The sequence below is a fragment of the Tenrec ecaudatus genome, chromosome 10 (genome assembly GCF_050624435.1).
Source record: "Tenrec ecaudatus isolate mTenEca1 chromosome 10, mTenEca1.hap1, whole genome shotgun sequence".
Classification (NCBI taxonomy): Eukaryota; Metazoa; Chordata; class Mammalia; order Afrosoricida; family Tenrecidae; genus Tenrec; species Tenrec ecaudatus.
This window is the reverse complement of record NC_134539.1, coordinates 132,361,818-132,492,524: the sequence shown is the minus strand read 5'-3', so window position 1 is coordinate 132,492,524 and position 130,707 is coordinate 132,361,818. Positions and strand designations below refer to the sequence as shown.

The window sequence follows — 130,707 nt, the reverse complement described above, 5'->3', positions numbered from 1 at the left end:
ACTCCTAGTGCCTCCCGTTCTGATTGCGTGTACACCCCTAGCTCGTCCCCTTCCCGTCGCGCATATGCCTATCCTAAAGCCCCTTCCTCTTACGTATGTGGTTACCTGTAATCAGGGGGGCTTGCCTGTCCCCTAAATGTATGTAAGCCGTGATTGGAAATATGTTCTAGCTCTCTGCGTGAACCTGGCTGCTGAGATCATGGCTGACCCAGAGACCAGCAATTGCATGCTTTATCTTGTCTGATGTCTCTTTAATTTGGCCTCCTCAATTACACAACTGCCCCCCTGGACCCATTCTATTGTGGAGGCTGGTACCCCACAGTTCTAAGTTAAAAAACAAAGAAAACAGAAACTACCAAATACTGGTGAGAGTGTGGAGACTGGAACTCACCGCCTGCTAGGAGGATTATAAAATGACTCAACCAGTGTGGCCCTTCCTTAAATAACCCCCCCCCCACACACACACACACCAAAGCAAACCAACAAACAACTCATGCCATGGAGCCCTTGCTGACTCACAGGACAGGGCAGAACAAGGATGACTCAGGGAACACGCCCTGGCCCCACCTCCCCACACCCGCCATGAGCCTGGAGGACATTATGCTGAGTGAAATGAGCCAATGGGAAAGGGACGAGCATTCTACGAGAACCCTGTTGTAAGAAGTCAAGAAAACACTTCCGACATCTTTGCTGATGACCAGAGTGGGAGAGGCGGTCACTGACCAGGGTTAATGCATGTTCACGTGGGGGAAGCAGGAGGCAGTTGTGTCGTAGGAAGGTTGGCAAAATTAATTATGGAGACAGAAGACCCTGAGCGGAGTTTAAGGGTTGAAGGCAACAGATAAAAATACAATTCTAAAAAAAAAAAATACAATTCTAGACGCACTCCTGCCAGAGTGATGCTCTACAAGTAGATGCTTGGATAGACACCAGAGTGTGGGCGGGGGAGGAGGGCTACACCCAGGAATGTAGATATAGGTCTGGTAGACAATCTCTGTACATGGGTATCCATTCACCTTGCTGGAAATACATCCAGGAATGTCATACAGCACACAGGGGGCAAAGTTATGAACAACTTTGCAGACATAACCAAATGCCTTTTGGGCATGAGTCATGACAATGAGAGGACATGTCTGGGGGCTTGGACACCAGGGTCGATTGGCCTAGCCCAGTCCACAAGTACAATGTGCTACATCCTCCTCGGAAGAGCAGCAGCTGGGGTCGTCAAAGCTCGAGTGGCCACCTGAGGAACAACTCTGGGTCCACCCCCGGCCTACAAGAAAGAAAAGTGAGGAAAATTCCAGCGAGGCGAGACCATGAGTCCACTCCGACATCAGTCTTCATGGCATGGAGACCAGAAGTATTAGATGGTGCCGCCCACTACTACCAACGGCTCTGAAAGGGGCTACAGGGGACAGTCTTGGATGTCAGAACGGGAGAAAAATGTGGAACAAAACGTATCATCGTAAAGAGACCAGACTTGCTGGTCAGGCCTGTGGAGCTCACCCCGTCCCCCAGGCCCCGAGAGATGAAAGCCCTTTATCGCTGGTCATGTCTGGATCTGGCCTCAGTCCCAGGGCTCAATGTGCACTATGCGGCCAAACAACACACAGGGGAACAATACTCCCCGTGAGGTCACACACCTGACAGAGTTCACATAGTTAGAAAGGAGGCAGGAACCAGGAAGTGTAAGAAAGGGGATGACAATGAATGAAATGGAACAAAACGTGTATGAATTATGACCTGTAAACCTTCACCCCACTCACAGTAAAGAGGTGTTTGGGGGTTTTGTTTTTCTTACCAAAAAAACCCTTTTCAGGTCCCTGCTCTGCCTCCAAGCAGTTCGGAGTGAGGCTGCAAGCCGCCCACTGGGGTACATGCCAACCTTAATCCGATCAAGGCTTCCTTTGGTCAAGACGACGACGGACGATCAGACTGCAGTGATGGGAGCGTCAGCTGACTTCCTCTAACGCCACAAAGGGGAAAGAGAGTCATGATCCTGTCGACTACCCCAAGACAGACACAGCTCCCCTCTCCACCCTGCGCTTTCTCATTCCACCTGCCCCCACTTCTCTGCCCGCTTCCAAGCCACACAGAAACACAGAGCATTCGGTAAGGAAGTCACAGGGTACGGTTTTCACAGGACAGCTACTGCTGGCCTTGCAAGCAGGTCTCTCTCTGGCCCTCTGCCTGGCCTCTGCCCTACTCAGGCAAGGGTAACAAAACCCTCTAGCCATGCCCACAAGGGCCCGCAGGTGCCCCGTTCCCCAGCAAGCCTCCTGCATGAGAGTGCTCAGCTTCCTGGCTTCGTGGATTGACTCTTTATGACCTCCTGGTTCTGCCGCCTCTGCTGGCTCTGTTTCTGTGCCACTGCTTCCCATGGGCTCCAGGATCACAGCTCTGTTCCCCGTACAGGGACCCCAATGGATCCACTCTCAGCTCTTTCTCCACCTCTGACCCGTCCCATTGTAAGTTTTGCAGGACGACAAAACAGATCCATCTCCTCCCCTCCTGAGGGTTCCACACACCTAATTTGTACAGGGTGCCATGCACCGTTACTTTTTTTTTTTTTTCTCTATGTTTTTAACAAGCTATTTGGGCAATCGCCTAATTTGCATGGCCCCACCCATTTGGTGGGTGTTACATACCGGCTCTGGCAGCCTGGCTATAGGGAAGCAATCATGCACCGCCCTCTCCTTCCCTGTCCCACTGCAACTCCGCTCCAGGCTCACCCCCACCAACGGCGATGGAATGAACCACCTCGTGGGAACACGCTGATGACGGTCCCCAACATGTTCCCACATGACGACACGAGCGGAAGAGCAGCATATCTACCACCCCAAACCTTGTCACTCACGTACCCGTGTGCATAGTGTACCCACACAATCCCTTGGTGTCCCAGAGACCATCTAGGTTGGACACTTGGCTCAGACACTTTGGGTGTGAGGGTTTAGGAAACCTGCGTCTTTTACCTTCCTGTGCCTCTCAGTGGGGGGAGGGCCCGATCCTGGCAGTGGGATGGGGGCCATTTTAAGGAAGACACCTTTCAGGTCACCAAGCCTGCCACTCTCTCCCTGGAGAGACTTCTTACTTATTTATCTGCGCGCATGTGGGGTTTCTCCCGTGGGTAACAGCTCGGTGCTTGCTTTCGCGCGAGAAAGGATTCACGCTGAAGCCTGTTTGTAAGCCAAGTGGCTTTTGATGAAGGACAGGAGAGGTTTCAGATTTTAGTTTCTAAACGAGTACGTGCTATTTCAGGGAAGCATGCCAAGCCACGCGGAAGCCTCGCTGGGGCTTGCAACTGGACACGAGCAACCTCATGGAGTGAGAACTGAGGCCAGAGAGTGAGGCACAGCAGGAGCAGGGTAAAAAGTGAGTAAGTGGGGTGGTGGTGGTGGTGTGTGTGTGTGTGTGTTTGTGTAGAGAGGGGGGGGGCACTCAGGGGGCCGTAATCCACCTGCCTCTCCCCAGGAGCAGAGTAAAAAGAGAACAACCTCCCCGCAGCCAGGAGAGTGAGAGCCTCTGTCGGGGGAGGCATGGTTGATGATATTGGTTGACCCCATTAAGCCCACCTGGGCCTAGTGTGGGCTGCCCAGGTGTACCGCTCACCTGGCTGGGGCCTGAATTGGAGCATGCCCAGTTTGGGGGCCTTCAAGGGTGGTTAGTGCTTGCCTGATGCCTTCCCAACCCCCTCCAAGGGGCCTGAACAGGCATGGGAGGGACAACCCCCTTTCCCTATCCTGGCTACCTAACACGGTGAGTACATGCTACATAATATAGGTAGAAAGAGAAGATGGTAAATAAGGGCAGCTCTCTCCTCTCACAGGAGGGAGCTCACAGCAGACTGCGAGGCAGTTATGCAGAGAGCGAAGTTCTAAAGCGGGCGCTGGAAGAGCAAGAGGGACTATTTCTGCTTGGGTAGCTATCAGAAACCCAGAAGAGGCTGGATCTGGAAGGATGGATGGCTGGCCCACTGAGGTGGGTTTGGATAGAGGCTGACTCGAACGACAGTCTCCTGTGTTCTTGGTTTGAGTTCTTTGCGTACACCGCTACTATTTCTTTCACCTTGGGATGACTTGTTGGGGTCAGAAACCTTAATTCTTGGCGACATAATGGGGTCTTGGTGCCTAAGCAGTAACCTGGGAAAGGCCACTGTTCTGTCCAGCCTTGACCCAGCATCCAGAGCATCAGCAGTGACCTGGGCTGGAGAGAGAGGAGGCAACGTGAGAGAGCTCCCTCTCAGAGAGGCCAAGGAGGGCAGATCGCAGACATTTTCGTCCTTTGACTCATAGGCTCCCAAATGTCTTTGGCCTAATGCCCTCTTTCCAAGAAAAAGAAAATTTACTCGGTACCCTCTTGGCAATTAAAAACGTTTGTACTTTAGGCTACAATCTGGGATAAAGCATAGGCATCTGTGGGAAACAGAACCAGGAGGAGAGTGTATGAGACAAACTTTCAACATTCCTGTTAAGGAATCTGGGAGGCCCAGGCTTCCGTAGAGGAAACCTTCAGGTTCGTGGGTTGGAGATGCGTCCCACTCACATTCTCCTAAGTAAAAGTTATTCCGGATTCCCCCTCTCCTAATAATGCCAATTGTAAGGTGCTACTTGCAAAAACATGGTCACTGACTATAACTTGGCGGCCAGCTGCTTGAAGGTCACCTACCTGGAGGTTGGTGACGATCTAAGGCAATGGGTCGTGACCCCTTTGGGGGTTGAACGACCTTTCACAGGGGTCGCCCGATTCAGAACAGTAGCAAAATGACAGTGATGAAGTAGCAACGAAAATCATTTTATGGTTGGAGGGCACCACAACAGGAGGAACTGTATGAAAGGGTCGCGGTGTGAGGAAGGTTGAGAACAACTGCCCCAAGGCAATCAGACCCTGTAGTCTGTCCCACCCTAAGCAGGGCCCACTCCCTTCTGATAAGGATAATGGATTGTTCCCCTGATGGAGAGCCCAAAGACTAAGGTCAAGCCAACTCAGAGAGGAGCAAGGCTAGGCTGCCATCTTGTCTCTAGAGCCCGTCTATCTTGTTACCTGTGTGCCTTCCTGTCACATGTGCACCCCTAGCCCACGCCCTCCTGTTATGCTTACGCCTAGTCGGCAGCCCCTTCCTGTTACACATGTGCGTACTGTGGCCTGCATGCGCCAGGTTATATAAATTCGTGAAGTTACATTATGCCTTCTCTCTGCGGGGACCCGGCTCCTGAAGCCATAGAGGTACTTGCATGCTTTATCTTGTGTAATGTTTCTACTTTTACACAACTGCCCCTTGGACCCATTCAATTGTGGGGGGTTCCCCACAGGCAACTGCTTTTGCAGCGCCCCTCCTCCCAATTTTCCAGGGCCCGTTAGTGGGCCAGTATTACCCACTTTGGGAGCATTGCTTTAAATCTTGGCATAGAAAGCAGGGTTGGATTTTTCCACTCCTCTCTGTTAAAGAGAGGAGTGTTCATTTCTCTCTCTTGTTGTCATTGCAAAAGTCAGCCTTGACTGTGGGTGAACTTACACATGTCAAAGAGAACCAGACATGCCATGTAGATCTGTGCCATCTTCCTGAGTGTTGACATCTGTGAGTTCATTGTAGGGACCGCGACTGCAATCCCTCCTATTGAGGGCTCTCCGCTTTCTAGGTGGCCCTCCGCTTTACGAAACACCAAGTCTCCGACGAATGGCTGCTGTTTCCTATGAAATACCCACGTCAGCAGGCTGCCGTCTCGCCATCCTCACTCGTAAGGAACTCCGGTGAGAGCTTGCTGAGTGGGCACATGTGGTGCTTGAGTAGCTGGGATGTGTCTGGCTTAGCCACTCCCCAAGAAGCTGCTTTCTTCCTGATATGACCGAACAATTGAACTGTATGATGTGTGGATTACAGACCACAAACTGGTTTAAAAGAAAGAAAAAAGGGACGGCTTCGAGTTCCCGGTCCCCGACCGCTGGCACTGGATGCTCAGAGGATGTGAATGTCTCAGCACGAAACACGCCCGAGGAGGAACTGGCTTCTATAACCCTTGCTGCATCTAACAAGCAGTTAATTATAAATCAAAAATAAGCAGGTACAGGTATCAGTAACTACGGAATAAAAATGAACTTAGAGCTAATTGCTCTCTTTGGGATCCATCTCTGTATTGAGTCCCCCCCCCTGATAACTTTTATATCGTATTATAATAGATTTATATTTATTATTATAATATCTATTTAAAACAGAGAAGACGTGAGAGGCATAAGGCAATAATGGCGTCAAGCACAGCAACCACTGTGAGAATGGAGCAGGGCAGGTAGTGCTTCCTCCTGTCGTACCTGGCGTTAGGTGCAGAGCCAGCATGGCGACACCTAACAACAGCATATTGAGCGATGTATACTCTTTCACGCGTCATTTTTTTAAAAATCATTTTATTGGGGGCTTACAACACAACTCATCATAACCCATATATCCATCCACCACTGTCTTAAGCATGTTTGTACATTTGTTGCCCTCATCATTCTCAAAACACTTGCTTTCTACTTGAGTCCTTGGTATCAGCTCATTTTGCCCCTCCCTCCTCACTGCCCCCTCCCTCATGAATCCTTGATAATTTATAAATTATTATTTTGTCATATCTTACACTCTTGGGTGTCTCCCTTCACCCCCTTCCCTGTTCTCTGTCCCCCAGGGAGGTTATATGTAGATCCTTATAATCAGTTCCCCTTTCTACCTCACCTTTCCTCCACCCTCTGGTTACCACCACTCTCTGAAGGGATCATCCACCCTGGATTCCCTGTTTCCAGTTCCTATCTGTACATCCTCTGATCTAGCCAGATTTGTAAGGTAGAATTGGGATCATGAAAGTGGGGGGTAGGGAGGGGGAAGAAGCATTTAAGAACTAGAGGAAAGTTGTATGTTTCATCGTTGCTACACTGCACCCTGACTGGCTCATCTCCTCCCCACCACCCTTCTGTAAGGGGATACCCAGTTGCCTACAGATGGGCTTTGAAAGGTCCCCAATCTCCACACCCCTTCATTCACAATATTTTTTGTTCTTTGATACCTGATTCCTTCAACACCTCATGCTCACACAGGCTGGTGTACTTCTTCCACGTGGACTTTGTTGTTTCTCAGCTAGATGGCAGCTTGTTTACCTTCAAGCATTTAAGACCCCAGACACCGGGTCTTTTTTGATAGCCGGGTACCATCAGCTTTCTTCACATTTGCTTATGCACCTGCTTTGTCTTCCTTCAGTGATCATGTCGGGAAGGTGTGCATCATGGAATGTCAATTTAATAGAACGAAATGTTCTTGCATTGAGGAAGTACTTGAGAGGAGACCCAATATCCATCTGCTGCCTTAATACTAAACCTATAAATATATGCATGTAGATCTATTTCTCCATGATCATATAAAATATATTTACATATGTACATGCCTATATTTTTAGACCTCTATAAATGCCCTTTGCCTCCTAGTTCTTTCCTCTAGTTCCTTATACTTTCCTCTCGTCCCACTATCATGCTCAGCCTTCATTTGGGTTTCAGTAATTCTTCTCGGTTGCATTACCCTTGATCAATCCCTACCAGGCCTCTCACACCCTGCCTTGCCACTGATTTTGATCACTTGCTGCTCCCTTGTCCCTGGGTAGGTCAGCGCCACCTCCTTTGCTCCCCCCTTCCCCTCTCCCATGTCCCCCCCCTCCCCCGAATCATTGGTCCCATTGTTTCCACCTCCAGGCTGTTCTTCCGGCCTATCTTATCTAGATAGCCCTGCAGAGATAATAATATGTACAAAAAAACAAGACATAGAAAACAAAGTGACAAAAGAAAACAAAACAAAAATGACAAAAAATAGATTTTTTTAAAAAGAAAAACCTGTAAATAGTTGGTCTGTTTGTTGACCTCTAGGAGTGTCCTCCAGTTGAGTCCCATGGGGTGCCACGCCCTGGCCCCAAAGTCTATCCTTGGCACTCCCTTGGGAGCTCCCTGCTCTGCTCACCTCCCCCACCCCCGCTCTGCCGCATACCCTTAGTGTTTTACCTCAGTATGGTGGGGTTAGACCAGGCCAATCCCAACACTGTCTCCAGTGTTGCCCCCCGTAGGGCTATGGGGCAGTGAGGGACTTCATGTCTCATGGTGGAGCCGGCCATATATGGTCCACACTGTACAATGACTGTTCTGAGCTGGGATATCGTCCTCCAGGCTTGGTGGGCCAGGAAGCACTCTACTCTCTCTTCCTCCCCTTCATCTGCTCCCATGTGCTCTGATCAGACATGTCCCTCTCCCGGAGCTGCAGATTCAGTGCTGTCCTCTAAAATAAATGTTATCTTCAAGCCTTTAAGACCCCAGACACTGTATCTTTTGATAGCTGGGCACCATCAGTTTTCTTCACATTTGCTTGTGCTCCCGCCTTGTCTTCGGCGGTTGTGTCGGGAAGGTGAGCATCATAGAACTGCATCAGTTCCTGGATTGCAATGCCACAACAATTCCTCCTCAGGCTCCCCGTTTCCTTTCCTCCTCCTGCACTAACCTTTCTAGGCGTTTTCCTTGGATCAGTGCTGCCGTTTTGATCTCAAATGGCCAATTACTCTGTGTACCTTCCTTGTGTTACCATTCCTAGGTTATAGACCTATGCATGGTTTGGTTGAAAAGGGAGCTCAGGGCAAAGCTCTTGGTGGTTTCCACCAACATCTATCCAACCAATAGGTCTGGTCTCTTTCATGACTTTGCATGTTGTTCCTCATTTTTCTCTTGCTTCTAATGTGACCCCTTTCAGAGCCTTTGATAATGGGAGCCGGGCACCATCTATTGCTTTTGGTCTGAAGGCTGTCGAGTCTGCTGTTCACATGGTTTCCGTCCATTGAACTGTTTCCAGGTATCTCAATTCTCATCACTCTTCTTTACTCCAGACAAGGAGAGATCAACGGTTAGACGTGACATGGCTGTTTGGAAGCTTTGAGAGTCCAGTCCTCCTCACCAAAGTAGTCTGCGGTGCACTCTTGATGGGCCTTTTGACTCTGGTGTCCTTGGAGACCATGGTCCATGGACTCCAGGCCCAGAGGCTCATTCCTGTCCTGCATGGCATTTGGTTAAGCCTAGGAAATTTCCCTAACGTTGTCCCCTGTAGGCTCCACCCCATCCACTAATCTATTTGGAGCACTGGTAAACATACACACACAGAACTCTCCTGTTAACTCTATACGTTTGTGGACATAATCCCACTCCCCATGGCACATCCTTTCAGCCGTGTGCTATTTAAGCATTCCTTCAGTCGATCGCCACTCGTGGGGACACGTGGAAAGCGTTCACTCTGCTGCCTGAACCCTTGCACTCCTCCCAGGGTGTGCCCCTGCCTCCATCATGTGTTGGCCTTTTATATTACCTTCCCCTTAGCTTCAGTTAATGTTTGTATTATATTTCATTTTGGTGTTTATAGCTTATATTTTTTAAGATCCAAATAAAAGAAACACCAAAAATGCAATGTCTGAGAAAGTGGAGCTACTGGCAGGATCCCCGGACTGACTGGGAATATGGCCTCAGCTCGGCCTTGAACAACTTGCAGTGTGGTCTTGGGCAGGGAGCCAGGTTGCTTCTCTCCAGAAATCAGTTTCCTTGCTTATAAAACAAGGGGCCAGACACTAAAGAACGTGAAACTCGGAATTCCAACTCCTAAACTTCAAGCCCACTTCCCATGTCTCCTAGTGACGGTCCCTCACATCAGTCTAGAATGCATGGAAAAGGGCCAGCCGGGTCTGGCCTTGTCAAGAGTGAGCCTGGAGGCCTGGACAGAGGGGTCCTGTGGTGGGGAGCTGGCTTGCAGGAAGCACGGAGAGGCTGCCACCTGATAGTTCCCGTCTGTGGACCTGAAGGAGCTTGCTCCCCTGCCACCCCAACAACCCATGGTGCCAGTCCCGGGGCAGACCTCAGGACTCGCTCAAGGGGCCCAGCAGCTGGTGACGCTTCAAACCCCACATTGCTTTTCTGAGCTGAAGTCCCTGAGTCTCTCCTTGGGTCTGAAACTTGGATCACAAGGAGGTGGAAAAAACCAACTCCCTTCAAAAGGGCCCTGTTCTTTCACTCAAGACAGTGGGTGTGGGTCTTAATAGCCTCAATCCAAACACGTCACATCGTCCCCCAAAGACTTAATTCTACTCAGTTTTCCCCGCGGTGGCGACCGACCTGGGCTGAGATGTGGGTCCCTGAGAGGGAGGAAGGTAAATAAAGGAGTCTTAATTTGTAACCAGCTGATGTTTGATGTTCTAATTTTGTCGCTTTCCAGGGTGCGCGCTATTTTGTGGTCTACGATGGTCTGGGACGTGATTTGCTTATCCAAGCCACCATTATTCCCACCAGCCTGTCTAATTCAGGATCTTTCAAATGCGTGGATAGACACATGGCCTTCTCCCAGTGAGTTTGCTGGATTTTAACTCACCACGATGCCGGCTGGCCTCTCGCCTGGGCACAGTGCAAACCCAGGAATAAAACCCAGCTGTGGAGTCAGCAGTGCACCAGTCCAAGCAGCTCAGTGGCTTCCTATAGATTTTCAACAACTCACAACAGAAGGCAAGAAAAGTCACTTCCAACCTCGGATTACCGATTGCTCCCATTTGTCAGTTTCAATATTCCTGACACCAGGACAGCGTCCCTCATCCCTCTGACAAGTCTGTCGCTCCTCTCCTGCTGGCTCCCTTCAGCACTGGATCCGGGATTCCACCAACGACGGTCTCTGGGGGGCTCCCTTTATGTCTTCATCTTACAGGGACCAGCATCAGTGTGTCCATTTTCTCAAGGGAGAGGCTTTTCAGCTGGAGTCTATTTTGGATTACCGGGAGCCAGCCACCTCCTCCTCAGATCACATTTTGGGGTCACCATTCCTGTCACCCAGGGGCAACATTACAGAATGTGACTCCCCACGATCTGTGGCTATTAACACAAACTGGGCTGCAATGAGCCAAAAGGGACTGGAGAGCCGTGTGTCTGACTCTCTTGATTTGGGCATCAGTGAACAGCATGAATCAGCGCTCCACGGTCTGGCTCCAACCTTGGGTTTTCTCTGCCCTAGCTTTGTCTCCCAGCATCGAGTCCACACACGTCACAGAGGCACTCCGTGCAGGTCAGCTATGCTCGCAGGTCCCTTGGAAGGAGGTAATGGCTAGAAGTTTAAAAGCTGCGCCTTTTTGATAAACCCCCAGTAGTGATGCTGGCAAACGATCTACCAGAGGGACAGAACCAACCCCCCAAAATAATATATTGCAAGCTGTATTGCAAGGAACTGGCTTATATGGTCGTGGGGGCCGGTGATGTAAAGGCTGAAATCTGTAGGGCAGGCCAATGGGCTCGTAAGCCATGTCTTCTTTGGGGGTGTCAGTCTTGCTCTTGGGGCCTCGCGGCCCACTCAAGATGCTGTCCCGGGCATAAAAGGGATCAGCTGGGCTGGAGGGTCTGAGTGCTCCGCCTCAGGCCTGGAGCAAGGGCAGGGACACGGGCACCCCTCATCTAGGCGGCCAGCCAGAGCTGCTTTACCTGGCAGCCAGGCTCCATCCATGAGAAGGGAGCAAGAGGCTGCATGTCATTTCTGCCAGTCTACTGGCCCAAGCAAGTCACAAGACTGGCCCAGGTTCAAGGGTGAGAAGCATGGCCACACCTCTTGCTGTGGGCTTGATAGGAGGAGATGCAGCTTTGAAAGACAGAACTCATGTGGCTCTTTTAAACAGCTCACCAAGGAGGCCCTGAGCAGGGAGTTGTAACGGAATTGCAACACACTGGCAAACAGATTATGCAGTGTACCTGGGAGCTGGATGGGCCATCTCCACCGCAGGGCAAGGGGAATCACAGTGGCTAACCTGTGACATGGTTGGGGGGGGGGGGGGTGTCTCTGAGTTTGGATTCAGAAACAGAAACACATAGGTTAACAAGGTTAGATGATGGAGCTAATAGACCTGGAAAATTCTGTATGACATTGAATTCAGGCTGCAGTTGGAAAGAGTTTAAAGCAGTGGTTCTCTACCTTCCTCATGCGCGCCGACCCTTTCATACGGCTCCTCATGGGGTGGTAACCCCCCCAACCATGAAATTATTTTCATTGTTACTTTAAAAACTGTCATTTTGCTACTGTTATGAATCAGGCGACCCCTGTGAAAGGGTCGTCTGGCCCCCAAAGGGGTCAAACCACTGGTGTAAAGGCAGTCATGCACATACGTGGCTTTATCTCATAAATGAAATGTTCTATGTACAAATAGTCGTCCTGGTTTCTCTAGCTATGCAGATGGTTTGGATAATCCAGTCAAAGGTGTTCACGGAGCCCAGCTTGATGAGCTGACATCCTGCAAGCACTGCCGGAAGCACTGGGGACACCAGGTGAGGCCGGATTGCCGGGCCAGGCCTGGCCGGGTTGAGCCCACAATGCCAGAGTGGAGAGCCTGGTTAATTTCCCCAGGGGGCTCCAGGAAAGCTGCTGCCGCCCCGCCTTGGTTGGAGGCACCCGTCACAGGAGAGGGGCGCAATGTTGCTTTCAGACAGGATTCTCCAACTGTGGGCAGGGCTTAAACGAACTGAGTGGGTCTTAAACGAACTGAGTGGCTTCTGTTCAGCATTTAAGACTAAAATAGAGATTGTCTACATACAATAGACAGAGGCATTTGTCCTTGATTTTGATTCATTAAAGAGAAATTCACATACTTGTGTACTAGGTAGAGGATAACTGGTAAAAGACATTTATTGTGGGTCATGGTCAGGAGTTGGAAACATTGATCTGGCATGGGCGGGTGGGGAAGGGAGCATCTAACCTGTGCCCCAAACAAACTGAACTGGCACCAGCATCTTGGTGCAGGTTGGTCACTCTGTGCTGTGGGTGGTCTGGCGGCATTGAACTTTCAGACACAGGGAAACGTGAGAGAGAATTTTCTTTCTGTATGCTAAACTCTCACTGGAATCCTTAGAAGGAACAAAACTGGGTGAACACTGAAAGGCTTGTGATATGAAACTCGCTAACTCCCAATTGACTAGAAATCATCCTGGGGGCCCCCGATTCTCCACAGGGACCACCCCCTATGAGCCTTTGCTGTTGCTGTCGGATACTCCAAAGTCCACTGACTCACAGCAGCCCTACTGGATAGAGTAGAACTGCCCTTTTGGATTTGAGACTGCAAATCTTTACGGGAACACAGAGCCTCATCTCTCTCCCATGGAGTGGCTGGTGGATTTGAACCACCGACCGTGTGGTTAGTCATCCAGTAATTACCTGGCCATGCACCTCAACCCACCATCGTAGGGGAAATGCATGGGTGGACCTTCGGATACATGAAAGCCATTGGGGTAGGGAAAGGCCACTGCTTCCCATGGAATAAGCTTTAGAAACCGTTTCCGTCTCTGCCGACTTTCCTGCCCATCTGGTTCAGAACTCAATGCTGACCTTGTCTCCGACACTGGCTCAGCTGGACAAAGTTCTGTGAGGGAGGCCGCACGGCAGAACAGAAAGCAGCCACTCCAGCTTTAGCCAGCCCCCGGGAGTGCCTTTTGTGAGGAGTCTGGGCAGGGCTCCTGGGCCGGCAGCCCACCCCTGTCAGAGAACAACCTCAACAGCACACCAGTGTGCTCCCCTGGACACACATGGGGACAAGGAAGAGCTGCGGGGAAGGAAGAAAGACGCACCACAGATACGGCTGCTGTTTTCTTGTTTTATACTTTGAACATTAGCATTAAGTCGGTTACCGTACACATCCAAAGGCCCAGCATCTCAGCGACATCGTGAAGTGGTACAGCTTGTACCAGAGTCTCACAAGAATAAAAATATATGCTACATTGAGTGGTTAAAAATACACAAAAAAGTAGTTTTTTTAACAATCTATAAATTTTTATACTTAAAATCATGATTGAGTTGAAATAAAAAAAGTGCATTTCAATTGCTAATAAAACAAAACAAAACAAAAAAACCCAAACTGCTATCGTGAACTCAGGGAGAGAATCAGCACAATGGAGGGTGTGGCAGGGTGCTGGACACAGGTGGCCCAGGGAAGCTAAGCATGGTGGGCTAGTTTGGAGGTCCCCTTGGGCGGGGAGCTCAGTTCCAGGGCCTGGCAATTCCCTGGGGCCAACCATCTCCCTTCCCGGGCATCTTGCCCATCTAGAGAGAGCCTGGCCTACCCAGCTGTCTCTTCCACAACTGAAAGCCTCCTCTAAGCTTCTTTGCAGCATGAGAGGTACCTGCCCTACACATGGGTCCAACCTGCCCTTCAATTGTGTCTCCGCAGAGAGGTAGGAGAGGGACACTGCCCCATTCTGAACTTGACATAAGTACCCCAGCCATGTGGCCTTCATCCTTATGACTTAGCAGGCAGAACAGGGGTCAAGCAGCTTCTGTTTTGTCAAACTCCTTTGGACAAAGACAACATTCAACAACAAGCTTTGTAAACCTAATGCTAGACAATTCCTGGCAAGCAAATGGGATTTCCTTTTGAAGAAGTGAGGAGGAGAAAGTGCGAGTGATTTCAGTACTGTTGGGGAAAAACCCAAACCAAACACATCTCACCTGACCACCTGCTACCTGCTAGCTAGCCCAATCACAGCTTCGGTTTGGCTCTCTGCCTCCTGTCCGGAGTCGGAAGTAGCGAGCAGTGAGCACCCAGCTACCGAGTGCCTGGTATTGCCCAGGGGAAGGAGGGCCGGGAATGACACAGTGGACAAGGCCAGTCCAGGTATAAATGACTCCTAAATTTACAGGAAGGAGCCCTGGTGGTGCAGTGGTTAAAGCACGAGGCTGGCGATTTGGCCCCACCTGTCGCTGCAAGGGAGGAAGCGGTGGCCGTCTGCGTCTGTAAAGATGGACAGCCTCAGAAACCCTTGGGGCCGTCTACTTGGTCCTGTAAGGCCTGCCGCAAGAGCAGTCGGTTCGAGGGCTTCTGCAGCTTTAATGCTTACTTCTGGGGTTTTCTCTTAGTTGATTACGGAGGAGGCTGAGAGGATACGAGTACAACTCACGGCCAGAGAGCTGACTGTGCCCCAGAAGGGGCCTAAAGACACTTGAGTGAGAGAAAGGAAGCAGCTGTGGGCCTGGCCCCTGGAGGTGGGTCCGGGCACGGAGCAGGTGCCAGGGCTGGCTCCTGGGTGTAACAGGCCATCTACTGGCGCAGGGAAGGCAAGAAGCATTTCCTCACTCGCACTCCACACGCACTCCTGTCTCTCCCCTCCTTCTCAGGAGTAGGATGGTTCTGGGTGGAGGAGAGAGAGGACTGGGGAGAAAATAGAGTCACTACCCTGTTCTGGCACGTAGTACATGGTGGGTCCCCCTGGAAAGGCTCCATTAGTAAACAAAGTAAGGGTCTTGGGGACCCCAGGCAGCTTGCATCAACTGTGGCTGGGGTGCTGAGCAAAGCCTGGATTTAGCTACATGGCAGGAAAGCGTATTAAAGGTCAAGATTTACAAGCAAGCAGTGAGCTGAGAGAAAAGAGATTTTAAAGTGAGCGCTTTCTTCAAAACCCAAACCCCCAAGTCACTGCCATCAAGTGGATTCTGATAGTGGTCCTTTCATACTTTCAGCCTTTTCAAGAAAGTGTACTAAAGCACTTTACCGCTCCCTTGTGGACGGAGCCAGTACTGCTGTCACGAGAACTCACAGACAAATGCACAAACTATCACCTGTGGCATTATTCCAGACCTAAGGGTTTATTTTGATAGCCCTGAACTTGTCCTATAAGATGATGGATCCAGAGTTTGTCCGGTCCAAGAGATGCCGGACGACGGGCCTCACGGACTAGGACTTTATCAAACAGCAAACCACGTATTGGTGGGACTGTTCAGGGGTCCCGAAGCTGGCGCTCCCATCTGCTCTGAAGGACAGTCCCATGCCTACAGGGCTGCTGCAGGTCTCATGCTTCCTTACATCAGCCAGCGGATGGGGTCTCTTCTGGGGAACCCTAAAACACAGGCCTCTTGTTCATATTCACATGGCTGTGAAAGAAGTGCAAAGGACACCATTGGCAGCAACACGCACTTTTCTCAGGGGTGTTGATGCTACTCTTACCCTGGTTGTGGGAGGACCTGATGAGAGACCGAAGTTTACAACGCCTGGAAGAGATGAACGGCCCCCTATGCCAAGGCAGTCCGACAGGAGAAAACAGCACCTGCAGCCTGTCCAGAGTTGGTCTCCGGCCAGCACAGTTACACGCACTGTGCCAAACTGTTGGGGGGGGGGGGCGCCTGGCAGCGAGCCCCGAGGTTTTCAGGAAAAGCACGTCAACGTTCAGGGACCATCAGTGGGGAATTCTGAAATCAACCATGCCGAGTGACACGTGAGGCAGTGGGTGCCACGCTGAAGAAGAAAACAAAGAGGGCCAGTCTCCTACATCGTCATGGCTAATGCATGATGAAAGGAAGAAGAAAAGACACGGTCCAAGACGAGAAACAAAATGCGATGATACCCATTCAAAGTCATCAGGGAAGACTGAGAAGGATCAGATAGATTTTCAGACGCTGGGATACAAGTCTAGCCGTAAACACCGACCTCGTGCCTTACAGCGTCTTTCTAACTCTAATAATGAGCAGGGTGGTAAGCTTAGAAAAACATCCCTCAACACTTCCCACCGGTTCCTCGATGCAACTACGGGAGGCACCGTCTCGAGTCCTGTGCAGCAAGTGATCTGGAGGCTGTCTTCTGCTCCCTCCGTCCGTCCCCATTCACCTGTCGAACTGGTCAGTGGGAGGCTGTGCTGGCCAGAGAGACTAGTACTGGGAAGTCACTGCCGCCCTTGGCCACGCAGTACAGACAGGCTCTTCGCTCAGGACAATCAACAGTATCCCGCTTCCTCCCACGGCTAGGTGAACTTCACCCTCCACTGGTCCTTCCTGTCCCATCACCATTTCCCACAGCCTTCAAAGTCCCCTTCAAATCATCTGTGACACCCTCGAGCTCACCAGCCAGGCCAACCAGCCAGGCTAACGCTGTTTACGTGGAAGCAATCTGAAAGTAGAAGGCTGTGGGAGGCTTCTCGAAGGCAAGGGCCCTCCGGATCCTGGTATCAAATAGCTGTGACTCTGGGTAGGAACCAAGTATGACTCCCCACTGTTTTACTGCCTGGGGCTCTGAAGGACAAAGCCATGCCTTTTACAGTGGACACTGTAGGTGGCCAGTTCCCACCGAAGAGTGACCAACTTCTAGGTCACTGAGGGAGGAAGACCATGGGGGATTAGATTTAAAAGGCTTTAAAAACAACACAAAACAAACAAACAAGAAGTCCTGTACTACGTATTTCTGTAACGCAGAGAACCAGTCTCCTCAGATAGCCAGTAAAACCTTCCAATGAGTTGGACTTATTCATTACTAAACAGAAGCAAGTCTCACAATGTTGCCCTGTCTGACCCCAAACTATCACAAAGATTGAGAGAACTGCAGGCTCCTGAGCAGCTGCCTTCTGAAGCTCACACCCCCATGTGGCTAGTCAGTCCTGAAAACCTGAGTATGATTAGCTTTAAAAAAAGAGGCATGAGATTTTTAAGTGAGAAAGAAAAGGGTTTTGACTAAAGGCAAAATACTCAAAAGCTTTCATACACTTAAAAAAAAAAAGCTTAACAAGATCACGGAATTTCCTCATTTTAAAGAATTCCCTTTGCTTTCAGCTTGGCAGAACAGAAAGGGAGCGAGACTGGTTGACCCAGCTCAGGAGGTTGGTTACCTGTCAGGGAGCAGCCACACGGCCCGGAGCACACACTCACTGCAAGGCCCCCCGTGAGGGCCTCCTGCATACATCCTATCAATCACCCCTTGGAAATGAGTGAGAACTAGAAAGCCAGGTTTTTTAGGGCAATGAGGATAAGGGGACAGATCAACAATCAGGGGTGGGCTTTTGATAAAGAGAGACGATTCTGAATGAATCCAACTCAAATAAAAAGTATGGGCATAGCCTGACCAAGTCTTTTGAGAGCCAGCGCGCCGGGCAGGGGCAAGGCATAGCAGCAGCGGCAGTCAGGGTCCTGGAACCTGAGCGGGGAGGCATTTAGGAAGACTTCAAACACAGAAAGAGGTCCAGAAAAGATCTCGCGTGAATTTTCTTTTGAAAGAAACACCTAGTCCCTGGAAAAGTGAAATGTAAGACACGGATAAAACCTTTCATCATCAGAGAGGTCCTATGTGAAAAAATAAGATGTACATAAGGTTAAAAATGCAATCTAAGTGACACGGGGGAAGAAAAGAGAAATACGTTCAAGAGGATCATCCGGGTTTCACAGCTCATCTGAAGAGCTCAAGACACCCAAAGGGCCAAGTGCGAGTGCCCACACTGGTGGCGAAGGAGGCCATCCGAGGCAGGGTGAGACCGGGGAATGGATGCTGCAGGATGCTGGCTTTCTGAAGGCACTCGCGAATAGTGAGGACTGAAGCTGCAAACAGAACCAGTGGATTCCAGAGAGCGTGCACTCCCTGCCACGTCAAAAGAGAAAGAAAGCAACCACAGGAATGCTGTGACAACACATATATTCTTGAGTGACACACAGAGGAACGAGGTAGACGCTCACTTCGGAAGTAGTGTAGCTTACATCCGTGTAGCTTCTACTTGGGAAACAAGAAGGTGAAGCTTGTTTCCCCAATATGAAACTCAGCAAAAAGGTTTCCACTTCAAAGTTGGGACAACCGAGGGGCTTGACTTCCCTTTGAGAATTCCTCTAGGATGAAAAGGTCCGGTCATACGGACTAGAAAAAGCAGAGCGGTATAAAAGTCTAGAACTGTAAAGCGGAGATGTTGATGGCAACTTTTATGGCTTCCATAGAAAATGTCGCGAGGATCTGTGGCTTGCTTTATCGAGGTAGTGCTCAGGGTTGAAAGGTCATCATCATTTATCATAAATGCTACAAGATAACCCACGCTGGTTACTTGGGGCGCTGCGATTGCATAAGAATGCCATTATCTCTTAATGGCTTCTGACCTTTAGTTCCTGGGAGGGAAAAACAAAACATTTCCTATCATGGCTTAAGCAAAGGAAAATGAAAACCTCCTCTTAAGACCTGCTCCATTTTAGAGTCTGAAGAACTAGAGTGAGTTGATTTGTGCGTGTGTGGTGTGTGTGTGTGTGTGTGTGTGGTAGCTAGCTGATAAAAAGTTTAAATGTATCCTATCCCCCCTTCCACGAGACGCTTCCCGTGTAGTCTCAAACAGTATCGCCACGCTTACAGTGTGGCTCAGCACTGCTCGCAGAGCTGTTTCGTCTTTTCTATACAGTAGGTCAGACAGAAAGGCTTCTCTAAACTTAGCATTTTAAAAAAATATTAAAACCCATCTACCATTCTGTGGGTGGGTCACTAATCGAAATCTGCGAGATGGGCAAATATATATATATATACATCTGTAATGGATACCTAGTTCTGCTTTGTCTTCTCAAAAGTCAAAATCCAGTGAAATCAATAAAATAAGCACACATACCCTTTTTTAACAAACATAGAAACTGAAAAGAAATTTCAAAAACTTGGAAACTCTTAAGTTCCCAAGCAACTCTCTCTGTTCCGAGCATTTTGGGTTCATCCCGCACACCACCACGGGGCAATCCGGCCACCAGGAGGGCGTGCTCCACACAGCTCAGGTGCTTTAGTCAGCGGGGCTTTCACAGGCCGGGCAGCTCCCGGCAACGGTGGCCTACAAGAGTACAAGTAACTGACTTGCAGAAATCCCTTTGAACAACGGTTAGGTTTTATGTAAGAGAACCAAATATTGGCGGAAATAAAGCGTCATGCCCTTAAACTGTTCCTCTTCCCTTCCTTATTCTAATTTTACAATCTAATCCAGTATAAGCCTACCCGCTCCGATCAGATAAAGCCCTTGGTTAAGGCTCTGAGAGTTTGTTTGCAAGACAAGTCTTTGAGAAAACGAAAAAAGAACTAAAAAAAAAAAAAATGCAATGTCAACTCAATAATGAAGTAAGTCCTTGTGACTTTTCCTCAAATAGGTCTTACTCTGAGGAAGGAGCGAAGCCTCTAAAGACTGTCCAGTTAAGTGATGAGAGACAGACTCCCTTCCCATGAAATTCGGTGGACCTGCAGGCGGTCCCTGTGTCCCTCCCCTAAGTGTGGGCAGACGCGGGAACGCAAAGCCCTTCCGAGTCCCTCACTGACCGGGGCGCTGCAAAGTCAGTACGAGTGTGAAAGCGTTCACACCGTGAGACTGTGACCTTTGCCCAGGACCCCAACCAGATTTCCAACCTGAGTTTGAGTTTTGAGTATGTTCAACCAGACAGGGTCTATGTTTAAGGCTTCATCCTACATTTAGTTCTTCCAATCAGAAGCATCAATGCCATGGGTACTCCACATGCCTTCCATTGTCCACATCAAATATGACACTGATAAGGGGTCAGGAGGCTCGGAGCAGTTTTCATGAAGACCACCAATCCTAAGTCAGGGGGAACCTACCCGTTCACAGACTGTCCCACCGCACACCTCATTCTGAACTATCCTGCGTGACAATGCTGGCGATTACTGTTATTTTTGCTTCTGTTAAGGATGATGGTGCTTATTTGCTTAATACTTTTTGTTTTCCTATATAGCAGATATTTTGTTATGGCTATATTCACATGAATGCAAAAACCAAAGATGACCAGAATTTTCCAGTGTATAATTATAGTACACCTCATTTAACTGATTGGTTCATTGGTCTGAAGTCAGAATTGCTGCCTAAATACTATAAATATATTAAAAACAAAGTAAGGTACAACCAGTTACCTAAGGTATGACCCCCCCCAAAAATCAATTTAATATAATAGATATGACCATGAAATAGTGCTGACTATATTTTAAAAAAAGAAAAAGTAAATTCACAACAGTATCCTGGAATGCAAAGCAGATGAGGGTGTGGGGGCGTAGAGGGGGCACAAGAATTAAAGATCTAACAGTCATAATCAAGGAAGTCACTTGGCTTGCTGGCTCGGGTACCAGAATATACCCAAGTACACCAAATATTAAAATGAACACTCTTCACAACTGACACCCAAAAACAGGAAGAAAAGTATGTCTGAGGTACTTTTCTCCCTCATTTCAAAAATGTTCCTACGCTCATTACAGAAGACAAGGCAATAATCAATAGGAATAAATTTAGAAATACCAAACCCAAGTGCTAATAGAGAATGTGATACCTTAAAAATAGTGACTTAACCTCAATTGCAGGAGTTTCATTGTCTTTCTTGTTCACAGAGCCAATCAGTGAGAAAAGTGCTTGAGGCATACCTGCACATTTAGTACTACCAGTTACAACAAAACAAATAGAGCCCAGGACGCCGGAGTCAGGCAATGATGTATGAGGCCCAGGGGAGGGGAAGTAAAGAGCAGTGAGGGAGTTTGGAGATCAAATACGGAAAAGGAGAGAGAAAGCAGCCCTAGCCGTAGCACTCAGTCCTGAGAAGAAGGCATGCAAAACTGCTACTGCACGAAGCCCTGCGTGCCGCATCGACCAGCCCAGTAGAACCAGCAAGTCAGCCCTCGAGTTCAGCCTTCCCTCCCTCCGCTACAGTCTGAGCAGTCTCTGCCCCAAGCCCTCAACGGGCCGCGCTGGCCTGCCCGAGTGTGGCAGAGGGGCTGCTCTGGTTAACAGTCACAGTAACAGGATCGCATAATCATTTGCAGAGGGCAGAGCGGCAGGCTTAGGAATTTTCCTTCACTAAGGTTTAAACTGGGTAGTGTAGCTCAAAGTTATGGGTTATCAGTTACATCCAGGGATGTAACTGATATCTGACAACTTGTGTCCAATTTGTGTTCTTCTCACCCAATTTCTCTCCAGCCACAAACATCATGTTTGTGACTTTAGTTTATTATTTTATCCTCCTGTAACAACACTTAAAAAAAAGAAAGAAAAATAGAGTCGCCTCGCAGGGAGACTCACCCTCCCATAGTAAGTAAGCTAACCGTGAGCGAATCGAGCCACAGACGTGTGAGTGGCACGAGGCTCTCTCCACGACGTCCTCCTCTGGCGCTGAACTGCAACCGTGTAGGTGACTTCTCTGGAAGAGGGCCCAGCCCCCTGCAAGTAACGACATTTACCACACGGACTGAACTGAATGGAGCGTGGAGGGCAGGGGCGTGCCGGGGGCCAAGCAGCCATGTCAGTGGTAAGCAGAGAAGCACACCTACCGAGAACTCCTGCTAAGTCCAAAAGCCAAACCTCATTTTCCTACAAACCTGGTCCGGAGACCCTCTGAGATACAGCTAGTCTCTGAAGCACCTTTGAGTTGTACGGATGTAAGAATAACTTTGAACTATAGGAGTTTATATGCATCTTTAAGAATCACCTTTTGATGATTATAAAAATTTTTCTATTTTACAACATAGGTTCAGCTACACTGAAAAAATTACACTGCTTATTGAAATACATTTCATTTTAGAAACAGACTACTAAAGAAGTCTATACAAAAACTCTAAAATAATTTCTGTAGTAAAATAAAGAGTGCATTAGGAGAGCTACACAAGGAAGAAAATTTCTGTCTTTCTCTAGAATGCTTGATATACTGTGATACGTGGCCAGCTCGACACTGTAGCCAGCACCAAAAGCTGAAAGTAATTCCTTACCATACACAGTGATACAATTAATGCTCTGGATTAATCTCACAGCCTTCCCGATTAGTACAAAGGAAACCAGGCCTATCCCCTCTTTGAGGAGAAGTCCAGGATATAAAAGCAAGCATACCTCATCAGTTGATATGAAATTATAAAATTCCATAAGTCTGAGTATTTGAAATCTATAAAAGTCACCAGAAAAGGCAAGCGCATTGGGCTTGAGTCCGGTGGTTCCCCTGGTTGAGATGACCGCTCCCTCTGTGAGCTCGAGGTCCTCTTCACGTCCATTCCCGTGGAGCTGCTGACCCACCAAGGCAAGGCCAAGGCTCGCTCTTGGTGGGGGCTGAGGGAAGTCTGCCAGCGAGTGGAAGGCTCACCAACTCCCTCCTGCCATACTGGTGGGGCCCCGGCCCCCAGAGACACGGGGGGAGACGGATGCTAATGGTGCGGTGTTGAACTGTTCTTCTCTGCCAAGTGCCGCAGAAAGTTGTCCTCACTCTGGCCTCTATGGTTTAAAGGCTCGCTCTTAAAGAGGGCTGGAGGTGGGGGGAGGTGAGGGACTGGAGGGATAGGGAGGTGGTGTGGGTGGTGAGGGTGTGGGTGGATGTGAAGGTGGGAGAAGGGGTGGGGAATGGGCCGGGGGGGAAGAGTGCTTACGGGGTTCATGTTGATTGGAGGGGTTGGGGTTGTGGGTGTATTCACCACAGAAGGGACTGGGGTGGCTGGGGATGTTGTAAGGGGGATCTGGACAGCAGGCGGCACATTCACAGGGCTGGTCACCCGGAAGCACTTCTCCTTGTGGGCCTTAAGCATGTTGGAGAAGCGAAACCGCTGGCCACACACATCGCACGGGTAGGGCTTCTCGCCTGTGTGAGTTCTGCGGTGCCTCTTCATGTTGGGGCGGCTGGTGAAGCTTTTGCCACAGATTTCACAGATAAAGGGTTTCTCTCCTGAGGTGAACACAGACACAAAGAGTGGTTAGCACACCAGGCAGGGATCACGTCCTCGTGTGAGTCCTCCTATTAAGAAAGGCGTCCCCACTCACCTCCCATCTAACGTATGGCTCCGTCACAAAGGAGCACCCCAAGTCAGAGCAGACAGCCGTGCATACAACATAACATTGGTGTTTGACTTAAAAGAAAAAAGGTAATATCTGCCAGTAGGGGCCCTTCCTACCTGACGCGGATAGGTGTTCAAGTGGCTTTCCTGTAACTAGCACCGAAGATGACTGCTTCCAGTTTAGGCAAACAGCTCTGAGGGCAGTTTCTGCTACTCACACACCATCTTTAGCATTTAACCTACGTTTTGGTCTTTGGAGTTGAAGAACACTATTCGCATAATGTTGGCAACGGCTCACAGTACCCAAAGGACTTCCAAGACGGCATGCTCTACGCGAGCCTAGGAGCTCAGCTTCCTCCAGGAGGCGCAGCTGGTGGATTTGGACCCCCGTCCCTGAGGCCAGCAGCCCAACATTTCACCCACAGTGCCACGGGGGCAGCTCTACCCTGTAAGGCAGAATCTGTCTAAAAGCAAGCAGGGGCAGCAACAAATCTCTCTAGGAGCAGGTCACCAGGTCTCTTCAGCACAGCTGCTGGGTGGGTGCAAACCACGGGTTAGTGCTCACGTGCTGAGCCGCAGTGCCACCAGGTCGCCTCAGCCACTCAGTCAACACCATGGTTACTGTCTGTGGTCCACAGTCACCTTCCTCGTTTTTCTGCCAACCACGTTTACTAAAACACGATCTCTTCCTCAACTACTAGACTGTGGCCCTTGGTCGAACATCAGCGGCCCAGTCCATGCTTGTGAAATGGAAAGCTTTCATGAGGAGCACACAAAGATTGTCTCCGTTTCATCACTTCTGGTAGTCCTACTGGGCGTCTGCCTTCCTCATTTCAAAGAAACCACTCTTAGCCTTTTCCGTCTTTTCCAGTACCACGTTTTCCTTTGGGTGCCGTCTTTGAAACTTCCATAGTCAACCTTCTAGATTAATTCTAAACTTAACTCGTTAACCTTCCTTTTCATCCATTTCCTCTAATCATCTTGGAAATGTTAAATTCTCTGCTAAATAAAATTCATTAAATAAATTATGGTAATATCCACCTGAGAGAGTGCCATTGAAAGCAATATTTCTAGGTACAGAAATATAACTATTAACGTGAAAATATGTATTAAGTAAAACAAGAAAGTTATAATAATGTATGCATAGTAGTAGCCTCTCTTTCCTCCCTAGTGTGCCAAAAACAAACTTTACTATGTTTATAATAGAGCCTTCTAACTATTACCTACTTCTTTTAAGGAAAAAGATGAGAAGAAATATAGCAAATACCAGCAATTCTTTCTCAGTAAAGGTTCTGTGGGTGGCATTTTACTTTCTTCTTTTGTTTATGTGTATTTCTTAATTTTTGAAATAAACATGATTTATTTGTGTAATAAATGTCTGAGAAAGCACACATGTGGTACCCTATCAATGCCCTGAACTTACCTCTCCTCCAGGTTTATTATTCTTCACTTCCAACAGCCACATGGGAACAGAGTAATACTCAGACTCAAAGACTTAATCCTTCAACATTAGACAGTCCAGCATGAAGTCACAAGTCATTTCTTAGCTGCATTAGACACTTTGTTTGCAAACATCATGCATTCACCCAAAGTGTATTGAATTTACGAGGGGGTGCCCGCCCCTACAAAATGAGAAAAAGCTCCGCTAGGTGGAGCTTTCATAGCACGAATTTCCCCACTAGGTCAGCAGCGATCAACTAGCGCTGAGTTAGTGCACCCTGGGAAGGTTCCCTCTGGTGACAGTGGAATTTTTCTGTGAAAGCAGTTTCACTCAAACCTTGTTTTTTGTGATGGCCAATTTAAAAGAGGAGCGTGCGGCCGTGAAACTTTGTTTCCTGCTTGGAAAAATGCTGTAGAAACTGTTGTGAGGTTGAGCACAGTTTATAAGGACAGCACTGTGGACAAAACTCAAGTGTACAAGTGGTCTTCTTGTCTCAAAGAAAGAGGGAACTGATTACAAGGATCTACATGTGACCTCCTCCCTGGGGGACGGACAACAGAAAAGGGGGTGAAGGGAGACATCGGACAGGGCAAGATATGACAAAATAATAATTTATCAGTTATCAAGGGCTCATGAGGGAAGGGGGTGCGGGGAGGGAAGGGGGAAAAAAGAGGACCTGTTGCAAAGAGCTTAAGTGGAGACAAATGCTTTGAAAATGATGAGGGCAAAGAATGTACAGATGTGCTTTACACAGTTGGTGTATGTATGGTTGTGATAAGACTTGTATGAGTCCCTAATAAAATGTTTAAAAATATATATCTGTAAGAGCTCCTAATAAAAGTTAAAATTTTTTTAAATGGTGAAATGTCAGTTGATGACAAACCTCATTCTGAAGGTCCATCAACTTCTCAAACTGATGAAAATGTCGGAAAAATTCATGCAATTCCTGGCTATCAAAAGCTATAGCGTCATGGACATCTGCCCCTCCCCCCAGAAGAACTTATTTCAAAGGACGGCATTGAATCTGCAGGTCCTGGAGAGGGACATATCTGATTGGAGCACAGGGGAGCAGAAGAAGGGGGAGAAGGAGAGAGAAGAGCACAACCTGGCCCACCAGGCCTTGAGGACGATGTTCCTGATTAGAGCAGCCCGTCCACAGAGAGGACCACATGGCCGGCCCCACTATGAGACATGACGTCCCTCACTGTCCCACAGCCCCACAGGGGATAACACCAGACACACAGTGTGGGAATTGCACCTGATCTGATCCCGCCACACCGAGGCAAAACACGAAGGGGGTGCAACAGAACAGCAAGGGAACGGAGTGGCGAGGTCCCCAGGGAATGCTGAAGGTGGACTTTGGGGCCAGGGCGTGGTGCCCCAACAGACTGGACTGGAAAACACGCCTAAAGGCCAACAAACAGTCCTTGAACTAACTACCAGCTTTTCTTTCTTGTTTTGTTTTCTTGTCTTTGGTTTGTTATTATTTTGTTGGTATATTATTGCTCTGTCTTGTTTTTTGTGCATGGTATTATCTCCACAGGTCTGTCTAAATAAGATATGCTGGATGAACAATCTGGAGGAGAAAACAAGGGGACCAACAGTTCCGGGGGGAGGTATGGGGGAAGGGGAGGTGGGGGGAAAGGTAGTGGTGTTAACAAACCCAGGGACAAGGGAACAACAAGTGATCCAAATCGGTGGTGACGTGGGTATAGGAGGCCTGGTAGGACGTGATCAAGGGTAATGTAACCAAGAAAAATTATTACTGAAACCCAAATGAAGACTGAGTATTATAGTGGGACAAGAGGAAAGTCAAAGGAAATAGAGGAAAGGTCACTGGACATACCCTTACAGGAGGGTCTTGGGGAGGAGACGAGCCAATCAGGGTGCGATGTAACAATGATGAAACATACAACTTTTCTCCAGTTCCTAAATGCTTCCTCCTCCCCCACTATGATGATCCCAATTCTACCTTACAAATCTGGGTAGACAGTACACTGGTGCAGATAAGAACTGGAAACAAAGGGAAGTCAAGGCGGATGATCCCTTCAGGACCAGTGGTGACAGTGGCGATACTGGGAGGGTGGAGGGAAGGTGTGGTAGAAAGGGGGAACCGATTACAAGGAGCTACATATAATCTCCTCCCTGGGGAATGGACAACAGAAAAGTGGGTGAAGAGAGATGTTGGAAAGTGTAACACATGACAAAATAATAATAATTTATAAATTATCAAGGGTTCGTGAGCAGGGTGGAAGAGGAAGGGAAAGGAAAAATGAGGAGCTGATACCAGGGGGTCAAATAGAAACTGGATGTTTTGAGAATGATGAGGGCAACAAGTGTACAAGTGTGCTTAACACAATGGATGTAAGTATGGATTGTAATAAAAGTTGTATGAGCCCCCAATAAAATGATTTTTAAAAAATTTACAGCAACAAAAATAAGTAAGATAAAAAGATAATGGCATCCCTCCCCCCAAAAAACCCAATTTGTGCACTTGTGCTTCAAGACTGATGGCCTACCACTGAAGAGACAGGGAAGTTATCTGGACTGTCTTGGAGCTCAGTTTAGCAAATTTTAATGGAAGACTTGGGCATAAGAAGGGTGCTGTGAAATCTGTGCCTCGGTCTGACTGACCAGGGAAAAGAGCGTCGCCGGGAAACATGGCATGCCTTGAAAGGACAGCTCTGAAGCAACCCAGACTTTTTTCCAAGGTCATTACTGTCGACGAGACATGGTGCTATTCTCACGACCCCCAAAACAAACATCAATCAAGCCAGTGGAAGATGCCATCGTCCTCTTGCCCCCCACAAGTTCGTCAAGTAAAATCAAAGATCAAGACGATGTTCATTTGTTTTTTTGATGAGGAGGGATAGTGTATTTGGAGCTTGTTCCACCAGATCAGACTGTTAAATCAAGCTTTCTACTCAGAGGCTCTGAAAAGATTGCATTAACAGTGTGCAACAAAAAAGGCCTGATTTGTGGCAGACGGGAACTAGTTTTGCCATCACGACAATGAACCTGCCCGCACAGCCATCTATCTCAGTGTGCCAGTTTTGGGCAAAAAACAGCATGCCTCTTTTGCCCCACACACCTTATGCACCTTACCTCGCTCCTTTTGACATCTTTTTGCTTCCACGAATGAAGAAGCATTAAAGGACAGTGATTTGACGAAGTAGAAGAGGTGAAGAAAAAAAACCAGGGAGGTGCTGTCAGCCAATCAAACGAATTTGAAAAATGTTTCCAAGAACAGAACCACAGATCTGACAAATGTATTAAGTATAACGGAGGAGAGTACTTTGAAGGTGATAAGGTTGTTGTTGTTGTTTTTTTAATTAAATACACAGCTTTTGGGGGGGGGGGGAATTCCATGGGAGGGTACCTACTTGCATATCACTTCGATACCTGTTGTATACCCAAATGCCAATCCTGATCTCTCTGTAATCATCTTTCTTTTGTAAACTTCTAGGCTACAGTGATTTGACATAGAAAGACCAAAAACAACTAGAACTGGTCCACTACAAATCTATGGATTCAAATTCCCTTTTGTTGATTAATAAGCTTTATTCATTTTTTGGTGTCCTACACATTTTCACACCTGGTTGTTTCCGACCACGTCAGAGTAGAGTGCCCCAATCTCTTAATGGTGCTTCATGGCTAATGGTAAGATCCCCTTGAGCCCTCAAGGTAAGATCACACTGAGGCTGAAATAAAGACGTTGCAAAATCCAACAGTGAAAATTAACTACCTGCACTATGTTTGGTGTTCAGGAAGAGCTGGTAAATGGGTGACTGGAAGCTACTGTAGCAGCTCCATCCACTGAAGTAACTAGACAATCAGGCCTATCCCAGTGTGTCTGAAGTTTCACCTGTTCCATAGAGAGCCAACTTAATTTTAAGAAGGGGTATTACGAGGCACCTGAAGAAAGAATGTAAACGAGACAGAATCTGCAGAGAAGACAGAAAAGATCAAGCCTTTTGCTGGTTGTCTCTTGCCTGGATCAAAGGAAAGGGTGACCTAGCCAACAATCCTAAGCATTCCGATCTGCTTTATATGAGTTTTCTTGCGTGGCTTCAGAAATGCCTTATCCAAATAGCTAGCCTAAGCCTCTCACTCAAGCTTCAAACTAATCTGCAGCCACCTACTGGACACCTCTACTTGAATGGCCCATAGACAACCAAAACCAAGACAAACTGAAAATTAGACTCATCATCCTACCTAGCAAATCTGCAGCTCCCTCCACTATTCTCTGTCTTGACAAGTGGTATGCAAGCCCCATGCCTCAGACTAACTCCTGGCTCTTCTGCATCACTCAGATCCCATCTATCACCACTCTACCTCACACAGCTTGTTACTTTCATCCATGGCTACTCACGATCATCTGGATTGCTACAGTCTTCACCCAACAGATCTCACCCATCTCTATTCTTGTTTAAGTGTTCCTGTCTGGTGCAACTGATTGACATACTTGGCTGCTAACTGAAATGTTGGAGATTTGAGTCCACCCGTAAGTGCTTCAGAAGAAAGGCCTGGTGAACTACTCCCAGGAAACCAGCCAGTGAAATTGCTATGGCGCACAGTTCTACACCGGCACACGTGGGGTGACCAAGAGGTGGAGTTGACTCAAATGACAACTGTTTTAGTTTGCATTCTTAACTCCACATCCCCCAGTCTCTTCTGCACACAGAGTGACCTCTCAAACATCACCGAAGAGCAAAGAAGGCAAGTGACAAACATTTACCATTCGTTCACCCACTAGAACCAAACACTGTGAATCTGACACAATTTCTGCCTTACAAAACCAATGTCCTCTTGAGGACTACAGTCTCCTGCCAAATGACAATAATACAATTGAAAGCTAAGTGACTCAGTGCGAACTAAGAGACCACCCAAGAACCATCAAATTCCAAGAGGAGAATCTGTTAACTATATCCTGGAGTACTCTGCTACATCCACCTAGGCTAGGGCTTCAAAGTGATCACTCCCTTTTGAGACTTACTGTAACTAATAAAGCTCCTCTCAGGACTCCTCACCTAACCTAACCCTTAAAAACCTGAGCGGATTCTTGATCTGAATGTGAAGGAAGCCCTCTGCAAGGGGAAGTAGGAGCCCCAGCCATGGGCACAGTTTCCTCACCTCCCCTAGGCACACAGACCACCCCCAGGCTCAGCAAGGGTCTCTTGTGAGTCTGCAAACTGACGGAGCCTAGCATCCCAGGATGAGACTTTGAAACCAAAAGCATATTGTCATGCTGCTCAATTTGTACAAACAACTAATCCCCAGATGTCAGGTTAAGATTGGGAAACAATGACAGAATTTATAGGGGAGCTACTATGTTAGTCACTTCCTTGAAGGCAGGATAATCAGATGATTAAGATTCAAATCGATGTTAGAGTTCACATCTCTGAAAACCCAAGGGCTTAAAATATTTAACCTTCTTGAGAAGTAGACATTTTGAAAACAGTCAAACACTAAGAATTCTATTTCCAGGCTGTTAGTACTCTTCTCTTTTTAAAGTCAGGTCCTTCAGAGAGGCCCTTCCCTTGGAAATATAACACAGGCACACACAGAGTTCCTGAGCCCACAGGAAAGAAGTCATTATATAAAGCAGAGGTCCTCAAACTTTTTTTTGTTTTGTTTTCTTTTTTTTTTAGTGAGAGAGTGAGTGAGTTAGTGAATGAGAGAGTGAGTGAGTCGGTCCTCAAACTTTTTAAACAGGGGGCCAGTTCACTGTCCCTCAGACCCGTTGGAGAGCCAGACAATAGTTTAAAGAAAAACTATGAACAAATTCCTAGGCACACTGCACATACCTTATTTTGAAGTAAAAAAATAAATGGGTCCAAAACACCTGGTGGGCCGGATAAATGTCCTCAGTGACCCGCATAGTTTGAGGGTGCCTGATATAAAGGCTCACAAAATGAACCCCTTTTCGAAATAAAAAGTAACGAAAGCTAGTATTTATCTGCATTTTTATCTATCTGGTTCATTTAAAAGGGGTCTTAAAATGCGAATATTGTGGTTTAGCGTTTAAAACCAACAGACCCACAGATAATCATCACCAAGGGCCGGAGACACATGAACTCCCCCCCACCCCCACCCCCCAGACTTCTTACCAGTGTGTGTTTTCATGTGTTCGTCGAAGTACTGCTTCATGTTGAAATCCTTGCCACACCACTGGCACATGAACTGTTTGTGCCCAATGTGGATGCTCATGTGGGAACGGAGCTGGTACTTGTACTGGAACCTCTCGTCACAGTTCTGCATTGGACACAGGGGGATGTCTGAATGCCAGGCGGTGCAGCTTTACTTCAGCCCACCCAACAGAGTCCCTGAGACATGGCTTGTTTTCCAGTCAAAACAGAGCCCTGTCCCTGTCATCTATCTGACCCTGCAATGCCTACACAGCTGAGCTCTTTGTTAATAAGGGGAAAGTTTTCTTATCTAAGTATCACTGAAGTACATACACTCAACTTCTCTGGCTGGATCCTTGAGGGAAGAAACAGAACTCACATTTCCAAATGCAACCTATGTCACAGCACTGAAAGCGTTAAAATGGCATCTCTCTGCCTTTAGCATTGAAGTACTACACAGAGCTTGGAGGCCCTCTGTGTGAAGGCTCTGTGGACATGCAATTTTGTACCATGTTCCACAGAGCACCTCTCTCTCTCATTGGCTTACCATCTCTACAACACACACATTCCTTACCTCGCATCTGAAGGGTTTCTCTCCAGAATGCTGCAAGGAGTGCACCTTCAGCGACATGCTGCGTTTGAACGATTTCCCACAGGTTTCGCATGTAAATGGCATATCTTTTGTGTGTGCTGCAACACAGAATGCACTTAGCGTAAGTCCACACAGAGCCTATGTGCGACTGTAAAACAGCTCGGCCACCTTAGTTCTCTACACTCTAATGTGACAAGGCTTTAACAGTCATGTTCTGTAGAGAAAAAGTAATAGCAACGCTGACAAGAAACCTGGGTGTGGAAAATCTTATCATCCAATTTGGTGATGCTGACTGAAGACATGTTGCATTTCGTTTCAACAAGTCAAAACTGATGAATAGAAGGCAGTTTCTCCTACCTGCCCGATCCAGACTATCAAACATGCACCGAAAAACAAGAGAAAATGATAAGGTGAGAGAAAACCAGCAGAAAGCACTTACCAACCATATGTTTCCGCACATGAGCCATGGTATAGAATTTCTTCTCACAAATTTCACAGGAGAATTTCTTTTCTGCATAGCCATGGACGATCTTGATATGTTCATGAAGGGACCAGAGTTTCTTGAACGATTTGTTACAGGAGACACACTGAGCAGGATAAATAGAAATAATCCTTATTCATAGGGGCTTGAAGAAAGCCTTACCTGCCTACTGGCAGATGGAATGAGCATGCTTTTGCTTCCTGGCACAAAGCCAGAACTCAGACACACGCGATTCCTCCCGTCCAAATTCTAAGGCCTACACTGATGAGTTCTAGTTTCCAAGATGCATCTCCTAGAGATGCTCTGGGAGTATGACACAGTGGCAGAAACTAAAGAAGAAATGGCCAGTCCCACTAATATCAAAGGCTTGACTGCTATTATCAAGTCAGTATTGTACTGATTAGGACAACTTTCACTTTTTAAGATTGGGGGGGTGGGCGGCTTCTTCCTACACACAGGCCATGATGCAGTAAGTAGGGATATACCAGGGAATGCAAACCAATTTTAAGTAGCATAACTAAAAGCAAAATGTAATCAAACAGCCTTGAATGGTAATGGACCTGCAGGGTATGAAAGTGTTTTGTAAACTTAGAGAATGCTCTCAGAGCCTTCATTAGCATAGGTCACTGAGACTTTCATTTCCAAATTGAATTTACGCTCTTAAATACTTTTCTGGCAGAATCTGATGCAACCTTGCCCAGACTGTTGTTTCCACTCTCCCTTTCCCTTACAGCCCAGTTCCAGATCTCTCTTATAAGCATCCCTAGAAAGCGCATGCAACACTGCCTGGTCCTTGTTTTCATGAACAGCCTGGAGTATCAGTAGAAAGCCTATCAAGACACAATACTTCTGTTTAAAGCAAAACAATACCAGGAATATTTTGGTAGTCACTCGACCCTGAGATACTTAAGGGAACAAGTTAGCATTCCCTGTAAATGAAGATCTCTGAATACCACTGCCACGTTAGGAAGGAAGAGACCCTGGGGAGAATTAGAGAGCTAAACCTTAGGTTGGAGGTGGTTCTAGAAAAGGGCAGAGGAGAAGGGGGGTGAAGATAAAAATTTTTTAAATTAAAAGAAGAACAGGGCAGTTTTCATTTTGACTTGTTCCCAGGCCACCATGATGAGCAGGCTCTCGAGGTTAGGAGAACGCCCAGGGGCACTTCTGCTCTGTTCTATAGGGTTGCTATGAGTTGGCACTGACTTGATGGCAGTTGAGTGGATTTGGGTTTGAAGTAAAAATAGGGCAAAATACTCTTGGATAATACAAACAGAGTTCATTTCTCAGAATAAATCTAAACACAAGATTAAATGTATTATGGTGAGGAACAGCTTCGAAAGTCACGAAAAAGGATTTATTAAATGCTCGCTTTTCTGTAATTTAATAAAGCAAATTTAAGTTAAAAAAAAAAAGTCTAACAAGAGTGCCTCCTCAACAAGGAATCATTACACAACCTACATCTGACCCCTAGGGTGCAGCACTTCACCACCCTCCCTTGGGGCTAACCCAGCAAGCCAGGGCCCTGCCTGGTTGTTCCAGGAAGGGAAGAGTCCAGTGACTCCGTCTTTTTACTTACCTAATGTGTCAGAGATCAAGTTGCAAATGATGAACTAAAAAGCAGTGAATTTTTAGCAAATACAATTCGTAGATGTTTTTTAAAATCTCTTTAAAGTAAAGCAATGATCTCAGTTATGGATTTAAAAAGCCAACAGAGCAAAGTCAAACTTATAAATATTAGATTAGGAACATGCCAAAACATTACAGACCAAACATTCTCATCTTTTAAAGGGAGTTTAGGTTGGAACAGTACAAAATATTTCTATTTTATATAGCTCAGGGAAACATTAATAGACTTACTTATACCTTATGAATATTCATTAATATCCATTCACATGTACAAAGACAGTATCGTTGCAATCCATTCAATATAATATAGTTAGCACACTTCTTAACCCATGGCAATATCGTCAAGATACCAGCCTGGTTTGACTATCACACGTTTGTTACCTTAATGTACTGTGTAGTTACCTTAATGTAGTGTTACACGCAACCCTACTGCCAAGTGGGTCACATTTTCAACCAGCTTAGCCCTGAAGTTGGAACATTCCCATGGGCTGACTCAGCATCTTGACAATTTAGTGTTCCCATCTCTCCATTGGTAACAGCAAACTCACTCCAAGAGATCTTCCATTTCCACCGATCTGAGTCATTATGGTTTTTGTCCCCACCAGATGCACTAGAGTCTGGCATCCTTTTAAACCTAGGAAGGGACCTTTCTCTACTCCTGACCCTTATTCAATATCCCCCTCCTTGACAGGAAAGGTGCCAGAATGCATTATATCACACATCTTACGAGAGTCCTAAAACAGAGCATCTCGGTGCAAAGTTGGTGTTGCCTTTACCACTTGGTCAATCACCTGTGACATCCCCCTTCCAATGCACCTTGGTTCCCACTAGGTCCAGTGTCAGTTAAATCAATGCTTTCGAAATAAAAATATTATGACTCGGTTTCAAAAAAGACCAAAGCAGGAGCTTTTGAAAAAACCAAAACCAAACAGGTGAAATCTGTCCCTTCAGCCTCTACTGGACTCTTGGGCAGACACCCGACGAGTCTGACAGCCAGGTTCTATCCTGGAAAGTTTGCCCTCTCAGCGAAGAAACCTACCTGAATATTTTTTTCACAGTCTGTTTGCTGGTGAAGGGACAGCTCACTTTCCAGGACAAACTTCTTGCCACATTTATCGCAAATCTGCATGCGCCTATGAGTAACATTCATGTGCTTCTCCAGGTACCAGCGGGTATTAAACACCCTGGGGCACTTCTCACAAGTTAGGGTCTCTTTCTCCTCACACTTGGCTTTCTGGACTGGTGCTTTGGGCTCCTTCGTGGCCCTCTTCTTACGCTTGGGTGGTTCCACACTCTTCCTCCGGCCCCTGGTCGTGCGGGGTGTGGGGGAAGGGGTAGCTGCAGCCACAGAGGCGGCTCTCCTCGGTCTCCTTTGAGCAACACTGGCTTTCTCCACCGTCTTCTCCTTTTTCTTCTGCTCCTCATTCTCCCCATACTCATTGCTGTCGTCCGTGGTGCCCTCCTCACTCTCGTCCTCCTCGTCCTCACTGCTTGTCTTAACAACAGGAGTCTCTTTGGACTGAGAAGAGACACCCTTTTCCCCTTTAGATACATTTAACGTTTGATTATTAAGGTTTACCTCCACTATGATCTGCTCCCTTTTGTAAGAGACTTCCTCCTCCTCCTCCTCCTCTTCCTCCTCTTCTTCTTCCTCCTCTTCTTCTGTATCATCAGAATTCTCCTGGTCTTCTTTAACTGCATGCACATCAGACACTGATCTTGTCTCTCTGAAATAAGGCTGTTCTTCTGCTTCGTGGAGATGTGGCTTGCTCATCTTGGTGTCCACTAGCACAGAATACGGACTTCCTGATTCCCTTTTGTACACTTTGGTGGACAGGTCGAGTTCTTGGTTGGCACCATGATAAAAGGTAGATGGCACTTGACTGCGACGGCTATCTTCTTGTGCCATCCCTGCTACATGAACAGTCCAATTTTCTACCAGCTCTTGGCAAGAACTGGCCACGTGGCTCATTGGTTAAGTGGCCCGATTTATTAAGCAGTTCAGACTACTGAGAAACAGCTTTAAAACAGCGTAATTATTAAGCCTCAACTCTTTTTCCATCCACAGGCAGTCACTCAAATGAAAACCGGTGTTCCTGGAACCTGCGCGTGATTCTCCCAGTGCCGCAGCACCACAGCGTAGGTCACAAAGACTTGGTATTATGCCAAGAGCAGAGTATTAGTGATTGTGCTTCTGAAGAGACTGCAAATGGCTTGGAACATCTTATCTACAAAGGAAAAAGCAAAGAGAGAGAGAAAACATAAGAAATCACTATTTCCTTTTTATAGAGTCATACTGCAGATATAGCTGAAAAGAATTAAACTTCTTACAGAAAATGCTTGGTACTGCTAAAACAACTCAATATGGGCCATATTTTACTGTGTTCCATGAATTCAAAAAACATTTTCATGATGTCCCAGGGCCTAGCAATACAGTGCTCAACACATAGTAGGCTTTCAGTAACTAGATGATGAATAAATGAGTCTGTATGGACACACAGCATCCACTCGTCTAGATGGTGAGGTGGCAGAATACATGGTCTCTGTCTACAAGGAGCTTGCAGTTCAGTTATACAGCATGAGTCCTGCACCAGACTTATGCAGTGGCCCTGCACTGTGACTTTCTTTCCAGGGTTAATCACAGCCGCTCCCACTGTGAGAGCTCACAGAGCAGAGGGGTAGTGGGCCACACACAGTGGACTGGAGAAGCAAAGCTGTGAAGTGACATCATTACAGGAGACAGCGATGGCCTGGCACTCAATAATTTGTAAGCTGGGCACAGGTAGTATTGTTCTCCTGTTACTGGACTAAGTTCTAAGCTGCTAACAAGTATTTTTAAATGTGCTCTGCACATAGCTAACTAGAACACCTCACTAACTGCACGATATGTCGGTTGCACAAAAAACTAGAAATTCTGAGAAACAGTAACCATCAGGTTGATATGGTTCCAAGAAAAATAAAACCAACTATTAAAAAAATTAGATGGGCACACAGTTTGCTTTCTGACATATCTCACATTGCTGTCTGGCCAACCACCTAACCTGAGTCATCTGAATGTTAGTGCAGGCCCTGCCCTGTCTGGTAACCAGGGAAGTGGATGCCTAGCGAATGCCTTCCAGGCCAGATACTGCATTCCTGCCTCGTACTCATCTTTCTCCATGTAAGCCCTACTACAAAACTTGGAGGTAGATTTTTTCAACTCATTAAAAAAAGTTTTAATCAAAGCAGTCTACGAAATAAACGTATCTTCAAATTCAAGTATGCTGCTAGGTTACTAACCCAAACCAGCAGCTGCAGCCATCCTGTACCCTGCCATCCAGAGGCGATGATGTTAACTAGTGGACCTGTCCCCCACATGCCCAGGTTATCTGCTTTCATATTTCTAAATGATATCATTATATTTCTATTCCTCCCCCCCGCCCAGTATTCCCCATTATCATCTGTCTTATACTGTAAAAGGAGCCCTGGTGGCACTGCCAGGTAAGCACTGACTGCTGCTACCACAAGGTTGGCAGTTCAAACCCATCAGCCCTGCCCAGGGAAAGATGGGGCTGCCCCCGAAAAGCTTTAAAACTTTGGGATTGAGGTTTCTATCTGTTTTATTTTGTTACTGTTGTTAGCTTTGGATTTCTTTCTTTACTTCTTTTAATGTTTTTCTATATATGAAATCCAGGATAGGGAAATCTATAGAGACAGTAACTGGATTAATGGCTCCTTGGGGCAGTGGCAGGGAAGGTTAGGGATAAATGGGGAGCTAATAATAGTAGGTACAATAATGAAGAAAATGTTCTAAAACTGATTGTGAGGACCGTACAGCTATTCTTGATGTGACTGAACTACTGAATTGTATGATAAGTGAGCTATATACCAATGAAACTCTCGGGGAAGTCACAGCCTTGGAAGCCTCGGACAAGGCTGCTTCGTCAGAATGAACCAACGGCAGTGGGTTTATGGAGTTAGTCTTTTCCTATAGCTTTTGGACAATATTATTCCCACTCGCCCCTCATCCTTTCTCAATATCGTTGTTACAGTTTTTTGTTAAATCAGTACTCACTGCTTATATTATTATGACTACATAGCGTTCACAGCAATAATTCTATCTTCCTTAGTATTTCCCTTCCATTTCTTTTGAGTTAAAAAACGATTTCTTTCATTTTAGTATAATTTTGGAAAGCAGTTATGATAAATGTCACCATGTTTTACTTGATAATCTGATTCAAAACTCAAACTCACTGCCATCAAATCAATTCTGACCCATAGCTACCCTATAGCACAGGGTAGTAGAACTGCCCCCACGGGCTTCCAAAACTGACTCTTTACTGGAGTAGAAAGCCTCATCTTTCTCCTGAAGAGTGGCTGGTGGTTTCAACTTTCTATTAGCTGCCCAAAATGTGACTCTTCTGCCCCGAGGGCTCCTCACTGATACTTGTTGTTGTAAAGGAGGACAGAATGGTTCTGAAAAGCTAAATCATCTGTCTCAAGTCACAGATCAACAGACAAATGACAGAGGCAAGCAGTATTTGACCCCCAGGCCTGCTGGAAACTGGAGTTCACAATCTTTCTATTTCTACTACGACAAATGACACCCTGAAATGATTACTATATAACTACATATACTATATAACTACATATATAACTACATATATTTATGCATCATACAAATAGTTTTAATTCTAGTATGTTAACTAGCAATACCCTAGTGGCTTTATTTTACATGTGCTAAAATTTTTAATACATACAATTAATGTAAATTATTAGAAGCACTGTTAAATAAACTTATTCATATAAATTATCTCAAATTAAGTTGAAGAGGTTGAGCAGTGAAATTCAGTTAACTAGAAAAAGCTGGAAGTTCAAAAAGAAAGAACGAAGAGAGAGATTATAGGGACATCCTTGTGGAAGTCATTTGTGGATTCCTAAATATATCTGGCTTTCTGTTGTGTAGGCACAGGGTGGAACCATCCTTTTGCTAGAGTTGAGTGGAATTCTGTTACTACTCTTGGCCAACTCATTGTATGTAGAAGTGAGGGGTGGAAGATCAGGGCACTTACTAATCCATAGGTATTGGGGTGCTAACTGCAAGGTCAGAGTTTCAAACCCACTAGCCACTCCAAAGGAGAGAAATGAGGCTATCTGCTTCCTTAAAGACTGATAGTCTCAGAAACCCTATGAAGGGTCTCTAGGAGCTGAAATAGATTGATGGCAGTGGATTTGGCTTAATGAGACCCTTTCAAGACCTATTTTCCCTCTTGTACCTAAACCTAAAACCAAACCACTGCCATTGAGTCAATTCCAAGTCATGTTGACTCTAAAGAACAGAACAGAACTGCTCCTATGGGTTTTTGAGACTATACATGTTCAGGGAAGTAAAAAGCTTCATTTTTCTCCCTCAAAATGGCTGGTGGTTTCAAAGTGCCGACCTTTTCCTTACCAGCCCAATCCACAATCCACTATGCTACCAGGAGCCTTTCCTCTGGCACAGAAACCAGCAGTCTTCAAGATGTCTGCGATCAGGTTGGGTTTCTGAGTGACTAAGATGACCTAGAGCAGGGGTGTCAGACTCAGTTAAAAGACGGGCCATTGGGTGCAACAGGCAAGACTCACGCAGGCCACAGCACACTGACACATTCTGTTAAATTTATATTTTGAAATGAGGACTCAGTAATATGGATAGGATAGTGAAAACACTATATAATTGCTTTTATTTAAACATGTATTTTATTTAATGTATTTATAAAACTAAAATTATTCTTTTTACCCGAAACTTGTCAGCGCTTTCCTCCTAATAGTTTTCATGTATCTCTTATGTTGTGACTGGAAAATATAACAAAATAACTAATAAAAAACACAAAATGTTGGACAGCTGACAAACGTGATGCACAATTGTAATGGCTTCCCTCTAAAAACATTAACTAGCGCTGCGGCTAGGTGTGATTCCTACGGCTAGGTGTGATTCCTACGGCACAGCCCAGAGTGCTCTTTTTAACCTTTTCAGTATTGGGCTCTATTTAAATGACGTGACACTGAGCGTGGCAGCAGACAGATCACTTCCAAACGTCGCTGGAACTGAGGCAGTGTGTTTATACACGTCCATAGGCCCCCAGGAAAGGCACTGGGCCACACATATACTCATCTTCAATAGTTAAAGGGTTAACGAGGGACTTGTGTGTACGGTATTGCCTCGATCTCCCCTACGCCTTGTTTTCTTCATAACATTTTTTCCTATTTTCATTTTATTTCAGAGCATTGCGGGCCACAAAAATTACTTTGGGGGCCGCATGCGGCCCACGGGCCACCAGCTTGACACCCCTGACCTAGAGGATACACAAATATAATATGATTAAAAAGTAAGTCTTTGGTAGTGGTAAAGTACTGAGATGTTACTGACTGCTTAATCTGCCCTAACTTGGCTGACTGACATCAGTGGAACTCAGAAATGGGTTATCAGAAAAGAAAAACAAAACCCCAAATACATAGCCAAGCCTTAGGAGCTGGGTGACGGGAAACAGCTACTTGAGGTCACAAGGACAGCAATTTAAACTGTGAGGATGGCGCAGGGCTGGGCAGTATCCTGCTCTATTGTACACAGAGTTGTTGTAAGAGCTGACTTGATACCTAGCAACAACAACAAGGAATTAAAAAAAAAAAAGGCTAAGGTGAACTTCTTATATCAGTCTCTTAGTACAGTCTGTTTTGCCATAAAGCAAATTTCTCTGTGATTTAGATAAAACGCTACTAGTAAATAAGAAAATGACATTGATTAACACAGATGTTATGCTGGTTTACAGTCTTTTCCCCCATCAAGTTAATATTTGAAGTGATAGGAGCAAGCTTTCTCATAAAAACCCAAATCAAAACAATCTTAACAATATAGGAAGATCATAAAAAGACTGAATTTCTTATTTTGCTATCTTCATTTAATACAAACAATGGCTGGCTAAGTGGCTTCCGAAACCACTCCATTTTCCACATCATAAAAACTTGTGACGCTAAGAGTGTGTTTCTTCCCATGTTTAGAAAAAAACAAAAAACAGTAACAAATCACACACACACAACTTTCTGATTGCTGAAGCCAAGTCTACACCATGGATGAAGATTTTAATTTGGATGAAATCAGTTTGTGGTAGAAGGGACTATCCTCACGGCTCCATGTGGAGGAGGATGTCCTAGGCACAAATGCTGGAGGAGACGGAACATACCACTGTGTTTTGTACTGCCAGGGTTTCCAGTAGGGTACTAGCCACAGGGTGCCACAGCTTTACAGGGCTCTTCCGCAACCCTAGTCTTCCTAGAAGCCCTGCCTTTTTAGAGTGAAAACTTACAGGATGTAAGCACTGGGGAGAGGATCTAGGACGTGACAGAAAAAATACTTGGGCTCAAAGTTTAGTCAAGGAGGAAGTATGGGGCCAATCAAACAGAGCCTTACAGCAAATGCACGAGTTAGAAAAACAGCACGAGTACAGACAGCCAGGACACAGGGAGCGCACTGGCATTAAATAAAAAGTCAAGGTGTTGAGAGCTGAATAGTCAAGAGCTACCTACTTGGGCTAAAAGAGACTGACTGCTCGGGCTGATGATGATGATTTCGGGTCCCAAGCATCTATGGCAGGAAGTAGTTTAAGACACCTCTTTAGTCCTTGTTGTTGAGTAGGGGCTATTGAGACGGTTCCAACTTAGAGTGAGTGAGAGACCTTTGTACAACAGAACGAAACAATGCCCAGCCCTGCTCCATCCTCAACAGTGCTGTGATGTTTGAGCCCACTCTTGAAGCTACTGTGCCAATTCAACTCACAGAAGGTCTTCCTTTTGTCCACTGACCTTCTACTCTACCAACAACAAACTCCTTTTCCAGGGAGTGAGAAGGGCACTTAGCCATTTTGAATAGGACCAAAGAACATAGTGGACAAGAGTGAGGAATGCCCAGAATAAAAATAGGGACCACAGGAAAAAAGAAACACAGATGAGAGAATTAACCCTGAGGAATAAAATAGGGTTGGTTCAAAACATTCTCACCCCAAGGCCTGCTCAGAGACAGTTCAGCATTCATCACAGTCCATGGACTGCTATGTGTCTCCTTTCTGCCCCTGTCCAATGGGAGGGTTTATTTCTATCATCCTGTCTCGATTTAAACTACTGTATATTATGTGAGAGCAACAGATCGTTTGTCATTTTCTCTCATAGGTCTCTGGATCAAGAGGACAACATGCCCTTACCTCACTCAAGAGGTCAAGGAGTTTGAGTTTGATGCCATGATTAGCCAGGGCTGCAGGATTCTCTACCTTGGGAGTACAAATTGGCTGCGGCAGAGATTGATTATCAGCTGACCATAAGGCAGTGTGGTAGATAATAGTGTGTTTATCAATTCTTTCCAACTCTCAATCTTCCTGCACTTCTTGTAGTTGCACAGAGCCACATGTTTAATTCTGGTGATCATGTTGTAAGCATAAGAAATGTGAGTCACTTTTTAGCTACTGTTATTTAATTGCAATGAGAGGACCCTTTAGACCGCTTTACCACAATGACTGATAGTGTACACTGATAGTGTACAAGATAGTGTACACTTGGTGATGCTGTTATAAGAAAAGATCCTTGGTGATCTATCAGGACACAATATGAGAAAGAAATCCTCCATTATTCTTTTTTTTTTTTTTCCGCTCCGACCAAAATCCTCCATTATTCTAAGCCACCTAGATTGAGGGGTAGTTTGCTACTGAAGCATAACCTAGCCAATGTAAATAGCTACAAATTATCTGTCAACTAAACTCAAGCAAAGTAACTGTCTTGGTCTTAGACTAATAGCAGAAACTATAATTATTAAAGGAGAAATTAAAGATCAGAAAGACACAGGACTAGATTTGCTCAAGAATCTCCTATCTTAATAAATTGGAAAAGTATCTTAATTTTTAAAATCTTCGATCTTTTTGTTAGATGCCATCAAGTTGGTTCCCACTCATGAGCCATAAAGCACATGAAAGTACGGTATTGAAAATGATGAGCACATACATGCATTCCCTCAGGAACCTGGGAGTAACAGCTTGCCATTATTCAAATCGATAAACTCACAGAAACACCAATAAATCACACTGTCACAATACAGAAGATGAAGTCTAATTGGTCACTTTGAAACACACATGGGTTTTCTGCCTGTATTAGTTGACTTCGCTACCTTTTCTCTGCCTGTGTTCTGGCCACACTTCACCACCCTGCCACAGAGTCGATTCTGACTCATATCGACCAACCGTTCAAGGGCACAGTAGAACTGCCCCTGTCGGTTTCTAAGACTGTTAACTCTTCACGGGAACCCTCATCTTTCTCCCAGTTTTAGCCATAATGCTCTTTTATTTCATTTCCAGAAAATTTGAACATCTCCTAAGGGTAGAAGAGGGTAACCTTTACAAGAAGTAAAAACATATTGGCGAAATTAAGACTTTCTAAGATCTCACCTTTATGTTTCTCCTCAGTACCAACTTGCTCATTATAAATCATCTTCATTTTTAGCTTTTTCTAACATTGAGCTTTAGGAACCTGAAAGTAGGAAGCAGCAGCAAATTAGAAATAGCCTTTGGCAACATTTACATCTCTAGAGAATGCAAAAACATAAGTTCATCTACTCTTAGGGATGATTTTCCACTCTTTTGTTGTCATCTTATAGAATTTTGCTATAACTAGTATACACAGTATTCCAGACAGCTTGGGGACAAATGTCCTGTCTATACTGGGGGTAAACAAATAAAAAGCATTTTAAAAGCTTGACCAGCTGCTGCAAATAAAATTTTGAGAAAATATGAGAGTATATTACAGTTAATAAAGAACAACTCTCCCTCCCCCCAGGTGAACTACAAAGTAAGTTTACATTATTTTCAAGAGCGTTTATTTAAATTCAGTTAAAATGGGAAAATAATTTTGTTCCCTGAAAAATATCTGAAGGTTAAGCTTTTAACAAACTTCAACAAGTTTTTAATTTTTTCCATCATTTCTTTTCTTCTTTTACAGTATGTACCTAATATCTTCTGCACAGGTTACTTTTAAAATGTTCTATTTCCAACTAGTTTTTTTTTTTCAAGTTAGAAGGGCAAACCTTATAAGTTATCATCAATCAGCTACCTCTGCTAATTCCAGTTCTTTCAGAGCCAATACCACCAACCTTTTGGCAAAGCTCAGACTACCCATTCACTAGCAGATCCTTGCCCTACTGAATGGAGAGCTTTCTAAAGGACACACCTATCTAAGGATCAGGCCATCAGGCCAAAACCAAAGCTGCTCAGAAAGTGAGAGGAACGCAAAGAAAAGGATACAAACAGTGGTAATGTCCTTAAAAACAAAACAAAAAATAAACTATTAGGAAGATGACATTTGTGTATTTGATAGGGATGGTCTGATACTTTTATTGAAAGTGTTGCTACTGTTGGAAAGAGGGAACCGATTACAGGGATCTACATGTGACCTCCTTCCTGGGAGATGGACAAAAGAAAAGGGGGTGAAGGGAGACATCGGACAGGGCAAGATATGACAAAATAATAATTTATAAATTATCAAGGGCTCATGAGGGAGGGGGCGTGAGGAGGGAGGGGGGAAAAAGAGGACCTGATGCAAAGGGCTTAAGTGGAGAGCAAATGCTTTGAAAATGATGAGGGCAAAGAATGTACAGATGTGCTTTACATGATTGATGTATGTATGGATTGTGGTAAGAGTTGTATGAGTCCCTAATAAAATGTTTTAAAAAGAAAGTGTTGCTACTTCTGGAAGCTCACTTCTTTCTCTTTATTAGGAAAATATATTAGTGACACACTTGCAAAATGATAACCTTTGCCCCCTCAAATTTGCCTGGTAAACTAGTTATAGCACACCCACTGTACACTGACTGAGTCAGGAAGATAGAAACTAATCTGAACGTTGAGAAGAGAGACAAATCGCATCTAGTTGGGGAGAAGCGTTACACATCTCAGAAAAGCTTTGAAGGGCTGATATGTCTTTGACTGGCAGAAATTAAAGCTGACAAGGCTATTTCTAGTGAAGGAAAATAAGCATCGGGGTAGTTGTTTCATGCAGTCAATCCCAACTCATAGTGACTCTTTGTACAACAGAATGGTTCTGCTCCATTCTCACTTTGTTAGGTTGGAGTGCATTGTTGCAGCTACCGTGTCAGTCCATCTTGTCAAGGGTCTTCCTCTTTTTCGCTGCCCCCCCTCCACTTTACCAAGCACAATAGCCTTCTCTGGAGACTGATCTGTCATTGTAATGTGTCCACAGTACATGAGACCGAGTCTGGCCATACCTGCCTCAAGGGAGCACAATGGCTATACTTCCTCCTAGATAAGTATGTTTGTTCCTTAAGCAGTCCATAGTATTTTTAATTTTCTTTGCCAACGCCATAGCCCTAATGCACTGATGTTTCTTCAGCCTTCCTTGCTGGATGCCCAGCTTTCACATGCATATGAGGCAATTAAAAATACCATGGTTTGGAAGTGTTTTGTTGTGTACATTTTTGCTACACTTAAAAAAGATAATAATTACACTAATGAGGACAAGGAACAAGAAAATATTCTAAAATCGATTGTGGTAATGATTTCACAACTCATCTTGATATGATTGAACTACTGAATTGTATGATATGTTAATGAAATGGTATAAAAAACACACACACTGTGGTTTGCGCCAGAGGTACCTTAGTCCTTAGTGTAACAGCCTTGCTTTGCAAAAGAGGCCTGTGCAGCAGATTTGTCTAACGCATCCTTTGAACTCTTGACTGCTGCTTCCATGAGCATGGACTATGGACCCAACAACTTCAGTCTTCTCTCCATTCGCCATGATGTTCCTCCTCACTGTCAGCAAGTAAGGTAGTGTTGGCTGTACACCTCAGTTGTTAATAAGCCCACCTCCTATCCTGATGCTGCATTCTTCTTCATCTACTCCAGCTTCTCTAATGGCGTGTGCAAGAATGGCGTAGTGGTGGGAAGTATTTTTGAGCAGGAAAGAGGTTCGAGTTGCTTAGTTTCAAACGGAATATGAGTTGTTGTTTTTTTAAATTGTCCTCGGATAGAGGACGTATCAGATATTAATCTGATAAGAACAGATACTACCCTTGATCTTAGCTAAAAGACCGAGAAGTGATTGGAATATGAGTTTTGAGGAGAAGAAATGTGACAGGTGAATTACTTCCGTATGTGGACTATCTTGAAAACTGTGTAATAAGTTCACAGTTGTTACAGATGACAAGAAGAACCCACAAAGATTTTTTTTAAAAGAACTAATATGATTTGAGGTCTGCTCTAGGGGTCAAATTATGAAGAGCAAATCCTTTTTTTAAAGAAAATTTAATTTTTCTGAAATCAGAAATTATGAAAAACAAATTAAATATGTGAATATGAAAGGCAAAATACAGTAAAAATAACACTTGACAACCATGTTCAACCTTAGAAACATGGCTTAAATAAATTGTACCAAGTTTAGCATTCTTTCCTCTACAGAGCAAAACAAATTTACTAAACCACAACACCAGAATTCTTTACTGCCTTAATTTTTTCAGGTAAAAAATTTAAAGAAAAAAAACTAAGCACTCAATTTCCACCCTAGAACCCTGTAATTTGTAAAAGAACATGCTCAAATGTCAGTGAAAATAAAGTTTACAAGTCTGAAAACAAAGCTTTCAGTGAGTTTAAATCCCAACACAATACGGTTATTTTAGAGCTAGTCAGATACAGGTTTTTCCAAATACAAATAAATACAAAGGAGGTGGGAAACCCTATGAAATAAAGATCCTTCAGTAGGGTAGCAGCTTTCACAAAGAAAGGGGGCTCGGTAGAAGCGGTGTGTATTCTGTAGACATATACTACTCCCAGAATTCTTTTGTCTTGCACTATCAAAATAAAAGTTTCTTTGCCTTTGAGCTAGTCTGCTCAGGCAGGCACCAAATTCTTTTCTTCTCTGTTCACCCAAGCTCATGGTCACTAAGTCGATTCCAATTCAGAGTGACCTTATCCACCAGCATGGTAGAACTGCCCCTGTAGGTTTCCAAGGTTGTAAAAAAAAATTTTTAATCATTTTATTGCGGGCTCGTATAACTTATCACAATCCATACATCCATCCATTGTGTCAAGTACATTTGTACATTTGTTGCCATCATCATTCTCAAAACATGTGCTTTCAGCTTGAGGCCTTGGTATCAGCTTATTTTTCCCCTCCCTCCCTGCTCCCTCTTGAACCCTTGATAATTTACAAAATATTATTTTGTTATATCTTACACTGTCCAACATCTCCTGTCACCTACTTTTCTGTTGTCTATCCCCCATGGAGGAGGTTATATGTAGATCCTTGTAATCGGTTCCCCCTTTCCATCCCACCCTCCCGATATCGCCACTCTCAGCACTGGTCCTGAAGGGATCATCCGTCCTGAATTCCCTGTGTTTCCAGTTCCTATCTGTACCAGTGTACATTCTATAATCTAGCCAGATTTGTAAGGTAGAATTGGGATCATGATAGTGGTGGGGGTGGGGGTAGGGGAAGCATTTAGGAACTAGAGGAGAGCTGTATGTTTCATCATTTCTACATTGCACCCTGACTGGCTCATCTCCTCCCCGTGACCCTGTAAGGGGATGTCCCGTTGCCCACAGATGGGTCTTGGGTCCCTACTCTGTACTCCCCCCTCATTCACAATGATTTGATTTTTTTGTTCTTTGATGCCTAATACCTGATCTCTTCAACACCCTGCGATCACACAGGCTGGTGTGCTTCTTCCATGTGAGCACTGTTGCTTCTGAGCTAGATGGCCGCTTGTTTAACTTTAAGTCTTTAAGACCCCAGACGCTATATCTTTTGATAATTGGACTCCATCAGCTTTCTTCATCACATTTGCTTATGTACCCGCTTTGTCTTCAGCAATCGTGTCAGGAACATGAGCCTCATGGAATGCCAGTTAATAGAACAAAGTATTCTTGCATTGAGGGAGTACTTGAGTGGAGGCCCAATGTCCTTCTGCTACCTTAATACTAAACCTAAAAATATGTGCACATAGATCTATTTTCCAATCCTCATACATAAATATCTTACATATGTATATGCCTTTATTTGGACCTCGATAAATGCCATTTGCCTCCTAGTTCTTTCCTCTATTTCCTTTTACTTTCCTCTTGTCCCACTATCATGCTCAGCCTTCATTTGGGTTTCAGTAATTCCTGTTGGTTACATTTCTCTTGGTGGCACCCTACCAGGCCTCCTACACCCTCCTCAGCACCAATTTGGATCACTTGTTGTTCCCTTGTCCCTGGGTTTGTTAACACCACTTCCTTTCCCCCCACCTCCCCTCTCCCATGTCCCCCTAGAACCATCGGTCCCATTGTTTTCTCCTCCAGATTATTCATCCAGCCTATGGTTATAAATTTTTATGGGAGCTGACAGCTTCGTCTTTCCCCTGCAGAGTGGCTGGTGAGCTAAAATTGCCAACCTTGTAGTTAATGGCTCAACTTCGGGTATGTCATCAGGAGGACTGAGTCCCTGGAGCTGGTCATCACACTTGGTGGAAGTGAACAGCAAATTCTGTATGCCTACATTTAAGTATATATTTGAAACATATGCAGAAGACTAATATATAATTTAGTAAGATAGAATAAATGTAAAGTCAAGAAAATGAAAGAGAAGAAAAATAAAAGTAGAAAAGAAAATGACAAAAATTAGAATAATAAACTACAGGCGCACACTATTTAGTACTAAATCCCATGACATAGCAGTAATGACTAAAACAAGAATTTAAATATCTGAACTGTACATTTCAATTTTTTAACAAGTTTAATGTGCTCCTTATAGGAACTAATGATTTAATTCTCTTGTCTAATAATTTCATTTTAAAACTCATATCCACATTGAAAGCTTTATTATTTTTAATTCAGGAGGCTTTATTTGACTACAAAAAATGCACTTTTACCATTAAAATGAACTAAAACAGTAACCTATCTGAGGTACACAGGAGGTATGAAATGCTCAAGAGTACATCCATTGCTATGGAATTTAAACAAATATATCCATTTAGACCCCTTTGATCTTGTTCTTTTACATCAAACAAGGCATATTATTATGGCAAAGAATATCTGACCAAATGGACTGAATGATCTACCAAGAACCAGTTCATTTTTAAGCCATTTTTTAGTACTATTGACCCTTAAACTTCACCGATGCCTTAATCTGCTAACCTGAAAAGTGGGAGTCAAGAAAACCAACTGCAAAACTGGATCAGAAAACCAACTCCAACACATAATGACACTAAAGGACAAAGTAGGCCTGCCCCTTTGGTTTCCGAGGCTGTGAATTTTTTAAATTATTAATTCATTATTAATTGGGAGTTAACATATCATATAATTCCACAATTCAATCATGTTCAAGCAGTATTGTACCATTACTACCACATTCAGTTTCCAAACATTCTTTTTCTTTCTGGACTCCTTGCCATAGTCTCCCTTTTACCTAACCCCAGCCACCATATTCCCCACCCCACACCCTTACTCTACTTGCTGTTCCTATGGTTCATCAGTCCTGAGCTACACACACCAAAAGAACAGAACCTGAAGCTGCGCATTTTAAGGTAGCAGAAAGTCTCATCTTTTTCCAGAGAGACAGCTAGCTGGTGGTTTCAATTGCTAACCTTATGTAAAACTGTAACCTTAGGTAAAAACTTGCAAAATGGAAAGACTTGATAAATTATATTTTCTGATCTACAAAATGCAGTGGTAACAATAATTCACATTTATATGATGCCATACAGTTCCATAAAGCATATTAATATACATTTGCTAAATATTTATTAAGTGTCTACTATGTGTTAGGCGCTAAAGGAGGTGACAGCCATCAAGGTACTCAAAGGCCTAACAAGTCATCACAACAGAGTGTGATAAGCACACTCACAACAGACAACAGGAGCATGGAGGGAGTGGTTAAGAGCACAGACTCTGGAGCCCAGACTGCTTTCATTAAATCTGGCTCTGACACCTAATAGTAGATGACTGATCTTGGGCAAATTTCTCTTCTATACTTCATTTTCTACATCTATGAAATAGAATTTACTACACCGAGTTGTTAAACCAAATCCACTGCCACGACTGACTCAATCCCAGCTCACAGGGACTCTACATTGGCTATACATCTTTAGGGGAGCAGATAGCCTCATCTTTCCACCACAGGAGAGCGGCTGCGTTTCAATCGCCTGTTTTGAGGCAAGCAGTGCAATGGGTACCTGACAGCAACGCCAGGGCTCTTTCATAGAGTTGCTACTGAGATTAAAGGAGTTAATACTTATAAATGTCACTATTTCTTTGTGTCTTTTGAACACTCATATATATATAGATATATATAAATACATATATATATATATATACACACACAGTTGCAGAGCAGAGAATTAGTGTAAAAGGTGGTGAGGGTGGCGAGGAGAATTTTGGAGATGGGATAAAGCTGGTGTTGAAGGACAAGCAATTGAGGGAGAAGGAAGGCAGGTATACTGTACATTAAGAATCAGATTTAAGAAAGATAGGGACTAAACACACAGGTTCTATCTTACAGAACATAGGCACCATCACCCTTACAAAAGCCCTGGCCTGCTGAGGTTCCATTTGAGATCTTTCTCTTTGTCAATGCTTGTAAGGGCTAGAATTCTGGTTTTCTAACTCCTATTCCTGTTTGAAGAAGCCCTGATGGCAGACTGGGTTATGAGTTGGGCTGCTAATCACAAGATCAGTGGTTCAAACCTACCAGCTGCTTGGTGGGAGAAAGATGAATTTTTGCTCTCGCAAAGAATCATCCTTGGAAAGGCACAGGGACATTTTGCTACCCTATCCTACAAGGTTGTTACATGAAGTCATAGATGGCAGCAAGTGAGTCCCCAGTGAGTGAAAAGGCCTGGTACTGTTGTGGGTTGAGCACCTGAAAGGTCAGCAGTTTGAACCCACCAGGTGATCAGATGGAGAAAGATAAGGACTTCTGTTCCAGTACTGGTTACGGCCCGGGAACCTGCTCTACTCTGCCCTTTATAAGGTCACTACGAGTTGGAATCAACTCAATGGTAGTGGGTGGATTTTTTTAGTTCAATTAATCATGTTTCTTAGTGAACTAAATGGTAAACATTATGATTCAAAATATGCACACAGGCCTTGAACAAATAGATAACAGCAAAAATAAAACCAGACTAGTGTTCAAGGGTCTGAACTTTATTCTTAGCTAATGCTCCACTACAATTTAAATGTTTTAGTTTATCTTCTTGTAACAAAAAGGTTATGTTCTCTAAGAGATAACATCTAAATAGTTTAGGAAACTCTAAACTTGCTGTGTAAACTAGAAGCTACAGAAATAATCTCTACAGTGAAAAAGAGCCCATCAGACGCCGGACAGGGCAAGATATGACAAAATAATAATTTATAAATTAGCAAGGGCCCATGAGGGAGAGGGGAGCAGGGAGGGAGGGGAAAAAAGAGGACCTGATGCAAAGGGCTTAAGGGGAGAGCAAACGCTCTGAAAATGAGGGCAAAGAATGTACAGATGTGCTTTATATAATTGATGTATGTATGGGTTGTGATAAGAGTTGTATGAGTCCCTAATAAAATGTTTTCAAAAAAACCCCACAGGGTCAGAGGGATACTTCTACAAATGGCCTGCAGTGCACCAGAAAGGTTATCAACACCAACGAATGCAAGTAACCTCACGACAAGCAGAACCAGCAAACGATATCTCAGCACATATAGGCCATATTTAAGGGTAACATTGTAAAGCGTTCCCAGATGCATGTACTTTATGTAGTTGAAAACAGAACGAATTCGCATCTCATCTAATAAAAACTCAATATGCCAAAGAATGGCTTATTTTTTAAGCAGTCCACTTAATCCATTCAAATGGAAATTGAAAAAATGCCTGTCATCTTCAGTTTTAGACAAAGCTTTTATAAAAATAAATTCCACTGCTGCCTTTTCACACAGGCATTTAAATAAGGCTGCTTTGTGCCTCCCCAACAATATGCAAGTGCAACTAGTGGAAGGGGACAATGGGAAAGTACTCCTTCCAGGTACTACTTAATGGCCTTCCAGCATCAACAGTCCTCCCACCTGCAGAACATCTCATGGGCAGTACTCATCACACTGGCAGCTGAAGCAACTCTACCTTTCACCAAAAACCACCAGCCCCCTCTACTCCCCCACTCCAAGAAGAAATCAAACACTGATTACAGGTTACTCCGCTGGACTTAGAGGATCACAACATGCATTCAAAACATTTGTCAACTCAACTCAAAGTCACAAACATCATCTGCAGGTAGAAGAAGAAAATTTAAACAAGGGAGCTATTTTACAAAGGAAGTAAGATGTTTTGTGTGTATAACTGTGATCTTTTTGGTTAAGATCTGGCAAGCAAAGTCATGGTTACATTGAGTCCTGGCTTCCTAAATAAAATTCACTGCTTTTAAAAACAACCAGAACTTACCCACAGATACATAATCTTGGAAAGTCTTGGTCCACCCTTGATGAAAGATCATTTTACTGAATGTTATTATTTAATGAAATGGTTCATTTTCAGAAGTGCGCTGGTGGTGTCATGGTTCAAATGTTTGCTTAGAGCTCAGCAATTTGAACCCACTAACCACTCAGAGGGGAAAAAAGATGAGGCAATCTACTTCCATAAAGATTTACAGCCCTGGAAACCCTGAAGGGCAGTTCTGCTCTGTCTTACCAGCTCACTATGAGTCAGAGTCAACTTGGTTGCAATGGGTTTTAGTCCATTTCCAAAATGGCAAACTATGCAGGTATTCTGATCATTGGTTACTGATAAGCTGATTCGCTTTCGAGCAGGCAGCCGGCCAACCTGACGAGGACAGCAGCCACTGAGGACCATCCCTGAGTCTCCACGACAGTCCCGGCCATGCTAGAAGAGCCCAGAGCTCCCAAAATGGGGACCTGAGAAGGAGCAGAAACATCCCTCGGGGACTTAGCACCCCACCTCCAATAGTCTGTGACCTGGGGACTTGGCACTGAATTACACAAGTAGAAGTTGTGGAATTGGAGAGTGTTCTGTTGTGTATATTATTACCACAATTAGAGAAATAAATAAATGGATAATGACTATAGGATCTGTGGGTTGTCTGAAGAATATGTTCTAGAATTGATTATGATGACAATTGTACAGTTCTTCCTTGATATAACTGAATTATTGAATTGTATAACATTTAGATAAAGTACAAATAAAACTGGTAAAACCAATAATTATAAAAAATAAAAATTGGGAAACTTGAAAGGCCTTATAAATCTTCCTCTTAAAGTTACAGCAACACCACAGGCCTATAAAGCACCAGAAAAGTACATTATGTATAGCTATGCTGTGGTCACCTACAATGTAGACTATGTGAAAGGCCTATGTACATGTCAACTTAAATTAAAAATTCAATTAGAAAATACAAATAACTCTGAGAAATGCCCTCAATATAGTCCTGTATTTTAAAAAGACTAAAGAAATCACAAATATTTTCAATGTATAAATTATATCAAGAAATACTGGAATTTAATTTATAAATGCAAATGATTCTTGTTTGTTTCTATTAAAAATGACAAAAAATTAACTTTAAAAATTAACACTTTTGGGGAGGTGGCGGTGCTTAATTGAGTTAGTCTTAGAACAATGGCATAAAGAAATAGTCTCGGGGGAGGGGGATGCTCTAAAATTGACTGTGGTAATGATTGTACAATTTTTTAAAAATCATCTTATTAGGCACTCTTACAGCTCTTATAACAATCCACACATCCATTGTGTCTAGCATATCTGTATATATGTTGTCCATCATCCTTTTCAAAACATTTTCTTTCTATTTGAGCCCTTGGTATCAGCTCCTCAGTTTTCCCTCCCTCCCTATCCTCATGTACCCTTGATAAATCAAATTATTATTACTTTCATATCTTACACTGTCCGCTGTCTCCCTTCACCCATGTTTCTGTTGTTCGGCATCCTTAGTGTGTGTGTGTGTGTGTGTGTGTGTGGGTCTTTATACATCATTGTGATCAGTTCCCCCACTTCCCCTTACTCATGATATCGATACCTCCATTATTGTTTCTGAGGGGTTTATCTGTCCTGGATTCCATGTGTCGAGAGCTCTTATCTGTACCAGTGTACATGCTCTGGTCTAGCCAGGTTTGTAAGGGTAGAACTGGGGTCAGAATAGTGGGGGTGGGGAGGAAGCATTAAAGAACTAGAGGAATGCTGTATGTTTTGTCTGTGCTATACTGTACCATGGCTGTCTCATCCCCTCCTTGTGACCCTTCTGTGAGGGGATGTCCAATTGTCTATAGATGGCTTTTGAGTCTCCACTCTGTACCTGTCCCCTCACCTCCTGCATTGATATGATTGCTTGTTTTAGGTCTTCTGATGTCTTATACCTGATCCCTTCGACACCTCATGATCACACAGGCTGGTGTGTTTCTTCCATGTGGGCTTTGTTGCTTCCCAGCTAGATGGCCGCTTATTTATCTTCAAGCCTTTAAGACCCCAGATGCTGTATCTGTTCATAGACGAACACCATCAGCCTTCATCACCATATTTGCTTAGGCACCCATTTTGTCTTCAGTGATCATGTCAGGGAAGGTGAATATTACAGAATGCCAGGTTATTAGAACAAAGTGTTATTGCATTGAGCGAGTACTTGAGTAGAGGCCCAATGTCCATCTGCTACCTTAATACCTAACATATAACTATATATACATAGATATATCTCCCCATCATTAGATATGTTTACATATGTGTGTGCCTGTATTTATAACTCTATAAATGTCTTTTGCCTCCTAGTTCATTCCTCTATTTCCATTTACTTTCCTCTTGTCCCGCTATCATGTTCAACCTTCATTCAGTTTTCAGTAATTCCTCTCAGCTACACTGCACTTGATCAACCCCCACCAGGCATTCTATACCCTCCTGGACATTGATTCAGATCACTTGTTGTTCCCTTGTCCCTGGATTTGTTGGCTCCCCCGATTGTACAATTCTTCTTGATATGATTGAACAACTGAACTATCAAATTGTACAATATACTGATTAGGTGTTGATAAAACGGTTAAAAAGGAAATAGTCTAACACAAAAATACCTGCAACTTGAAGGAAAGGCTTAACCCAAACCACAACACGCTCAAAACATGACCGATAAAAAGAGGCAAATAGTTAACATACCACTTGCCTTAGCAGCAATGAGTAAACTTTTGGAGTAATGGGCTTTTGTAATCATTCTTTTGATAATTACAAACCCTTGTTCAGCTCTGATTTCAGGAAATCATGATGGAGTCACAGAGATATTTGTATGAACTCCAATGTGACACTTAGCATATGACCTCAGATCAGTCAATCACTCTCACCCAAACTCAGTGTGCTCCCCTGTAAGATGGGAATCACAGTACCTTCACCTTAAAGATTTATTGTGAGTATAATCTACAACAAACAACAGTAAAATTCCCAGCATATAGAGACTTTCAACCCTGATTCCCTTTCACTTCCTACTGTATAAGAGTTTTCTTTCTTCTTTTTTTTTTTTAAAGAGTTTTCTTAAAGAAGTTATAAAACAGGCTTGAAGGTGAACAAGCGGCCATCTAGCTCAGAAACAACAAAGCCGACATGGAAGAAGCTCACCAGCTGGTGCGATCACGAGGTGTCGAAGGGATCAGGTATAAGACATCATCAGGAAAAAAAAACTTACCATAGTGAATGAAGGGGGAAGTGCAGAGTGGAGACCCAAAGCCCATTTGTCGGCCACTGGAGATCCCCCTCACAGAGGGGTCTAGGGGAGATGAGTCAGTCAGGGTGCAAGGTAGCACCGATGAAGAATACAGCTTTCCCCCAGATCCTGGATGCTTCCTCCCCCCCCCCCCCAACTACCATGATCTGAATTCTACCTAGCAAGATTGGATAGAGCAGAGGTTGTACACTGGTGGATAGGAGCTGGAGGCACAGGGAATCTAGGGTGGATGATACCTTCAGGATCAGGGGTGTGAGGGGCGATACTGGGAGAGTAGAGGGTGAGTGGGTTGGAAAGGGGGAACCGATTACAAGGATCTACATGTGACCTCCTCCCTGGGGGATGGACAACAGAGAAGGGGACGAAGGGAGACACCGGATAGGGCAAGATATGACAAAATAATAATCTATAAATTATCAAGGGCTCATGAGGAAGGGGGGAGCGGGGAGGGAGGGGGGAAAAAGAGGACCTGATGCAAAGGGCTTAAGTGGAGAGCAAATGCTTTGAAAATGATTAGGGCAAAGAATGTACAGATGTGCTTTATACAATTGATGTATGTATATGTATGGATTGTGATGAGTTGTATGAACCCCTAATAAAATGTTTTTTAAAAATAGAATCCTTATTGCTATCTGAGAGAATAAAAATTCTTATAGAAATAAAAAAAAGAAATTATAAAACATGGATGTTAGACCAGAGAAATAAACAATTTTAGGTCTGTTGCACACATTTTTACATGATGAAAATGAAGGAAAGGGGAAGGATGCCTAAAGAGAGTTAGAAATTAAATAGGCCACAAGAAATGTTAGGTAACTTGAACTCCATTAAAAAACTTTAAAAAAACACCTTTTGGGAGTCAAAGGACACTATCAAGAGAGTGAGAAAATAGCCTACAGAGTTAGGGGGAATTTTGCATTCCACAGATCTGGTAAGGCTCTATACTCTCTAAAGAACTCTTACAAGTCAGCAATAAAAAAGACACCTCAATTTTTAAATGTGAAAAGGAGTTGAATAGATTTCTCCAAAGAAGATACATAAATTACCAGCAAACATATATTCAACATCATTAGTTATTGGTGAAAATGCAAATTAAAATCCACAATGAAATACTACTTCACACTCAGTTGGCTGGCTATTATCAGAAAAACAGGATATGGAGAAACTGGACGTATCCTATGTTGCTACAGAGAATGGATCCTAAAAAAGCTATGTGATCCAGCAATTCTATTCCTAGAGAACTAGAAATGTATGTTCGTGCAAAACTGGGTACACAAATTTTCACAGCCACAGAAATGTTTATAGCCCCATTATTCCTAATAGTTAACACACTTGCACAGCTGACCATCTTGACATGGACCACTGTATAGAAAATTGCTTTCAGGAAAACAGTATTTGGTCTAGGCAAAACTGTTCTGGTTGTTATTATGGGCACTAAATTGTACTTGAGTCAAAACTTTTGCTTGTCAGTGCTTAATCAAAAAGTTCCCAGTAATACACACAAAAGTTAAAAACAAACAAACAAAACATAAGCCATATGCTGAGTGAAACAAAACCTGGTAACAATGCTACAACTGTCCAGATTAAAGGCAAGAGTACCCAAGCACTCTTGAGATGTTTTTATTTAAATCAAACCTTGACTCTGCAGATGTATTCTTCATCAGATTGGCAAATTGACTAAATGAATCCTTCCTCCCTTTTGGAAAGTACAGCTGAACACAGAGAGAGTTGATTACTGGTTTGGGGTTGTTAGCCTAACAACTCCAAGTTATGGTTAATAAATCTTCACGAGTATATAATCTTAGAAGCAATGAGACTCTATGTAACTAAAATTGCTGTTACTCAAAGGGTTTACATGTGAAATGATTCATTATTCTGCAAGTTAAAAAAATAAATTACAATACTATTTTCATACAAATATTAACAATTTTGTTCTGTGCATAAATAGTGCTGGGCATTTAGCACACAAAGCTCTAAAACAAACAAAAATGCCAGTCTGCAAGTCCAATCCCTCACTTACTCCATGCTTTCTGAGGCATTGTACTCATGGGTATAACAGTCAACGAGGCATCGCTTCTGCTTTCAAAGATTTCCGAGTCCAAGGAGGAGCACCCTCCTCAGTAATGCACACAATATGATAAATGCCACCACAAAGGGTGTGTAGAAGGTGCCCAGGGGCCAAGAGTCATGGATGAGTGGGAAACTACCAGAGAACGTGACTACCACTGTGAGACCCAAAGCAAAGGTATCAATTAACCAAGTGAAGGTCAGGAAGTGAGCGGCACCAGAGAAGAGGCGGCTGGCTGGCCTGGCAAAAAGATGCAGGATGCACGAAGACTAAGAGGAAAGAAGCCGGTGCAGAAGGAGGTAATGGGAACTGGATTGGGCGCTCACAACAGGAAATGTTTGAGTTCATTTATTTAAAGATGAGGGAGACCTAAGCATGCATGTTTAAATGCTGATGAGTAGGAACAGCTCTTAACACAAAATAACTATTACAAGAAAATATTTGAAAATTCACGCTATGAGGTTAGTTCATTAAACTTCATAAAACTATACACACAGACAGAAAGGAATGATAAAATCTCATCTTAAACTTCATCTCGCTTCAAAACACATCAATCCAAAGGAAATAAATGGTGCATACATTATAAAATAGATTTTAAGCATGATTCCAATATTAAAACACAAACTCAACTTACTAAATAAACCAAAGAAAATCCTAGCCATTTTAAAAGCGAAAACAAGTTGTAACATACTGACCAATTTCATTTACAGTAACTTCCACCTAAAAACTTTTAGTCATTAAACTTGAAAACATTTCTCTCTTTGGTCTTACTGAAGAAATGTTGCTTCATATGCTCGATACAATTGATGTATGGAATGTTTTAAGAGCTGTAAGAGCCCCCAATAAAATGGCTTAAAAAATGTTGCCTCAAGATAAGCTAGCTACAAACTTGAGTAAAACAACCACATTAAGAAAACATTGAAACATTTTTATGCTCACTTCAGAAGATTCTAAAATTTAAAACCACCCCAAATTAAAATATGACCACTTCAAAGAAAGGGGATAATTTCAAAGTTAAGACCCAAACAGCTTTTGATACAAACCACTACATGTTGCAGAAACAGTAACCCAGTTTCACTTTGAGTGTAATGTTTGTTGCCCTCAAGGGATCTGCAACTTTCAAGCAAGATTTTTTTTTTTCATTAAATGCCAGATAACAGGTGCCGGGTGGGGAGGATGGGGAGGCGGAGCCGTGGGCAGTTATAATCACTACATCTGCAGCACACTTCAACTCCTCAGTTTAAGAAAAGCACAAGTCCTTATGTAGTAGTATATCATATTGATAAACTTCTGGCAGTTATTAGTACTTAACATTAAAAATATAATTCAAAGATAAACTATGGGACATATCATATGGCAGTTGAATAATGTGCTCATGAGAAGGAAATTTTTCAACAGCACACAAAAATTTTCTTGGCTATTAGCTCCCTGGAACAATAATTAGTCAGTAATACCTCAAAGTAAGAAAGCTGCTGAAAGATGTTCAACTATGCAAAGGTTTTCTTCACAACGAATTTTAACTATTTTCCTGTAATCCTGTTCTTTACACTGCATTGTTAATGAATGACTTCAGTAAGGCAAAAGTTTCTCAAATATCCAATGAATGAATTACCTCTCCTTATGCATTGCAGAGAAGCTGATTTTTAGAATATAAGTATTAAGAATATACATACTTTAAACATTTACATTTTAATTCCACTAGAATACCTTAAAAAATCAGACGTGAGCACTGCCGGCCTGCCGGCCTGTGAGGTGGTGTTTCATTCTGTTGGTACACTGAGTCACTTGGAACCCACCTGACAGCACCTAACAACAAGGAGGACAACACGAGCACGGGCACTGAGCCCAAGGGGAAGTGAGTAGACTCCTAGCCTGCAGGCAAATGAGTGGGTGGAGGAAGCATTCATGTGGGAAGATGCTTTTGACACAGTGCCTTTCTTAAGCTAAAGAAAACCACAGCTCTTCATAACATATGGACCATAAGTAGATGTAACCAGTCACAAACTTTAATAGATGTTTTGTTTGCTTGCTTGTGTGGTGGTTGTTGCTGTGGTTTTGTTTTGTTTTTTCCTTTGTTTTTGTTTAAAGCCTTTTTAAAACATAACCCAAATACGAGTGGTCAACATAAAGAGAATGCTGACTAACTGCCAATATGACTAATCGGGCTGCTTAGTCAGAAGTCTGGGGACACAGGACTAAGTTCATTTGTACTTCACTTCTATCTACGTTCAACACAATTTTAATTAAGAATGTGGATTTTATTTATTGTGAGATCTTTTAATATATTTCCCTAACCTAAAATCAAATAATCTTTACATTATTTCACAGCAATGCAAACTTTCTATCACTTCTTTTTGAAATCTAGCGAGAGCAACCAAAGACAGCTATATAGGGTCACAGAGGCCCTACTCAAACAATCAGTGTCCTCCCGCTTCCTACTCCATCCCCCCACCCTGTCAACTAAGTACAGAATTACACAATTCTCATAAAAATGTAAAACTTCTGTTCCTCAAAAGACTTTACCACAAAAAGTGAAAAATAAGTTAAAAACCTGCCAAGAATCTGGTAACCAAAATATATTTTAAAAGTCAACAATCTAACAACAAAAAAGACAAACTCAATCTTAAAATTGGTAAAAGACAATTTTAAATATCCACCCAACAAATGAAATAATTCTAGCATCGTTAACTATCAGAAGCATGCCTACCAGGACCACCATGAGATACCATTTCTCTTACAGTAGGATAGTTAAGATTTTTAAAAGAAATAAAGAAATGAACAAATGATGGAGCAAGAATGGGGAGGAACTGGAAGCCTTACCCTGGTGAGTAAAATGCAAACTGGTACAGCACTGTGGAAAGTAATAGAGAGGTTCCTAAAAAATTTTTTAAAAACAGAATGAACATATGACCCATCACTTCTACTCCTAGGTATATACGCAAAGGAGTTAAAAGCAGACTCAGAGACTTCTATATCAAAGTTCACTTCAGCATTGTTCACAATCACTAACGGGTGGAAACCACATAAATGCCCATCAACAGATGAACAGATAAACTATATATGGTAATACACAGTGGAATACTACTCGGTCAGTAGAGCAAATGAAGTCCTGACATGCTTACTATGGATGAGAACTGGAAGACATTATGCTGAGTGAAATAAGTCAGTCACAAAGAACAATATTGTATGACCTCACTTACATAAAAAGAGACTAAGGTTTATTACTGGTTACTAGAGAGAAGAGGGCCCGGGTAGAGGGGACTGGTGATGATAAACATAGCAATATTGATTACAGGCAGGGTTACATGGCCAATGCTGTAATTGCTGGCAATATGTTGTATACTTATAAAAAGTTGAATTAAATCATATAAATATAAGAATATTTATGACAATGCCCCCCCCCCCTAAAAAAAAGCTGAGGTTTTTTAAATATATAACTAAAAAACCTCACGGGATTTGGTTACTTGGTTTGGAGGTTTAGGGTCGTGCTACCATGGGCTGTAACAGTGTACTGGTCTAGCAACATTGTTGAATGTCTCTGTTCTACCTCTTAGCTGTTGTGAGAGGCCAACACATGCGTTTCAACTCACAGAGACCCTATGTGTAACAGAATGAAACACTGCCTCATTCTGTGTTATCGTCACAATTTCTATTTTTGAGCCTATTATTTCAGCCACTATGGAACCCAGTTAAGGGGTTTCCTCTTTTTCCATTGACTTTGTACTTGACCAAGTAATATGTTCTTCTCAGGGACAGGCCCTTCCTGACAACATGTCCAAAGTAGGTGAGATTAAGTCTCACCTTTCTCGTTTCTAAGAAGCATTCTAGAAGCATTCTAGCTGTACTTCTTCTGACCGTCCATGTTGTTGTTTAGGTGCTGTCAAGTGGGTTCTGACTCATAGATGCTCTATAAACAACAGCAGGAAACATCGTCAGGTCATGCACCAGCCTCACGAGTGTCCTTGTGCTTGAGCCCGTTAATACCGCCACTGTGTCAGTGTACCTTGTCTAGGGTTTTTCCCTTTTTCACTGACCCTTTACCAAGCATGATGTCCTTCTCCAGGTCTCTCCTGATAACATGCCTAAAGTACCAATAAGTGAGATGAAGTCTTGCCGTCCTTACTTTTAAGGAACATTCTGGCTGTATCTCTTCCAAAACAGATTTCTTTCTTCTTCTGGCAGCCCAGGGTACTTTCAAAATTCTTCACCAGCACCACAATTCAAATGCACTGATTCTTCTTCGGTCTTAATTCAATGTGCAACTTTCACATGCATTTGTTAATCCTCAAAGTGATTTCCTTTCTCTTCAATGCTCTATAGCGGTCTTGTGCAACGCATGCTTTTGATCTTGAGTGCTGGCTCCATGGGCACTGATTAGGAATCAAAGCAAGATGAAATGCTTGACAAAGTCAATCTTTTCTCCGCTTTATCATGATGGTCTAGTTGCGAGGATTTTGGTCTTCTTTACATTGAGTTATAATCCATATTGAAGGCTGCAATCCTTGATCTTCACCAGCAAGTGCTTCAAGTCTTCCTCACTATCAGCAAGCAAGGTTGTGACATCTGCATAACAATGGTTGTTAATAAGGCTTCCTCCATACCGATGTCATGGTTCATTCAAATGCATAGTGTCTTATTCAGTCTTCTTTATCAATGTCCAGCTTTCACATGCACAGAGGCAACTGCAAATACAGACCTCAGTCTTCCAGGTGAGATCTTTGTTTTCTGAAGATGAAGGAAATCTTTTGAAGCAGGTTTGCCCAACGCAATATGCCACTTGATTTCCTGACTGCTGGGTTTAGAGTGTGGATCTAAGTAAAACAAAGTCCTTGACAATTTCTGTCTTTTCTCTGTTTACCATGATGTTCATTTTTGGTCCAGTTGTGAGGATTTTTGTTTTCTTTTTATTGAGGTATAATCCATACTAAAGTATTTGATCTTCATCATTAAGTACTTCAAACCCTCTTCCCTTTTAGCAAGCAAGGTAGTGTTATCTGCATATCACAATTTGCTACTGAGTCTTCCTCCAATCACGATGCTGAGTTCTTCACATGATCCAGTTTTCTTGGATTATCTGCTCAACCTATAGATTGAGTAAATATGGTGAAAGTGTACAACCCTGATGCATATCTTCCCTGCTTTTAAGCCATGCAGTAACCACTGTTTGTTCCAACGACTGCCTTTAGTTGGATGCATGGTGCCTGGGGTCTTCATAGTTTGCAAGCAGTCATCCAAGGCACAACAACTGGTTTCTATTCACCTGGAACTACAAAGGAAGGAGAGTCAGGGCTGGGGGGAGGAGATGGAATGTATGCCTAATTGCCTCCATGAACATCTGCCTCCTCTGCCATGAGCCCGTAAGATTCACTGGTGTTTGACTACCATCACCGACCAAACATTTCCATCAAAGATTCTCCCAAGGACTCCTGATCCAAAGGGAGAAAATGCAGAAAAGAATTTCAAATTCTCATGAACTCTAGACTTCCTGGAGCCATGAAAGTTAGATGAACCTCTTGCCCAAACTACTGCCCTATGATAATCTTTCAGCTTTAAATTAAAAATAGCTCCTACAAGTTTTCTTAAAACCGAATGAGTTGAGCTTAACTAGTAAAACACAGCCACACTGAGCATTACAGTGTTTTAAGGATTGTGTAAACAGGATCAAATTGATAACAGCAACTTGAAAGATTCGATAGGCACATGGATAGGCAGTGAAATTATGTTAATGGGGGAGGGAAACTCAGAAAAGGAAGGTGATACTAGAGGGACAATGTGAAGAATATCATCGGTGTCACTACATGGTACATGTAGAAACCATTGAATTGATATGTTTTGCTGTGCAACACAATAAAAATTTTAATTAATAAAACCTTAGACGAGGGACCAGACTTCAACCTGGTGCTCCAAAATGTGAATGCAACATGCCGGCATGGAGCAGGGAACCAGTGGAGAGGTCTAAGGGGCCGGCCCCAATCCCAACTACGTGGACACCTCCCCCCAGAAGAATTTATTTCCGAGGACAGCACTGAATCTGCAGCTCCGGGAAAGGGACATGGTCTGATCGGAGCACATGGGAGCAAATGAAGGGGGAGGAAGAGAGAGTGGAACACAACCTGGCCCACCAAGCCTTGAGGACGATATTCCCGCTCAGAAAAGCCAATCCAGAGAAGACCATGTGGCCAGCCCGACTATGAGACATGACATCCCTCATTGACCCACAGCCCTATAGGGAACAACACTGGAGACACAGCGTGGGAATTGCACCCGATCTGATCCCACCACACCAAGGCAAAACACTGAGGGCGTGCAACAGAGCAAGGGGAACAGAGCAATGAAGTCCCCAGGGAATACCAAAAATAGACTTTGGGTCCAAGGCTTGGCACCCCATCAGACTGGACCAGACTAAGAAACATTCCTATAGGCCAACAAACAGTCCTTGAACTAACTACCAACTTTTCTTTGTTGTTGTTGTTGTGTGGTTTTTGTTTTGTTGTTTGTCATTGGCTTTTTGTTGTTTGTTTTCTTTTGTTGCTTGGTTTTTCTATCTTGTTTTTGTGCATGTTATCATCTCCGCAGGTCTGTCTAAATAAGATAGGCTGGATGAACAATCTGGAGGAGAAAACAATGGGGCTGAGGGTTCCAGAGGGACATGAGAGAGGGGAAGGTGGGGGGAAAAGAAGTGGTGTTAACAAACCCAGGGATAAGGGAACAACAAGTAATCCAAATCGGTGGTGAGGAGGGTGTAGGAGGCCTGGTAGGGCATGATCAAGGGCAATATAACCGGGAGGAATTACTGAAACCCATGTGAAGGCTGAGCATGATAGTGGGACAAGAGGAAAGTAAAAGGAAATAGAGGTAAGAACTAGGAGGCAAAGGGCATTTATAGAGGTCTAAATAAAAGCATGTACATATGTAAATATATTTATGTATGATGATGGGAAAATAGATTTATGTGTATATATTTATAGGTTTAGTATTAAGGTAGCAGATGGACATTGAGCCTCCACTCAAGTACTCCCTCAATGCAAGAATACTTTGTTCTATTAAACTGGCATTCCATGATGCTCACCTTCCCAACACAATCGCTGAAGACAAAGAGGGTGCATAAGCAAATGTGGTGAAGAAAGCTGATGGAGCTCGGCTATCAAAAGATATAGTGTCTAGGGCAGGGGTCCTCAAACTTTTTAAACAGGGGGCCAGTTCACTGTCCTTCAGATCTGTTGGAGGGCCGGACTATAGTTTAAAAAAAAAAAACTATGAACAAATTCCTATGCACACTGCACATATCTTATTTTGAAGTAAAATATCAAATGGGGCAAAAACACCCAGAAGGCTGGATATATGCCCTCGGCAGGCCGCATGTGGCCTGTGGGCCGTATTTTGAGGATGCCTGGTCTAGAGTCTTAAAGACTTAAAGGTAAACAAGCAGCCATCTAGCTCAGAAGCAACAAAGCCCACATGGAAGAAGCACACCAGCCTGTGTGATCACAATGGGTTGAAGGGATCAGGTATCAGGCATCCAAGAACCAAAAAAAATCACATCATTGTGAATGAGGGGAAGTGCAGAGTGGGAACCCAAAGCCCATCTGTAGGCAACTGGATATCCCCTTACAGAAGGGTCACGGTGAGGAGACAGCCAGTCAGGGTGCAGTGTAGCAACGATGAAACATAAAACTTTCCTCTAGTTCCTAAATGCTTCCTCCCCCCACTATTATGATCCCAATTCAACCTTACAAATCTGGCTAGACCAGAGGATGTACACTGGTACAGATAGGAACTGAAAACACAGGGAATTCATGACAGATGCTCCCTTCAGGACCTGTGGTGAGGGTAGCGATACCAGGATTGTGGAGGCAGGGTAGGGTAGAAAGGGGGAACCAATCACAGGGTTACATATAATCTCCTCCCTGGGGGACAGACAACAGAAAAGTGGGTGAAGGGAGATGTTGGATAGTGTGAGATATGACAAAATAATAATTTATAAATTATCAAGGTTTCATGAGGGAGTAGGGAGTGAGCGTGAAAAATGAGCTGATGCCAGCCAGGGGCTTACGTGGAGAGCAAATGTTTTGAGAATGATGAGGGTAACGAATGTACAAATGTGCTCTACACAATTGATGTATGTATGGATTGTGATGAGTTGTATGAACCCCCAATAAAATGATTGGGGGAACAAAAATCACCTCAGAGAATAAAACCTGAGAGACTTCTTCAAATAGCGGAAACATCAGGCCCACTGGCTAAAAAGTTGGGTTAGAATGGTTCTGAGGGGGTACACCAAGAGAAAAAGTATTGTTACCAAGGTCCCAATTCATACGCATATAGGATTATTCCACAGAAAACATATATAAACATGTCTCTGTGATTAATGGAGGACAGCAGACAAGTTCTATCAGGAATATACCTGTCTTGTCTCATTAAGGGGGTCTTTAGAAAAGGTCCAATCAAAACTGGCTTTCAAGGCAGAGGAGTTGGCTCAGGACAGCACAATCATGGCTGGTGAGGCAGGATTATGCATTATGATGATGCTCTTTAATGGAAAACTGCACTGGTGATACAACGGCTAGGCCAGTTGTGCAGGAGCTTTTTTCCATGCCGACAATACACTGGCTCACTCTGAGGGTAGACCAAAAATTGTCCTACAAGCTTTTCCTTGGGAAAACTTACCGTCTCTACGTGCCCCCACAGTTGTGATCTTGCCCCTCTCCAGACTTTTCGCCACTTAAACGCAAAGAACATTTAAAAGGAAGACCATTTGAATTCCTTTAGGACTCCAGTACTGCCAATCCAACATGTGTAAACTAAAGAGTCAAATTCTCAAGGAAAAGGTTAGAACAATGAAAACAATGTTGAGACATAGTAACTTCACATCTTGGTATTTTTATTTAATACAAGTAGCAATCCTTCCTAATCTACCCTTATAAAACTCTTATGCTTTTTTCTCTCTTCAAATAAAATCCAAACAATTGGATAGATTACTGGTGTTGTTTTTGTTTTCTTTTTTGAAAGTGGACATAAGGAGTGGTGGTAGTAAAGAGGTTATCTGGAATGTGTGATTTTTCTACAACCAACATGCATTATTATTACTGCAATAAACAACTAACCCTGAAGTTAGAAACTATAGGATAAATCAAATTTACTCAGATTCTAAGATCATACGTGTGCAAGTACTGATAAAAGTAGTTGAAAAAAGTATACACAACTTAACTAAGCATAAAAATCATTTAAACTCATACTAAGTCTCAAAACACCAGGAGATTTTACTAACATTTATCAGGTATTTATTGAGTACCCACTATGTGCCAGATGCCACAGACACAACCGTGAACATGACAGATATATTGTCCCTGGCTTCAAGAGGATCATCGTCTTGTCAAATAAGTTTGAGCAGAGTAACCTAACCATCTGCCTACCTTGGCGGACAGAGTTCTTCTGGTTTATAGGTATTTCTTCCAGAATAGCTAATAACACTTCTCTGATATGCAAAAGTGTATTGGCCAGGACAGTAAATTATATGGCTACCCTATTTATTTAAAAGCTAACGTGCTTTTCCTATAAGTCTACATGTTTATACAACAAATATCCTCCAAATGTTTTATATTTTCAAAATAAGTTATAAGTGCTATCTGGTTTTATATGTTCATCTCATCTTAATATATCAAAACTTTACTTTGATCAAATAAGGCCCACCGAAATCCTACTGTTTCTGATTGGCAGTGCCTATACAGGACAGAACAGAACTGCCTCAAGGGTTCCTGTGAATCTGTTCCTGGCTTAGAGAGTCCAGATAAAGTCCAGCTCTTTAACAAAGAACTCAAAAGCCTTCCACATCTGGATCCGCCAGCTTTTTTGATCTTGATCCCAGAGCATTCCTGTCACATTGTATTTCTCAAATGCACCTTAATGTTTTCCTCCCTCAAAGCCTTGGATTGTCACTCTTCTACTACCTGGTACATTATCCCCACCTGTAGTAAGATGCTAGCCTTCTCTTGCCATCTTCTTCAAGCTTCTCTCGACAACCTGATCAGAAGTGCCCGCTCCTTCTTCTAAATATCCACATCACGGCGCTCTTTACTTACTCTACTGCGTCAGGATTGGCAGTTAATTGCATACCTAAGTTTTCTCTCCCCCACAATAAGTTCTTTGAGAGAAGATGTGTGTGTGTGTGGGGGGGGGACGGGATACAGGTTTCCCTTTGACACCTAATGTTCTTCACACAGGCATTCACGGGGGGGGGGGGGGGGCACATGTAAAAATTCAGGACAGCTTTACTTCTTTAGTTTAACTGATAGACATGACAAATGCTGTACTATTTCCATCATGCTTACCTTTTAAAAAGTGTTATTTCAGACTTACTATGTATTTTCTCACCAAACTGTTAAATGATCCCTAGGCATTTTCATTTCCTAGAATGCTTATAAAGATTTTTTTCTCATTAAAAAATGTGTTATGCTAATGGAAGTACTACTTAAGTGACCCACTTAAGCTGAGAGGAAAGCATTTTTTTTAATCTACTTCATATTGCCAATTCCTTCTTCCTCTGCCATAAATTAAGCTGTTTCAAGGAATGATTCAATTTGATAAGAGTGTCTGGGTACCATGGCTTGCCTCGGGAGGGAATCTTTGCACTAGCAAGTGTGAAGTAAAACCTACCCAGTAGTCATGCGTTGCTGAGTATTCCCAGCATGTTCTACAAACTAGGACATTACGTGATTTGTGCGTTTTGCAAACTCCATTCTCAGTCCGATCCTGTTGTCTCTGAGTATCTCAAAGAAGCTTCATGCCTTAGCAGTGACTTCACCATGCTGACAGGTATTTGCTTGTGTTCAGCCCTCAGTTCACGTCATTAGCAATTTCTCTATATCTGATACAGGTCCCTCGCTTTTCTTTAGCCTTGAGGCTTTCAGACCAGCAGATCATTAAGCAACTTGGAGAACTGGTCTTTGTTTTTCAGGACCCTGGTGATCAGCAAGTACAAGTTTAAACTGAGCACTAGAACTCACAGACTTTCTACCTTTCTTACTTCAATAATCTTTTGGTCACTTCCTTCCACTTACGACTTCTCCTTTGCCTCTTGCCGCGGCTACCACTAGACCACTAGCGCTAGTTTCGTTGCTTTGGGGGGTCATGATGCACTTCACAATAATATTTTCAGCAGAAAATTAAACAGTGAGATAACACTACAATACTTAAGAGATGCTCAATACATGAGATTTACTGCTGCATGCAAGTTCAAGCACACACTGTCATACAGTAATTTTTGGGGGGTGGAACAATATCTACTCTTTGTTAGATAAGAATCCAGACATCATACCATTCCACAGTTCCACCACATCAAGCAGTAGTGTACAACTGCCACCACTATCAGTTTCAAAGCATTTTTCTTCCTTCTTGAACGCCTTGATATCAGCTCCACCTTACTCCCTCACTGTTACCCACAGGAATTTTTATTTTTTAACACCCAGGAATTCTTATTCTAATTGTTGTCTCTATAGGTTCATAATCCTGGGTTTCATATATCAGAAAACATATAAAAACCCATAGCAACGATTCCAGAAGGCTACCCACAGTGACAAAACACAACAGAGATAAACTCCAATATGAAAACATAAAACACAAAAAATATTAAAAACCAGATCAAGCCCAACATGTAGCAGAGGGGAGATCAAGTAAGATTTTAACCCTTCAAGTCAGATTTATCATTTTAATCTACAATAGTCATCTCGCCAATACTCTGTTAACTAGTTTATTCCCATCCCCATGCCTCAATTATGGTTAGATGGAAATCACCAGAGGTTTATTCCCTGTAATATATGGCAAATTTTTTAGATAGGAAGTACAGTGCAGCATATATATGAGCCAGTAACATAATAGGCATCTATTATGACTATCAAGCTATATGCATTATAGGTTATAAATATACTACATCATTCATTACCTGGCAGGGCGATTGCTTTGAACATAAGAGAAATGTTACCTATGGGCGGTTGTTAGTTCCCTATGTCTCATATTCCAATTGGGATTTCTGAACTCTACTATAATCTTATGAGACCACATACATATATGTGGTCAGATGTTGTCCAAACCAACATATGCACATGGCTGTACTACTACCCTTACCACAATAATATTCTGCCTCTAGGCCAAAAGCTTTACTCCTGCAGGAATGACCAAATGCTTAAATCCTCTCAGAGCAACATTACAAAGAAACTGCTAGTCTACTGATTAACAGATAGGCTAATTTCCTAGGGTTTTTGTTTTTTTTTTAAGGTAGCTATTTTCCATATACTACTGGAGCTAGGGGCTGTGCAAGAACTACATTCATATATGTTATATCATGTTTCTGCATGGTGTGGGAGTGGGGGATCTTCAGCCCCACCTTAAAATGGCCCTGGGCAGAATGATCTGTGAATGCCAGAAGATAACTTTCAAGGATATCACTGATAAAGATAATGTGCATTTGTTTCAGCAAATGCAGAGATTTAGATATAGTATATACATATGGACAATGTCTGTTATGACTCATATTCAAGCTTACATATAGAGTTTAAAAGTTTGAAGTGAGATGTTTCCAAATAGAAAAGGACTTTGGTAGAAAACTAGTAAAATCTGGAGTTTACTTCATAGTTACAGACCAATGTTGGTTTCTTAGTTTGAGAAACACGTCATGGTTTTATAAGACATTAACAATGGAGGACGCTTGGTAAGGAATATATAGGTATTCTCTTTATAAACTTTAAGTAAATCTAAAATTACTTCAAAGTATTTTTTCAAAATTATTCAATAACATTTACTGGGACAAAACATATGGAATTATACTAATTTTAATTAACATATTTTCTCTATTAAAACATAGCTGCTTTATTTTCTTCAAAAGTCAAAGATTTTTACTGACTTTCTTTTATTAAGCTTTGATGTTCTTAACATTCTCGGGTTTACTTGGTAAATGCTATCAATTTTTAAATGATTTGTTGTTTGCCCACCATGGCTCATGTACAAACATGAATAAATATGATGTATGGCTTAACTCCAACATGAACTAAACTAGGATAAACTGACTTCTGATAATAACTGGCATGGCTGACTGTGGCTTGTGCTGCTATGTGAATATGGAAAAGCTTATCTCTAAGGCCCTCACACTGCCAATCACAAGGCTGGAAGTTCAAACCCAACAGCTGCTCCTCAGGAGATAAATGAGGCTATCTGCATTTACAGCCTCAGAAACCTGATTGGTATAGGGTCACTCTGAGTCAGGACTGACTTAATAGCAATGAGTTTGAATTTTTATTGTTGGGTGTTGACATCTTAGAGCAATTCAGTACTATTTTCCTCAGTGTGAAGTGTGCATATTTTAAGGCCCAGGCATCAAAAAATTCACCATTAGACAACTCTAATGTGTTTCCAGAGACACTCTTATAGTTGTAACAAAAACCGTAAAACAAAAGTTGGTATGCAGCCATCGACATACTATGCAGCCATCCAAATTAGGGTACAGATTTTTATTAATGGGCACAGAAACATAGCTACATGAGGAAAACCCAGGCTAAAAGAATATGTGGGGATGGGATCATACAACGCCACTTGCTATGACTGAATTGTGTCCCCCAAAATTATGTGTTGAAGTCTTCTCTCCTGTACCTGTGGAGGTGATTGTTTGGAACACTGACTTTTGTTACGCTGATGGAGTCTTTAAAAAGTTCGTGGGAGTAGTAGCACTATTAATAGCACTCGAACCTGTTTAACTTCATGGGGGATAATAACCGGGGTCAGCCCAAAGCTGATTCCGATGAGGTGGAGGGAGGTCAGCATGATCCATGCTGTAATCTTTCACCAGTTCTTACACCAGTTGTCTCTCCCCCAGCCCTTTCTACTTTTCTTCTGGGTTCAACAATCTGTTGCAGTGACTACACAGAATTTACAGATTATACTTAGAGTTAAGTGGCTTATCAAAGAAGTGACTTGGGAACAGGAGCAACAGGCTAGGGCTCAGGCTCAGGAGCTTGTAGGCAAAGCCTCTCTTCTTCAGTGTAGGTTAGCTCTCCAAGCTCCTCTGAGTGCCCTCAGGACAGGCTACTCTTGGTCCTGCCCTTGTTGACACTCTGCCATTGGGCCCCTTCTGAGCTTCTCACAGGCTTCAGTGTCTGACCAGTGTTAGAGCTTTCCAGAAGTACTTCCCTCCTCTCTCTCCTCGTGCCTCTTCCTGCTGCTCTCTTCCGACCTGAAAAACCTCTGTGGGCCTGGCTGCATCTATCCCTGCCATGGCGGCGACGCCGACTCCTAGCAATGTCACAGGGCAAAGTAGAGCCGCCCTGTGACTTTGAGACTGAAAGCTCCATATTTCTCTTGCATATAGAGACAAACATAATTCCTTGTCAATTTCAAGGGATTGGCCCCTCCCAGCGGGTGACCACAAATTGACCAATCCTCTCAGCAGACCGCAGACATTTTATGTGCATTGTATGTTACAGATTCTTCATTTCCTGTAGTCTTTTGATCAATTCTTGCAATCAAAGAACCTGACAAAAATTATCAAAATCAAGTTGTTTACAGGTTACACGGGAAATATCAATCAATTTGGACAAAAGTAAGAAACCCTCGGGTAGAAAAGTGAATTTGGAGGGGAGGGGGTACACAGGGGACTCTCTCAAGCTATTTTCCCAAAGAATCAAGGCAAAAGACTACATGTGGAACTAATTTCACTGAAGGTCATACCAATGTAGAGTAGATTCTAAATGGAATAACTTGAGTTATAAAGAAATAAACACACACACACACACACACACACACACGAAAATCACAAAATAAACCAGGAGAGAAATGTACGGGGACGATACAGGAGGAATTCACACTGAGATCCTGATTTGGACTTTTGGCTACCAGCACTGAGAGAGGTGGGGGTGGGGGGCAGGAGACCTTTCTATTCTTTAAGCACACCCATTTGTAGTACTCTTCTTTCAGTAGCACTAGGTAACTAAGATAAGGAGCCCCGCTGGCATAATGGGTTATGTGTCTGGCTGCTAAGTAGGTTTTAGCAGTTCGAAGCCACCAGTTGCTCCACAGAAGCAACTTTCTACTCCTACAGAAAACTCTCGAAAACCCTGTCCTATATGGTTGCTTGCTATGAGTCAGAACCAACTGGATGGCAGCGAGAGGCAAAAACTTATGGCGTCACATATGTACACTCACATAGATACATGACTGCATGTGTGCACTCATATTGAGAGCTGTCTGCAGGGATGCTGAGGTAGTTAGTTTATTGAGCCAAACACATGTGGGGTTAATTGAAGGGCGAAGGCATAAATGGCTCAGTGAGCCTTGCCTTTCTAGTTCTCAAGTCTGTTGCTTTCTGATGGTCGGTCCAGGGGAAGCTGCCTTAAGCCAGTTCCCTACTTCAGCTGGCAAGTCTCACTTCCTGTAAGACATCCCCAAGGAGAAGCTGCATGGACCTACTCAGATGCAACCCTGGGTGCTGGAGTGGCCGTGCAGAGACCCCTGCCAGCGCTGAGATGCTTACACATTCACTGGCTCGGCTTTCCTCCTGCAGTCGGTGTCATAGTGTGTGTTTTGTGAGATGAAGGAGGACTTTGTGGATTGGTGTCAAACACATAGGCTAATATTGAACTTGTGGGTTTGGGCAGCACTGGGTTGTTTTCTTGATGCGCACTTTAACCTTTATATAAAACTCTCTCTTATACATGAGTGTCTGTGGATTTTTTTCTCTGAAGTACCCAGACTAACACAGATGCCCACAGGAACATCAATAATAATTACACCTCAGGATGGGGTAAATATGGGGGAAAGGGTATTTTTATTTTTTCTGTAATCCTTAAATGGTTTTAAAATAGGCAGTTATAATCAAAAGAAAAATAATAGAGCTATTCTTTTAAAATTCTACATAGGACTGATTTATTTCACATGGACAACATGAAGAATTAGTATCTAAGCCCATGAAGAGCCTTGGTGGTGCAGTGGTTAAGCACTCGGTTGCTAATGAAGTGAGTGGTTTGAAACCATCAATCACTCCAAATTCAACTGCAGCCTTAGAAACCCTAAGGGATAGTGTTATCCTGTTCTGTAGGGCTACTACGAGTCAGAATCAACACAATGCAATAGTGTGCATTTGGTTTTATCATTTTATCTGTATATATTTAAAGTGACTCCGTATCGATGACAAAGAAAAACTGCAAGATATTTGTTTAAGTACTGTAAATTACAACCCTAGAAAGCTAGGCAATAGTTACAGTAAGTTAAGTCAGAAAGCAGTCCTATAAAATTATTTTAAAATTTTGTCAAATAAAAATGTGAAGTTATTGTTTCTTGACATGTTTTCTATCTAGGTAAATGCCTCGATCTCTAAGCCTTGTTCAAAGGCTTCTGCACTCTTTAATTTACACGTCAAAACTACAGCTTTGGCATCCTCTCAGGACTCCAAGTGTGCTGTTTATGGGAACAAGAATAAGTCTGACAGGCTGCTGGGTGGATAGGGTAAGATCTCCTGACAAAAATTCTTATGGAGCAGCCCCTGTTACTCTTGAAAAAGGGGCAGGTATATTATCATGATGGGAAAAAATTCCTTGGCACATTCCTGTCCTTTTTCCCACCAATACAGTTTTCTATTTCTTCTTCTTTTTTAATCATTTTACTGGGACTTGTACACTCTTATCACAATCCATACATACATCCATTATGTCAAGCACATTTGTACATTTGTTGTCCTCATCATTCTCAAAACATTTGCTTTCTTTTTTTAAAAAATCATTTTATTAGGGCTCATACAATTTTTAATCACAATCCATACATACATCCATTGTGTCAAGCACATTTGTACATTTGTTGCCATCATTCTCAAAACATTTGCTCTCTACTTGAGCCCTTGGTATCAGCTCCTCATTTTTCCCCTCCCCACCATCCTTCCCGCCCTCATGAACCCTTGATAACTTATGAATTCTTATTATTTTGTCATGTCGTGCACTGTCCGACATCTCCCTTCACCCTTTTCTGTTGCCCATCTCCCAGGGAGGGGGTTATATGTACATCGTTGTACTTGGTTTCTCCTTTCTACCCCACCTTCCAGTTTTTTATTTTCTTGAAACATTGTCATAAAAAGCCCTTCAAGAAAGTCTGTTGTCCTTCAAGAAAATCTGTCAAGATTACCCCTTTGGAATTCTGGAAAACAGTTACCATCACTTTCTGAATTGGTCTCTCTCTCTCTGTCTTGAATTAAACTGGCCCAGTATCCCCTTGGAAACCACTGTTTTGACTGGGCCTTTTTTAAGCATCCCAACAAGACTAAAATAAGCATGTCACTGAAAGAACTTGTCTGCAGCCATGCACTAATGGCAGAGACATGCTTAAACATGTTTTGTTTGGAATAAACCTGTGCATGTATGAACTAGAATTCCAGTATCAATACTTTTTGACTTACCTTGGTATTATGCAAATATGAGATTGTATGTTGTCAGTGTCAACTGCAACACTCACACCTGTGTATTTTTATCTTACAGATATAATATACATCAACACGTTTAGCTCTAATGGACAAATTATATTTATAAATATCGAGTTACTTTATGTGGCTTTCACTTAAAAATATACATACTGCTCGAAGTGTTTCTCCTTTAGCTCGGATGATCAATCAATAGTTGGTTTTACACAAGCACGCATATATCTGTTCTCTCGCCAAGGATTTATCTTTTCATCTACTTCAATGAATACAGGAGTTGCAAGCAAACTTAATACTTATTCATTATAGCCGTATTATATAAGAAATGAGGCCTTACATGCCTCTAAGGTTTCTCGTACACTGGCACTGGATCGTAAGGATTAAAATAATTAGTTCTTTTAAAATGCTGCTCTCCAATCAATTCTAACTCATGGCAAGCTCCTACATTTCAGAGCAGAAATCCACTCCATGTTCAATGGCTGCAATCTTTTGGAAGCAGATCACTAGATCTTTCTTCCAAGGCACCTCTGGGTGGACTCAGACTGCCAAATCTTTTGGATAGTAGCCAAGCATTTAATTGTTACTCTGCATACATACAAAATAACCTGACCCCATATCAAAGTGCTGGGAGGATGCTGAATAATTAGAATTCTCATACATTATTTGTGGAGATGCAAAATTGCCCACCTACACTCTGGACATCAGTTTGGCAATATCTCAAAAAGTTAAACATATACTTATTACATGACCCAGCAAACCCACCCCAGAGCAATGAAAATGTATATGTGCTCCCAAACCTGCCCATGCATATTCATAGTGGCTCTGGACCAAAAACTGGACTCTGTCCAAACGTCCTGGTGAAAGGATTACGAACTGTGATATGTCACATACAATGGAACGCTACTCAGAAATAAAAAGAAACAAACTCTTGATACTCAAAAAATGTAGTTGAATCTCAAAGGCATTACACGGAAAGAGAAGCCAGCCTCCAATGATTACTTACTATGGAACATCATGCACCTAACATTCTCGGACAAGATTACTGTGATGGATCACAGATCAGTGGTTGCCAAGAGGGGAAGGGGGAGAAGGTTGTGACTACCAAGGGAGAGGCGAAGGGTTTATTTTTGGAATGATGGAATTGATCTGTGTTCTTACAGTAGTGGTATTTACACATGCTAAAATCTATCATATGAGGTGGTTTGGAAAAAGTTATTGGAAAAAGAGAGCTTAAAGATAATGGACTTGGTTCCATGAATTTGCTTAGCATTTATAAGAAACAAACACTATTTATACATCATATAGGGCAGTAATTTCCAAGCTGTACCCCAATCTTCCCCCTGCCTCCTTTTTTTAAAAGGAAACAATTGAAATAAGTAATAATTTAAAAAAAGGGCAGACTGCCTCAGAGACAGTATGGGTGAGCATTGTTCCACGAAGCCTTTGTTTCACTTGCTGAGTGTGAAGATGAGTGAGTGTGAGGACACCGCTTCTCATTGTAGATCGTGGTTTTAAAAATATGATAAGCTTGAGAAACACACCAGGGGAATGAGAGTGACACGAGGTCTAGGCTTAGTCTAACCCTTCAACAGTTGGCTCTGTGCTCTTGTTCTCTAGTACGTCTTGCACCACCTGGCCCTAGAAACCCAAACCACCTTAAAAACATTTTTTAAAATAAAAATTATACCTATCACCCTACTGTCATCAAATATATATACACCTATTTTAACATTATTCACAACTGTGAAAAAATGGAAACAATCTACAAACCCATCACTGGATGAACGGAAAAAACAAAAAGTGATATGTATACTATATAGTTATGCAGAATAATGATGAATCTACAAAACATCTTTTTTTGTGCATGTGAAACATCTTACAACATAGATTAGTCTGGAAGACATTATTCTACATGATATTAAGTGAAACACAAAAGTCAAATATTACATCTCACTTTTATAAAAAGAAAAAAAGAGGTGTATATGCCAAAACTAAAGGTCTTTGATTATCTGAGCTGGAAGGCAGAGAGAACTACTCTAGATCTATCACTGCTCACTGTCACTGGGTCTGACTAAATTGCTACAGGAACTGCCCCCCCGGATTTCCCAGGGACATCTTTACAGAAAATGATAAGACATATCTTTCTCCCAAGGAGTGACTGCTGACCTTTTGGTTAGCAATCAAGGGTTTCAGCCACTGCACCACCAGGGATCGATGTATTATTTGGATCTATCTATCTAATAAATATAAACTTTTCAATGAGGTGAGATGGAAAAGTGGAACCAACTCTCTTTTGGATGCTGACTATAATGTCTTATGACAACTTTACAGGAAGAATTTAACCATGTGAAAGGAGATAAAACCTATTATGCATGAATTTTCCAAATTTACGCATTTTTCTCACTCAGCCATTTTTTTAACTTACCGTAGCATATATGATTTAGAATATTATATGTCAAATATTCAAAGACTGCAGCCTTCACTATGAATTACTCAATATAAAGAACCCAATATCACGAAAATCGAAATCCTCACAATGGACAAATAACATCATGATGAACAGTCAAAGATTTCACCCACAATTAATGCTCATGGAAGCAGCAGTCAAGAAACCAAAGAAGGCATTACGAAGGGAACCGCTTGGGAGTGCTGAAGAGAAGGGTGAATGTCACTCTGAGGACTAAGATGTGCCGTCCTAGCACGCCTGACCCGAGCCATGGTTTTTCCTCTCACCTCAAGTGCATATGAAAGTTGGACAATGAATAAGGAAGACTAAAGAAAACTAGATGCATTTAAGTTGTAATGCTGCAGAAGAATATTTAAAATATCGTGGGCTGCCAGGAAAACAAGCCAACCTGTCTTGGAAGAAGTACAGCCAGAATGCTCTTTAAAAGCAAAGTTGGTTAAGACTTCATTTCACAAACTTTGGACATGAAATCAAGAAAGACTAGTCCCTGGATAAGGACAGTCATGCTTGGTAAAGTAGAAGGGCAGCAAAAAAAGAGGAAGAACCTCAGCAAAATGAACTGACACAGCGGTTCCAACAGGACTGGCAGTATTTTGTTCTGTCGTACATTGGGTCGATATGAGTCAGACCCTCTTAACCAGCAGCACCACCCAGGTTTCTTCGTTCTCACTAGGAGACAACAGATAGCCTATTAAAAAGTGATTACTCGCCTACTAAAATTTATTCTAGCTCAATGGTCAGCAAACTGTGACTCTCAAGCCATATGCGGCTCTTTCAGTACATACATGCCTGAGGTAAAATTGGAAAAAAAAAAAAAGTAAAGATGTTATCCAGATAATTGGTGATGTCATTTGTTTGTAAAAATATATTTGTGGCTCTCGAATAATTTTTAAATTCTTGTGAAGGACAGGATTGGCTTTTCCAGTTTGAATGTTTGCCAACCTCTGGTCCAGACCAATTCTCATATTTAAACTCTGCTAACAGAAAATCATCAAGTTTATTTCCTCTCTAAGCTAAGTTAAAATTTGTCTTTCCTGTACTAAACTTAATGAAGTCAATGCTGAAATTGCTACTTGCCTGGTGGTGGTGATGGTTAGGCACCTTCAAGTTGGTTCTGACTCATAACGACCTACGTACAAAAGGAAGTCCTGCCCAGTGCTGCGCCCTCCTCACACATGGTGTTATCTTTGAGCCCACTGTATTCTGTTTGTTTGTTTATCTTTGAGTCCACTGTTGCAGCCACCTCATTGAGGATTTTCCTCTTTTTCACTGACCCTTTACGTTAGCAGCCATGATGACCTTTTCCAAGGACTGGTCTCTCTTGTGAGCACATGACCGAGGCACGTAAGATAAAGTCTCACCATCCTCAATTCTAAGAAGTACTCTGGCTGTGCTTCCAGGACACGTTTGTTTGCTCTCCTGGCAGTCCATGGTACTTTTCAGCTAAGTCTCAAATTGCTTGGTAGCTGGGTTTCTCAACCTCAGCACTACTGACCTTTGGGGCCAGAGAGTTTTGGTGGTGGGTGTGTCCTATTTAGCAACATCCCTGGCCTCCACAAAGTTGCCACCAGTAGCCTACCCTAGGCCCAACCGTGACGAGCAGAGATGTCTTCAGATACTGCTTATACTTTAATCACTGCCATGCTTGGACACAATGAGCAAAAAAAAAGACATCACTATAACTAAAAAGAAATTTTGATCAAATACAGTTTAATAGCAATCATGCATCAACAACTATTAAAGTACATGACTCCATACAATTCCATTCAATCAACCACTCGGTTGACAGGTTTAATAAACTTCAAAATAATCAAAACTCTTATATTTACTTTAGGCGTTCAGTGGTTACAGTGCTCACCTGCTAACTAAAAGGTAAACAGTTCAAAGCTATCCCTGGCAGGAGAAAAGTGAGGCAGTTCACCCTCCAGCAGAGAGATCTACAACTTTGTAAACTCCATGGGACAGCTCGACTCTGCCCTTCAGCCCTGATAGGAGTCAGAATAGAGAAGCCAAGATTTTCTGTTCCTGTAAAGAGCTGCAGTCTCAGAAACCCACAAGGCTCTTCTACTCTAAGGTTGCTATGAACAGGAGTCACCTCAATGGCAGTATGGCTTTTGAGGGGAAAATACCCAAATATGTTCTCTCCCACTCAACTTTTTATATAAACAGTACCACACTATATGCTGTGCCACACAGTTCTGTGCCTTGTTTTACCTTTATTGCCTAGCTTAGAGTTTCTGCTATAGCAATATATACTTTGCTCATTATATACTTATACTTAGGATGTACTCTAAATATAAATGCTCAAATAATATATGCTGAAAATAAAAACACGCAGGGCTCCCTACATTGAGAACCTTTCAGGCAAAGTACCTTCAAACAAACAATCCCTTCGAGAAAAGTCCCAGACATCTGGGGAAGAGCCTCAGGAGGAATGGGGGAAGCCTAAGTAAGCCAAACAACGAGATCACGGGCACATGCTACACACACCACATGAAGGATGTGCTTCAACATCCAGAGTGCACTGATATTACTTTCATATATTGCAATAATATCTTCAAAATTGTAAAAACAATTCACAAAGGCCGAGTTATAAATGTTCACATTTTCGGAAGTCACACACAGTATAAGAAGTTATGCTCCATTGAATCTCAAAAACCAAATCAAAATTCCAAAGCTGAAAGTATAAGTTAAAGACTATATGCCGTACCCGCACAAAAGACATCAAGGAATCACCTGATGCGCCATCCTTTCGAACACTGCCAAGAGTCATGCTCCTCTCTGCGACCAACACAGGAAAGACCAAGGAAGCAGGCTGTGGAGCATCATTTTCATTTCCCTCTCTTCCAGCAATCCTTTCTCACCACACAGTCTACTGGTCTATCAAGAAACTGACAGAAGCAAACAAGCTATCCCTATGTGGCATTAGAGATCCGAGAAAGAGAATACAGTAGTTAGAAAACAACCAAGAATACCCTCCCCTCCAGGTCCCACAAAATGTATTTTAGTTAAGGAAACAAAATGTGCTGCTCAGTCACTTAAATTTTGTGCACTTAGTCCTCCTGGGCTCACGTACGGCAAGTACTATTGTTATTACACATTCTGACCAAGACTAAGTGTTTTTGTTTGTTTGTTTCCAAGTGTTCTGCAAAATCCGAGACAAGTCAAAGATCATTATTTGTCAATTCCTCTTTATTAGCAATCCAATACTAGTGACCTGACCGATGGGCAAGCAAGCCTCTAGGTAGCTTAATAACAATAAAAAATAAAGATAAGCAGATTCTCCAGAGGTAAATCCTAATGAATTACTGATAGGTCTACCTTATCTGAAACGTCTCTAGATAACTCTTGTGGGCTCACAGATTTATCACAATGATACTCTGGCAAGAATGACAAATAATTTAGTTCTAGAATAAGCCTAAAATCCTATTTTTAAAGCTTATGTCTAGAATAAAACTGCATGTATGCCCCTGAATCTGCTTTTCAAAGTAACCAATCTCATAAAAACTATGTCTAGAAAAGGAGAAAGGTAGTTTTTGCTAGCCATAAAACCGTCTCTTGGGCTAAATGACTGGTAAAGGAACTACACACACAATCTATAGGCTTCAATTGGAGACCTGATTAAATGGAATAAGTAAAGGGATCAGAGTTTCCTTTCCCAGCCAAGTAAAAATGCTAAGGCGCTCAAACCTACAGCTCTAATAACAGTTTATGAGTAAAATCTCAGAAAAGTAAGGCAAATTCTTCAAGTGAAAATGTCCTTAAGTATTTTTAAAAATCAAAGGTAGCCTATATAAATGAACAGATGAAGTAAAACAAGCATCTGGTGGATCCACTGATTGTACCAAGCACTGATTGACTCGCATTAACCATGGAATTTTACATGAGGCTTTGCCTGTGATTCAACTGCGGGTACAGAAAGCACTGAGATAAGTGATTGTCCTAAAAACAACCTTTCACCACACAGGCTCTGAATCCCCTTCAACCAAACACACACTGTGGGTTACACTGTAGTATCTGGGACCAAATTTTATTCTCGCCACCAAATTCAGCCAGCCACTGAGCAACAAATCAAGGTTCCCATAAACCACCACGCACCTGCAAGGCTCAGTTTATGCTCCAAGTCAAATTTATGCAGTTTGTTTCCCACCAAATCGGCACAAATGAAAATATGCACATTGCAACTCCAGACCTAGAAATCTTATCATCAGCTAATTGTGCCCTAATCATGTATGGAGTCCCTGACATGTACATGTGTCAGGAACTGCGCTGGGCCTGCACACACTAGCTCTAATTCTCCTAACAAATCCCATTCTGCTGATGAGAAAACGGCCAGACAGGTCAAGGCGCCTTGCCCAGCACTATAAATCCAGCTAAGAGTGGTGCTGGTATTCGAACCTTGCTCTGTCTGGCTCCAAAGATTTGTCTCTCTCCCTGATCCTCCTTCCTCCTTCAGCTAAGATCACTAACTGCAATACCAATTCACCACTATCAAAGTAAATTCAAGTGCAGTCTCAAAGTATGCCAACAGCTGAGAATGCCATACCTACAACTGTCCTCGAAGACCCAGAGTTCCCCGAGGAAATGCTGCCACCTCCTAGAATAACTAGTTCCCAAGGCAAGGGCTCCAGATCCAAGAGAATCCACGTTGCTGTTTGGGTCTTTTGCTGTCTCTCTCAACTGACTTTTTAGAACAAGGGAAATGAAACCTGAGCATATACTCACATTTGTGGCAAAATTATTTAAACCCTTGAGAAAAGAGCGATTTACAAAAAGGAATAGATCACATTGCAGTTTACTTCTTCAGCAGGCTTCAGACATTCAAAAACACAATCACATCACTGGCATTACTAATCAACTTTTTTTCCCCTACCCACCTGAAAAAGTATTTTCTTACCACACTACAAGATTACTTCCCATACTTAAGAGCAGAAATGGAAGCGGCTCAGGGTTGTCACGGATCAGATCTTGAGGCCAGGGGTGCAGAAAGCAGGTGCGGTTTCCCTTGAGTACGAGCTGCAGAGCTGAAACCTCCTAAGGGAAGGGTGTCTGAAGAAACTCAAGCAAACTGTTTGTGTTCACGAGAGTGAGCTGCTGGCGTGACGGCTCCTGGAGCGCTTCGCGGCTCTGCAATTGTTCTCCAGCTTCCAAGTGCAGAATCTGGCAGGAGCGCTGTGCTCACAGCCATATATGTTATACAACCAGATGCGCTGTGGTGTGTGGGTGTTTAACTAGGTGACTGGTTAGAAGAGGTTCTGTAAAAAAATAAACCAGGGAAGCACACTGTCCCCTGAGAGTTTAATGGTCTATCGCTATACTACACCGACAAAGAGTAACATATTTGTTACTTTGAAATGGTTTGGGGTTTAGGATGGGCAAATAATTTCCGACAGTAAAACTTCAGGTATGACATGAACAGAAAACATAACCTGTAATAGCAGCCACTTCAAGTATGCTTATTAGAGGATTTTTAAAATGCAGTATTTGCAACCTCAGCATGCCTTTGGACTTCATAGGGTGCATTGCATAATTATTAGAATAAATACTATTCTTCAGGTGTGCAGAACAGGTTCTATGTAAGATTCCCAGCTCCTCTGCCTTTCAAAGAGCTGTTTAATATGATGAATTAGCCTCTCAGAGCCCCCCAATATTTTAAAGTGAAGGCTTAAAGGATTCTTTTTTTTAAAGAATCTTTAAGTGAAAAATATTGTCAGAATTTTAAGTTGCTAGAGAGAAAGAAAATGTGGTTTTTAATGTCATTGTTCGTTACAATATTAACACAAGCTGGAAAAAATAGCTCAGCTCAAATACTACCAAAACACAGATCCTGAGTAGAATGTAATTTAAACTAAAATAACCCTGCTTACTGGTAAAGTGGCAGTGTGCATTCCTGTTCAAGATTCTAAATGTGGCACCTGAGTTCCTGAACTACAGTGAAAACATTTTCATTAAAACAACATCTTAAAAATAAGACGGTTTTGATGGCAAAGGCAACCTTATTAAAGACACAAAATCATAGCTAATAACGGGGGAAACTGAGGCTCGACTACAGGAATGACAGAGCCTTCTTTCAGGACATCAGATCAATCCGAACACACAACCATCTCTTGTAGGCACTGTAAAACACACCACGTCCTTTACAGTTGAAATGTCCAGTGTCTGTGTTAGAACCCAATGCAAAGTGCATACATTATCAACTGGCCAAACTGAAGCAAACGATTTTGACGCTACCTTCCACTCTCTGAGAGATGCTCATGTAAACCTGTTGGTTTCTTCTTTTTCTTTAAACACAAAGGTAAATGGTACCTTCCAAATACTCGCTGTTCTCAAGGAACAACACACGAGGCTAGATACATTATCTACTTCACTGGAGATTGGTAAGGACCAGACAAAGTGTAATATCAACCCTTCAAGACAAACCAAACCCAAGTTCCTTTCACTTCTGCATAACACACATTTTAATCTGAGGTCCCAGCCCAGGTCCAAAATGACTGGAACTGCATATAAAGCTGTGTCTATTTCCCTGAGACGGGGTCCCACACGATTCCCAGGACTCCTAAAGAAGGTTAAGAACCACGGAACTTGGCATTTCTGGAATCACTACAACGTAGCAGTGAATACCACAAACACAATAATTAGCAACGGTAACCATCTGTCTGAATGCATGTGTACAGTCCTGACACCCAGAGCTGAGCTGCCAGGCCGACAACCGTGCGCAGCTCACCACTCACACGGGAGCTGTGCATCACCTGCATGCAACGCACGCACGCACAGGCCCGTACACACACACACACACACACACACAAAATCCCAACAACAGTGGCCTCCCTAAGCACACGTGTGTTGTTGTCATGGGCCTGGAGATGTTCCCGGGTAAAAAACATAAATATGCTTTCCTAAACATTGCCTTATCTATTCACTATACCTTAACGTGGATTTTAAATTTTATGTCAAAATCGAGAAATCCCCACACATCGCATGTATCCAGATTGACTGGGAGGAAAGCCCATCAGTTACCTCGGGGACTCCATGGGAGATGTTTGAACGTGGGACCAATGGAGGGGCGGGGATCAAAGCCAGACCCACTCAGGAATATCCTAAGAACGCAGCCATGGAAAGCAACCTTCTCCCAAGGCAAAATGCCATTTATTGGATTAGCACTCGCCATTCTTGACAATGGATTCCGGATAACAGGGACTGCTCTGCATCAGTTAGAACGAGTGTGTGTATGTTGGGGAGGGGGGCTGTTCTTACATGTCATCAAGGACTGGCCAGCTCCAAAGAACGACATCTGGGATCTTAAATCGGGAAGACAGCCTTCCTAAGGGGAGGCAGGGGCACGGATCAATGCTACAGGGGGCACCCCTCGACAATGAACGTGTCCTGGGAAGCCGTGCGGGGGTGCCACTACCTTCGCGGAGCTCCGATCTCGGAATCTTCAAGCTGAGCGTGATTGGAGGGGAGGCGGCGGTGGGGGTGGAGAGAGGGCTGCGTTACCCAGTGGGGTGAGCGCTGGCTGGGCTGCTGCTGGCGGTGGGCGAACACTAGCTGCACGTCCTCTCGGGGCGGCACAATCCTCCCGGGGGGTTGGAGGTTTGGGTGCAACCGCAGGGCGGGGGAGGTGGCGGGTGCGAGGCACCAGCTGCAGGGCAGGGAAATGCTCGCCGCCGCGGGGACCGCTGCGAACCACCCCACCCCCCACCCCCGGGGCCGCTGCTCCGGGCAACCCCGGCCTCCCCTCAGGCCTCGGGCAAGTGGACTCGCGGCTACCCTGGAGCCCGGCTCGGGGGCCCGGAGGGCGCGGGCAACAGGGCCCAATCTCGGGGCCAGACCCGGGGCCTCCCCTCGCCTGGCGCGGGGCTGCTCCGGCCTAGTGCGCGGAGCTGCCTCGGCGAAAGGTTCCCCGGGCCCCCAGAGGCAGCCCGGCCCGGCGGGCGGCGGCGAGGACGGGCTGCTGCCCGGGACGAAGCCGCGACTGTGGCGTGTGCGTGTGGGGGGCGTGGGGGACAGGGGCCCCTACTCACCCGGGCCGGCCGCCGCCGCCGCCGCCGCCCCGACCGCCGCCTCGGCGGTCCATCCCTGCGGCGGGGGGCCTGTAGCCGCGGCGCTCGAGTCACAACCGCCGGCCGGGCCGGCCCCTCCCCCCGCCCAACGTCCGTCCTCAGGGCCGCTCCTCAGACCCGGCCTCGGCCGCCGCCGCAGCGCTACGTGGCCGCCGCTCCGACGTCTCGCGACTCCCTTCCGAGCGCGCGAGGGCGAGCGGGGCCGGCGGGGCGGGCGGGCGGCGCGCGGGGAGGGAGGCAAGGGGAGGGGGTGTGCGTGTGGGGCTGTGTGTGCCGAGAGGGGGGCAGGGAGGGAGGGAGGACGAGCGGCGGCGGGAGCGCGCGCCCGCGGGCCCTGCCCTCGCCGGCCCCCCCGCCCAACAGGGATCCCGACACCTCCCTCCGCCCGTCACATCCCCCCCTCCGGCACCCCCCCTCCCCGCCGCCCTGGCATCCCGGCCGCTGGAAGCGGCGGCGCGCATGCGCGGCCCCTCGGGGCTGGCCCTGGCGCACCTTTTCTCCCCTCCTGCCACATTGTGAGCGCTCCGCCGCCCAGTTAACCGCCGGCTCCCTGCTCCACCCCCGCCCTCTCCTACTCCGCCCACTCCCGAGTGCCCAGGTAAAAGCGTGGGCTGCGCATGCGCGCCGCTCCCCGCTGGGTGGGGGTGGTGGTGGCGGGGGCGTGGTTGCTGAAAGGAAGCCAGAATGTTAGGGTGGGAGGGAGCCCTGGGCTAGGGGTGTGGGATGTCACAGAACATGGGGGGATCGAGGAACGGTAAAGTAAAATACAGGGTGAAACTAGAAAAGTGGGCGAAAGGAGCTTTGCGTGTGAAAGCCTTTGGTTTGAGAGTGGAAAAAATAATTGGCAGCTAGCCTTTTTACTGGAAGGCAGTGGACAGCAATGATGGAGTCAAAATTCTGACACCAGTAGTCATGCCTCTACTGAATGAGGCCGCTAATAAAAACTGGAGCAATTACGAGTTTGCCAAGGTGGTCAGAAACACAGTACAATTTAGAAACGCCTTTGTCCCGTGACCCGCAATAGGAGTTGGGTGTGTGTGGGCTTCAAGAAAGGAAGACAACTCTTAAGTATTACAACATCATGACTAATTAGTTATTAATCGCTAATATAATGAATGGTACCATTAGTTGACAAAAATTGGCAGCGTGCTTAAGATGTGGCAGTCCACTTCCCTAAAGATTTACAGCCTGGCCACCTATGGAGCAAGTCTCTGTCCCATAAGGCTGCTGTGAGTTGGAATCAACTCAACATGATTGGGTTTTAAGGATTTTTCAGAGTAGATATGTCCATGATCTCATCAGCTCCCCCAATAAGTCTGCAAGGCAGGCAGGACAGGTGTTATTCCCAACGGAGGAAATTCAGGCCCAGGAAAGTTGAATGGTTTGGCCGAAGTCACTTTGCCAAGTAAACAATAGAGCCAGAACAGGATCCAGTTTTCCTGACTTCGTGTGCTATTATTCCTTTAGAGGGTTTGGCAGGCCCATTCTGGAAAAGTGTCATAGATTCCTGTGGGGTAAAACCAGAGGCCTTTTGGCGTAGGCTGAAGAATGTCTAATATTCAGTTCTATGCCGGCACCTCATTTATTTGCTGATTCTTCTTTCTCCCTCCAGGAACCTGAGACATGCCTTTAGGTGTTTGGAGCCTTTGACTTTTGCTTTGGAAATGACTTGGGTCTTGGGCCTACTCTTCCCTCTCTGGAGCTCCCAATTCCTCCAGCTCTTTTGTGAACTCTTCCCTATCAAATGGAGGAGATTGCAGCCACTTGATCGCTGGGCAGATCATAAGAAGAGGGCACCTGCTCTGTTGGTCTCAGTGTCCCCCTTGTTCATGCTGACAGTGGCCTGGGAAGCAATAAGTAGCCCCCACATCTGACCAACTGGGACTTGACTGTCAGGGCATTAGGCTTCTGTCTTTCTGTTGTTGGGTTCTTCACGAACATCTCCATTAAGGTGATAGGTAGAGACTAACAGAAGTTTTCATTTTTTTAAGAGTATATATAGCCAATGATATACTACTTCACCACTTGCTCCATGTCCAATTTAGTGATACTCATTACATTCTTTTGGTTGGCCTACCTTTGTTTTTTTGGGGGGGAGCTAACCTTCTCCCTATTTTTTCCTTATCATTATCTAATGCCCTAAGCTTCCCAGCCAGGCTTTCAAGTTGCCTTTTTCTATTTGATCTCCCATAGTAATTCCTTAAAAGAGCACAATGCTCAGAGTATGTGTGCTTGATAAATTCAATTATTTTCTGAGAAAGGGAATTCCAGAACACTTCATTGTGCTCATGTAGAACCTGTACATGAACCAAGAGGCAGACTTTCCAATAGAATAAGGAAATACGGAATGGTTTAAAATCAGGAAAGGTGTGCGTGAGGGTTGCATCCTTTCACCATACTTACTCAGTCTGCATGCTGAGCAGATAATATGAGAAGCTGGAGTCTATGAAGAAGAACACAGCATCGGGATTAGAGAAAGTCTTAAAGCAAAGGTTTTGAGAATGATGAAGGCAACAAATGTACAAATGTGCTTGACACAATGGATGGATGTATGGATTGTGACAAGAGTTGTATGAGCCCCCAATGAAATCATTAAAAAGAAAATAACTTGTGATATGTAGATGATACACCTGTGCTTGCTGAAAGTAAAGAGGACTTGAAGCATATGCTGATGAAGATCAATGACTGCAGACTCCAGTATGCATCGGGGCTAATGTAAAGAAAACTCAAATCCTCACAACTGGACCAAATAGATAATACCATGCTTACCTGTAGAGGAGATTGAAGTGGTCAAGGATTTCATCTTGCTGGGATCCTCAATCAATGCTCAAGGAAGCAGCAGTCAAGAAGTCAAATGATAGGAATTTGGGGTGCACATTGGGAAAATCTGCATAATTCCTCTTCAGAGTGTGGGAGAGCAAGGATGTCACTTTGAGGACTAAGGTGCGCCTGAGCCAAGTCACGGTATTTTAAAATGTCTCATGTTCATGGGAAAGTTGAACAATGACTAAGGAAGACCACAGACGAAGAGGTGCTTTTGAAGGATGGTGCTGGGGAAGGATAATGATGGTACCATGGACTGCCAAAAGAACCAATACATCTGCCTCAGAAGCCCAGCCAGAAAAAATAAATACCGTGCATGCTCGAATATAAGCCGACCCGAGTATAAGCCGTGGTACCTAATTATTACCTGAGAAACCAGAAAAACTGATTGACTCGAGTATAAGCCTAAGGTGGAAAATGCAGAAGCTATTGGTGAGTTTCAATAATCAAAACAAATGAAAATAAAATTACTAAAAATTGAGACATCGGTGGGGTAAAGTATTTAAATATTTATTTTAAATAAAAAACAAAAGGACAACAAGTCATTTAACATTAGTAAACCAGCACAGTAAGTGGAAAACAGGTTCAACAAAAACAATAAGGTATCAACAATGATACCTTAAGAGTATGATTCCCTGAGCTCAATCAGCAACCAAGCTAAAATGTAGAGAGTTAAAATCCTTCAAAACTGGATTCCTCATCATCATCTGTACTCCAATGCACAGATTCAGCTGGTGTGAGGTCATCATAGACACTGTCCTCGCTGGGGTACGACTGACCCATGTATAAGCCAAACCCCAGTTTTTCAGCACATTTTCCATGCTGAAAAACTCAGCTTATACATGAGTATATACGGTAAGTAAATCAAGAAGTCCAGCCAGACTGCTCCTTGGGTCTGAGGATGGCACTATCAAGAAAACCCAGCCCCTGGAGAAGGATGGCGAGTTCGGCCAAGCAGTGGAAACAGAGGAAGACACTCCAGGAGATGGTTGACACGATGGCTGCAGACGAGGGCTCAACATGACAATGGTGAGGATGGCTCAAGACCAGGCCGTGCTGTGTTCTGTCGTGCACTTGACCGCACCTAACAAAAATAACAATGATCTTTTGAGAGCCTATTTTCCTCATTAAATTTTCATTTCAACATATCTATGCACTTTGAGAGTTCTTACAAACCTTCCATTTGTGAAGCACAGAAAGAGTAGATGCATAAAGATCATAACTGATGGGTTTCTAGGGGTTGTGGGGGTCGGGGGTGGGAGGAAAGGAGGGTGAGAGGATTTGGGGAGCAAACAGGGAATGCAGGTGGGGGAAGGGAGCACTAGATCTGATAGGGATTATGTATATACAACTCACTTTAAAAGCTATTTAACTATGGGAGTGCATGCTATGTAAATACGACATCAAGAAACCATGGAAGAAGAAAAACCAAATGACCAATGGCTATGCTATGCTAGATGAAGGGGAAAGGTTGATGCCTAGGGGGCACTGGGTTTGTGTCAATGGTGGTTGAATAATTTGGAAAAGGACATCAATGGTGGTACAACATGAAGAGTATAATCAGTGGCACTGAAATATACAAGTAAAAGCTGTGGGATTGGAGAATATCCTGTTATGTATGTTGTGTCACAATTAGGAAAAAATAGCAATGACATTAATGACCATGACTCCAAGGAAGAAGAAAATGTTCTAGAATTGAGTATGGTGACAATTGTACAACCCCTCTTGATATGATTGAATTATTACGTTGTACGGCATTTGGATAAAGTGCAAATAAAACTAGTAAAATACAAAACCAAACCTGTATGCCTTTATTTGAAATGGCACTGGAGCTCTCTGGTTTCTATAAGCTGAACTGGATGGCCTGGTCCAATCTCCCAGCTCACTGCATTTTCTCACTCCTTAAATTCTCCAGATGTAATCCCTGCGCTTAGCGCCTGTCCTTCCATAAGGGCAGTGGTCATGGCCCCTGGTCACTGGTATTCCCAGTCCCACAGAGGCAGGGCCCTGGTCGGGGACATCTAGGCTAGCACTGGGGGCTCTGCTTCTAGCCATTTCCTCGTCGAGGCTTTGTACAAGGGAGAGAGTCTGTGACTTCTAGTGTGCTTGAGCTCTCAAACCTAGGATTTACTCTAGAGCATGATCATTAGAACTTTGTAATTCCATTCCATTCCTGAGGACTATCCAATTCTCACCTTCCTTTCACAGCATAGATAGCGATCCTGCTCCCCCCAACACACACCCCCCCCCCGCTTTTTGTGTGTTTGTTTGTTTGCTTTTTCTCAGATGAGAGCGCTTCAAGACATTTGTGGGGAAACTCCATTCTCTTTTGGTTCCACTCTTCCCTAAGTCACTAGAATTTGAGGGAGGGTGGTAGGAAGTGAGGGAACACCGAGTGAAGGTGCCTGTCCCACATCCCCTCATGGCCTTTGGCTTAGGGGGCCCTCTGGTAGAAAGGAGAAGGTGCACAAAGGGCCGTCGATGGGGGTGCAGAGCTGTCTGGTCTGAGGGTGCTTGCAGGAAGACCTGCATGGTCAGTTTGTTGTAACCACTGCTCCCTGCCCCACTACTGTCCTGACAGCCTGGCCTGGGACCAGCATACGGCTCACAGTCAGTCAGTGCCTGCTGCTGCGGTCTCAGTAGATGTTTCTCATCTGAAGCATACCAAGAGTTCGGAGTTTGATCCTTCCGGGTTTCTGATCATCAAAATGCATGTGATCATTTGCTTTACAAACGGGATGTGGCAATTTCTGGAAATCTGTCTTTTGAGTTTTCTTCACTTAGCCCTTCTTTCAACCTTGAGAGGTCGGAAGGACAGAAAGTGTTATTCCTGAGTTGTTTTGTTTTTAAACAACGAGGATTAGGGTGGGCAGAGGATTAGGTCCGAATTGAAGAGCCACACAGCCAGAACCAAACCCGAAGCCTCCAGGGTCCAAGTCCAGGGTTTCTTGGTCACACCGTACCATAGCCCTTTGCTGGACACCATGCAAAGCAAATTGAGCAGATGTGGTCTCTGCCCTCTGGAAGTTTGGACTCACAAATGGACAGCACAATTCAGGCAAACACAAGAGGACAAAGTGTCTCAGCGTCAGCTCACCTAAGTAGATAAGGAAAAGCATGTTTAGCCTACGAATGTCGGGTCGGACCCCCCTTTTGCTTCCAGTTGGGTAGTAAGGGCAATGCTATGATGGCCAAAGTGTGGAATCACTCATTTCCCAATCTCTGTCCGCTTGGCACATAGAAAAATATTTGTAAGTGCATTGTAGACTCTTGCCCTCCGTGTCAACATGCCCTGAGCAGCAACAAATGGGGCAGCGAGTGGGCATCGAGAAACATTAAGAGATCACCTCTGCCCTCAAGGCGCATCTTCAGCCATTTCCCTACCTCGACCTCTCCACCCCCCCACCCCCCCACTGGGAAAGCATTGGTCAGACCCAGATGGCCATCTTTACTTGTGGACCATAACGCACTTAGCTCCTAACTCTCACTCTGCCCCGGCGTGCTTCAGAAGAAAGGCCCGCTGGTCTGCTTCCAAAAGCCCGAAGTAAGCCACCCCAAACGGAAGCATCGTTCTGCTCTTACATACATGGGGTCACCAGATGTTGGGCTCGACTCCATAGCAACTGGCTTTGCTGCTGGACAAAGAAATCAGCACCTGTCCTATTGCTAGCAGGTGTGAGGGTCACCTTGATCCATGCAAGGATGCCAGTTGTTGTTAAGGTCCAACTCAAAGTTACCAAACGGTGCCCGGCCCTGGGCCAACCTCACAATTGGTCTTGTGTTTGAGTCCATCGATACAGCCACAGGGTCACGCCAAGTGGTCTTCCTGTTTCTCGCTGGCCCGCTACTTTACTAAGCATGGCGTCCTTCTCCAGGGACGGCTCTCTCCTGACAATGCGCCCAAAGGACGTGAAGCAAAGTCTGGCCACTGCAAGGTAGCCAGTGAGGCCCATACCCAGGTGGACTTTTGAATTGGGAGGGAAATTGGTGCTCTCCCAGAATTGCCAGGTCACCAACCCACCTGAGGGTTGTAAGCAGCCCATGGGGCAGGGAGTTTGTGCAGCCAAGGCTCAGGACCGCAGTAGCATCTCCAAGCTTCCTCCGCTAGGGGTCCTGCTCCAGGCCCTGACCCATGGCAGTTAGGCAGAGTTGGTGTTTCAGGCTTTAAAGAATTCAAGGCACACTTAATTGTTGTCTGTATTGACATGATATATGCCCCGGAGGTCCAATGGAAGAGATGTTTTAAAAAATGGAATTAATTCATTAAAGAAGGCAGTTTCACGGGGCTGTGACTTAGTGCCAACCTCCGTAACCCTAAACCATCCAACCCACCCAACCGGCCTCCCCACCTGAGGACCAATCCCCAACAGTTCTCACTGAGGTGGGATGAGGGAGAGGGGAGAGGCAGACGAGGGCACAGGAAGTCCAGCTGGAGGAGGGAGGGTTCAGGAGAGCTAGCTGAGCTTTCACCAAAGGGTTTTACTCTGAGCGCAAAAGAGAAATGGGCGGGAGCAAGGGGACTGGGACAAATCAGAAAAGGGAAGAGAGGCCCAAAGGAGGTACCCGGGAGAATACAGAGGGGAGTTGGGGGTGGACGAGAGAGGGATCAGATCGTTGGCAGGAGTGAAGAACAAGAAGCCTCTCTGCTAAGGGAACAGGAAGATCTGGGGTGGAGGGGACCCTGTGGGCGGAGCTCCTGGGAGGTGGAGCCCGAAGGTGGGGGCGGAACATGGTGCCTGAGGCCTAGGAATTAAGAGCAGGTAGTCATTAAACCCCTGACCTGAGGTCATTAACAAAGCAAGGGCAGCTTTTCATAGGAGTTGGGTTAATAACAATAATAATAACAATTAACGATAATGAGACCTTATCTGGAGCGAGTTGTTTCTAGAGCTTTGTAGACATTAAGTCATTAATTCCCCTAACCCCTGGGGGCCACCATTTTTTACCCAGTAAATGGTGGTGTGGGCAATCTGTGCACCTGAACCTACCTGGCACGCAGTTCCCTAGCCAGTCCCTAGGCCGGCTGCCACGGCCTGGGCAGGTTGCTTCATTTACAGAGAGCGAAAATCCAGGCCCCTTAAGGGCTTCATAAACCGTTATAATCGTTTGCATTTATTTGTTGTTAGTTGGGCCAGCTTTGACTCATAATGCCCTGATGTACAACAGAACGGAAAATGGTGCCTGGCCCCAAGCCATCCCACAGCGGCTGTACTGTGCCCACCTGTCTCTTTGACGGTCTTCCTTGACTTTAATGATCCTGATAGCCTCCTCCTGGGACTGGGCCCTCCTAGAACACGGCCCAAGTCTATGAGATGCGTCTCGCCTTTCGGGCCCCTAAGAAGCATCCTGACTGTACGTCCTTCACGACTGACTTGTTTGTTCTTCTGACAGTCTACCGTGTGTTCGATATTCCTTGCTAGCAGTATAATTCAAACGCCTCCGCTCCTCCATCTCCCTATCCCACTGTCCAGCCACTGCAAGCATATGAGGTGACTGCAAAGCACTGGGCTTGGTCCAGGCACACCTTAGTCATCAAAGTGACATCTTGGCTTTTTGAGTTTGTAAAGGAGGTCTTTTGCTGTCCATCTGCCCGGTGCAAAAGGTGGTGTGGCTTCTTGCATGCTGCTTCTATGGGCGTTGATCGTTGGTCCAAGAAAAAATGGAATCCTTCATAATGCCCACAGTTCTCTGTTTCTCATGATGCTGCTTCTTGGTCCAGGAGTGAGGGTCTTGTTTGTTTTCTTTATGGCGAGGAGCCCTCCATACCCGTGAGGGACAGAGGACATAAGCTTGCTTGCTGAAAGGGAGGATTTGAAGCGCTTGCGAATCAAGATCGGGGACAGCAGCCCTCAATATGGATGACAACGCAAGGTAAAGAAAAGAAAGCCCAAACCCTCACCACTGGGCCAATTAGGAACATCATCATAAACGGAGAAAAGGTTGAAAGTAGCAAGGATTTCGTCTTGCTTGGATCCACAATGAATGCTCGTGGAGGCGGCAGCATTGCTACTGCGCGAGACCCCTTTAGAGTGTTTGAAAGCGAGGATGTTACTTTGAGGACTGAGCGTGCCTGACCCAAGCCAGGGTATGTTCTACCACCTCCTGTGCACGTGAAAGCTGGGCATTCAATACGGAAGTCTGAAGGACAGCTGAGCTGTTTGAACGATGGTGTTGGTGAAGAATATCGGCTTCTTCACCAACACCGACACCGACACCAGGGACTGCCAAGAGTGTCCCAAACAGATCTACCTTGGAAGAAGTTCAACCAGGAGGCTCCTGAGAGGCAAGGATGGGAAGACTGCATCTCACATACTTGGGGCGTGTTATCAGGGGAGACCAGCCCCTGGAGAAGGAACTCATGTTTACGAAAGGGGAGGGGCAGGGGAAAGAGGAAGCCTCTTGACCCATGGATGGCACAATGGCTGCAGCAACGGGTTCAAACATAAGGACAATTGTGAGGGTGGCGTAGGACTGGGCAGAGCTTTCTTCTACTGTGTGTAGGGTCGCTGTGGGTCAGAACTGACTCAAGAGCACCTAACACCGAGGACAAGGACGCCGACAATCCGGGCTGAACAAACATGTTCTCTGACATGATGTTCAAGGGCGTGAGAACACAAATGGAGAAGACTGGAAATAGCTTTGATGTGAAAACGCAAGCCCCGGGCAGAGGGTTCCGGGCTGAGCAAATGCTGTGCAGAATGGCCCGGGAACCCTCCTCCACGCCAACCCTCACCCCCACTCCTACTGAAGAAGCAACAGAAAGGAGAGAAAGACTGGTAGCTTCCGGTTTGTATCTTGTCTTCTTTCTCTACTTGGGCGACTTCCCTGAGTTTGATCCGAGGGATGGAGACAGACAAGATGACCAAAGTCTACTGGGGAAGCAAGGGACCCAGACCAGGTGCACTCTGGGAAGCACAGTCGTTGTGGCACTGGATGCATGGGGAGGGAGAAGTTGCCACGTGCATCACGGGCTCTGTGGCAGTTTAAGCGAGATCTCCTCCAGCCGTCTCAGGGGGAAAGTCTAAGGTGAAGCATTGCCTACTTGTTAATACTATTTGTATCCTGAATCCACCATAAAATGGGAATAAATGGCTTCTACTCCTTAGAGTAGTCTTGGTGGCATAGTGGTTTCACTTTGGGCTACGGTCTGCAAGGTCAGCGGTTCGAAGCCACTAGCCACTCCTCAGGAGAAAGAGGGGGCTTTCTACTCCCGTGAACCGTTAAAGTCTTGGAAACTCACAGGGGCAGTTCTACACTGTCTTAGGGGTCTCTATGCGTGGGTATCGACTTGATGAAGATGAGTTTTTTTAATTTGTTTTTGTTTTTCTACTCATTTCTTTATGCCATCCAAAGAAGCGGAGGGGCCGCACTGAGCAGTGTGGTACCATTCAGAGGGGCTGTGTGCTTTCTTTGTGCCCACAATCCCCTGGTGCCGGGGTGCTTCCTTCTGTGGCCTGCTGATGGTCCTGTGAAAACAGACTCCCTGGAAAGTGGGTTCTGCTCTGCGCAGCGTTGACTATGCGTGCCTTCCACCTGACCTGGCCACTGTCCTCAGCACATCATGGACACCAAGATGTGTGCTTCCCACCCTCTGGAGTCCCTGGATGGTACACAACTCAAGTGTGCAGCTGCGAGCCAAAATACTGGTGTGTTAGTCTGGGTAGACTAGAGAAACAAATTCATAGACACTCATATGTGTGTAAGAAAAAACTTTATATAACAGAGCAATTGCATATTGAGCAAACATCCTGGCCTCATCCGGGTCAAGTCCACAAGTCTGATATTAGCCCATAGATCCAATACAAGTCCATAAATCCCTCTTTAGACGCACGCAGCACATGCGACGATGCAGGAAGATCACAGCCCGGTGGCGGATCCAGTGGCGGTGGAAGCATCTCAACCTGGGGTGTGGGTCTCCACGTGGCTCCTCCAGCTCCAGGGCTCTGGCTCCATCAGCGTGGCTTCCCCTCGCTTGTCAACAGGAAGGTGAAGCAGAGAGCATGTGAGGGCCCCTTCTCAGGAGAAAAAGAGGAAGTTCCCAGAATCCTCCTGGTGAGTGTAACTTTGTGACTTGATCCACAGGCGAAACTCTGCCCCTTTGCTCAAGCTGACAGACTATGTAACTGCTGCAATTGGAGATGTACGTTCACCCAGAAGGACTTTGGAAGGCCTGGAAATCTACTTCTCAAAAACCAGCTATTAAAAAAAAAGCAAATAAACAACAACAAAATCCCAGCTACTGAGAACTCCATGAGGCACGTTTCAACTGGACACACATGGGGTTTCAATGACCTGGAATCGACTGACTGCCAACTGCTTTTCCACCTCGCCACCGCTAGTTCAAGTGTCTCTCCGCTAGTGTTCTACATGACGCTCCTGACCGGCCTGTGCCGAGGAGCCTGAGTGAAGTAGGGGTGATGAGGTGGACTGCTGAGCACAAGGTCAGCGGTTTGAAACCACCAGTCGCTCCCGTGGGAAAGACGAGGCCTTTCTGCTCCCATCAAGGTTTCTCGCCATGGAAACCCAGAAGGGCCGTTCTGCTCGGTCTTATAGGGTGGCTGGGAGTTGGAATTGACTGAGTGGCAGCATGTTTGTTTGTTTGTATGTCACACGTAGGGAAGTCAGAAAGAAGTGATAAAAGCTCAGGTAAACAAGCGGCCATCTAGCTAAGAAGCAACAAAGCCCACATGGAAGAAGCATACCAGCCTGTGATATCATGAGGTCTTGAAGGGATCAGGTATCAGGCATCGTCAGAACAAAAAATCATATCATTGTGAATGAGGAAGAGTGTGGAGTGGGGACCCAAAGCCCATCTGTAGGCCAATGGACATCCCCTTACAGAAGGGTCACGGGGAGGAGGTGAGCCAGTCAGGTTGCAGTGTAGAAATGATGAAACATACAACTTTCCTCTAGTTCCTAAATGCTTCCTCCTCCTCCCCCACCTCGACTATCATGATCCCAATTCTACCTTACAAATCTGGCTGGACCAGAGGATGCATACTGGCACAGATAGGAACTGGAAACACAGGGAATCCAGGACGGATGATCCCTTCAGGACCAGTGCTGAGAATGGCGACACTGGGAGGATGGAGGGAGGGTGCAGTGGAAAGGGGGAACTGATCACAGGGGTCTACATATAACCTCCTCTCTGGGGGACGGACAACAGAAAAGTGGGTGAAGGGAGATGTCGGACAGTGCAAGATATGACAAAATAATAATTTATAAATTATCAAGGGTTCATGAGAGGGGAGGGAACAGGGAGGGAGGGGGAAAATGAGGAGCTGATGCCAGGGGCTTAAGTGGAGAGCAAATGTTTTGAGAAAGATGAGGGCAACGAAGGTACAGATGTGCTTGACACAGTTGATGTATGTATGAACTGTGATAAGAGTTGTATGAGCCCTAATAAAATGATCAAAAGAAACGACAGAGGCTCACGTAGCGTGGGACTGGAATCGAGGCAGTCTGACTCCTTAGCCCGCTCTTTCTTCCTTTCTGTCTTTCTTTAATAATTTGCTGAGGTGAAATCCACACAGAATTTTTTTAAAAAGAAACCGTTTTAAAGTGAGCACAACTTCGGATATTGATGGAGAGGTGCACCCACCGCTTCGACATAACTCAAAATTGGGGCAGGTTTCGCCTTTTGGATATTGTGGTGATGCCTGCGGTGAACATGTGTGTACCTTTGAACTTGTTCGAGTGCCTACTTTCAGTTCTGTGGGGTCGGTATCTGCCAGTGGTTTGCAGAGTCAGTCATATGGTAACTCCGTGCCTCACTTTCCAAGGCACTGCCAAGCACAAGACTGCTCTTTCAGCCATCGTGTCCACTCAGTCACGTCACTCTCCTGCTCAGCATTCTTCAATGGTTCCCACTGGAGGCCCAGTAATGGCCCCTAAAGAAGTTCATGTCCTAGTCCTCAGAACCCGTGTGCAGGCTACCTAACGTGGGGAGACCATCGCAGGTGGGTGGGTCCAGCGTACACACACGGTCCCTAGAGGGAGGCAGGAGGGCCAGCGTTAGACAAGGAGCAGGGACAGTAGAAGCAGAGGTCGGAATGATGCGACTGCTACCTGTGAAGATGAAAGAGGTCACGAGCCAAGGAATGCGGTCAGCCTCTGGACATTGAACTTGGAAACCGTTCCGCCGAGAACGGATTCTCTTCTCAAGCCTCCACTACGAACACAGCCCTGCTGACACGGTGCTGAGAGATCTGCCCCAGGACTGGAAGATCCTACATGCATGCCCTTTTAAGGCACTAAGTTAATCGTGCAGAGCAGACACAGCTCCTAGAACTTGGAGGGGAATCTGAACTACACTGCATGTCATTCAAGGGCCTTCTGTTATTGGCCCAGCCTAACTGGCCTAGTTAGGGAGCCTGATGTTGCTATGAGTTAGACAGTGGGCTGCTAACTTCAAAGTTGGTGGTTCAATCCCACCGGTTGCTTTGTGAGGGAAAGGTGAGGCTGTCTGCTCTTTATCGTCTCAGAAATTCTATGTAGGGTCACCGTAAATCTGAAGGGACCCAGTGGCAGTGGGTTCGGTTTCAGGGATGCATTGAACTGCTGAGTTCACCTCACCTCTACCGGATCTACCCTCTGGGCTTTGCATCCAGGGCAGGAAGCAGGGTGGGCAGGGGTGTGTGTGTCAGGGAAACTCCTCCCCTTTACGCCTCAGCTCAAGCAAGGCTTCTGCTGTGAAGACTTTCCTCTTTCCTCCAGAGACGCGGCTCCTTGTCTGGTGCCCGTGCTGGACTTTGCATGGACTGCATTTAAGCACTGACTTTCCATTCCTCTCTGGACTATATGCCACGTGAGGGGCTAGGACCTCACTTTTCTGTTTTGGACTCTCTGAGCACCTCGGGGGTCCTTGGCATGTTGAATGAGGGCCCCCAGGGACTAGCGCCCACCCTTTTCTGATGGCTAGTGTGCTCTGACCAGTCGGTAGCCCCCCCCCCCACTTTCCTACAATGATAACACGTTTCAGTGACTCATTCTTCCTGTCCTTGGTGAAGGAGGACTGTTCCGGGATCCATTGGTTCTTGTTCTTGTTCGTTCCCACCGCGAGGGTTCCCATTCACAGCCCCCCTGTGCACAACAGACTGAGATGCCCCACTTCAGCCTCACCGTGGCGATCATGTCTGAGGCCATGTCGCAGCCACGGGGTCCGCCCGCCTCATGGAGGGGTGTCAAAAGATGAAAAGATACAGAAGTGGTGTCTGACCCTCTCCAACCACATCAGTACCGCCCAAGGGCAACTTCTAGGAGCCTGAGGTCAAACATGCCCTGCCGTCCAACGTTCCTAACAATTCTGATACCAATTGACTGGGGGCACAGTCCTCTCTCCTTTTTCAATTGCGTTTGATAATTCATTGCAGGCAGCCACATAGAAAGCACAGGCAATACTCATGCTCATGGGGTTTATTAAGGAAGGTCACAGGATACGAGCGTGCGGCACACAACCATTCAGGTGGGACATTCCCTTCTTATCTGCACCTGCAATCGGGCCGCTCTCTAGTTGTTGGTCTCTCAGTCACATGACCCACTGGCCTCTGCCCAGTGGTTGTGCAATATTACAAAGCCCTTTTAGGGCTGCCAATAATTTCCCAATGGCCATGCTACTCTGCCATAAGCCCCAAAGCACTCAGCTCTGGTTCCATGGGTCAGCAAGCCTAGTTCCCCTCATGCCTGTAGGCACCCCATTCCATGAGCCTGCCCAAAGACACTCAGCTTTACCCTCTCTGTGGCCTGGGAAGTACACCGCGCTGCCTCATGATCTGGCTCTTGCTTCTGCTGCCGCCTCTCCTCTGCCTCTCTTCTGGTGTCAAAGCTGCCTCCTGGATCAAGGAGGTTCACATCAAGGAGGTCCAAAGGACAAGTCCCATTCCTGGCTCTTCGCTCTTGCTGGTACTAAAACACGCCCCTGCCCCCCAACTTGCTCCTGAGAGTGCCCATTTTATACCTGGCAGGATGGCAATCACCATCAACCCACTTAGCAACCACTCACAGCCGAGTCATATAGCTTATCAGTATTTTCTCCCACCTTCTCTTACTCAGACCCCTCTGGGAAAAGACACTTGGTGGGAGCCACACAAATGATGACAAGCAGAGCCATAGTCAGTAAGTGACTGCACCTCAAGGGGCTTCCTCTTTTTCTCTGACCCGACTTGACCAAGCCGATGTCCTTCTGTATGGACTGGCTACACGACCAAAGGATGCGTGATGAAGTCTCAGCCTCTTCACTTCTAAGGACTACTCTGCCGTATAATTCTTCCAAGACAGAGCTGTTCTTTCCTCTGGCAGTCCGTGGCATATCCACTATTCTTCACCAACACCATAATCCACAGGCATCACATCTCTTGTCTAACAGATTGTCCAGCTTTTGTCTGCATACACGTCAGTCAAAAAACCACCCTGGCACGGGCCGGTGGCCCCTAGCCCTCACAGTGACATCTTTGTTCTTTAACACTCTAAAGGGGCCTTTTGCAGCAGATTTGCCCAAAGCAATATGCTATTTGCATTACAGACTTCCTGCCTGCTGCTCCCATGGGAGATGAAATTGTGCCCCCCACCCCACCCACCCAACCACCAAATGTGTGTTGGAACCCGGACCCCTATGCCTGTGGATATCATCCTGCTTGGAAATAGGATTTTCCTTGTCATGTAAATAAGGCACTATCGTTGTAGAACATGTCCCACAACCAAATGACTTCTAAGTAACATTAAGGGCAGCCTAGACACAGACACAAAAACACAAACGAGACATCGATGCCAAGTGAAGACCTAACAGAGAAAGACCTTTCCCCTAGAGCCAGTGCCCTGAACTTGAACTTCTAGTCTTCTGAGCTCAGAAAATCAATTTCTGTTTCTTAAAGCCAACCATTGGTGGTCTTCCTGTTGCAGGGGCCCTGGGAGACTAAGTCAGGGGCAAAGGAAACTGAAGACAAGAATGTGTATCAACTCCCCCACCCCCTACGACCCCCCCCTACCCAAAAATAGTTGCTAACCAGAGATTTGTAATTTCCCAATTGTGTCCAGGGGCTACAAATGCTACCTCTCCAAGCCTCAATGTCTTCCATTGGGAAAGGGATGTAGACCGGACAAGCTTCCGGAAGACAGGAGCTCATGTGTCCTTGACGTCCCATGGGCTCTAAGCTGATCTAGGCCTGTCCTTTACCCTCAGGTGAGTTCTCTGGTGTTGGTTGGTGAAGGTCTTAGAAGAGGCCTTCCCACGCTCTTTAGGTGCACAGCGTTTCTCTCCAATGTGAGCGTTCATGTTGGGTGTCATCTTGAGCAAAGGTTTCCCGACAGTCAGTCCATTCCTCTAATTGAGTCTCATGAGACTGAGTAAGGTGTGTTTTCCAAGCCTCCATCCTCACCCTGAGGGCTCTCCCATGGACACATCCATAGGTTTCTTCCCAGTAGGAATTCTCTGATGTTGTGTAAGCTGCGCACTCCACCCAAATAAAGGCTTATTCACCTCTATTACATTGCTGAATGTTTTTCCTCTAGGATGACTTCTCTGGTGATTAGTGAGAAGTGAAAGGTAAATGAAGGTCTCGGTAAAGGCCTATTGTGTACCCAACACTGTGCTCAGTGTTCTGGGGATTTCCAAAGTTTCAGGGAGAGTCTCTGCCCGCCACATGTTTGCAACTTGGTTGGACAGAAAAGATTCATGTGCCTAAAACATCTGGAGAGTATGACACGTTGTATCAGCCTATCAAGGGCATCGTTGAATGGAAATTGATGGGAATTCAGAGACAGGAGGGCCCCGCCTGATGGTGACTAGATGGGGAACGTGTCAAGAAAGAGGGGAGACTGTAGCTTACCCTGAAAGAGGTCGGCTGGAGGCTGGGGAGAGAAGTATGAGGCTGTTCCCGTGTGCAACTCACAGCAGGGACAAAGGCATCCTTTTGTCTGAGATACAACAAGATTCTGGGAATCTTTTTAAGAAGACAGAAAAGGAAGATAAAAGATTCAAAGTAGCGATTTAGGAGACGCCCTTGCCCTTAAAGTTGCAGCAGAATAGACTTTTAAGCATTTGCTTTCTCTCATGCCCTTTTGTTTTTTAGAACTTGGCCACATTCACTTTTATCAGGCACACTTAGAAGCCATGGTTGGTAGCTCTGCTTCCTATGGACCGCCTCCCCCAGCAGTCCTGGGACTCATTTTAGTCCCATGACCAGGGATGTCAGTCCCCGGTGACAGAGGTCTGAGTGGGGAGCCCACCCCGCTCAAGAAAGGGCCCCCAAGGGAGCACAGAGGGGCTCGTGCACGTCCCAGACTTCTGTCCCCTGCTCTGCCCTGATCATCACATCCTCTAAAATTTTTCATATGGACAAGTGTCCTCAGAGCTAAAGACAGAGGCCTTTTGCTTATATGAGGGCCTTCAAAGAGTTTGTAGAAACACGAAATTAAAAGATAATTGAATTTTTCCACAGATGTTTTGAAGCTCTCTCGTATGAATTTTATGGGAATTGGGGGTGGGAGGAACGTTCTAAGTGGAGAACAGTTTCCGGCTTCCCCTGCCTTCCCCATTTCACAGAGGCCAGGAGGGGAACAGGAGGATGGAATTTGTCAGATCTCCTTTTGGTTAGACAGTTGGACGATGTGGTGTTTGGTTTTTCTCCCCCTCTTCCCTCAATTATAGTGGTTAAACACCGACTCAACATCAAACAACTGCACGAGGGTGAGAGCCTGCATTTATGGATGAATCTCAAACACATGCCCCCCGCCCCCCGCCATGGGCAACGGAGCTGGAGAACAGAGGACAGTGGATTCCACCCGGGCAAGGTGGCAAGGCTGTTGGAGCCTAAGTCCCCTACCACGGTACAGTCGAATCCGGCAGTGACCTTTGCAGTGTGAAAGGTTTGTTTGAACATGGCCTTCTTCGGCTCGTAATTCTGTCCCTGTCCCCATGTCCACTTCCTGTGAATTCAGGAGAGGAGGGGCCTCACTCCCTCCTGGGGGAGAAAGAGGTGGGGGTCGTTGTCTTTTGGATCTTTCCATGCCAATGCCCAGTTGGCACACGTTTGTTCCTCTCCAGGAAGTCACACTGTGCGTGGAGAAGAACCCAGAAAATGAAAATCTCTGTGACGTCATGGCAAGGCCCGTGCACAGGCTCTCCCTGGGGATCCCACGACTGTCACCCATCTTCCCACTTACCGGAGTCTACTGACATCATTAAGGTTTACCCCTGCTACGTTAGGAGCTGTCTCTTCCTGGTTGTTCTAATGTCTGGTACACAGCAGTGTTTTGTGAATATAGTGTTTGAATCATCTACCTTTTCTGTTCCGAGAGAGAGAAATCAGTGACAGAAGCACATCTTTTGTCAATATTACAAATAAAAACGAAGTCAGTCTTCACCAGTGGCCATCAAGTGGGCCCGGCCCTTACTCCCTAAGGTCTGCACGTGGGCGCTATTGTTTGTGCTCCAGCTTGGCTTTGCAGATGGTTTTTAAGTACATCTACCTAGAGGGCCCGGCATTTGCCAATTCGACATTTCTCAGGTGTGCAATTGCGTGATCCCAATCACATTAACCATGTTGTCCGGCCTTAACGCAGAGCCAGTGTCAAATTTTAGCAAATGGTTTTGAAGAAATCAACCCTCAGCTCAGAAGCGCTTCCCTGGGACTGGTCTTCATTCTTGCTCAGCTGCGGAGAGCCCTGTTACAAACTGTTGGGAGCCGGCAAGGGGCGGGACGCCCTTGGGAAATAAGGAGAGCTGGAGAAATGCAGGAGGGCCCTGGAAAGTAGCCTAAAAGCCTGCATTGTATCTGATACGCAACAAGTACCCAAAGGAAGAAGGCAAGAGGAGGGAGGTAGTGCACGTGGAGAGGGCTGCTGGATCTGGATGGCTGCAGGGCCACAGAAGAACAGCACGTCTCACCGCCGCAGCAAGCTCGGGAGGGAACTTCCGTGGGCGAGGGCTGAGTGTTTGGGCTGAGTGGGTGTCGAGGAACCAATCCAGCAAGGCGTCGACTGAGCGTCGCCTCAGTGGGATCTCTCTGTTGGTGGTGGGCACAGAGACAGAAATAGACAAGGAAGAAGACCTCTCCGGAGGGACCCAACCGCGGAGGCCGGTGTCAACCAACCAAGAAGCCTGGTCTTTTTTGGAGAAACTGTTCTGCATTACCATCACCCACAAGCAAAGTGCCTTGCACCCAATAGCTGCTGAGGAGGTGTTTGAGGAGTGGGTGTTCGGCTGGCTGGCCAGCACCAGGCGGCGACAAGGAAGGGAAAGCTTGTGGAGACCACCAGAGTGCCATTAACCGTCTTGGAGTCCCTGACTGCCTCGGTCTGCTCTTCGGGGTTGTCTCTCCTCTCCTGAGCCAGAAGACATTCGTCACCAAAGATCGCAGCTCTCTGGGCGGCCTGCACTTGGGAGGGAAGCTGACTCCGGCACCCAGAGGCTGCATCTCAGCCTACAGCCAGGTGGGACCCTGGTCTCTGGGGTCCTATGGTCCACACGGTCCACACAGCCCAGTGTGGATACAGATTCTCATTCACAAGCCTCTTTAATTCTGGTGTTCTCAAAGGTGCACACCACACACCAACGACAGCACACACGCGCGTGCGTGGCACAGTCACATGCAACAACATATACACAACACACATACTAGGGGGCTTCACGGAATTTGTGGAAAATAGCCATCATCTTTTAATTCCATCTTCCACAAACTCCTTGAAGTCCCTTCATACAACCCACACACATGCACACACACACACTCGACTCCCCTATCCCTTTACAAGCTGTGGGTGCTTGTCATCTTGAGGTGTTGACTCTGGCCAAGGATGCCAGCGAGCCGGACACTTCGCACGTCTGCGGCATTGCCCTCCCTTGGGGGCTGGTGGCAGACCCGCCCATATGGCAAGACCTTCCAAAGAGACGCGAAACCAGGCGCCTGACCTCATGATGCCCGCAGCACCTGGCAAGGAGGGTACCAGCTCTGCTGTCCTGGCCCCAACCCAGTTCTCTCTTCTAGAATACACACCTTCTCTGGCTCCCATCCCGGCCGACAAGATCTGCCCCACTTGGGGAAGGATAGGCATGGCCGGGGAATAGGGGACAGGCGAGGTGGTCTCCGCCACCGGATCTCACTCAGCCGAGGCCCTCCCTGGCTTTGTGCCTCAGTTTCCCCCTCGGGAAGCGTGGCCCATGCTTTCAGGGAAGGTGTTCAACCTCAGAAAGTTGCCTGACCTCCCTGGGGAAGAAACCCACAGTCACATTATGTTCCCTTGCAGCCAGGAGCCGCCCGCCCCACCCCAGCCCAGGAGGCCTTGCTAGTTAGTGACGCCGGCCCAGCAAGGCCGGGTCCTGCAGGATGAAAGCCCGGAGAAGCCGGAGCAGGAATAATGATGATAATCATCATTGCGGCGTCTCAGCCATCCTGGAATGCAGGGCCCCACGCCCTGCGTGCCCCACACCCCAGGATACTCGAAGGCTCCTCTCCCTTCATTTTATTGCTGCGATCCCACACTCTACCCGTCCCAGCCCAACCCACTGGAGCTCCTAAGAATTGCAGGCCAGCCCCCAGCTCCTCTACCACCCAGGCACCATGGGAAGGTTTGGCTCACCAAGGCCCAAGCCAGCAGCAGGAGAGACTGCCCTGCTACCTGAAAACCCTCGCTTCCTCCAGGTGTCCCGGAGAAGCTGCCTGCCTGGCCCTTTCCTGCCCTGAAGCTCTTTCCCACAGACCCATCTGCATGTCTGGTCAGTGTGAGGCCCAGGAAGGTTGCCTGGGTCCGCCTCAAACTGGAGCCAAGGCATCGCTGGGTCAGTCAACTTCCTGTAGAACCTTGGCTGAGTTTGGTTTGGTTTTAGCCCCTGGGCCTCACGGAAGATCAATCCGGGCTGCCTAAGTCCAGCAGGCAGTTGTTGAAAACCTGGTTCTCACACACCTTTCTAGCCGACCCCCCCCCCCCCCCCCCGGCTTCACACTCCATCGATCAGGTGAAAGCAACTGCTCACCATGACCTCTGCTCATTCGGTGCCCTTCCATTTGTGGGCTGCACCCTTTCTTCAGGGACGTGAGTCCCTCCATTCCTACCTAGCCACCTCTCGTGGCGTGGTGGTTACACGTTGGTCTGCTATGCACAAGGTCGGCAGTTTGAAACCACCAGCTCCTTCCAGGGAGAAAGACAAGGCTTTCTACTGCCATAAAGAGGTACAGTCTTAGAAACCCACAGGGTCACAATGAATCAGACTCACTATGATGGCAGTGAGTGAGAGACTCTCCTGGTGAAGCCCTGGTGGCGCTGTCAGCTAAGCCTTGGATTGGTAATTGAAAGGTGGACAGTTCAAACACCCCAGCCACTCCACAGGAGAGAGATGAGGCTCTCTCCTCCTGTAAGGATGGACGGCCTCGGGAACCATCTGTCGTGACGATGCGTTAGAATGGACTTGTTGACAGGGAGCTTTTGTTTAGCATTAAACCAAGGTGGTTTTCCGTTTCCTTAAAGCTTCATCATGAACAAGGTGCCCAGTGGACCAGCGGACCACCCAAACATCAGGCTCCACAATCCTGAGAAGGGAAAGAACTAGATGGTGCCAGGCTACCGGAGCCCACTGAAAGGATCCCACTGAAAGGTCCTCTGTAGTTTGGGATAAAAATGTGGGCTAGAACTCAAGATCATGCAAAAGACCAAGCTTACTGGTCAGACAGAGACGGGTGGGACCCCAAGACTATGGTTTGGAAAGAGAGAAGAATGAATACAGGACACATTGGGAGGAAATGAGATAAGCGATGGTACATGGAGGCGACTGAAATGGATGAATTGAAACAAAATGTGTAACATTGTTGGATAGAAATCTCGTGACCCTATCAGGCATCAAAGAACAAACAGTCATATCATTGTGTGCTCACCTCCCTGATTTGATCACTGAAGACAAATGGATGCGTAACCAAATGTGGCGAAGAAAACTGAAGGTGCCCGGCTATCAAAAGATATAACGTCTGGGGTCTTAAAGGCTTGAAAGTAAACAAGTGGCCATCTAACTCAGAAGCAACAAAGCCCACCTGGAAGAAGCACAGCAGCCTGTGTAATCATGAGGTGTCGAAGGGATCGGGTATCAGGTATCAAAGAACAAAAAATCACATCGTGAATGAGGGCGGGAGCGCAGAGTGGAGACCCAAAGCCCATCTGTAGGCAATTGGACATCCCCTTATGGAAGGGTATCGGGGAGGAGACGAGCCAGTCAGATTGCAGTGTAGAAATGATGAAACATACAACTTTCCTCTAGTTCCTAAATGCTTCCTCTTCACCACCACCCCACCACCCACTATCATGGTCCCAACTCTACCTTACAACTCTGACTAGACCAGAGGATGTACACTGGTACAGATAGGAACTGAAAACACAGGGAATTTAGGATGGATGAGCCCTTCAGGACCAGTGCTGAGAGTAGCGATACCAGGAGGGTAGAGGGAGGGTGGGTTGAAAAGGGAGAACCGATTACAAGGATCTACATGTGACCTCCTCCCTGGGGGGTGGACAACAGCAAAGTGGGTGAAGGGAGACGTCAGACAGGGAAAGATATGACAAAATAATAATTTATAAATTATCAAGAGTTCATGAGGGAGAGGTGAGCTGGGAGGGAGGGGGAAAATGAAGAGCTGATGCCAGGGGCTTAAGTGGAGAGCAAATGTTTTGAGAATGATGAGGGCAATGAATGTACAGTTGTGCTTTACACAATTGATGTATGTATGGATTGTGATAAGAGTTGTATGAGTCCCTAATAAAATGATTTAAAAAAGAAAAGAAATCTCATGACCTGCTCTGTAAACATTCACTTAAATTGTATTTTTTTAATTCTTCATAATTCACCCCCATAATTATTCTCTGTCCTTCAAGAAAATCAATCAAGATGACCCCTTTGAGATCCCCCTCGAACACCTTCTAAGCCAAACTCGGCCTTGAATTCATCCATGAGGGCTTCAAGACTTTTCCTTGAACACTTGCTACGTTGAAAAACTGGGCACCATGCCCGCAAACCTGTTGCAAAGCCTCGATGATTTGGAGTGATGTCCGCGAGTTTGGTTAAAAAATATGAAGTTCATCTGGACTTCAAACCCTCCTCCCCCCATATTTCTTGTAAAGGCACCACACTGCCTAAGACAAGTGGATGACCCCCCACAATGTGTTCTCAGCCATTCCCTGCTTGCAGAGACGTGTTTAAACACGGTGTGTTTGGAATAAACCCGTGGCTGTCTGAGCGGGAGCCGCAGCAGTGATACCTTTTATCGCTCGCAGACACACGTGCGGAGATGAAGATTAATGACGGGCCCGCATAGAGACCCCCTCCCTCGGGTCCTTCTTGGAACCCCGGAACCCCTTGGAGCCGTGCACAGCACGGCTGCCCACGAGGGTTGTCAATAGCAGCAACAATGCCTTTGGCAACGCCTGGATTTGCTGAACGCTTTTCTCCAGGGAGCTCAGCTAATCTTTCCCTCATCTCCAGGAGGAAGAGAAGGATTGAGGCGAGGAGAGAAAAGTGAGCCACGCTCCAGAATACAAGTATTCTTTGTTCTGTGAGGTAAACGCAATACGTAGTCCTGCAGATGTGTAGGCCTGATAGAGTAGGAAACAAGTTTATTTCCTGGGACCCGAAACTCATGACTTAAGGATTTTTTTTGGTGGGGGTCCAGATAAAATTCTGTGTAACACTCCCACTCAGAGATGTCCCATCTTTTATAGAGTGAACGTTGGACCTGGGCCCTTCCCACATGTTTATTTGTACACACGACTTTCTATCACTAGCCAGCATCTCAAGACACAATATACATATGGGGTGAGGTTCGTTTTACCCGTGGTGGAAGTTTAAGTCCACGTTTCAAACACCTGCACGAGCTCTGAGGGTCACTGCTCCAACCTCATAATGCCATTGGCCGAGAGGAAGTGTCTGGGTTAGTGCTGGCGGGTCTGCACAGGAGTCCTGGAAAGCCAGCTGTCCAATCTGGGAAGTTAAGGTAGTTCAGGTTGGGTGGAAGGTATGACCCATAGTTTCATTAAACCTGGCAACGTAAACAGGCATCTTGCAGTATTCAGGTCACAAACTAAAGAGGGAGGAAATCAGGTTAACCCTTCTGGTACATTCCATGGTTTCCTCCTGGAGGTTCCACCTGGCATTCGTGACGGTGACGAGTGTCCATCTCTGTATTTTAAAAGTGGCAACGTCCTACCTGTGTCTTGCATACCCTCTCAGCTGCCGGGGTCGCCGTCTCCAACATCCTTTGTAAAACCGGTGGCTCTCCACTTACCATCCAGGGCCTTGGTAAAGGCCAAGTTGCCGAGACTAGAAACCACAGGGTTGGTCTCCTCTCCTTCTTACCAATCACCCCTTCAGATTAATCCACTTTCTGAGAGTCCCCCTCCCCCATGCTCATGGCTACCCTCTTAGTGGGACTGGGGCCTTGGCTATCTCTTGCCTCAGCCACCGCAGGAGCCACTTAACCAACTGCCACCTTTCTCTGCCTCTCTTGCCCCCCCTCGACATTTCTACCAGAGAAATCTTTCAACCACACGAACCGAATTCTGCTTCTCCTTTTCCTCCTCTCTCCCTGAAGCCTCGTGCCTACAGGATTAAGGGCCAACTCTTCGCAGATTCAAGCTCCATACCCCCTCTTCTCCACTCTCGCCCAACTATCCAAGGGCCACCCCCTTATATACCACATTCCCTGTTCTTCAGAATATCTGTTCATGATTCGTCTTCTCTGCCAGGTGCTTTATATTACTTAGTCTCCGATATCGCCTGGCCTGGCACCTTCTGAGCACAGCAAGCAGAGAAAGGTGCTTCCTTCCTCTGAACCCTGGTATGAGACTCTCTTGGGGGCCTCTGACATCTGCTAGTGTGTCCTTTCTAAGTGGTTGACCGCTGGACACTGGGCCCATGTCTTAGTTGTCAGTATACCCTTCTGTCATCTGCCCCTTCTAGGCCAGGTATTAACATACCAACCAACCAACCAACTCTTGGATTCTGATTCTTGGTGACCCAATTAGACAGGTAGAACTGCCCCCGTGGGTTTCCACGATTGTACCTGTTAATGGAAATCGAAAGCCTCCTCTCAGAATGGCTGGTGGTTTTGCACTGCTAACCTTACGGTTAGTAACCCAAGTCGTAACCATTACGCCATGAGGACGCCCTTCCATTCGAAGAGGTATTAGGAACTTCTTTCCCATCTACCACCTCACCTCCAGTAGCTAACATTTAAAAAGCAGTTGCTAGACACCAGATACTGGTCTAGCCACCTTAGGCAATTCTCACACTTGAGGTAGGCCCTATTGTCCCCTCCCTTTTCCAGAGGAGAAAACTGGAGCACAGAGAAGGTGTTTGATAGTCCGAGGTTCGGCAACAGGGGAGTGGCAGAGTAGGAAGCCCAACGCAGGCATCTGGATCCCGGGCCTCAACCCTAATCTCTGTGATCTGGAGTAGTATTTTCCAAAGTGGGTGATGCTGCCCCCTGGGGGCACTAGAATGATGGGGGGGAAGGGGGGTAGGCAAAGGCAGATACCTACACTTTCTCCTGCCTGGGTCATGGGCTATCTCAAACTCAATTCACTGCTGCCGGGCCAATCCTGACTCGGGAGACCCTGCAGGACAGGATAGAACGGCCCTTGTGGGTTTCCGGGACTGTAACTCTTTACAGGAGTAGAAAGCCGCGTCTTTCTCCTAAATCAGGACCATAGTGCAAATGTTTTGCAACTGCCAAGGAGGTGCTGAGTAACTGTTTTGTTTTTTTTTTCCTGAAAAGGGGCTCAGTAAAAGCCAAATACATGTGAGATCGCTGGTGTAGCGTCTACACTACAGTCCCCCCCTTCTCACTCTTCTGTTTCCTCAACGAGGGCTGCTGTTTTTGCCCACAGCCAACCGAACACCTTGCCACCTTGCCAGGGATACGGGCCTGGCGTCTCAGCTAGCTCTCCACCTACAAAGACTAGCAGGCATGACAGGGCCCCCGCCCACAGTCCTAGACCCCTGCCCTTGACCTGCCCGCTGAAATCCTGGATGAAGATTCTTTGAGGAAATCGGGTTCCTGGCTGCAGCGGGTTGAGCTGATTTCCCTGGGAGGACCTGCCTGAGCCACACCTCAGCAGGAGAGGGCCCTCGTGATCCTGTGGCCTGCTTGCCATTTGCTCAAGCACCTAGGGGACCTCTCCCACCTACTCCACCTGATCAGCTTCCAACAATTCATAATCTCTCATTCTCCCTCTCTGGGGCTTATTGTGTCTTCTGCTTTGCCTCCCCACACTTCCTTCCTGTTCTCATTTCTCTTTACAACAAGGCTGAGTATTTTTAGCCTGAGGTTTCCCCTCCCCTCTCGTTGGGACTGGGTGGGGGTGCCGGCATGCTGGGGAGGGATGGGAGTCCTCTGCCAGCTTGGAAGACTGCATACTGCTGGGCCCAGCCTCGGCTCCCCCCCTTTCTGCCTTTCGCAAGTGTCCTGTACTAGTTTCTGAAGTGAACACCCTAAAGTGGCCTTTGCCCCACTGGGTGACACTGAGAAGACTAGCTATGGAGCTAAGTGACCGCCAAGGAGCACCTGGCACCTCTCACATCCCTGGAGTAGCCACCAAGGTCGTTGTCCCTTGGTCCACTTGAGTGGTCCACACGGTAACACCCGTTGGAGAGCTAAAGGAGCTTCCAGGGTTGTGTCCTGATCCACCTCTGCCTTCTTCAGTTTGGGTCTTGTTTCCATTCCTGGTCACCCGGGGCTCCTTTCTGTCTCTAGGCATCTGCTAAGTCTGGGGTATCATCTGGTGGGAGCTTTGGGTCTGGCTCCTTGCACTTAGCACAATGTCTTTAAGGGCCGCCCATGGGGCCTCACGCGTCAGGATGGGATGCACTATTCCAGGATGCACACCCTACTTTTAGGTCATCTGCTCATCTACTGATGGGGATCTAGGGGGTTTCCACCACTTGGCTGTTGCAAACAGCGCTGCGAGGGACGTTGCAGTCCAAGCAGGACAGTGTCTCTGCTTGAGCCCCTCCTCTCAAGTCTTTAGGGGAGATGTCTCTCAGCTTTGGGGAGACAGCTCAGAGAGCCCCCCCCCACTCCCTCCTTGGCTCCTCTACTATGGTCCCTGAAGGCCTTTCTGCCTCAACTCTCTCCACCTTCAGCGTCCAGCCTCCTGGGGTCCCATTCCACTCCCTGTCACCAGCTGGTCCCAGTCCCCACCCATCCCCTTCCTCTGCCCCATGCAAGCTCCATAGAGTCCCTTCGATTTGAAGCCCCAACAACTGTGAAGGTGAGGTAGCTGAACCATGAAGGTGAGGTAGCTGAACCTGGAGGTTTCCTTAGTTTGGTTTCTGCACCACCCAGCTTTTTTTTTTTTTTTTTTTACGAAAAAAGTGGCAATGAAATAAACAGTTTAGTCATGGTAGCAGTGTAGCAACGATGAAACATACAACTTTCCTCTAGTTCCTAAATGCTTCCTACCCCCACTTTCATGATCCCAATTCTACCTTACAAATCCGGCTAGACCAGAGGATGTGCACTGGTACAGATAGGAACTGGAAACACAGGGAATCCAGGGCGGATGATCCCTTCAGGACCAGTGGTGACAGTGGCGATACTGGGAAGGCGGAGGGAGGGTGGGGTGGAAAGGGGAAACCGATTACAAGGATCTATATATAACCTCCTCCCTGGGGAAAGGACAACAGAAAAGTGGGTAAAGGGAGACGTCGGACAGTGTAAGATATGAAAAATAATAATTTATAAGTTATCAAGGGAGGGGGAGAAGGGAGGGAAGGGAGAAAATGAGGAGCTGATGCCAGGGGCTTAAATGGAGAGCAAATGTTTTGAGCAAATGTTTTGGCAATGAGTGTACAAATGTGCTTTATACAATTGATGTATATATGGATTGTGATAAGAGTTTTATGAGCCCCGATAAAATGATTTTTTTTAAAGAAATAAATTATCAGGTTAGTACTGAACTGAATTATTTTTTGTTTTTAATGTGACTGCCAGTGAGGCTCCGGAGTCCACACCGAATGTTCTTGACAACACTGGATGATCATGCTGCTCACTGGAGGCCCTCGGGGTCTCCTGGAGTGTGCGCTGAGCCACTCCGAGGGATTACGTATGGGCAGTGATGCTTATTCTCCTGCTTGTCAACATCCTCAAGCCTCACGCGCAGGCACACAAAAGGACAAGGAACACAGGATCATGGATGCGGTGACTCTCTGATCAGGGAGCGGTTCTCAGTGGGGCCTGGTGGGCATTCGGGACCCCTAGACTGGACAGACTATGTGATGCTCTGACTCCAGTCCCCACCTCAGTCCCAGCCCTCTGCTCCACACTGGTGGACTGTCCCCACCCCTCCCTCCAGCTCAGCGGCTCCCTGGTCCCAGGTGGCAATGTTTCCCTGTGGCCCTATGGTGAACAGTAGCTGCACACCGGCTCTTCTCTGTCCCAGTCCCACCCGCCCAGGGAGCTGCTCAGTCACTCAGTACACAAGCACTTCCTGAGGTCCTCCGTGAGCAGACGGAGCTGCCCTTTACAGGAAGGGCAGGAGAAGCCATTCTCACACCATCGCCACCAGACACAGCAAACACAGACACTGCTCCCAGTCATGTCTGGCTCCTGGCCACCCCACATGGCACAGAGCTGACTGGTGCTTGACAGGGTTCCCATTTGCCAGGACTTTCTTCTGCGGCTCCTCTGGGAGGGATGCTGTCCTTAATCCTTAACCAGGAGAACCCCAGGCCTGCCGCCCGCCCTACCTCCCCCTCCAAAAAAGGGAGTGAAAACAGGGTCTGGTTATTGGAAAAGGCTTCCTGAAGGTGGCAGTTTTGAGCCTGATTGTCAGGATGGCTGCCCCAGTTGGACCAATCGATGTGCAGAGATGGGGAGCCCATCCTGTCCGTGGGGCCCAGAAATCCCCCACCACCTCTTCCAGGAAACTGCTTCTGAATCCCAGGCTGTGCTTTCCCGGCTGGACGGGCTGGGTGATAAGGACAGGGCAGCAGCCCAAGCAAGGAGGAAGTGGACTGACTTCCCATTTGTTTGTGACTCTGTGCAGCACCGTGCAGCTGTGAACACTCCCCAGGCAGAGCAGCCCAGGCCGCAGCCCAGAGCCCCGGGGGCTCATCCACTGACCCAGCAAGTACTCAGGCGACTGGAAGCTGCAGGGCAGGCCCCACCGGACGGCCAGAGCCCCACAACCACCCCGGTTAGTCACCATAGGAGGCAGAGTTATGGCTTTCCTCAAAGAAGTCAAAATCACACCTTCAGAGCCAAAGCCACCAGACAACCTGGGGTTCAAGCACTGCCAACTCGCCCCCTTGGGCACAACCCCATGTCTTGTGGGAAAATTGTGTTTGGGGGTAATGGGACCCTTTTCAGAAGCAGGGAACCTGAACTGCAGTTTTGTCTGCAGTCATAATATACCCTAGACCCACTGAAGAGTCGACCCAATGTAGACCTTCCCCACCTCCCCGCCCCCAAATCTCACTGCCTTCTACCTGATGCTGACGCACAGCTGTCCTGTAGGACAGGGTGGAACTGCCCCTGTGAGTTTCCGGGACTGTCACTCTTTAAGGGAGTAGAAAGCCCTGTCTTTTTTTCTCCCCTGAAGCAGCTGGTGGTTTCGAACTGCTGACCTTGGGGAACTGCAGCCCAGCCTGTACCCCATGCAACCACTATGCCACCAGGGCTCCCACAAATGCAGACGGATGACCATGCATGAGGACAGAGCCACGGGGTGGAAAACAAGAGGGATGTCTAAAGAATGAGGAGGTTGGCACACACGGCGGTGGAGAGATGCCCAAGATACTTCAATCAATAACAGCAGACAGGTACAGAACAGTGTGTGCTGTGTGGCCCCTCCTATGTCAATAACTGGATTGCTTAGGGCTCTTGCGGAATGCCAGACTTTTTTTCCCCCAGGAGGAAATTTAGACTGTCCTAGGGAGGAAGGTGCGCTGGGAGGCTTTCATATTTCATCTGTCATCTGTTTGAGCATTTAAGCGTTGTGTGTGCCTCTCCAGAATGTCGCCCGTGGGCAATGGCAGTATGGCCCATGCTGTTTTCTTCTTCGCATGGCCCCCATAAGGTTAAAACTGGAAAGTTTAAAACCAAGAAGCGTTGCCTTTGAAAACCATTTGGAGACTCAGACTGTGTGTGAGCGACATGGCACAGGGCGGTGGGAAGATGACAAATTTTCTAGGAAAACTGATGGGGGTGGGGGGGTGATCCGAGGAAGATTTCACTTTAAAATCTGGACACATGAACCAGCAGCCATTGAAGGGACATGTCAACTAAGTCCCTTTGGAAGAAGCCCACCAGCCTGTGTGCTGCTTCTGAAGGCGGGAACGGCATCCGAGCTAAACATGTGATTACTGTGTTTGCAGAAGGCTCTGCCCGGCAGTGGAAACCCAAACTCCATTTGCAAGGCCCACACCTGGATTACACTTCCGGTGAATCTCCTCTAAACCCTAGTTTGAGGGCGGTGAATAAGCCTGGTCAGACAGAGAGAAGTGTAAAGTTCATTATGGCAGAAGTAGCTAGGTAAAATGTAATATCTTATCCTTTCAGCTCCCCTTTGACCCATTCTAAAGTTGTTTCAGTAAAAAAAAAAGAAAGAAAATGAAGGGAAATGCACGTGGCTGTGCCTCTGGTGCGCCCCATCTGACCATAGGGAGGTGGGAATGGCCTTGCTGTCGTGCAGATGCACCGGGAGATGGACTGGGGCAGATATGTCCTTAGGCCCAAACGTGGCACCTTTATCTTTGGCTCTCCCTTTTGACCCATTTTACATTTGTCCTAGTTTTTAATATGTTCTGCTGTCTCTTCTGTTGGGGGTTTTCTCTGTTTTCCTTTTTTACTGCTGGTAGGTGTTTTTCTGTATGTGAAATGTAGGATAGGTAAATCAGCAGAGCCAGAAACTGGATTCTTGGCCTCTTGGGCATCTGGCCGGGGAGGTTGGGGGAAACGAGAGCTCATGACAAATGTGCGCAAGAAGAAAGAACGTGTTCGTAAGGCATTGTGGCGATGATGGTCCAACTCTTCTTAAGATGACTGAACTACTGAGTTGTGTGATTTGTGAATCATATGCCAATAAAGCTGTCACATTTTTTTTAAAAAAAGGATCTATACCCATGAATCACAAATAAGGTCACCGGTTCTAAACTCTAAATTCCTTATGGCAAACCTTTGAACCTCTCTGGCTTTTCCCTAGCATCACCTTTCCTCCCGTCCCAGGCTCTAACATTGAACTTTTGGGAACTTCAAAGATAAGGAACTATCTGATCAAACTATAGGGAACAGAGCTCTGAATGCAGAACAAACAGGAGAAGAAGAAAAAATAGTAGTATCCAGAGCACTTCAGGACCCATTCTCAGATCCCCTGTCATTTGGACTGAATTACATGCGAGCCTCTCGATAAAGGGCCTGTGTCTTATCTTTTAATCCTTGCAAAACCTCTAGTCCAGAACCACACACAGGAGGGCCTCAATACTGTGTTGGATGAATGAATGGACCGATTTATGTACACAGCAGGTCAGTTCGGGCACAAAGAACATCTTCCATATAGAAGGTCGAAGGTCAACTGTCCCTTCACACTTAGGAGTCTGTCAGATTCAACTCTTGCCCCTCCTTGTGAGTTTCTCAGGAAGTTGGCAGGAGGAAACTCCTGGGTCCTTAGAAAGAGAATCTGATGTTTCCTCTGTGTTCTATAAATACATGAGCAACTGGGGTACACCCCCCCCCCGCCACAACTGACTGCAATGGGAGCCTCCTTAACTTAAAGAAGAGTAGAAGCCCAGCTGGTGACAGTCTCCCAGCGGGCAAAGATGCACCGGTTTGACTGGTGGCTGTAACTGGACTGCAGGTATGTTTACAGCCACAGACGACCATCTGCAGGGTCATCTCAACTTTCTCCTTGATCTCAGCACTGGCGTGAACACCCTCCTAATCCTTTCCCTAGGACATTTTTCTGAACTTGGACTTTTCTCCACCACCTGGCACCTGCAGCAACAGACGCGTTGCTGCCATCTGGTGGAGAGGAGAGACTCTAGCCATGCCTGGCGCAAGACCTGAAGGTTAAAGGAACCTTCTAGGACACCGTATTTCAAACTTTTGCAGGCGTGGAAGCCTGCCTTCCACAGCAGGGACGAAGTTCCTCATGGGAGACGCAAACTCCCCGTGGCTCTGTTGTAGTAGGGACGAGGGGCTCCGGACCCCACAGGGCCTGTGACAACTAGCAAACACCTGCCAGGTGACCCCCTCCTGGGATGGGGAAATGGAGACCTAGAGCTTTGCACAAATTCCTCACACACAACACACTTTGGGATTTGCCCAGTCTGCTCCTAAGCTCAACCATAAGCAAGGACTAAAGACCAAGGTGGAGCTTTGGTAGTTGGATGATAGGGTTTTGGTGCTAGAAACCATGGTAGAGACAGCATGATTTTGCAAGAGCAATAGCTTAGCCGTTCCAAATGACTGCTTCAAAACCAGCCCAAACAGCAGAAATACGTGTGGCCCTCACTAGATGGGAAACACAGGAACCAAATTGATGATGTCTGTGAAAAGGGACGATGGAGGAGTCTGATATCATCGGCTCTGAACAAGGCCAGGGACTGACTGTGGAACAGACCATCAGTTGCTCATATGCAAGTTCACATTGGGTGGCGGGGGGGGCGACACGACCAAGTGAAGATAGCACATCTGGTTAACAAAATATATCCACCAGAGCCAGAGGATGACCTTAAGTATACCCCTGGATTTAGGTATCATCTCAGATACAGATTTGATGTATTACACACGAATGACTGAAGATCTGACTGGTTGTGCAACGACACCAAGGACATCAGACATGACGCAAGAGGTCATTAAAAAGAAAAAGACTAAAATGGATATGAGAACAGACTCTGGAACTTGCTGCTGAAATAGAGGAGCTAAAGTTAAATGGAAGAAATGGTACAAAAGAGCTGAGCAGAAGATTTGCAAGGGTGGCTTGAGAAGATACACTAAATATTACAATGTTGCCAAGACCCGGACTTAGAAAATCAGAAGGCGAGACCACTCTGGGCATTTCTCAAGTTGAAAGAACTGATGGAAAAAAGATACACACCTCCAGGTACAATATGGAAGGATTTTATTGAATGATACAAGAATCATGGGAAGAAGATGGGATGAATACACAGTCACGGTACTAAAAAGAACTGGCCAACATTCAACTGTTTCAGGAAGTAGCGCAGGATCAGGAACAGATGGTACTGAAGGAAGAAGTTCAAGTCTGCTTTGAAGGCATTGGTGAAAAACAAGACTCCTTAGATCAGCAGTTCTCAACCTGTAGGCCTCGACCCCTTTGGGGGTCAAATGATCCTTTCACCGGGGTCGCCCGATTCACAACAGTAGCAAAATGACAGTGATGAAGTAACAGCGAAAATAACTTTATGGTTGAGGGGTCACCACTACATGAGGATTAAAGGGTCGCAGCCTGAGGAAGGTTGAGAACCACTGCCTTAGATTGATGGATTCTGAATGTTTCAACAAACAGATGCAGCTCCAAGGTGCTTAGTTGGCAATACCAAGCAATTTGGAAGGTAGCTTCCTGGCCAATGAACTGGAAGAGATCCATATTCATGCCCATTCCCAAGAAAGATGAACCAATCGTATGAAGAGATGCTAAAATTATGTCATTAAAATCACATGCAAGTAAAAGTTTTCTGAAGATAATTCAAAAAATGGTCGCAGTAGTGCATCAACAGGGAACTGCCAAGAACGCAAGGCGGATTCAGAAGAGAGAGTGGAATGCAAAATGTCATTGATGGTGTTAGAAGCAGATAATATCAAAAAGACAATCACTTGTGTTTTATTGACAAAGCAAAGACATACATCTGTGCAAACCATAGCAAATTACGGATAACATTATGAGGAATATGAATTCCAGAAACACTTCATTGTGTTCGTGCAGAACGTGCGCATGGAGAGGTGTTTACAGACCAGCGGGACTACTGCGTGGTTTGGGATCAGAGACGCCGTGTGTCAGGGTTGTGTCCTTCCACCATGCTTATCCACTTGGTGTGCTGAGCAAATAATCTGGGAAGTTGGGCTACACGAAGGAGAACACGACATCGGGATTGGAGGCAGATTCATGAACAGCCTGTGATAAGCAGATGATGCATATTGCTGGCCGAAATTAAAGAGGACTTGACATTGAAGCACTTATTGATGAAGATGAATGGCGATAGCCTTCCGTATCAAGAACACAACCCCCCTCGCTCACAATTAGACCAAGCAGTAACATCCTGGTAGATGGAGAAAAGATCGAAATTGTCAAGGCTTTCGTTTTGCTTGGATCTGCCATAGATGCCTTTGGAAGCCACAGTCAAAAACTCAGACGGTGCACTACCCCGGGCAAGGCTGCTGCGAGAGCTCTTTGTAAAGGGCTAGAAAGCACAGAGGTCACTTTGAGGCCTAGGGTGTGCCTGACCTCAGCCATGGTGCTCTCAGTTGCGTCCTGTGAATGTGACAGCTGATCAAGGAATAGGGAGACGGAAGCAGAGGGAATCTGTTTGGATTGTGGTGCTGATGGGAAATACTGACTCTATCACGGACTGCTAGTGACAAGCCAAGCCGTCCTGGAGGAACCGCCAGAATACTCCTTGGAAGGACGGCGAAGCTTCATCTTGCGCCATGTGGACTTGTCAGGAGGGACCAGGGTTTGGAAAGGGACCTCATGTTTGGAAAAGCAGCGTCATCAAAACCGAAGACCGCATTGAGATGCGTGCATAACGACAAAGCGACAATTGTGAGGATGGCACAGGACCGGGCAGTGTCTCCTTCTACGAGTCAAAACCGACTCGGGGGCACCTAACGACAAAGATAGCTTCCTGAAGGCCCCTTTGGGGCGCTTGGGGAGGAGGAGCCCAGAACTCAGTTCCTCCGCCTTCTATCTGTCTGCATCAAAGCAGGTGTGAACTCTTGATAGGTCGTGTCTTCCCTTCCCGGTGGCCTGCATGCTACAGGGGACAAAGCAGATGTCCTGATGCCCTGATATCTCAGGATTCCAGAAGAACTCCCTGGTCTTGGCACGGCATAGGCAGGGAGCCCCGCTAGGGTACACGGAAAAGTAAGAGAAGTTGAATATTCGTAGCATCTACTGAGCCCTGGCCCGTCTGCTAAGCATGTATCATCTCATGGACTCGACACCACCGTAAGAGGGACATTCCCATCCTTAGTGTTCCCAGAAGAGTAAAGTTGAGTGTTTGCAAGACTTAAGTCATTGGTCTAAGGTCTCCCAAATGAGTTAGTGCCCGAGCCAGAATCCAAACCCAGAGCTCCTCAATTCCAAAGGCGGTGGGTGCCCTTTCCACTAAAGTGGATTATGAAGAAATGCTCATCATGGTGAGAGAGCTGCAAATCCAAACCCCAGGGAGCTCTCCTCTTGACCCGCCCTTGGGAAGGAAGCTAACACCAGGACCACAAACAGATGCTGGTGAAGGCGCAGAGGCTGGAAGCCTCAGCGGCTGCGGGTGGGGCTGTGCCACGGAGGGGCCTCTGTGGAAGCAGGGCGGCACTTCCATGAGAGGCCGGAAATAGAAATACCATTTGATCCAGCCAGCCCCACAACCGGTATATGTCCCAGAAAAAGAAAAGCCAGGGCCAGACAGCCGTGGACACCCATGGCACAGCACAGTAGCAAAAAGGTGGAAACAACTCTTATAAAAAGTAGAAATAAAAAAAGTTTCCACACCGACGGAAACATTCTTTGGATGGTTACGAGGGGCAGGAGGGGGAGGGAGAGCAAATGACTAACTAGAGGACAGGCACATATTAACTTAGGTGAAGAGGAAGGCAGGATACCCTACGAGGGAGGCAGTAACAACAACAACAACAACAACAACAATAGGAGGCAAAGCCAGACTCCGGAAGGAGGGCAAGAGGTAAAGGGAACAGAGGCGGCTACTGTCATCAACTCAGTCCTGCTATTGTTGTGATGGATGAGCGGATGCGTGAGGGGACACGCAGGTGGATCATGCGCGGGAGGCTGGGAGGGGCCTTACCCACGTCGACGGGTTTGCTAGAGGATATTTCTACAAACAGATCCCTGAATGAGCGTACAACGTACTACACTGTGAAAGCGTCTTAGACATAACCAAACACCTCCAGGGACTGCGGCACTGGGCCTGAGGGCTCAGCACCGTGGTCAGGAGGGTGGGTGGAGGGGCATCAAGGCCAATAAGCTCAACACGATCCACAGTCTACATTCTACTGAGTCGCCACCGGGGTGGTGATTGGCCATCGAAGGCGCAATGTTTGATCTCCCCCCATTTGGAGGAAAGAGGTAAACAGAAAAGAGAAGATGTGGGGAGCAATTACTGCTGTTCTAGCAGACCCTGCTTTCCCACTCGCCTTCACAGGCCCCACAGGGTAGGGGGGTGTTGAAAGGCGAGGGAAAAGGGACCGTGGCCATGGATATTAGGTGAGGCGGGGTGAGGCAGGTGGGAACGCTCCATGATCTACAGTGCCTGGGACAGACTCACTCGACGAACTGCCCCAAGGGTAATTTCAAGAGTGCCCCCAACGGAAAGCTGACCACACCTAATTCCTTGCTCTTGTGGCGTGTGCCCCCTGCTTTCACAGTATCCTCGCTCTCACGGTGTCACTTCATCGTGGACTGCCCTTCCGCCACATGCAGGTCCACATGCCACTTACCCTTCCGTCCTAGCTCACTCACGTGCTTTCTCTTCTGAGAGCTGCTGCTGGTGCCTTATCCCCTGCAAGCCGCTCCCTGAACTTGGTGTGCAGTTACCCAGGGCAGTTAGCACTTTCTTCATTGGATTGTCATTCCTGTGTGTGTGTTCTCTTTCCTACTCTACATTTATGCAGGATAGGATCCTTATGTGCTTCACCCTTCCCCCGCCTCTACTTGATCACCCCAGGTCAACCCTGCCGGGGCCTGGGTATGAGCGACTGGAAGCTTGTCGAGTGAATCGCTGATATCAACCTCGTGTACCTCGTGTGTGCAGAACAGAACTACCTCCAAACAGTGTTCAGGGCTGTGTCCTTCCAGCCTGTCTTCTCAGGCGCCTCTTGGTGGGTTTGAACCGCCCACCTCTTGGCTAGTGGTCGAGTGCTTAACCATTCGTGCCACCCAGGAATTTCATCCAACGAACAGATGATGAAATAGAAGGGTGAGGTTGGAAAGTTCTTGGGTTTTTCCTCATGTCCTTATGTTACTTTGCCTCTAGCTGCCCAGAATTGGGGTTTCCTGGGTGTGGGTAAGCCAACCTGGGCACAAATGTCCTTTCCTGGCTGGAGTCCCCAGACTCACCCTTCACTCACTTCATAGCGTCACTGTCACTGTCGCTCCCTCCCTCCTGCTTCTGGATGGAACACTCTTCTCTCGTCTCCTTCGATCCCTCTCACCTTCTGTGATCGTTATTGTGCCAGCCTGGCTGATGAACACATGTGGGATTCATTGAAGGGCAGTTTAATTGAAGGCGAGCCTCACCTTCCATCTCTTGCTCTCTGATGGTCGGACCCGTGTGTAGCTGCCTTAGGCAGTTCTCTGCCTCAGCTGGCAAGGCTCACTTCCGGTGAGACATCCCTGAGGAGAAGCCACCTCCCCTGATGCAGCCCTGGGTGCTGGAGAGACCTCGTGGAGACCCTGCCAGCGCTGGGATGCTTGCACTGCCACTGGATCCAGGGACTTTCTACCCACTGGCCTGTGATCGTCCTTCATTCGGCATCATTGTGTGTGTTTTGTGAGTCTGAGGAGGAGTTTGTAGATCAGTGTCGGACATAGGGGCTAATATTGGATTTGTGGGCTTGGAATAGACTGATTGGGATGCTTTCTGAATGTGCACTTAGCCTTTATATAAAACTCTCTCTTCTACATACATGAGTTTCTGTGGACTTGTTTCTTGTCTACCTTCCTGCCTCTAGTCCCGTCTCAGAGGAGCTTAAAATCTCCCTTCTCCCGGAATTCACCTCCAAGTGCCTTTTGCTAAACTCTTTTTTAAAAACATTTTATTAGGGACTCATACAACTCTTATCACAATCCACACATATATCAATTGTGTAAAGCACACTTGTACATTCTTTCCCCTCATCACTTTCAAAGCATTTGCTCTCCACTTAAGCCCTTTGCATCAGGTCCTCTTTTTTTGTGTGTGTGTGCTAAACTCTCTTTTGCACGACAGTTCTTCCTTTATAAAAGAGGCATTGGATCCAGAACGCTGGTAACACAGGGACGGAGGACTGAACTAAAAGGCAAGATAAATGAGTGGAAATATACCAGGCTTGGGCACAACACGACGTCTTTGTATATGACGCTGGGCAGGTGGGAAGGAGAGGGTCTCTCCAGTACCCTCCGTCCTCATATAGGTGATCAGAACTCCTCATGGGAGTGTGGGGGGTAGTTAATTATGCTCTAATGATCAATTCACTGAGATTTCTGACTCAGCCCAGTTGACCCCAAACCTTGGTTATCACGGAGTCCATGGGATCAATGTAGCCCTAAAACTGGGGCTCCTGGGAGCTTTAGTCTCTGGGTAGAAAATGCTTTCTCATGAGTAAGACCATGTTTATCCTGGATGATCAGACGCAGGACCCATAACATGGAGGGCTTCAGAGGCCAGGGCCAAACATTTGCCCCGGATGAATGCAGCCAGCGAGGAGTGGCCCCTGAAGGCTTTTCAGCAGGGAGAGACTGAAACCTGCTTTGGGGCACCGGTGTGGGCAGCACTGAGCCGAAGGCTGAGGAAAGGCAGGAGAAGCAGTTGCCACCTCCTGCGCCCATTCACCAGTTGCTTCCATTCAGGGTGGACTGGATTGCCCTCAGTTACCGGCACAGGGCAAAGGGGCATCCTGAGCTGCACTTTCTACCTGCAAAGAGCTGCAGTGGCCTATAGATGTTGCTGCTGCCCAGAGAGAGTGCTGATTCCGACTCTCCTAGTCCCCAGGTGACAGAGCAGACCTGTCCCTGAGGGCTTCTCTGGGTGTCATGGTTTAACTTTTCTATTGGGAAGTCGGTAAAAGTTGACAAGCAGTTTCCATGCCATCACTCACACATACTGTGTTTCATGGCATCGATGGCACCCCCACAGGGTAACATCACTTAGCCTACTTCTGCTTTCCGTTTCCCGGCGTAGCCCTCCGCCCTGGGCCAAAGGCTGCCCTGTGAATCTCGAATGGTTGATAATTCTCTGGTATTCGCACCTCACTAGTGTTAGTCTTCCTTCATAGAGCTTAAAGGTGACCACGGGCCTTAGGCTTGAGAGTTCCACCAGCCCCTATCTGACCAGTAAGCTTGGCCTTTTTCTTTTCTTGTAAAAATCATTTTATTGGGGGCTCTTACAGCTTTTATCACGATCCACCCCTCCAACCATTGTGTCAAGCACTTTTATACATATGTTGCCATCATCTTTTTCAAAATATTTTCTTTCTACCTAAGCCTTTGGTATCAGCTCATTTTTTCCCTCCCTCCCCCGCCCTCTCTTCCTGATGAAGCCTTGATAAATTATTATTCTCATATCATACATTGTCTGCTGTCTCCCTTCCCCCACTTTTCTGTTCATCCCCCTAGCTCGGCCTTTTTCATGGTTGTGTGTTTTGTACCACACCCCTCCACTCTATTATTATTTGATGACTTTTTATTATAATTAGGTGAAGGTGCACAGAGCTGATTCTGAGTTGTCCATTCAACAATTCCTACATGTTTTCTGGCAAGTCATCCATTTCAGCGCCCTCAGTTTACCAGTGCTTGTCCCATTTCTACCCAGGGTTCCCTGCTTCCGTTCCTCCTTTTGAGCCCTGTCCTCAGGCAAATACTGCCCTGTTTTTGGTTTTTTAAAAACATTTTATTAGGGGCTCATACAACTCTTATCACAATCCATACATATACATACATCAATTGTAATAAAGCACATCTGCACATTCCCTGCCCCAATCATTCTCAAAGCATTTGCTCTCCACTTAAGCCCTTTGCATCAGGTCCTCTTTTTTTTCCCCCCTCCTTCCCCAATACTGCCCTGTTGATCTTAAACAGTTAATTATTCTAACACGGAGGTGAAGTCAATCCCTGATCTCAACGGTGACTAGGGGTCATAGTCCCTTGGGAGGCGAATTCAGTTCCAGACCTCAAGGCGCCACCAATAAACCTGCAATCTTTTGAGTTCTGGTCCACACTCCTCTCCCATCTATCCAGGACCTTCTCATGCGACCCTTTCCCGTGTAATTGTGAGTTGTAGCCAGGCACCCTCTCTAGTTGCTAAGTTTCCCAATTTGGCTGAGGATTGACGTCACCTGGGGATCTGGTGAAAAATCAAATTCCTGGGCTCCTCTCCCTAGAGCAACCGGTGGGATGCAGCCCCTTTGGCGGTCGAACGGCCCTTTCACAGGGGTCGCCTGATTCATAACAGCACAATTTCAGCGATGAAGCAGCAACAAAAATAATGTTACGGTTGGGGGTCACCACCACATGAGGAACTGTATGAAAGGGTCATGGCATGAGGAAGATTGAGAACCACTGGGTGAGAGATTCTGACTCATTAGGTTGCAAATGGAGCCCAGGGATCTGTTGTTTGTACCAGATCCCCAGGTGATTCCAATCAGCAGTCACATTTGGGGATCTAGTTCTTCTGGTCTCAGGGTCAAGAAGCCCGGTTTCTCTGAGGTTCTCAGCCCACTGGACTGATTGTTTCCACATGTCCCCGTTCTCTCCTGCAGCCCAGGAGAGACTGAGAGATGTACCTCCGATGGCCTTTCGAGCTTTCAAGACACCTGTCACTACTCATCAACACAGGATGCAGAACATTGTCTTTGTGGATTGTTAGCTCTCAGTGATGCTAATGTCCCTCGGGACTATGGCCCTGATGGCCCAGGGCCAGCAGCTCCTTCCCTCCAGGAGTCTGTCTATCCTCAGGAAGTTTCCCTAAGTTTGCCCCCACATTCCTGGGTTCTGTTGCAGGTGACCGTCATCTCCATGGGAGCACAGACCTGGGGGTCGTCCCCCTGCAGAACTTCAGGGTGGGCTCCAACCTCCAATCTCAGGCTAGCAGCTGAGCGCTTCACCGTCACGCCACCAGGCTCGTGAATGTCTTGCATATTAAAATACAACCCAGCTGCCATCAAGTCTGACTCATGCAGCTCCTTGTGGGCGAGAGCAGAACTGCGAGTCTACAGCTTGCTTGCTGCAGGAAGGGGGGCCTGCAATGCTTGCTGATGAAGCTCCAAAGATCCAGGAGGGGTTACATTCAGCCTCGGGGGGAAAAAATATCCTCACGATAGCGAGCCATATGCAACACCGTGATAAACGAGGACGAGATGGACGGTGGCAAGGATTTCATTTTACTTGAATCTGCAACAGCGTGGAGGGAAGCAACGGTCAAGAAATCACACAACATATTGCGTTGAGCAAATATGCTACAAAATACCTCTTCAAAGTGTTAAATAATCAGCAACAACAACAAAAGCTAAAATGTCACTGTGTTAGTCAGGGTAGACTAGAGAAACAAATCCAAGGAGACTCGTGTGTGTATAAGAGAACTTTCTACCCAAGAGAAATTGTGTATCACGAAAATACCCCAGCCCAGTCCTTAAGTCCGATATTAGTCCATATGTCTGATACTAGTCCATAAATTCCTCTTTAGCAATATTCCGAATGCAGGAAGATCACAGGCCCGTGGGTGGAAAGTCTTGTGGATCCAGTGGCAGTGGAAGTAACTCAATGCTGGCAGGGGTCTCCATGCGGCTCCTCAGCTCCAGGGCTCTGGCTCCATCAGTGTGTCTCCATGTGGCTTGCCAACAGGAATGTGTAACCGAGAGAGTGTGGGTCCCACCTCCAGAGAGGAAGACAGGAGTTGCCAGAATCCTCAGAAGGCCATGCCCACACAGAGGCCTCATTGGCTATATCCTGATTGACAGGCTAGACTCCACCCCTTCGCTCAAGTTGACAGGAGATTGAAAGACTAAAGTGTGCTTCACCCAAGTCAGGGATTTCAATGATTTCAGATGCTGGTGAAAGCTGGACAATGAACAAGGAAGACCGGAAGTAAATGGAATCCTTTGGATTGTGGTATCAGTGGAGAGCCTCGAAGGGACCATGGGGTACCAGGAGGATGAGCAAACCTGTCTTGGACAAAGGACAGCCAGAATGCGCTTTAGAAGCAAGCACGTCCTCTGGACCTGTTCCCAGGAGGGGCAAGTCCCTGGAGGAGGACATTGTCCTTGGTAAAGGCCCTCCAGGAGACGGACTGACACAGGGGCTGCACTAACCGCTCAAGCATCATAGGGACCGTGAAGCCGGCACGGAGCTTCCGCTGTTCACAGGTCTCTATGGCACATACCACCTTACGACTTGTTTTCCGCAGTGCCGCTGGGTGGATCTGATCTATCAACCTTTTGGTTAGTAGCAGAGTGCCAGCCACCCAGGGACTTCCTATTAAAGAAACCCCCAAATCCGACCATCAAGTTGATTCTGACAGCGATCCTGTCGAGGGGTTATGGCATATCCTACAGGGTTCCCAGGGCTGCTTGGCATTCGAATAGCATTTGCTAAGTTAGGGTTCCACTAGCTTTCTTATTTATTCATTTCCATTTGCTTTCAAATAAAGCTACTTGGGGGTGATTGAGGTGTCCTGGTAGCCCACAGGGTTACATGCTGGACTGCGAGCCCCAAGGTCAGCAGTTCAAGGCTTCATGGGGGAAAACGAGGCTGCTGCTCCCTTATGGATGACAGGCTGAGAAACCCTAAGAAGCAGGTCTCCTCTGTCCTATGTGGTTGCAGTGGGGTAGTATTGGTATGACGGCAGTGAGTTTGGGCTGGGGATGACACTGGCATAATTTGGTGAAAACTCACAAACGGGCGGGCAATGGCAGCCCTGTGAGGGATTTTTCGTCTCATCTCCCTGTCCAGGGGCCCTTGGCGCATGAACAAAGGGACTATTCAGCCTGAGCACAGGGGAGGCAGAGGAAGACGCTTCCTGCTCTGTCCCTTTTCTGGACAGGACACAGCTATTGACCCAAGGCTCAAAACACCCTGGGCTGATAAAGGCCCTTTGTGCAGCGTCTGGAGAAGATCAGAGGCCACTGAGCTGCCCGTGAACAGGCCCTGCGCATTTGTGAAAAGAATTACTTGGCGGAAGTCCATGTAGAGCAGGAGGCCCCAGTTTGCTGCTGGGATGTGCCCCTGCCAGCTACGTCCAGGTTAGCCGCAAAACTAGCAGGAACCCTACCTGCCCGTGGCTGAGAGGGCTGGCCCAAGGGCGGGAGGGTCAGAAGCTGGGAGGGGAATTTGGGCTCAGGGCTCCACTGCTTACACCTGGAACATGAAACCCAATTGCCCACCAACGGCAGGGAAGGCAACTGCTCTTTTAAACAGGGCCTGGGGGAGCGAAAGGAGCCTCCTGTCCTGGCCCCCAGAAGGCAGCCAAAGCCATAAACGCCAGGAAAGGAGGGTTGCGATGTCGAAGTGGGTCTGGAAGTGATTTAGGACGTCCGTCTGCCTGCTCCGGTCTTTAGCACGCTTCCAGTCCAGGCACCTTCTTTTGTGCAGGCCTCGTGTACTTCCAAGACCCCCACGAGAGGGCAGAGGCACCCTGAGGTCGGGGGAGGGGGTGTGAATGATGCTGGAGAAGGTGGGGAGGTGTGGCACAGGATAGGATTAAACCAAAGCCAAACAAAATGCCTCACTGCCATCAAATCCATTCTGACACCTTACGCGGCGACTGCGTATGTGTTGGGCTAACTGCAAGGTCCGTAGTTCGAAACCACCAGCCTCTCTTTGGGAAGCAAGACTGGGCTTTCTACTCTTGTAAAGAATCAGTCTCGGAAACTAAGGTCAGTCTTACCCTGTCCTATAGGGTCACTAGGGGTCGGCATCACCTCGTTGGTGGCAGTGGGTTTTCAGAGGACTGAGTAGAACTGCCCTTTAGGTTTTCCACCATAAAGTTTTATGGGAGCAGAAAACCTCATCTTCTTCCCGAAGAGGGATTGGTGGTTTCAAACTGCTGGCCTGGAAGTTAGCACCTCAAGGTGTAATTCACAACGCCACCAGAGGTCAGAAGCGTATGACTCAGCCGAAGGCCCGAGCCCATCACGGTCTGCTCCTGAGAGGTGGCAGGGCAGGAAGGGCCTCGCTCTGCTGAGCCGCCCTGGGAGAGGTGTGGATGTAGGACCAGGTAACTCAACCCCCGCTCCACACCCAATCTGTGCATCAGGTTCCCTCCGGGCCCCAGCCGATTGCCGGCCTTATCACTCAGGACAGGAAACAGAACCAGGAGAGACCAACCCTCAGCAGGCAGCTGGCCGACGATGGAGTGCTGAGCTCAGGACGAAGGAGGGCAGACAGCGGTTTAGCACTCCCAAAGCCACACACACGTGGCGCTCCCCCCTCGTTCTTAAAGACACTTAAAATGGGTGATCTTCCCGCCATCCAAAATTTGAACTTGCTCCCCCAGCCCTGCCAACTCACTTATCAAAGAAGCAGCTGCATAAGCCCACCGCTGACCCCCAAATCCCAAAGGCTGTCACCCAGGACACCCCACACGAGCATTTCTGCTAGTTGCCTGAGGTAGGAGGGAGGGGGGCAGAGTGGGTGGCAGCCGGCTAGTCGATGCCAATAGGGCAAAGAGCAGGTGTTCTCAGGCGTCCAAGGCTCTGTAAACCTTTGCAGGAGCACAGTCAGGCGTCCTCTGCAGAGCGGCTGGCGGCCTTGCACCGTCCCGGCGCCCATCTGGTTAGCGGCCAAGCACTTCACCCACTGGATCCCCAGGGCTCTCAGGAATACCCACGCAAACCAAACACCCCAACCAAACTCCCGGCCGTTGAGTCGATGCTGACTCTGGCCCTGACAGACAGGGTAGAACTGCCCTGTGGGTTTCCGAGATGGTAACTGTTTATGGGAGTAGAGAGCCCGTCTTTCTCCCGAGGGGCAGCTGGTGGTTTCGAACTGCTCACCTCGACACCACCAGGGCTTCTAACACCAATTGCAATAGGCACCTTGTCTCCTGACCTCCTCCTCACCCCACACCGAGATCCACTTCTAGACTGGGATGGATCTGGGAACACTGCACCAAGCGTTTCTGAAATCAGAGCATTTTCTGCCTTGCTGGAGCCTGTCCCAGCTGGCTCTACAAACATGTGCACACAAAACCCTGAGCACACTCTGTGCCGGCCTCACAGTGGAGCCCCCCACCCCACACCCTGTCAGGCAGCGCTGGAAGGTCTGGGTGTCATGTATTGAGCTCACACACACTCGTTTCCCCGAGGCCTTTTCTGAGCCCTCTAGAAGGGCAGTCGCCAAGAACGCCGGCAGCACACATCTTTGGCAGGTCTGTCCGACCGGCAGGA

The 130,707-nt window shown here is 46.0% G+C and overlaps 1 protein-coding gene and 1 pseudogene across 4 annotated transcripts; both read right to left on the bottom strand.

Annotated features, from left to right (window-relative positions):
• Positions 1-12,667: 12,667 nt before the first annotated feature.
• Positions 12,668-85,872, bottom strand: ZNF652 (zinc finger protein 652). Of its 4 annotated transcripts, XM_075561667.1 has the most exons (8): positions 85,550-85,872; positions 84,937-85,167; positions 43,261-43,342; positions 34,857-36,045; positions 32,150-32,297; positions 31,693-31,808; positions 31,101-31,245; positions 12,668-23,440 (listed from the first exon to the last, which is right to left on the bottom strand). In XM_075561667.1, the coding sequence occupies exons 4-8, from the start codon at positions 35,787-35,789 to the stop codon at positions 22,929-22,931; spliced, it is 1,854 nt and encodes a 617-aa protein (XP_075417782.1). In that variant the 5' UTR covers positions 35,790-36,045; positions 43,261-43,342; positions 84,937-85,167; positions 85,550-85,872; the 3' UTR covers positions 12,668-22,928. The 4 variants fall into 4 exon arrangements, with proteins under 4 accessions (XP_075417782.1, XP_075417783.1, XP_075417780.1 ...); XM_075561668.1 differs by lacking the exon at positions 43,261-43,342; XM_075561665.1 differs by lacking the exon at positions 84,937-85,167.
• On the bottom strand, positions 45,823-45,929 carry LOC142460332 (U2 spliceosomal RNA; annotated as a pseudogene).
• Positions 85,873-130,707: the final 44,835 nt, after the last annotated feature.

Excerpts from the sequence above, each read along its gene's own strand:
- ZNF652 (XM_075561667.1), bottom strand. The coding sequence starts at position 35,789 with ATGAGCCACGTGGCCAGTTCTTGCCAAGAGCTGGTAGAAAATTGGACT. Across the intron at positions 31,809-32,149 it reads TGTGCGGAAACATATGGTTG|CACACACAAAAGATATGCCA; the intron begins GTAAGTGCTTTC and ends TCTGTGTTGCAG. Across the intron at positions 23,441-31,100 it reads ACACATGAAAACACACACTG|GAGAGAAACCCTTTATCTGT; the intron begins GTAAGAAGTCTG and ends TGTTCACCTCAG.